Source organism: Hyla sarda, chromosome 9 (genome assembly GCF_029499605.1).
Source record: "Hyla sarda isolate aHylSar1 chromosome 9, aHylSar1.hap1, whole genome shotgun sequence".
In the NCBI taxonomy this organism is placed as follows: domain Eukaryota; kingdom Metazoa; phylum Chordata; class Amphibia; order Anura; family Hylidae; genus Hyla; species Hyla sarda.
Window position 1 is genome coordinate 126,528,303 of NC_079197.1, and position 144,179 is coordinate 126,672,481.

The 144,179-nt window shown below is 44.1% G+C and overlaps 2 protein-coding genes across 6 annotated transcripts; both read right to left on the bottom strand.

Moving 5' to 3' along the window:
- Window positions 1-20,735: 20,735 nt before the first annotated feature.
- PHF6 (PHD finger protein 6) lies at window positions 20,736-70,863 on the bottom strand. 2 transcript variants are annotated; one of them, XM_056539217.1, is made up of 12 exons: window positions 70,706-70,863; window positions 67,078-67,251; window positions 65,978-66,079; window positions 62,607-62,740; window positions 46,596-46,639; window positions 44,716-44,885; window positions 42,793-42,936; window positions 39,735-39,839; window positions 38,278-38,411; window positions 36,067-36,181; window positions 21,958-22,045; window positions 20,736-20,982 (listed from the first exon to the last, which is right to left on the bottom strand). In XM_056539217.1, exons 2-12 carry the CDS (start codon window positions 67,213-67,215, stop codon window positions 20,870-20,872), a joined length of 1,287 nt encoding a protein of 428 aa, XP_056395192.1. In that variant the 5' UTR covers window positions 67,216-67,251; window positions 70,706-70,863; the 3' UTR covers window positions 20,736-20,869. The 2 variants fall into 2 exon arrangements, with proteins under 2 accessions (XP_056395192.1, XP_056395194.1); XM_056539219.1 differs by lacking the exons at window positions 20,736-20,982; window positions 21,958-22,045 and adding an exon at window positions 34,985-35,706.
- A 25,116-nt stretch (window positions 70,864-95,979) lies between these two features.
- CCDC160 (coiled-coil domain containing 160) lies at window positions 95,980-111,226 on the bottom strand. Of its 4 annotated transcripts, none has more exons than XM_056539244.1 (3): window positions 110,457-111,226; window positions 98,857-98,945; window positions 95,980-97,224 (listed from the first exon to the last, which is right to left on the bottom strand). In XM_056539244.1, exon 3 carries the CDS (start codon window positions 97,207-97,209, stop codon window positions 96,319-96,321), a length of 891 nt encoding a protein of 296 aa, XP_056395219.1. In that variant the 5' UTR covers window positions 97,210-97,224; window positions 98,857-98,945; window positions 110,457-111,226; the 3' UTR covers window positions 95,980-96,318. The 4 variants fall into 4 exon arrangements, with proteins under 4 accessions (XP_056395219.1, XP_056395217.1, XP_056395218.1 ...); XM_056539242.1 differs by having other exon boundaries at window positions 110,382-111,226; XM_056539243.1 differs by lacking the exon at window positions 98,857-98,945.
- Between the last annotated feature and the right edge of the window lie 32,953 nt (window positions 111,227-144,179).

The following is a 144,179-nucleotide window of genomic DNA, read 5'->3' on the forward strand; positions in this document are numbered from 1 at the left end:
TGACGAGCAGTGACGGTCCGGAGCGGCGGGGACAGGTGAGTACAACTTTCTCTAACAGTGGTCTACAACCTGCGGACCTCCAGATGTTGCAAAACTACAACACCCAGCATGCTGGGTGTTGTAGTTTTGCAACATCTGGAGGTCCGCAGGTTGTAGACCACTGTCCTATACTTTACATTGCACGGATCCCTCAACATACGATGGTCTCAACAAACGATGGTCCGTTTGGAACGGATTACCATCGTATGTTGAGGGACCACTGTATATCAAATGAAAATAAACCTGGAGAAAAAAAATAATAATAAGCCAGCTTTGAACAATAAATAGATGGTTAATATGACAAAAATATTTACTAATCCTGTAAAGAAAGAATGCAAAAGTCCTGGTATCAGATGTAGCATAAGTCCTGATGCAAGAGTATTGCAACAAAAATAGTAATAGTAACAATTCCCGGTTGATTCACTGTATCCTATGCGTTGTGGCATGTATCATAATATGAAGAAAAGAAGGCATTTTAGCACATAAAGTTCTATGCATATGATTTCAATGACGGATTAGTAACACTTATGAGCCCGATAGTCCGGCTATAGCAATGTGCCGGTAAAGCAGTTCCTGGAATGTAAATGTCACAGGCCTATGTGCCACTCACCCACTCCACCGGAGATGTTGAGAACGCTTATGCATTCACCGCTAACACGAGCTCCCGGCGTGTGAGGTGGATCGTGGGTGGTCACGTGACTTGGCTTCCAGTCAGCTGATGTTGAAACTTGCACGGGCTCCGTAAGGTAACTCTACCTCAAGATGGTATGGACAATCAGGTGTTACCGGTAGGTCTCTCAGCATGGAGGAGAAGGTGTTATAATCCAACACAGCCGATACTCCAATGGGTTCTGATAGTTTGGAAAATCCAATGGTATGGCAGTGTGTGCACTCCACAATGTGGACTGAGTCCAACAGCAGGATTGTCTATTTAGCCACTTTCGGATTTATGTCAGATGACAAGTCCAATAGACCGGAATATCCAGAAAGAACGGCAATATGTCCAATGAGAATGTATTGTTTGAAACCGATGGTCTGGGTGTCCCACTCTGTCATCAATGGACTTTTGTGCAAAAAATAAAAATATAATAAAATAAAATCTCTCCAGTTTTTTTTTAAAACCGTATGTATCAGTCCACACTAGATTCTAAAAGCAAACGCGTTTCGGGGTATAAATCTGAACATAGACTGTTCAAAACCCCTTCCTCAGTGGTCAATAGCATAATGAAAACTAAATCTTAGTGGGCTTATATATGGTCTGGAAATCTAGTAGCTGTAGTTTCATTAAGTTGGAAATAAAGCAAGAGATGGATTCGGGACAGCCATAAAACCAGGTAGGATTGCTAATACTATTCAGTGTTATGCATAGGACATAGCACTGATCGGTATAATCGGGGATCTTCTGCTCTGGTCTGCTCGATCTCAGAGCAGAAGACCCCGGGAGAAGGCCGGAGCCAGGTGAGGGGACATCCGTCCGCCATGATGGATGATCGGATCGCCGTGGCAGCGCTGCGGGTGATCCTATCATCCATTCAAAGTACCGCAGATGCTGTGATCTGTATTGATCACAGCATCTGAGGGGTTAATGGTGGACATCCACGCGATCGCGGATGTCGGCCATTAGGGGCGGGTCCCCGGCTGCTGATAGCAGCCAGAACCTGCCGTGTATGACGCGAGCACCGTTCCAATGCTTGCGGTCATACACAGGACGTAAATGTATGTCCTGGTGCGGGAAGTACCGCCAAACCAGGACGTACATTTATGTCAGTGGTCATTAAGGGGTTAAACAAATGTATATTTCCTTATTAAGGGTACATTCCCACACGGCGTATTTGCTGCTGCGTATTTTATTTTCTCTGTTGAAGTTAATGGGTAGGAAAATACGCAGCACCAAATATGCAGCAAATACGCAGCAAAATACGCCGTGTGGGAACGTACCCTAAGGCTGGGTTCACATCGGCCTCGAGCACTGTTTTCTGGGTCAGTTGAGATGACGGGAGTTGAGAAAAGGAAAATAGAAACCTAGGTCCAATTTTTTCTCTGCTCGATTCCTGAAAATCAGTGGACGGAAACCGCTTTCAAAGTTAGCGTGACCCATTGGGACCTGTTGGTGTCCATTGTGCAGTCTAAGATGCAGCTCCTACAATGAAATGTCATTTACAGTCAGTTGACCCCTAGGTGTGTTCACAACTAAATAGTTACAGGTTTATTTCCATACACCTGTCTGTACAAGGACTGCGCACGTGCTGTAAATACTGGCTCACATTTATTTGCATGAACAATGTTCCTGAGGGAAAACCAAATGAGCTCGCCACATGCATCACACAGTGTAGACATTGTAATAGGTCAGTCTGATGACATGTTTGCACAATGTATTTTTGGCTGGGCCGTAAAATGCCCATAATACTGCATGCTTACTGCTAAAAAAAAAAAATGGACAGAATCGTCTGGTTTTTACTATTAACCCTTTCAGAATCGGGACATTTTTCTTTTTTTTCTTTGTGAGGTTTTGTTCTTTCCTCCTTGCCTTCTTATAAACATAACTTTTATTTTTCCATATAAAGACCAGTAAGAGGGCTTGTTTTTTGCGTCACCAATTATACAGGGTGGGCCATTTATATGGATACACTTTAATAAAATGGGAATGGTTGGTGATATTAACTTCCTGTTTGTGGCACATTAGTATATGTGAGGGGGTAAACTTTTCAAGATGGGTGATGACCATGGTGGCCATTTTGAAGTCGGCCATTTTGAATTCAACTTTTGTTTTTTTTCAATAGGAAGAGGGTCATGTGACACATCAGACTTATTGGGAATTTCACAAGAAAAACAATGATGTGCTTGGTTTTAACGTAACTTTATTCTTTCATGAGTTATTTACAAGTTTCTGACCACTTATAAAATGTGTTCACTGTGCTGCCCATTGTGTTGTATTGTCAATGCAACCCTCTTCTCCCACTCTTCACACACTGATAGCAACACCGCAGGAGAAATGCTAGCACAGGCTTCCAGTATCCGTATACACTGCTATATACTACTATATACACCACAGGAGAAATGCTAGCACAGGCTTCCAGTATCCGTATACACTGCTATATACTACTATATACACCGCAGGAGAAATGCTAGCACAGGCTTCCAGTATCCGTATATACTACTATATACACCACAGGAGAAATGCTAGCACAGGCTTCCAGTATCCGTATACACTGCTATATACTACTATATACACCACAGGAGAAATGCTAGCACAGGCTTCCAGTATCTGTATACACTGCTATATACTACTATATACACCGCAGGAGAAATGCTAGCACAGGCTTCCAGTATCTGTATACACTGCTATATACTACTATATACACCGCAGGAGAAATGCTAGCACAGGCTTCCAGTATCCATAGTTTCAGGTGCTGCAGAATGGGCAAAACAAAAATTGGAACAGGACCCTCAGTTTACGCAGAAGATTTTGTTCAGTGATGAGGAAACTTTTATGTGAATGGTGAAGTTAACAAACAAAACCACCGCTATTGGTCTGACACTAACCCACATTGGATAGATCCCTCCAAGACTGTTGGAACACAAAAATTGATGGTATGGTGTGGTATATGGGGTACAAAGATAGTGGGGCCATTCTTCATCAATGGAAACCTCAAGGCCACTGGATATGCGAAATTGCTACATGATGATGTGTTTCCCTCTTTATGCACTGAATCTGCACGTTCTCTGAGTTTTTCCAGCAAGATGGTGACCACCACATTATGGGTGTCAGGTCTGAGCAATCCTAGATGAACAGTTTCCTGGAAAGTAGATTGGTCGTCGTGGGCCAGTTGAATAGCCCCCAAGGTCTCCCGATCTGACCCCCTTAGACTTTTATCTTTGGGGTCATCTGAAGGCAATTGTCTATGCTGTGAAGATACGAGATGTGCAGCACCTGAAACTACGGATACTGGAAGCCTGTGCTAGCATTTCTCCTGCGGTGTATATAGTAGTATATAGCAGTGTATGCAGATACTGGAAGCCTGTGCTAGCATTTCTCCTGCGGAGTATATAGTAGTATATAGCAGTGTATACGGATACTGGAAGCCTGTGCTAGCATTTCTACTGCGGTGTTGCTATCAGTGTGTGAAGAGTGGGAGAAGAGGGTTGCATTGACAATCCAACACTATGGGCAGCACATTGAACACATTTTATAAGTGGTCAGAAACTTGTAAATAACTCATGAAAGAATAAAGTTACGTTAAAACCAAGCACATCGTTTTTCTTGTGAAATTCCCAATAAGTTTGATGTCACATGACCCTCTTCCTATTGAAAAAACAAAAGTTGGATTCAAAATGGCCGCCATGGTAACCACCCATCTTGAAAAGTTTCCCCCTCACATATACTAATGTGCCACAAACAGGAAGTTAATATCACCAACCATTCCCATGTTATTAAGGTGTATCCATAGAAATGGCCCACCCTGTACTTTGTAATGACATCACTCATTTTACCTCCAAATGTACAGTGCAAGAAACAAATTATTTGTAGGGCAAAAAAAAAAACAAAAAAACACCATTTTGCAACCCAGTGCACCTTTCGGTTACAATGACACATTATCTTTATTTTGTAGGTCCATGCAATTAAAATAATAACTAAATCATATAGGTTTTATTGTATTTACTACTTTAAAAAAATTCTGTGTATGAAAATTAATATGCTAAAAATTTTCCACTTCTGACCCCCTATAACTGTTTTTTATTTTTCTGCATTTAGGTATGTATGAGGGCTCATTTTTTTTCACCATGATCTGTAGTTTTTATCTGGACCATGTTTATTTTGATGGCACCTTTTGATAGCATTTTTTTTCAATCCTCACAGCTGATTGGGATGCTGCGGTTTTGCAGCAGTCCCGATCAGCCCGCTGAGCTAGCCGGGATTTACCGCATTTAGACGCCACACTATGAACTTTGTTTGCGACGTCTAAGGGGTTCATGCCGGGCATTGGCATGATCAGCAGTGTCCAGCTTTAGCTGCAGGATAGTAACCGGGACCCACCGGGTATGACACGCACTAGGCTGCTGAGCATGCGTCATACACCGAAAGGCCGCAGTGGACCTAAATTTACATCCATTTGCCGGACGGGGTTAATCTTTGTGGTATCACGGTACTGTACGTGTACTGTACCTTGTGTAATAAGTCCCCAAAGTCAGTATTGATAGGATACTCTTAGTCGGATAACCCCTAGTCGCCTCTACCTTCTTTCATTTGATGTATATATTTTATATATTGTATAGTGTAAATATTGCTTCCAGGACCTTAGGTCACATGATTAATAATTATATTGTTCTGCTAAGGCTAAGGACCTTTCAGGTCAGGTGCTCATGACACGTGATGTACCACAATGCTTTGTATTAGGACTGACAGGTCAGGGGGACCAATAAGCTTGAAGCCCGCCCCTTTAGATATAAGGGCGCTGTTATCTACTTAATCGCTCTCGTTTCCTGATCAGCTCTAGAGAAAGCATCACTCTGTACAATTCTTAGGCCTGAAGCCTGCTAACTTCAGCCGAATACAAAACCGCGAGTTCAATCTAACTCAATCCTACGTGACTGCTGGACCTAAACAATTCCCCTAAATCCAGTGGAACAGCGTAAAGCAATTACTTCAAGCTTATTCCCTACAAGGTCCCAACCAAACCTGTGAGGAGCCTAAAGTCCGGTCCTCTGTAAAGACTGTTACTACGTTTAACCTGCATAAAATCTGCAGTAAAGTTTTCTTCTGGCGTCACGACAGTTAAGGGTTAACCCAACACCCTTTCATCACTGCACAGCTACACACTACCTACCCTACACCCCCAAGCTACCACATCTACTTCTGGTAACACAGGCGTTAGTGGAGACATACATTTTTTTCGAGCCATAATAATAAAGGGAAACACGCAGCAGATTTTAGCATATAATGCTTGACAACACGTTATATATGCTAAAATCTTTATCCTCACCATCCCCGGGGGACATATTTGCCCTTAAGGATGTTGAAGATATGAAGTTATAAAGTCCCCCCGGTCGCCGAGTAAGTAGTCCCCTGGGCGGGGACTTATACTTACTGGGTCCTGATGCTCCGGCTGTAGTCTCGCCCCCTCATCTTGATTAACAGCCCCCGTCATCTTTCTACTTCATAATTAGTCTGAGCAGGAATTCAGAAACACGAGGGTGTATAAAAAAAATATATAATTAAAAAAGGTGTGATCAGGGCACCCTAAGCTATGTAATGATAATACAATCTAATTTTTTTGGGGTTGGCCAAAGGTCCTCTTTACATTGGTATTCTCAGCCAAAAAAAAGAAAAAAAATGCAGTTTTTCATGCAAAAATTACTGCATCTCTCTCCATTATACCTTTTCATTTGTTAACGTTCCACTCACCAACCAAAATCCTATGGTGTTAAAGTGGCCTTAAGGGTGCATTCCCACCTGGTGTGTACGCAGCGCATTCCACGCTGCGCAAAATTTGCAGCAGCAGCGGGAAATACGCTCTGTATTCCTCGCTCACAATACACACAGGGCTTTCCGGTAGCAGCCATATGTGTGCAGTGAGTTTTAGTAGCGGAGCAGCGTGTCACAGTCACGCCGGCGCACGGCCCCGCCTCCAAAACTCAATACACACATAGGGCTGCCGCCGGAAAGCCCTGTGTGTATTGTGAGTGAGGAATATGCAGCGTATTTCCCACTGCTGCTGCAAATTTTGCGCAGAGTGAAATACGCTGCGTATACGCAAGGTGGGAACGCACCCTAAAAGGGTAATCTAGATGTTACAGCACAGGTGACAACTAGCTGGTTGGTGGTGTCCCTCTCGCTATACTCAGCTAAGTTCATAAGTTCTATGTAGTGTAAATCCAGCAGAGGCTGTGCATGTGCGCTGCAGCTTCCTTCACTTAGGGGGCTTGGGGCCTCCATCCACTTTATCAATGGGGATCTCAGTAGTCAGAATCCCACTGATCAGCTAGTTCTAAAAAAATAAAAAATAAAAAAAATAAAATAAAAAGTTTCTTCTTTCTTGAAAAAACAGCACCACTCCTGTCCGAAAGTTGTGTCTGGTATTGCAGCTCAGCTCCATTGAAGTAAATAGGACTGAGCTGCAGTACTAAACACGGCCTGTGGACAGGAGTGGTGCTGTTTTTGCAAAAAAAGAAGCAGCATTTTTCTAATCCTGGACAACCCCTTTCAGCACCTCAGGAGCTTGCTTAGTTTTTTTGGGTCGTATGTACATGTTCACCTCAGGTAAGCTCTTGGCTCTAGTAACTCACTTCTAGTATGTTATGGGGGAAAAATAAACACTAAAACCTGGACTTTGAAATAGGTCAATGATTAATGGTGGTATTGAACATGTGTTGTCTTTAGATAGTGATATGCACATTATGCAGTTTTTTGTATCAGGCATTGCCCTTTAGGGGAGATTTTTTTAAAGGGTTTTGTAATGTATTGGCCATCAGCATGTGACCTGTGCCATTTTTTTGACCCTATTGATTAAGATAAAGATGGGGTTGTGGCGCTTGCTGGTCACTTTCCAGAATGCAATTGAGTGATAAGTAGTAAATTAAAGGGGTTATCCAGGAAAAAACTTTTTTTTATATATCAACTGGCTCCAGAAAGTTAAACAGATTTGTAAATTACTTTTGTGCTCAGGGCTTACATTCGAGCTTGTGGTAGCGAGCGCTGAATACACAACTATGCAAACCATACATTCACTTACCAAGCGGTTAGAGTTGTTCCGTACTTGAGATTGCACCTACATACAAACCTATGCACCTATATAAATAAGAATGACTGACAAAGCGGTTGAGTTGTGCCCATAACTGCGTATGAGAGCACGTCTATAGAGGGCATACCCTATGGTGAATAGATAAAAATAAGGGAGGGTTGGGAGGGTGCCTGGAATCACGTAGGCCCCCGCCTGTCTGTAGCAGGGGCGTTTTATAGTGGTGCCTCCTGCATGGCCCCGTCTGTAGGTGCGGGGGGGGGGGCGTGGGAATTCACGCCCCCTCACACAAATACAGCCAAAAAGGCTTCCTACTTGTGCTCAGGGCTTACTTTCGAGCTTGTGGTAGCGAGCGCTGAATACACAACTATGCAAACCATACATTGACTTACCAAGCGGTTTGAGTTGTTCCGTACTTGAGATTGCACCTACATACAAACCTATGCACCTATATAAATAAGAAAGACTGACGAAGCGGTTGAGTTGTGCCCATAACCGCGTATGAGGGCACGCCTATAGAGGGCAAAAATCAAAAAGTAGAATTAATAACAACATTCCTGACCATGATAACCAACACCACAACTAGTCCTATCTATCTCCCCTAAACTGTTCTTACTGGACTCAAGAAACCAGAGAGCTGTGCCTGCCAGCTAGCGACCACATGAGGCAGTACCTGACACTGGGAAGATAGTTGGTGAAGCCTACTGCGTCCGACCTGGCACTGGAACAGTACCTGACTATGTGCTAGCTGATACGTTCATGTTGACATACTCACTGTGGTGATTTGCAGAAAGGGGAACCAATAAAGCTTGTCGGGCATAACCTGTCCTCCTGTCCCTGCTGATAAGTGGCAAAATCTTCATTGTTAGTTAAGTGATGTGAAGAGATGACTGGACTGTACCGTGAGTCATATCCTAACCTGCCAACATACCGTCATGAATGTGGTCTCAGGAGTAATGACCTGCAGCGGACGACGGGCCTCCTCATCCTGATCATGCCTGCAGGCTCGGCAGAACTCAGTAAAAAATAATCCTAAGGACTATCATGCCTGCAGACAGGCATCAACCGAGCCACTGTGTCCGCAGACGTGACTGACCTCTGTGTGACTATTGTACCTGTAGACTGACAGGTCTCACATACCCTCGTGCCTGTGGATGTGACAGGTCTTTGCGTAACCGCTGTGCCTGGGATGGCAATCTGACTAGAAACTCGTACCTGTAGGCGTGACAGGTCTTTGAGTAACCCTCGTGTCTGTGGAAGACATAGCTGTTGGCGTGGTGCTGACATGGGTGGACGAGACAGAATAATGCGTGAAATAACCACCTATGAGTTGTGGAATTGTGACTATGACCTGTGTTGGGGAAACATTGACTGAGCCGTGAATCTCCCTGCAGGCGTGGCAGGTGGAGATGGTATGCGACCCCTGAGTTTTTTTTTTTTTTTGGTAAAGCGGAAGTGAATGGCAGCTGAGTGCCTGACGTGATGTATGCGTGGAGACAAGAGATGAGACTAACTGTATGCTGTTGCGCTGAAGAAGAGTCAGAACAGCATACGCAGGGGCCCCCACTGAAGAAGTGTCTGCCAGACGGTTGACCCACTGCCTATGTGTATCGAGTCATGTTGCACTGAAGCAGAGTCAGGAACAAGAGACTTCACCAGGAGCCCAACTGAAGAGAGTCAGGACTGAGGAACTTGGTGGGTGAGAGGACGCGCGAGGCTCTGAAGACGTGTCAGTAGCAGCGTCAGTGTGTTAAGCGAGTAACTGTGGTAAGCAAACAAGAGTTGTGAAAGTAACATGGATCAGTGGGTACGTGTGATGTGGAGTCATGTTGCACTGAAGCAGAGTCAGGAACAACAGACTTTTCTTTATTCCCCCGAGCTGAAAGCTGAAGAGGAAAGCCACTTGTGGGGCTTTGGTAACCAGTGGAAACGAAGCAACGATCTGGAGAAAGAGTATGCAAGTATTGTTGGGCTGCAGCTAAGGAGACTGTGCAGGGGTGCCCTCTGTACGGAGGCTTAGCGGCTAGGAGATAACCGCGCCCCCCCAAGACTCACTTTGGCAGCAGAGTACTGTGTGAAGGCCATGTATGTTTCCCCCCCACCCCCAAACCCCTATACGACCCATCTAAGGCCTGACTCTAAGGGAACGTGTTATGTGTGGCTGTGCTTATACGTGCAGCATGCATGAGAATTGTTTTTTTTTTTTTTTTTTTTGAAGTGTAAGATCTGATAGGAGTCTATAACCACAGTTACTCGGTGTGACCCCCTGTGGGCATGGCATGTGGGGGGTATGCCAGCCCTCTGTGTTTCGTGATGTTGTAGCTCTGAGGAAGTGTCAGTAACAGCAACTGCGCAGTGCTGCCCCCTGCAGGCGTGGCAGGTATGACGGGGAAACAACCACCTATGTGTCGTGAAGTTGTTATTCAGAAGACATGTCCGTGACAACAAATAAATAGCGCGTCTCCCTGCAGAACGTGGCGGGTGAAGTGGGTGAACACCACTTGTGTCGTGGTATGGATGTGCAGAACAACATGTCAGCGGCCACAGTTCAGTGCATGCTGTATGACAGTTAGAAGGTAGCAGGTGAGCATATGACAGATACAGATGCTTGATCTGTGACTGAGCAGTTACTATGGTAACATGCCTATGGAATGTCAGCTGCGGGGACCAGTAGCCGGTACAGACGTGTGTGCAGAGTAACTATTTGTGATTGTACCGTACAACCTGAGAATATCTGTACAGTATGCAGCTATGAGTGTGTGGATAGTGTATGCCGTGTAAGGTTGTGCGTATGAGCAGTACTACCTATGAGCATGTGTGCGGTAACACAGTGAGGAGCTGGATACGACGACAGTTATGAGCGTACGTTCAGAGCAACCCGTATGCGCACATGTATGAATGCAGCGGCACACGTGAGTGCCGTATGACCGAGACGGGCACGATGCGGTGCTAATGGTGTGAGCGTTCGGTACTATGGCTGTACTCACAGTGTGTGGCGTGATGAGCGTATGTGCTGAGTGCAACAATGAACTGTACCCACTGTATGGAAACTATTATCGTATGGACTGTACACAATACTATAGCTGTCTCACTGAATATAACATTGCGGGCGTGTGTGCTGTATGCGACAATGGGACTGTACTCCCTGTGTGTGCCAGTATGAGCGTGTGTACTGTGTGTGTGATACTATAAGTGTACCCACTGTGTGCAACACTGAGCGTGTTTGTGGAATGCAAACAGCAACTGTAGCCACTGTAAATGACAGCAAGAGCGCACGTACCGCACACGATACCACAGCTGTAGCCACTGTATGTGACGCTGTGAGCGTGTATTCGGTACCATGATGTACCTGTACTTGCTGCATGTGACCCTGAACATGTGTGTACTGTAACGACGTGCTGTACCCACTGGAACACTATGACGTGTGTGCTATATACAACACTAACTGTATGCCCTGCGTGTGCCACTAAGAGCGCCTGTTATGCAGGATGAAAAAATGTTTGTACGCGGTGTAAACGCTTGAGCATGTGTGCAGTATAAAACGAAGGGCGGTATAGTACTGGCGTAAGAGCAGAAAATGTTATGGGTGTATGTACCGTATACGTGTTGCGCACGGTGTGAAACCATGAGCGTGTGTATCGTGTGAAGCTATGTTTGAAATACATTCTATAGGTGACTGCATGTGTGAGTGCTATGAACCTTTATATGCAGTGTGATGCTATGAAACATGCGTACATGTTGAGCTATGTGCGGTATAGAACTGCTATGACGTAAGAGCAGTAGATGCTGTGAGTGTATGTACCATATACATGTTTGCAGTGTGGAATGAACGAGCGTGGGAAGCGTATAAGCTGCATGTGGTATGGATGTTATGAGTGACTACATGGCATGAATGCTGAGAGTGGCTACTCGGTATGAAGCTGAGTGGCTGTACGGTATGAATGCTAGGTGACTGTACGGTATAAATGCTGAGTGACTGTACAGTATGGCTGCTAAGTGACTGTACGGTATGGCTGCTAAGTGACTATACGGTATGAATACCAAGTGACTGTACGGTATGAATGCTAAGAGACTGTACGGTATGAATGATAAGTGACTGTACGGTATAAAAGCTGAGTGACTGTACGGTATAAAAGCTGAGTGACTGTACGGTATGAAAGCTGAGTGTACGGTATGAAAGCTGAGTGTACGGTATGAAAGCTGAGTGACTGTACGGTATGAATGCTGAGTGACTGTGCTGTGTGAATGCTGAGTAACTAACGGATGCTGATATAGGGATAGATTTATTAGGTTTCTGTTTAACGTTAAATTCCATTTAAACTGCTATTGACAGATATATCTGTCACGACCCAGGTCCCCGCAGACCGTGTAAGGGACCGGCCTGGATTAACCTGTGGCCGGGCCACAGCAGCTCCACCCCCTCATTCCCCGTGGGAGGCGGGCGGAAGGGTGATAGCCGGAACCACTGCGGCCAGCCCGTTCAGCCGGAGCCGATGCAATGCAGCGGGGGTAGCTCCGGCTGATCCAGGACCGCTGACAAGGTAGGCCCCGCCCCCCTGCACCACGCGGCCCGGCGGCAGCAGGAGCCGGAGAGCCCACGGGCTGCAGCAGGGCCTAATGCCCGAGCTTATTACGGGGAGAACGCCGCCCCCCGCACGCCGCCCGGCCACGGGGAGCAAGAGGGGGGGGGGCCCCCACAAAAGTACCGGGCAGGGGAAACGGCCTGGTCCGCCGGAGGCTGGAGTGAAGATGCCCCCACCCCCTCGTGCCCCACGCAGCCCCGTGTGTTGCTGCGGCTAGGGGAAGGGGCGGCGGGAAGGGTGCTGGGCGCGCTGAATGGGGCATCAGTGAGCCGCCCCGGAAGCGTGGAGGAGCCCAGAGCGGGAGAAGCTAGGGCAGGGAAGTTCCGGTCCGCCAACCATGACCCCGAAACCCTGACGAGCAGCGCAGTGGAGGAAAGAGGGGAGACAGGGGTACGAGGTAAGGAATAATTTAGTTAAGTAGTCTCTAGTTTAGGGCAGTCCTTGGGGACGTGTCCCTAAAATTGTAATTTTCATTGTTTTGCCCTGAGACACTTAGGAGTATTTGTTTGGTTTACTGTTAGATAACAGCAGTCATCCCGGCCCGATCAACGCTACCGGTGACGCGGCGCTCCCGGAACCCCGCGACGTACATGTACATCGCCGCGCGCCAAGTGACACTTCACGGCGCCGTACATGTACGTCGTGAAGGGGTTAAAGGTGCAGACATGCCATATTAAGTAGGCCAAAAAAAAAAAAAAAAGGGTAGACAAGCTTAATAGAAATCTGTCATCACTACACTAACCTAATAGTATAGGCTTGTAGTGCATGTGGCGCTAATGACAATAGTATTTACCGTTATCTAAAACATGCCTCCATTCCTCTGATATTCCCAGTTTTTTCTATTATGCAAATGAAGTATCTTAGGGCATACCAACGCTCTGACGGCACCGTAACGTCTAGCCTGGATCTTAATAGGAAACGCCCTCTTCCCCTCAGTTTCGGTCGCCTGTCATCAACAATTGCGTATTGCACATGTGATAGGACCTGAATTATTTCAGCTCGCAAAAAATAATTCACATGGGAGGAGGGCATTTACCACGGGGCTTAGGAACGCCCTGTGTGCACCAAGCTACCTCAATTGCTCCTATTGTATCTGTGGTCTGTCTTGAGCTCTGCTCAGTTCCAAGCTATGACAGGACCATGGTGGTAAGCAGGCTGCCCCATCCATCTAGTCTGCCCCTTTTATTATTTTTATCTAAAGGATAAATATGTTTATCCCAGACAGGTTTACATTTATTTACAATGGATTTACCAACCACATCTGGAAATTTCTTGCTAGCATCTACTACTCACATTTTCTCACACTGCTTTGGATCTTCCCCCAACTAACCTCAGATTATGACCACTTGTTCTTAGTTTCCTATAAAAATGCTTTCCATGCTAAACCTCATCTAACCCTCAAATGGGTATTCCGGCCAAATACATCTTATACCTCCCCCCTGTTTACGAACAGCATCTGCAGTCTCGGAAACTTCTGTATTTCCGGGACTGGAGACATGACGTCAAGCCACGACCCCTCCATTCATGTCTATGGGAGGGCGCGTGATGTCACATCTCTAGTCCTGGAAACACAGAAGTTTCCAAGACTGGAGAAGCAGCCCAACATGGAATGTGGATCAAGATAGAGGATAAGATGTACTTGGCCAGAATGACCCCCCCCCCCCCCCCCATACACACACTTGCTTGCTTGCTTGAGCTGCAGCACACTTGGCTGAAGATCACAATATCCCCTGCCTGTATCACAGCTACTGAAATGTGGTCAAGTTGCTGCAACCTAGTAGTCACTAGAAATCTAAACCTGTAGTTAAAAAAAAAAAAAAAATTGCACTGCAACTGCATTCACTTTTGGCTGTAATAGAGGCAGCAATGCAATGTGCATGGTAACCCTGCATTAAAAGATAAAGAGTGCCTGTGTACCCAAAAAAAAAAAAAAAAATACTCATCTTATTATAGTCCTAGATGTCATCCAGCCCACAGCCTAAGTGTTCTGTGGCATCACACAGGCACATTCATACCATCATGCTTGCTTATGATGGGGATCTGTCTGGTATACCTACATATGAGAGACATAGTGAGAAAAAATCCATAAATTCACATTGTCTGATCTTTAAAGAATTTATTTGCAAATTATGGTGGAAGATAAGTTTTGGTCACCTACAAACAAGCAAGATTTCTGCCTCTCACAGACCTGTAACTTCTTTGAGAGTCTCCTCTCTCCTCCACTCGTTACCTGTATTAATGGCATCTGTTTGAACTTGGTATCAGTATAAAAGACAACTGTCCACAACCTCAAACAGTTACACTCCAAACTCCACTATGGCCAAGAACAAAGAGCTGTCAAAGGACACCAGAAACAAAATTGTAGACCTGCACCAGGCTGAATCTGAAGACTGAATCTGCAATAGGCAAGCAGCTTGGTGTGAAGAACTCAACTGTGGGGACAATTATTAGAAAATAGAAGACATACAAGACCACTGATAATCTCCCTCGATCTGGGGCTGCATGCAAGATCTCACCTTGTGGTGTCAAAATTATCACAAGAACAATGAACAAAAATCCCAGAATCACACGGGGAGACCTAGTGAATGACCTGCAGAGAGCTAGGACCAAAGTAACAAAGGCTACCATCGGTAACACACTACGCCAGCAGGGACTCAAATCATGCAGTGCCAGACGTGTCCCCCTGCTTAAGCCAGTACATGTCCGAGCCTGTCTGAAGTTTGCTAGAAAGCATTTGGATGATCCAGAAGAGCATTGGCAGAATGTCATATGGTAAGATGAAATCAAAGTAAAACTTTTTGGTAAAAACTCAATTCGTCGTGTTTGGAGGAGAGAGAATGCTTGAGTTGCATCCAAAGAACACCATACCTACTGTGAAGCATGGGGGTGGAAACATCAAACTTTAGGGCTGTTTTTCGGCTAAGGGACCAGTACAACTGATCCGTGTAAAAGGAAAGAATGAATAGGGCCATGTATCATGAGATTTTGAGTGAAAACCTCCTTCCATCAGCAAGGGCATTGAAGATGAAACGTGACTGGGTCTTTGAGCAGGACAATGATCCCAAACACACGGCCCGGGCAACAAAGGAGTGGCATCATAAGAAGCATTTCAAGGTCCTGAAGTGGCCTAGCCAGTCTCCAGATCTCAACCCCATAGAAAACCTTTGGAGGGAGTTGAAAGTCTGTGTTGTCCAGCGACAGCCCCAAAACATCACTGCTCTAGAGGAGATCTGCATGGAGGAATGGGCCAAAATACCAGCAACAGTGTGTGAAAACTTACATAAAATGTTTGACCCCTGTAATTGCCAACAAAGGGTATATAACAAAGTATTGAGATGAACTATTGTTATTGACCAAATACTTCTTTTCCACCATAATTTGCAAATAAATTCTTTAGAAATCAGACAGTGATTTTATGGATTTTTTTTTTCTCATTATGTCTCTCATATGTCTCTCATAGTTGTATACTCTCATACCTGTGATGAAAATTACAGGCTCTCATCTTTTTAAGTGGGAGAACTTGCACAATTTGTGTGGCTAACTAAATACTTTTTTTGTATGTGAACTTTAACATCTTAAGGGTATGTTCACACTGCAAAATCTCTGCTTGCAGAATTCCACGAACGTAGATTCCATCTAGCGGCCATTGCCGAAAATACTTTGGCAGTAGGACCGCACGGCCCTGCAGTGCTCGTGGAGTACTGCGCAAAGAATATACATGTTCCTTCTTTGCGCTACATAAATTCAGTGGAAATGCCACAGTGGGAACGGGTCTTGCAGAAGACCCATTCACCCTGATGGTAATGTTCTCCGCGTGGAATTCCGCAGTGTGAATGTACCCTAATCCCGCCAGTACTTAATCAGCTGCTGTATGCTCCAGAGGAAGTGCTGCTGACACCTCTGTCCGTGTCAGGAACTGTCCAGAGCTGGACACGTTTGCTATGGGGGATTTTCTCCTGCTCTGGACAGTTATTGACATGGACAGAGATGTCAGCAGAGAGAACTGTGGCCAGACTGAAAAGAACAACACAATTTCCTCTGTAGTATACAGCAGCTGATAAGTACTGGAAGGATTAAGAATTTTAAGTAGACATAATACAAGTGTGTATAAATTTATGTCACCAGTTAATTAGAATTTTTTTTCCCCTCCTATCAGGTTGACTGATACGTCTGGCATAGACTAGTTTAATAGTAGAATAGCTTAAGTTTATACTAACTATTAAGACCACGCCCTATCGCCCTATGTTACAACACCTGCAGACAACACCTCTTTTTTTTTTTTTTGCAGAATCTAAAGTAAAAAAAGTGTAAAAAAAAAAAAAACAATACACAACCAAAAAAAAAAAGTGTATAAAACTCAAATGTGTCGCAAGTTATAAGCGCTAGCTTTTAATGCAGGTTACACCACAATTTTTGCACATTTGTAATAGTAATTTTGGACCTATGCCTAAATTGTAGTAGAATGTAAGCAGCAAATAAAGACATCAACTACATGTGCTGTAACTCTCTGCTCTTTCAGCATTTCATAGGTAGTTTAAAAGGCAGCCACCTCCAATGACATGTAGCACCTCCTGCAAGAGGTGGGGTCTTCTGCAACTTATGTCCAATTTTAAAAGGCACCCAAGTAAAATTAGTGGCTATGTAATATGTAGCTTTGCCAATTCCACCATACGATAGAAAACCTTGCGGGATCACCAGGGTGGAGAGCTGCTATGACTTCTAATGGCCATATCTACTTCTCATTCCTGTATAATGCAGACTTTTAGTAAAGAGCCATCTAAAAGGCTAGTCATTGGAGTCTGTGCAGATGTTAGGCTGGGTTCACACTATTCTTTTGCAATACAGTTCCCGTATCAGGTTTTTGATGAACGGATTCCCCAAAACCGGACTAAACTGTATCCAAACGTGTATACAAACTTTAACCCGTTTCCGGTTTGAAAAATGATGTCCGGTTGCATACGATTTTAACTTTTCACTCCATTATGAATAAAGTTTCACTTGTTTGATTGAAATTCCAAGAAAAAACTGTGCAAAGTCAAAAACCGTATGGAACCGTACGCACACACTGTTCCTATTGACTCCCATGAAAAAAAAAAATAAATAAATAAAAAAAAAGTATATGGTTTAATACGGTTTTTCACCCAGACCAAAAATCATGGTTGGCTACGGTTTTGGGTACAGGGAAAAAATAAATAAATAAATAAAGAAAACCATACAAGACGCAAAATGGACACAACCGGATGCATCGTTTGGCATACGGTTTTCAATGGAGTCAATGAATCCGGTTTTCAATACGGTTCCGTGCGGTTTTCAAATTGAAAACTTATACGGGAACTTTATTGCAAAAACGTGGTGTGAACCCAGCCTAAGAAAGAAATATATAGTTATCTGTCAGCACAGCTGTGGAAGGAGTTTTTTCACCTGTTTCCCAAAGCACCATATGACTGGAAGAAAGATTCCTATACCGGACAATGATGAAGCATGGTGCCTCAAGCCAATGCTCTTTTCTTCTGGCTTTCTGTTACAAATGACCTGGAATAAAAATGGCTGCTTGCCACAATTCTACAAGCTACAAAACATATCCTGCATCAGTGATCCAGTTAAAGTTTTTGTATAAACACATCTCTTCCTTGTTGAATCCAAATATACATTAGAAAGAAGCGGAGGACAGATGGATTTGGACAGATTAATACTTTTCTTTTTGTAGCACTAATTATTTTTCTATCTGCTGTCCAAAGAAATGCATTTAGTCAGATTAGGCCAATTGTGCCAAAACCATCTTATATGACCACATTTACTACGCATTTGACACTTGTTAACACATTTCTGACAGGTACAAAATGAGGTCGTGGCTTTAGGTGTTTACAGACCACATTTAATAGTTAATACACTGTAATAAATCCTGCAGATTTTAAAGTGCGTCTAAGTTTGCACTGCTCTAGGGCTGGTTTCACACTATAAAATTAATCAGTTAAAAGATCCGTTATAAACATCCGTTATAAAAGCCTTAACAGATGATAAACGTCCGTTACAAAATCCCATTCAAGTCTATAGGATTTTTGATTATACGTTCTATCCCGTCATGAATAACGGACGTTATTTGTGACAGAAGAAAAAACAGCACATGCACTCATTTTTCTTCCATCCCAAGAAACGGGTAAATTAACAGCCATTATTTTTAACATTGAAGTCTATGGCTGATGGATGAGCCTTTATGTCATCCGTTTGCACCTGGTTTATAATATCCGTTATTACTTCTGAGCATGCTCAGAAGAGGTGACATCAGCAGACTCTTGCAGTGTTGTGGGATTACTACTGCTCATCATGGGACAGACTTGTTTCCATGATGGGAGTAGTAATTCCCTGGCTGTGGGAGTCTGCAGGTGGCTGGGGAGGCTACATTAGTGTTTGTACTACTACCCCCATCATGGAACAGAGTCTGTTCCATGATGGGGGGGTTGTAGTACAGGGGCTGAGGGATTGATCGCACCAGGTTTCACTTCTGAGACACCATGCGATCAGAAGTTATTAAGCAGTGGAGCGGGCAGCATGCTCTGCAACCATGCGATGTATTGTGTGTTTTTACTTTCATTTTTAAATCCCCCGCGGGGAGCCCTGAAGGGCCGGTACTGAGGAGCCAATCAGGGCTCTCCGCAGGGTTTTTAAAAATGAAAGTAAAAACACAATACATCACAGGGTTGCGGAGCATGGTTTTAAAAACCCTGCTGGGAGCCCTGAATGTCTCCTCAGTACCGGCCATTCAGGGCTCCCCGCGGGGGATTTAAAAATGAAAGTTGAGAACACCCGATACATCGCAGGGTTGCGGACCATGCCGCCCGCCCCCTGCTTAACTTCTGATTGCATGGGATCTCAGAAGCGAGACCCGGTGCAATCAATCCCTCAGCCCCTGTACTGCAACCCCCATCATGGAACAGACTCTTCCATGATGGGGGTAGTAGTACAAACCCTAATGTAGCCTCCCCAGCTGTCTGCAGACTCCCACAGTCAGGGAATTACTACTCCCATCATGGAAACAAGTCTGTTAAATTATGGGAGTAGTAGTAGTCCCGGCTGTGGGAGTCTGTAGGCAGAGGTGTTAAAACGGCCATTCATGAGGGATGTTATAACGGGTCTTAACCGGTGAATATTTATTCAGCCGTTAGCACCTGTTATTTCATCCGTTATTATACATCTGTTTTAACACAGAAAACGGATGTTTAATAACGGATGAATGCTCAGTGTGAAAGGAGCCTAAGAATTAGGCTGAGTTTTTTTCCCTTTAAGTGTAGGGTCACACGGAAGGGATCTGCCGATGACAGACCCTACAGTGTGCCGCCAGCTGTGCTGACACACAGCAATATGCAATTTGCCACGCGCATGTGCAGTGTACCGAAAGCAGCCGCGCGTGCACATGAGCAGGCACACTGTAGGGTCAGTCATCAACGGATCCGCAATGAAAAATACGCTGCCGATTCGTTCTGTGTGACCCTACCCTTTGGCAGACTGCCCAGCTCAGCAAGAGGAAGTGGAAATATCTAAATACATAGCGTCTATCAGCCTACCATGGTAAAGTTCCCCAAAGTAGCGCCCATCCTGATGAGGTCACCTTACTGTGGTGGGATGATACACACGATTTGATCAGATGGTATGGTATCCTAAAAACTTTCTATAGCAGTAATGCATTTTTAATTGATTCATGTATCTTAGCCCGTGCTGCTATAATCCGTGTGTTTAATTCCTGAATTGTGGGTGTGATAAAATTTTTTTTTTTTTTTTTAAATGGACTTCAATGTTACCATGTGAGTAATACAAATACTACTAATATTTTCTATTTGTGTTACATACATTGGAAAACTGTTATTTATAGCATGATTTTTGTTACACTGTTCCCCAAAAAGAACAATAGAGTCCCGCTTAAGTCTTTTGTAATCATTTTAATAAAAAAACAAACAAACAAAAAAAAAACTGCAATTATCATAGGTGTTAATAAAATTAAACCTGAACATTAGACAATCTTTCGCACTACAGTGGTCAGTTGTGCACGTTTCCACCTTTGCTGTACATCAACAGGAAAAACCATGGAAAAAAAAAAAAAAAAAAAAAACACATCTGCAAATATATCTATATTTACCAGAGAGGAACTTTAGTAACCTAGTAAATCTTACATGAGAAATTCATAGCTATAAAACAATGGCAGAACTGAAATAATGCATGTAAATGTTACATACCACTATAAATAATTCTTCATGCCTAACTAGTACAACTATACTTACTAACATACACTAAATCAGTGTTTCTTAACCAGGGTGCCTCCAGCTGTTCCAAAACTACAACTCCCAGCATGCCCGGACAGCCAAAGGCTGTCCGGGCATGCTGGGAGATGTAGTTTTGCAACATCTGGAGGCACCCTGGTTGGGAAACGCTGCACTAAATACACGGCGATACATTATACTAAACGGTATCTTGTCACTATCCAGAAGATACTTGTCAAGAATATACAAATACAGGTATTTACATGGTAAGGCACTTTAAGAACATGACATAACAAGACCACACGTTATATAGCAGGGTTCTCCCGATTTCTCCCCTACATCTTTTCATGATTTGAAAGCAGTAAACCGCTCCTATGAGGATCAATATAAAACATGCAAGTGCCCTTATTTCTTGGCTGTTCCCTGGCATTCGAGGAGTTACAGCAAAGCTCAATCTACAGTAAAACACATTATTAAAAGGCATCGTCCCTGTCACATGGCACCGAGGAAGAACAGCGCATGGGGCAACCTGCCTGGTACATTGGTAGTAGTGTGGTGCTCAAGTGCAGCTAAATATTCCGTTAGGTACAAACCAAAGCACAAAAGGGGGTTAACTGGGGGGGGGGGGGGGGGGGGGGTAGGTTGTATGGCAGGCTGACAGCTTTTAAAGATTAAGGGGAAGATTTATTAAAAACCTGTCCATAGCAACCAATCAGATCGCTTCTTTCACTTTACAGAGGCCTTGTCAAAAATGAAAGAAGCGATCTGATTGGTTGCTATGGGCAACTTTTCCTCTGGACAGGTTTTGATAAATCTCCCCCCATTGTGTATTTTCTAGCAAATGTTGCAACATGACCCCACGTACAGCACGATTCAGGGAGTGTGACATGGTGATTAGAGATGAGCGAACTTACAGTAAATTCAATTCGTCACAAACTTCTCGGCTCGGCAGTTGATGACTTTTCCTGCATAAATTAGTTCAGGTGCTCCCGTGGGCTGGAAAAGGTGGATAAAGTATTAGGAAAGGGTCTCCTAGGACTGTATCCACCTTTTCCAGCCCACAGGAGCACCTGAAAGCTGAACTAATTTATGCAGGAAAAGTCATCAACTGCCGAGACGATAAGTTCGTGACGAATCGAATTTACTGTAAGTTCGCTCATCTCTATTGGTGATCTTTGGCCTCAAGCCCTAACCTTATCCTCAACATTTTTCAAGAATTAACAAGGAAATCAATGCCCACCTTTGAGTATCGGATTCATTTCTTAATATATTTTTACAGCATTTGGCGTTCCATTTTTTCTCCCTCTGCATAGACATGGATCTAAAACGAGAACAAGCTGTACGTACCTGATGCCACCATTAGGGGCAGCCTAACGTATGCGATGTCAAGTTCAATGTTTAACAGTATGCAGTATCCTTTCTCTAATAGTGGCTGCTATAAAAAGATATATTAAGAAATAAGCAGTGTTATACCTAAAACATAAAAGCATTAAAAAAAGTAGCTAAATACTTATCTATCAGGATAGAACTTGAAAAAAATATATAAAATTTGTGTCATAAAGGTGGGCATGACTTTTAAAGTGTACCTGTCGTCAGCAAAAACTTTTGATATAATGTAGATAATACCATTTTCTGTATATTTGTAATATACATTGGTAAAAAAAATTGTGTATATTTTTGGGTGAAAAAATGCTGTCCCTGCAGCTATTGCCTGTGTGTCTCTATGAGGAGTCAAAAAACAGGAAGTGAGGGCGGGACAAGCAGGGAACTGTGCAGTCTCCTGGCCTGTCAATCATCCTGATGTATGAGCCAGGAGCATGTTATAGAGCAGTGGTCTTCAACCTGCGGACCTCCAGATGTTGCAAATCTACAACTCCCAGCATGCCCGGACAGCCAACGGCTGTCCGGGCATGCTGGGAGTTGTAGTTTTGCAACATCTGGAGGTCCGCAGGTTGAAGACCACTGTTATAGAGCCTCAGTGCATACTGTCCTGCACACATTCCCGCTTGTCCACCTGCTGCAGGGACAAAAATACGGTATACACTTTTTTTTAACCAATGAATATTTCAAATATACATATAATGGTATTATCTACTTTGTATAAAAAGTTTTTGTTGACGTCATTTTAAAGGGGTTATCCAGGAAAAAACTTTTTTTATTTTAATATATATATATATATATATATATATATATATATATATATATATATATATATCTCTATCTATCTATCCATCTATCTATCTATCTCAACTGGCTCTAGAAAGTTAAACAGATTTGTAAATTACTTCTATTAAAAACTCTTAATCCTTTCAGTACTTATGAGCTTCTGAAGTTAAGGTTGTTCTTTTCTGTCTAAGTGCTCTCTGATGACACGTGTCTCGGGAACTGCCCAGTTTAGAAGAGGTTTGCTATGGGGATTTGCTTCTAAACTGGGCGGTTCCCGAGACACGTGTCAGAGCACTTAGACAGAAAAGAACAACCTTAACTTCAGAAGCTCATAAGTACTGAAAGGATTAAGATTTTTCAATAGAAGTAATTTACAAATCTGTTTAACTTTCTAGAGCCAGTTGATACATATATATATTTAAAAAAAAAGTTTTTTCCTGGATAACCCTTTTAAAGGACACAGGATATATATACAGTGATCGCTACACTATGATTACACACTGGTACATTCATATAAGTGCCTATATCCCAACTTCTAAATCAGAGAACCTTGCACTGCAGATTATACGGGGTTCCCCCCTCCCCCATAAAGGTGGATTGGTCTTAACTAGAGATGAGCGAACTGACAGTAAATTCGATTCGTCACAAACTTCTCGGCTCGGCAGTTGATGACTTTTCCTACATAAATTAGTTCAGCTTTCAGGTGCTCCGGTGGGCTGGGAAAGGTGGATACAGTCCTAGGAGACTCTTTCATAGGACTGTATCCACCTTTTCCAGCCCACTGGAGCACCTGAAAGCTGAACTAATTTATGCAGGATAAGTCATCCACTGCCGAGCCGAGAAGTTTGTGACGAATCGAATTTACTGTAAGTTCGCTCATCTCTAGTCTTAACTAATGCATTATGTAAAATGTAGTGTGTATGTATATTTATATTTAAATATACACACAAGTTAATCCCTTATACCCCTTTCTTTGTTTTGCCCTGTTGCTCTTGGTTACAACTATCTTAGGGCATCCACTGAGACCGTCAGACACGCAACAGCAGGGTCACAGTTCGGAAAATAGAGCAAAAAGTTAGGGGATCTTACCTTATATAAAAAAAAATATATAAAAAAATTAATAAAAAATAAATAAAAAATAAAATAAAAAAAAAGGCCCCAACAGCACATTTGTACTTCATTACAGCACACATCAAATTTTACCACAGAGGCCCCTAATATGGCAGCTTACACTAGTGGAGCACAAGGTGTTCACATATTTAATTACAATTCTTGAATACAAAGCCAGAAATAATTTGAAATCGAATTCGCTATAATTTCTTATGTGTGTGTCCTCTTTGATTTGTTGCTGGCTTCAATGTTTGCAATTAAAAATGGGAATGTCTGTCCAGACACTCATGGTGGCGTGTGGATCGCTCCATTTAAGGAGGAATTTGTATCAGAGCTTACATAACTAATGGAGCGATTTCAGAGCAAAATGTAAAATTAGAACATTTAGGGTATATTCACACGGCAGAATTTCCACACATCCGCACTAACTCCACGTCCACATTTACTTGGGTGGTTTCTGGCTTGTGTGGAATTCGTATGTTGAAATTCTGAAGTATGAATGGGAGTGCGAAATCACATTGAAATCCATTGGGCTTTAATTCGATGCAGAATCGGCATGCGTAAATTCTGCCGTGTGAATATACCCTTCGGCTGCTTTCACCCTATAAAATTCATCCGTTTTAAAGATCCGTTTGATGTTCCGTTATGAAAACCCTGAAAATCGGTATGAAAACCCTGAAAATCGGCCATTAAAAAATCCCATTATATAGTCTATGGGATTTTTACATTATCCGTTTTAATCCTAGTGCATGCAGTATTTCTTCCGTTCATTCTCCCGTCACAAAATAAAGTCCGTTATTAATAACGGACTCTAATGGATTAAAACGGATAATGTAAAAATCCCATAGATCAGAATGGGATTTTCTAACAGATGTTTAATGGCCGATTTTCAGGGTTTTCATAACGGAACATCAAACGGATCTTTAAAAGGGATGAATTTTATAGTGTGAAAGCAGCCTTATCCTTCCAGTTTCTGATAGTCTTGTTCACACGGTGCGGATCTGGTGAAGTTTTTTTCTAGTCAAGGCAAGAATTTTATTAAGTTTTTCACCTAGACTTCCATTTCGGATGTTAAATAAAACGTGAGCAAAACTACATCATAAAACTTCAGTGTGTGTAAAGATGCACACATACAATCTTGCTGGACAATAATTGTCCTAGTAGAATTGTTAAGATCACCATTAGAGATGAGCGAACTTACAGTAAATTCGATTCGTCACGAACTTCTCGGCTCGGCAGTTGATGACTTTTCCCTGCATAAATTAGTTCAGCTTTCAGGTGCTCCGGTGGGCTGGAAAAGGTGGATACAGTCCTAGGAGACTCTTTCCTAGGACTGTATCCACCTTTTCCAGCCCACTGGAGCACCTGAAAGCTGAACTAATTTATGCAGGATAAGTCATCAACTGCCGAGCCGAGAAGTTCGTGACGAATCAAATTTATTGTAAGTTCGCTCAGCTCTAATCACCATGCAGATTAGTAGAGGACTGCTATTAAGTAGGGATGTAAGACAAAATCGATTTGCGCGATTATCGCGATTTTTTGTTCTGCGATACTGAATCGATTTTAAAATTCTGAGAATGGATTTTTTTTATAAATTATTATAATTAACATTTACTGTATTTCACTCACTGAGTCACAGTCCTATTTGTCTGTCTTATTTTTTTTTATAACACTTAAACTCCTGACCACTAGTTGGCAGTGTACCTGTTATCAGCTCTGTCCCACTTGCAGGCTGCTACCGCGAGACTACAGACTCAGAACAAACAGGAAGGAGAACGTACGCACTCACAGGACAACTTTCGCGGGATCTAGTTCTTTCTCAGCTAGAATAAGTTTCCCCAAGCTTTTAATAGGGAATATCGCGATATATCGTGATATATCGCCAACATGACAGTATCGCGATATATTGCGATATATCGAATCGCCACCCTGGTATCGCGATTCGAATCGAATCACCAAATTATTGGCGATTCACACCCCTACTATTAAGTGGAATTTAACCCCTTAAGGACTCAGCCCATTTTGGCCTTAAGGACTCAGACAATTTAATTTTTACGTTTTCATTTTTTCCTCCTCGCCTTCTAAAAATCATAACTCTTTTATATTTTCATCCACAGACTAGTATGAGGGCTTGTTTTTTGCGCGACCAGTTGTCCTTTGTAATGACCTCACTCATATCATAAAATGTATGGCGCAACCAAAAAACACTTTTTGTGGGGAAATTAAAACGAAAAACGCAATTTTGCTAATTTTGGAAGGTTTCGTTTTCACGCCGTACAATTTATGGTAAAAATGACATGTGTTCTTTATTCTGAGGGTCAATACGATTAAAATGATACCCATTATTATATACTTTTATATTATTGTTGCGCTTAAAAAAAATCACAAACTTTTTAACCAAATTAGTACGTTTATAATCCCTTTATTTTGATGACCTATAAAACTTTATTTTTCCGTATAAGCGGCGGTATGGGGGCTCATTTTTTGCGCCATGATCTGTACTTTTTTTTGATACCACATTTGCATATAAAAAACTTAATACATTTTTTATAATTTTTTTTTAAATAAAATGTATTAAAAAAGTAGGAATTTTTGACTTTTTTTTCGTTCACGCCGTTAACCGTACGGGATCATTAACATTTTATTTTAATAGTTCGGACATTTACGCACGCGGTGATACCAAATATGTGTATAAAAAATTTTTGTTACGCTTTTTGGGGGTAAAATAGGAAAAAACGGACGTTTTACTTTTTTATTGGGGGAGGGGATTTTTCACTTTTATTTTTTTTTTACACTTGAATAGTCCCCATAGGGGACTATTCATAGCAATACCATGATTGCTAATACTGATCTGTTCTATGTATAGGACATAGCACAGATCAGTGTTTTCGGTCATCTTCTGCTCTGGTCTGCTCGATCACAGACCAGAGCAGGAGACGCCGGGAGCCGCACGGAGGAAGGAGAGGAGACGCCGGGAGCCGCACGGAGGAAGGAGAGGAGACGCCGGGAGCCGCACGGAGGAAGGAGAGGGGACCTCCGTGCGGCGTTATGAATGATCGGATCCCCGCAGCAGCGCTGCGGGCGATCCGATCATTCATTCAAATCGCGCACTGCCGCAGATGCCGTGATATGTATTGATCCCGGCACCTGAGGGGTTAATGGCGGACGCCCGCGAGATCGCGGGCGTCGGCCATTGCCGGCGGGTCCCTGGCTGCGATCAGCAGCCGGGATCAGCCGCGCATGACACGGGCATCGCTCCGATGCCCACGGTTATGCTTAGGACGTAAATGTACGTCCTGGTGCGTTAAGTACCACCTCATCAGGACGTACATTTACGTCCTGCGTCCTTAAGGGGTTAATGGCCAACTTTGACATTTTCAGCTGACTTAAAAATTCTGTCAATTTGGATTCTTGCCCATCGTCTGATATATAGACCATAATCCACCACCTTACATTCCTGGTACCTCAGGTTTTCTCAGAGGCTGATGACAGGCGGTGCAGGGGACGAAGCATTGTGACGTCACGGCTAGCCCCCCCTCGTGACGTCACGATGCCCCATCCCCTGCACCGCCCATCATCAGCCTAGGAGAAAACTTGGCTCCGGACTGCTGCAGGGGGGGAAATCACACGGGTCCCCAGCGGCGGGCCCCCCGCAATCAGACATCTTATCCCCTATGCTTTGGATAAGGGATGTCTAACAGCGGAGTACCCCTTTAAGAGGCAATCTGATTGGTTGCTATGGGCAACTGCACCACTCTTCTACACAGGTTTTAACAAATCTTCCCCTATATACAGCTACTTTGGGGTACAATTGTAGCTCAGTAGTTAAAAGGAGTACTCCACTAGCGAGCGTTCAGAAGTAAATGTTCCGAACACTATTTTCGTGCTGCGGGGGTTGGCCACACCCCACGTGGTGTCACGGCACACCCCCACAATGAAAGTCTATGGAAGGGGGCGTGGTGGCCATCACTCCCCCTCCCATAGATTTGCATTAAGGGGGGTGGCTGTGACATCACGAGGGGGGAAATGGCCGACCCCTGCAGAGCTAAAACAGCGTTCGGAACATTTACTTCCGAACGCTGGCCAGTGGAATACCCCTTTAAAGGGAATCTATAACACTGTATCAGGATATGCCGTAGATTCCAGCAGATAGGTGCTAGAGGCATAAGAGTAACCATACTGTTATCTTAGCTGTATGTAAAATTATAGAAGAGCCTTTTTTATTAGCAGCTGAAGAGTCAAACTGGTGGTGCTGAGCTGCAGCAGCACCTCCTCCCTCCCCCTCCTGCATGATTGACTGAGTAACAGGGCTGGAAGTCAAGCCCTGTCCGGCAATCAGTCACAGCAGGGCGGGCAATTTAACTCTTCAGCTGCTAACAAAAAAGGCTCTTTTGTAACTTCTAAAATTAAATCCGTAGCGCTACAAAAAGTTTCGGCGTAACCCTACCCCTACAAAAGGTTGACCAAAGTGCACTAACTGCTGGCCCAAATATAGCACAACTAGATAGTCTCCAAATCAGATTCATACACCGTGGGGTAGTTTGCTGCATGGCCAAACCATAATATTTACAGAGACTCATCGAAGTTTTACAATGCAGTTATAGGCGATGCAGTTTTACAGGTGACAAAAAAAATAAAATAAAAATGTTTCCCATATATAAAAAACAAAAACCACAAACTGCAATATTTGCTGTTAAATGTTTGCTTAGCTGTGCCACACACAAGGTACATGTGAACCGATCGAAGGCTACTAAAAGATTACACTTATTAAAGGGGTACTCCACCCATAGACTTCTTATCCACTACCCAGAGGATAGGGCATAAGATGTCTGATCGCGGGGGTCCCGCCGCTGGGGACCCCCGCAATATAGCATGCAGCACCCACCTGTTACTGCTCCGGAAGCGCTTGAGGGTCTGGCTCCCGACCACGGGGATGGAAGATCGTGACGTCACGACTCCGCCCCTGTGTGACATCACGCCCCGCCCCCTCAATGCAAGTCTATGGGAGGGGGCGTGACGGCCGTCAGACATCTTATGCCCTATCTTTTGGATAAGGGGATAAGATGTCTAGGGGTGGAGTACCCCTTTAAAGAGGCTGTACAAGATAAGAAAAATAGAAGAGATTTTGTATAGGCTGCACCCGGTACTGCAGCACAGCTCCATTCGCTAGAATAGGGTTTAGCTGTATTATCAAACACAATTTTAAAGAAACTTGTTTTCTTCCAACTTGGACATATCTGACAGTAAATGAAGCAAAGTCATTCTAAACTATTCCCAAGTATCTAAAAGGTTACTGTTTGCCATATGCATTACGTTCTTTACTCAGCTATGAACATGCACTGTGCAAACATTTCCATTGATAAAAACTAAATTATCACATGGTCATTGGTTTAAAATGCAACAATAACAAAACTACAGAAGAACCAGGCTCAGCGTCTTCCTGTAAAAGGGATTGTCAGATCGACCATCACAAAAATACAGACACCAATCCTACTGCCTCCACTCAATTCTTTGCTAGCATTTCCTATATTAACAAGGATCATACACATGGCTACCACTTAGCAAGATATTGGAATGGATTGTTTCCTCAACAACTCACACTACTTCTATTACATCTATTATCCACAAACAGCAGCAAAGGCACCAGTCCGTCCACGGAAACCCATGTTAGGCTACATTCATGTTTTGGGCATATGGCTGCTGAATCCGGCGGGCAAATTTAATAAATGGCTGCTGCCATATTCCCATCCTATTTATTTAAATGAGCCATCCGGAGACAGACTGTGATTCTGGTCGGCTCGTTTTTGCACCGTTATATCGGACCTTCGCTGGAGAGATCGTGGCTGGGTTCTGGTAGTGCAGGCAGCAGGTTGGTAATGCGCTCAGTAGGAGAGCGCATTACCAACCTGCTGCCTGCACTACCAGAACCCAGCCACGATCTCTCCAGCGAAGGTCCGATACACATCCAGGTATTTGCCGATACCACGGACCGTTCCAGAGAGAGTCTCCTGCCGGAGCCCATATCCATACAGGCTCTCACGCCAGGATTGCTGCAGCCAACACAAGAATTTCAACTATCGGCCCGTCGCAGTACGGGACCAGCAGCCAGGGTGAGGTTGAACTTTGCATTTGTCTAACAACTGTGGGCAGCTTTTTATACACCCATACATCATTCCATCAAGTGACTTTGCCTTTTCCATTACAAGTGTCGGACTATCAGCCCTTTTTTATTCATCATAGTTGCCGGACTAATAGTCGACTCCGGATCATTATATATCGTTGAAAAATTGCATTTGTTTTTTACATCTATAGATTATTCTATATTAGGTGGTTGCTATACATATATTCATATTTTCTAAATCTGTCATTAGGGCCCAATGACAGTTTAAGATAACATTGACATTGCTCTGACATTTTTAACCATTTAGGTTTTTATTGTTTTAATAAAATCTGCACTTTTTTTCAAAACTTTATGTCTCAAACAATTATTCACTGTGTACCCTAGGGTAGTATTCTTGAGGTGTGGTTAATCTTTGTTTTAGATTTGTAAATTACTTCTGTTAAAAAATCTTAATCCTTCCAGTACTTATTAGGGGCTATATACTAGGGATCGACCGATTATCGGTATGGCCGATAATCACGATTTTGGGCATTATCGGTATCGGCAATTACCTTGCCGATAATGCCCCGCCCCCCACCGCACCGCACCTCCGACCCACCGCACCCCCCACCGTGATGCTGGGCGGTATACCGGTATGGATTTTTGCCCATACCGCTATACCGGACGGGCCCCTCCCCCACCCTCCAAGTCAATAAAAAAAAGTTAAACTTACCCGTAATGGGGGTGGTCCGGGCCATCCATCCATCGTTCCTGTAGTGTCCGGGGGCGTTCCGGGTGAAGAGTGAACCGGTCCGGGCTGTCCTTCTCCGGCGGTCATCTTCTCCACTCCGGGCAGGCTCCGGCCTAGTACACTGCATAGACGTCGCTACCCCGTGACGTCAGGTGCGTCGCTGCGCACGGACATCACTGCGCAGCGGCGTCTATGCATACTAGGCTGGAGCCTGCCCGGAGTGGAAAAGATGACCGCCGGAGAAGGAGGACAGCCCGGACCGGTTCACTTTTCACCCGGAACGCCCCCGGACACTACAGGAACGATGGATGGATGGCCCGGACCACCCTGACAGGTAGGGGGAGAGAAGCGGGTGGTGGCGGCGGCGGCCTATGGCCCCGCAAAAGCCACTGCAGATCATTGATTTAAAGCGCCCGCTTTAAATTAATGATCTGCAGCGGTGTCGCAGGGGGTTAAATAGCCGATAACTTATACCAGAATATCGGTATAAGTTATCGGCTATCGGCCCTAATAAACTGATATCGGTCGATCCCTACTATATACTACAGAGGAAATTCTTTTCTTTTTGGATTTCTCTGATGTCCATTTTTGGAACTGTCCAGAGCAGGAGAAAATCCCCATAGCAAACATATGCTGCTCTGGACAGTTCCTTAACCCCTTTACTCAACAGCCTGTTTTGGCCTCAATGACCAAGGCCTTTTTTTCAAATCTGACATGTGTCTCTTTATGTGGTAATAACTCTGGAATGCTTTTACTTATCAATCCAATTCCGAGATTGTTTTTTCGTGACATATTGTACTTTACATTAGTGGTAAATTTTGATTGATATATTCAGCGTTTTTTGTAAAAAAAATGAAAAATTTGGCAAAAAAATGAAAAATTTGCATTTTTCTAGACTTTACATTTTATGCTTGTACCATAAATAGTCATATCGCACCAAATTAATGATTAATTCACATCTGCAATATGTCTACTTTATGTTCCCATCATTTGATAAACATTATTTTACTTTTTTAGAATGTTAGAGGGTTTATAAGTTTAGCAGCAATTTTCCAGATTTTCAAGAAAATTTCAAAATCTGATTTTTCAGGGACCAGTTCAGTTCTGAAGTGGAATTGAGGGGCCTGAATGTTAGATACCCCCATAAATCACCCCATTTTATAACCTGCACCCCTTAAAGTAGTCAGAATGACATTAAAGAAGTTTATTAACCCTTTCGGTGCTTCACAGAAATGAAAGCAAAGTGGAGGCTGAATTTAAAAATTTCATTTTTTTTGCAGATTTTTCATTTTTATCCATTTTTTTCTGTAACACAATAGGTGTTGACAAAGAAATAAAACTCAAGATTTATTCCCTGAATTCTGACGTTTTTAGAAATATTCCATATGTGGCCTTTGTGCGCTACGTGTCTCTCATGCAGGCCTCAGACATGAAGGAGTGCTATGTGGATTTTGGGGCACCCTTTTAGTTTAGGATATTTTGTTGGCATCATATAAAGTCGCAGACGCCTTGGGGTGAAAAAATATTTTTGGGAGACAAGTTGACGCTTTTATTGGTACCATTCTGGGACACATGTGACACTTTGAGCGTTTTTTATTTTATTTTTTATGAGGTGATATACATAAAAAAATCTATTCTGCAGTTGTTTTTTATTAAAAGAATTTAGGTCGTTCGTCATGCGGTATAAAAGACATGTTAACTTTACTCTGCAGGTTGATACGGTTACGGCGATACCAAATTTCTATGCTTTTTTTTATATTTTAGTTCATTTATAGCATAAAAACGATTTTAGTAAAAAAAATCACGTTTTTAATTCGCCGTATTCTGTGAGCCATAACTTTTTTATTTTTTCACTGACGCAATTGTGTATGGACTCTTTTTTTGCGGGACATGTTGATGTTTTTGGGGGGACTATTTTTGAGTTTGTGTTGGGGTGTATTATATATATATATATAATTTATTTTACTATTTTTTTCCAATTTTTTTCATTTTATTTTTCATATTTTTTATTTTAATTTTTTTTCACATTTTTATTTTTTTTTCCACTTTTTTAATTTCTTTTTCACTTTATTTCACATTTAACTTTTTTTTGTTTTACTGTTATACACAGAATTCAATGGAGTACACATCTGTACTCCATTGAATTTTGCCTATGTCTGTCAGTACTGACAGGCATAGGAAAGATCAGTCCCTACCTTAGGTAGAGACTGATCACTCATGTTGCCATGGCAACGGAGGCTACTGTCAGTCCTCCGGTTGCCATGGCAACCATCAGCGCTCTGCTTTCACTTTGCAGAGCGCCGATGGTGACAGTGGGAGCTCCCTCCCTCTGTAATCCTAATAGACGCCGCGGTCACAGTGACCGCAGCGTCTACAGGGTTAACTCAGGATCGGAGCTGCGCTCCGATCCTGAGTGCTGCGGGCGGCCTCCCCCAACGGGGCCCCTCTCACCACCGATCGCTTCACTGAATGAAGCGACGGAGGAGAGGGGGAAGGAGGAGACCGCCGCCAGATCACTGCTTTCGGTTCGTCTGAACTGACGGACCAATAGCAGCGATCGCCGGCCGGGGACCGCTGCGATTGGTCCCTGGCCGGCTTCAGGGAGGTCCTGCTGTGTAGCACAGCAAGTTTCATAAAACTGTCACAGCGCGCGGCGGCGCTGTGACAGTTTATGTCCATCAGGTACATGTACCTGATGTTGCGCGAAGTCACCGCGATTCATCAGGTACATGTACCTGATTTTGCGTAAACGGGTTAAATAGACAGCAGAGGTCAGGAGAGATCACTGTGTTCATGACTAGAGATGAGCAAACTTAAAGTAAATTCAGTTAGTCTCCTAGGACTGCACCTTTTCCAGCCCATCGGAGCACCTGAAAGCTGAACTCATTTATGCAGGAAAAGTCATCAAGTGCCGAGCCGAGAAGTTCGTGACGAATTGAATTTACTGTAAGTTCGCTCATCTCTATTCATGACAGAAATCCAAAAAGAAAAGCATTTCCTCTGCAGTATACAGCCCATAATATGTATTGGAAGGATTAAGATTTTTTTAATAGAAGTAATTTACAAATCTGTTTCACTTTCTGGCGCCAGTTGATAAAAAAAAAAAAAAAAAAAAGGTTTCCACGGGAGTACCCCTTTAAATCAATCAGTTTTTTTTTTTTAAACGAAATTCAAATATTTTCGAGTCTATACAATTATTTATTTTCTTTTTCTTTCTAATTACCGTCTGTTAATTGTATTGAATAGTATCACTGTTTAATTTGATCTCTAATTGAACACATTTTATTACCCCCCCTACACATACCATAGTAACTTCGAAATACACCAAAAAAAAAAAAAAAAAAAAAAATTATAATATATTATATATATATATATACACACACACACAAAAAAAATGTATATATGTGTATATACACACACACACAAATGTACATACGCTCGTATATAGGTGTATGTATATACACATACGTGTATACATACACATATATACACACATACATGTGCGTATATTTATGTGTGTATGTATGCATACATATATACACACACAAAATGATATTATACACACACGCACACGTGTATATTTATATAAACAAACTTTATTTTTTTACAATACGATTTTAGGCCATACGTTTCACGAATGCAAAAATTGTGATGTCAATGCAGCCTAATACCTAATGGATTTGTTCGATTTATAATATCTTTCTATCCGTTAGACGATCTTTGCATGCGTGCATCATTCTACAAAATAACCTGGAAAAAGACAGCCCTGCCAGATCCCTACATATAAAAGTCCTGTTATTTTTACAACGTCACTTTACCTGAATGTCACCTGAACTGGTTTTCCAGTTTTAAGTATACAAAGCTCCATAAAAACATAAAATTATGCAAATGTTTAAGTTAATCAAAACTTCCATGATCTCTGCTTGCTGGCCATAAATAGTACATTTTCCCACAGCAGCCAATCACAGCTCAGCTTTCACTTTACTGAACTCATTAGCTAAGCAGTGATTGGTTGCTGTGGGAAAATAATTTTTTTTTTTTCCCTCACAGTTTGATAAATCTGGGTCATTATGCTTACACAGGCGTAGAATTCGAGATCTATACTAGTTGCTGGCCTGTTCTAACTGGACATAATACGGCAATGTTTCCCAACCAGGGTGGCTCCAGCTGTTGCAAAACTACAACTCTCAGCATGCCCGGACAGCCAAAGGCTGTCCGGGCATGCTGAGAGTTGTAGTTTTGCAACAGCTGGAGCCACTCTGGTTGGGAAACACTGTGATAAGGACAGATACCACAGAAGTATCTTCTGGGAGAACAATCCCTATTATGCCATAGGCTTGTTAAACATCGTATAGCCACCTATATAAGATGCCCAGCAGGTACGAGCTATACACAGTATCAGCGACACGCTGACATATGGCAGATATGTTGGAGAAATGTCATCACAGATTTGAAAGGGGTTGTTTCTGCAAGGATTCTTACTAAAAAAAGTCTAATACATATATATCTATATATACATATATATCTATCTATAGGTCTGCACGGAGTCTGCCACATGTAAACATACCATTAGAGTAGAGTTTAAAGTGTTTGCAGCTAAAGACAGATTTCTTTCTAGAATAACCAACAGACAGCCCTAGATTCTGATAATACATTGCGTCTTTATGCTGGGAAATAGACATGTACAATATTGCTGTACCAAACGATAAAATAGTGCCGTATTTATGGACGTTCCTCATATAAAAAGTCTTTTTTCTGATCATTGGAATGCCAAGGGACAGGGGATGTTTGAGGAAAAAAAAATAAAAATAAAAATAAGTCAGAAAGTTTATCAAAAGAAATAAAAAAATAAAAAATAAAAAAAAAAGGCTACAGCATGTCAGAAATATTTCATTTATTTGCTGCCACATGGGAAGCAAAATGTCTGGCGATCTACTTCTAGACATTTCTTCCTGTGTCCAGGAATTCTCTGGAACATAAAAAAAACAACAAACAAAACACTATTTTAAAATAAAATACTAATTAAAAAAAAAAAAAAAAAAAGTAGATGCAAAGATAACAACCACCCAAAATGCCTGGATGGGGTAATGACTGGCGAATATCATTGACCAAACATAGTACTCATATTTAGAAATGATTGATGGGGCGGGGGATACACAAAACACCACCCCCCAGCATATTTTTTTTTTTTTTTTTTTTTTTACAATCTTTGCTAAAAATGCAACTTGAAAAATGTCCAGCATTCCCCCCATCGCAAATGTGTGGTGCACTGCCATGCTTCTGGCACATCCCTCTGATTTTAGCTGCTTTGCTCTTAGTTTCCATTGACCTGTGGTGGATTGTTATTGCCATGTACATCGGCTGTGTTCCCTTTGCTCCTGCTCTCACGCTCTTCATCTTCTTCATCTCTTTCGTCATTTCCACTATGGTTTTTACAATACAGCCTGAGGAATAGGAAAATATATAGACAGATTATAATCTGAAAGGGCATTCATACAGTAGGCTGACACACCCAGGTATTTTTGGTTTCTAGGATAATTGGAAGGGATCAGACCGCTGGGACCCTCACTAGTCCTGAAAGAAGGGGCCACAGTGCTGATCCAGTTGCCCCTGTGCTCGTCTCAGAAGTATACCTATGAGAGGAGAGGGGTGCGGGTACTATCACAATTGTTGCATGCCGCAAAACCATGGCCAACCGCCATGAGAACAATATTGTTGAAGCAAAATTAACTGGGTTTATGATAAAAACCTTATAAATCTGATATGTGTTTTCATGTATGGACAAGTTTATATGCTTTTGTACATGCCAGTTATGTATGCTTTTGGACTGTCCTATACAATTGTTCTTTCTGAAGAAATGTAACATTGGTTATTAAACAAAGCCTGCAGGCAGTGATCGCAATATAGTACACACTCCCTCTAGTCTTGGAAGGTATACTCAAAGCAAAACTGGAATGCAGAAAAGGGGGAAAAGGCAATCCCTTGGCTGCTCAGTGGACATCACCCTTTAAAGAGAAGAGCCAAAAAGGGGTCATGGATATCCCCATTTTCCCCACATAACTCCCTACAGTACTTAAAGGACATGTCCGGCGTGCACTTTTCTAATTTTATCCCGTCCGGGCAGCAAAATAAAAGAAAAAAAAAAACTCTTACCTGCCAACGAGCTCCGGTACACTCCGGTACAGGTGTTCAGTCCCCGGGCTGTATTCTTCTTACTTCCTGTTAGCCCGGCACGTCACACGGAGTTTCAGCCTATCACCGGCTGAGGCGGGACATCGCTGCGGCCGGTGATAGGCTGAAGCTCCGTGTGACGTGCCGGGCTAACAGGAAGTAAGAAGAATACAGCCCGGGGACCGAACACCTGTACCGGAGTGTACCGGAGCTCCAAGGGCTCGTTGGCAGGTAAGAGAAAGTGTGTTTTCTTTTATTTTGCAGCCCGGAAGGGATAAAATGAAAAAAGTGCGTGCCGGAGTACTCCTTTAAGAATTCCTTGTATTCCACAACACAAACCGTATTGAATCCTGTTTTTATTTTATTTTATTTTTTTTACAAATACGTTTTTACAAATGAGTTAAATGTCATCTTGAGCACAAATTAAAATCCTGCCACTGAAAAAAAAAAAAAAAAAGCTAGTACTGAGAAGAAATATTCAATTAACCTACTCCATGCCAATGCAAACATACTATGACCTAGTGAAATGTTTTAAGTATCAGAAGTTTCCAATATTGAAGGGGTACTCCCCTGGAAAACATTTCTTTAAAATCAACTGGTGCCAATAAGTTAAACAGTTTTGTAAATTACTTCTATTAAAAAAATCTTAATCCTTTCAGTACTTATCGGCTGTTGTATGCTCCACAGGAAGCGATTTTCTATTTGAATTTCCTTTCCAGTCTGACCACAATGCTCTTTACTGACACCTCTGTCCATGTCAGGAACTGTCCAGAGTAGAAACAAATCCCCAAAGCAAAGTGTCAGGCAGAAAGAAAATTCAAAAAGAAAAATAACTTCCTGTGGAGCATACAACAGCTGATAAGTACGGGGAGGATTAAGATTTTTTAATAGAAGTAATTAACAAATCTGTTTAACCGGAAAAAAAAAAAAAAGTTTCCGAGGGGAGTACCCCTTTAAGACTTGGCAGGGTTTCCAGCATTACAGTTTGGAACATGACTCACAAGGCATCAGACGTGTGGCTGTGTAAGGTTAGTAGTAGTGATCTCTATTGTGAATACATGATTTGTGCAAAACATATCTGTTCAACTCGGGGGGGAACTAAATCAGTCTATTACAGATCAAGCTTCAACATTTTAATATGTCTGCTGGTAATAAATAAGTGGTAATCTGTATTAACTACTGAAGTCGAAAACCTGTCTTGCTCACACGGATGCATGGCTTGTCATAACCCTTAAATCACTCAAGAAGGTCAGCAGTACAGGATTTCAGGCCTTTGGACAAACATGAATGTTTCTATTCAGTGATTCTAGAAAACAGACCTGGAACATACATGGATAATGCATTTTTTCATACAGCCACAAACACTTACTTGTAAATTCCTCTTGACATGTTTTCTATGTATTTAGCCTTATCCTGTACGCCACAATGATAATGATATGTTTTCATGCAGGCCTTGATTTCACATCCAATGGTAGCACCTAGAAGGCCACACAATGTACACTTCTGCATAAGACAAACATGAAAAGGTAGAAGGAGAGAGAGAGGTGGAATGTAAGCAATATTCAATACAGTAAATGCTTTTTATAGCTTAAATTAAATAACTGTGAAAATACGTACAAAACCTAATGCAAAGTAATCCTGGTACAAGTACATGCCACCGCTAGTGCCCAAAAGGAACGCTAACCTGGTGTAAGCTGACTGGACATATGGCCATTAGGCGGGGTTCACTGTGCATTTTTTAATATGCTCTCACTGAAGGACATGGAAGGCCAGCAACCAAAACAGAATAGGAATGTTGTAAACGTAAATGTTGCAAGTGTCATAAGTTTGAAGCGCAAAACTTTGGAGTGTCAGACCCCTACTTATCTCAAGATCTAACCGCAAGAAGCATGTGGCTGAGCTGCACAAAACCACCATAGACTTAATGAAGCTCGGCCTGTGCAGAGAGTTTTTTTTTATTTGACATTTTTACTAAAAAAATGCACAGTAAGCACAGCCTTAGAGGTCGATTGGAAGGTATTTTTAAAAGGTCAAGTCATAAAAGGGGTATTCCGGGCAAAAATATTTTATCCCCTATCCAGAGGATAAGCTAAAAGGTGTCTGATCGCAGGGGGCCTGCTGCTAAGATCCCCCACGATCTCTCTGCAGCACCCGCATTCTATGCGGGTGCTGAATCCCCAGTTTCGGAAACCTCTAGGTTTCCGGGACTAGGGATGTGACGTCACGCCACGCCCCCTCCATTCATGTCTATGGGAGGGGGCATGACAGCCGTCACGCCTCCTCCCATAGACATGAATGGAGGGTGTGTGGCGTGACATCACGTCCCCAGTCCCGGAGGTTTCGGAAACTAGAGGCACAGTCCCCCTGCAATGCGGTTGCTGGGGGGGGGTTGCCCGGAATACCCCTTTAAGTAATAATTCTAGTCCATCTGGACTAGTGTGTTCGGATTCACCTTACACTTGCAATACATTTTTTTTCTTTTTATCCTTCCTGCACAGGAGGTGGGTCACTTACAGCCTAAAAGGTGAATAGAGCTCCTGCTTCATAGTCTGACTGTGATGTCACTTAGGGCGTATATATCTACGTTCTGATGAATTGAGTACCAGGACGTGCATTTACATCCAGTGTCCTAAAAGAGTTAACCACACTTTACACTAGTTTTCTAAGGGAGAAGCCAAATATTGCGCAAATTCAGTAAAATTATGTATGCAATTTTTGCCAAAATCAGGCATAAACTGTTCAACAAATGTAGCCCAATACGCTGCACTTATATTCCCCAAAGCAAACAGAGCAATTGTAGTGCGAGTAAAAAGTACATATATTTACCATGCGTTTGCCCCGTTTCATTTCTTGTATCACAGTTTTTATGTCAAAATCACCAACTTCGGCCCTTGAGGTGGTTGTCAGTTGGACTGTACCAGAGGAGAAAAGCTGGAGAAAGACAAAACAACTTCAACGGCTTGGAATAACTATTTCTTTGTACAGACTTTAGAATGCAGAACCTTCACAGCTCCATGCACTGCGAGGCACACCGCACAGCCAGAGAATATAAAAACACCCATAATTTTCCCATGTAATTGTCTCCAGGCTTTATAGCAAACTGTTTATTCAAGAGCGGCAATAAATGGTTCAGACTGAATGCAATTGTATAAAGACCTTCTTTACAAAAGCTAAGAACTAGGAGCAATCACTACAATCTGTAAGAGGAAGTCATACACTATAGTGTCCAATAAAAAAATGGTTAAACATAAGTTTATTGGTACAAGATATTAAAAGGGGTACGCCGCCCATAGACATCTTATCCCCTATCCAAAAGGATAGGGGGTAAGATGTCTGATGGCAGGTGCCTGCTGCTGGGACCCCCGCGATCTTCTGCAGCACCTGGCATTCTGTGCTGGGCTGCTGCTTTAGCCATGAATGGAGGAGTAACGTCACGAGGGGCGTGGTGTGACATCACGTCTCCAGTCCCGGAAACAGACGTTTTCGAGACTAGAGATGAGCGAACTTACAGTAAATTCGATTCGTCACGAACTTCTCCGCTCGGCAGTTGATGACTTATCCTGCATAAATTAGTTCAGCCTTCAGGTGCTCCGGTGGGCTGGAAAAGGTGGATACATTCCTAGGAAAGAGTCTCCTAGGACTGTATCCACCTTTTCCAGCCCACGGGAGCACCTGAAAGCTGAACTGATTTATGCAGGAAAAGTCATCAACTGCCGAGCGGAGAAGTTCGTGATGAATCGAATTTACTGTAAGTTCGCTCATCTCTTCTAGAGAAGCAGCCCCGCAAGGAATGCTGGGTGCTGCACGGAGATCGCGGTGGACCCCGCGATCAGACATCTTATCCCCTATAATTTGGATAGGGGATAAGATGTCTATGGGCGGAATACGCCTTTAAAAACATGCACGAGGTGAACAAGCTGGTTAGGGGTAGAGAGACTTAAAAAGGGGTTGTCCGGAAAAAGTAATTTTTCCTAAAAACATGGCATTGCTGCCTGCTTAAACAATAATAATAATTAAAAAAAAAATAACTTCTACTTACCTCACTTTGTCCCCATAGCCTCCAGTGAACTTCACTTCCTGGTGATGTCGCTCAACCAAATCACTGACTGATCATTGGCTGAGCAGCAATGTGACTTAACCCCTTCTTGCTATAGGACGTATACATACGTCCCAGCACCCGACACATTCGCGCGCTGGGACGTATGCATAGGAGGAGATCAGTGCACAGCCGGAGTCCCACCGCAGCTGCCACGGCCGCGATTGTGACAGTTCCGGCAGCATTAACCCCATAGATGCAGTGATCATTCCTGATCACGCATCTATGGTGTTGACAGGGGGAACGCGCACCCCCTGTTCACCAAGGGCACAGCAGCGATACGATCGCAGATCGCCATTGGTTGCTATGGCAGCAGGAGGTCAGATCATGACCTCTTGTATGCCTGCTACAGAAACCTGCGAGATCCAGCCAGAGGCTGGATCACACAGGCTGTACAGTGTGCAGGTGATCGGGTCATACTGTGTTGCAGTACAAATGTATTGCAGCATAGTATAACCTGTAAAAAAAAAAAAAAAAAAATTTTTTTTTAAAAAGCCCCTTTCCCAATAAAAGCCCTGTATTATCACAAAAAAAGATCAAAAATACAAATCGTATACATAATTGGTATTCCCATATCCATAATGATGTGTACTATAAAACTATGATTAAATTATCCCGCACAGTGAATGCCGTAAAAAAAATTATAAAAATAGCGGAATAAAAAAAGATCAAAAAGGTGGCACGCATCACAAAAATTATACCAATAAAAAGTACAGCTCATCCCGCCAAAAATTGGCCATCACACTCAATGGCATCATAAAGAATTTTGCTCAGAAAAGTAAAAACATAGAAAGCTATATAAAATGGGTATCACCATAATCGTACTGACCCACAGAATAAATATAACATCACTTTTCCTACACACTGTACACCATAAAAAAAAAAAAAAAAAAAAAAAAAAATTATATATATATATATATATATATATATATATATATATATATATATATATATAACACCAGAAATTTTCCAGTTTCACAAGTTTTTCACAAAAAATGCTTCATGCGTCAACAAAAATGCACCAGTTATATATAGTACAATATGTCACGAAAAAAAAAAATCTCAGAATCGCTCTGCTCAGAAAAAGCATTCTAAAGTTATTACCATTTAAGTAAGAGCCTGGTCATTAAAGCGTACCCGTCAGATCCAACAACAAAAACATTTTTTATTTTAAATCTATCACTCAGTACCTAATCCTGACCATGTACATCTAATTTTTATGTGTCTATCACCTTTATTTATTTATTACACTTTTAATTTAGCTCACTAGTCTGAATTCCTCTCAAAGGGAGGGGGCGTGGCCTCACTGTACAAGTCTCCGCCCCCTCCCTCAGTATGCTGTCTGCTCACATCTCCCCTAGCATTAGCAAAACTACAACTCCCAGCTTGTCCTCACTGACAGTAGCGGGACACAAGCTGACAGTGGGAGGATTTTTCCTCTAGCTGTGCGCCCTGCGCTCACAGCTGTCAATCAAGGAAGTGTGTCCATGACATAGGTGATGATGCATGGACACAGCAGGACTAGTATGTATCCAAGCGGGTACACTTTAACGGGCCCCAGTACCAGGAAGTGAAGTTCACTGGAGAACGGGAGCAGCGATATCAAAGGCTACGTGGACCAAGAAGGGTCACTATCCATGGTCACCATCTACTGCTGTGACTAAGCGGTTAAACGGCTGGGACAAGAGGTTTCTCCTATCCTGGCCACTACAGTAGAAGCTGATGTGATCACTATGACATACATGGACAACCCGAACTAATTCTACAATTGAAGTATAAAACACATACCATGCACTTGTAGTGCGCTGCTGCTTTTTTTGCATTAAATACATGAAGTTTCCCTCGTGTTTCATTTTCTTCATCACCAGCATGACAGAAACTACATTTCGGTCTACTGTCACAGGGACTGCTTCTGTGGGGTGACCTGTCTCTCTGTTAGGAGAAAAAATAAAAAGGAATAACATGAAAACTATTTCTCCCCTTGTAAAATCTGTGAGAGCAATGAGCAAATCATTACAGTTTACATATATGGTATGAATGCTTTCTAGATGTTGTACGTTGGTATAAAACAAAGCACAAAAAGAATAACTGAGCAAAACAGCGAAGGAAAACTATTTACATATCTAATAAATGTATATGAAATGCACATATGTTAAAAACAAATAAAAGGGGTACTCCGCCCCTAGACATCTTATCCACTATCCAAAGGATAGGTGATAAGATGTCAGATCGCCGGGGTCCTGCTGCTGGGGACACCCGGGATTGCCACTGTGGCACCCAGCTGTCATTACTGCACAGAGCGAGTTCGCTCTGCACGTAATGACGAGCGGTACAGGGGCCGGAGCATCGTTACGTCACGGCTCTGCCCCTCGTGACATCACGGCCCGCCCCCTCAATACAAGGACCTACAATTATTCTGCAAGGACCTAAATATTCAGACCCTTTGCTAGGACACTTAAAATTTAGCTCTTGCTCCTCCCATGTCTCTTGATCATCTCCAATATGTTGCTACACCTTGAAGTCACCTGTGGTAAATTCAGATGATTGGACAGGATTTGGAAAGACATAGCCCCGTCTGTATAAGGGGGTCACATGTCTTCTGTATTTTACTGCATCTTCTCTGCAGTTCCCAAGAGCATAATGTCCACCATAATTCTTAAATGGAAGAATATTGGAATAAATAGGACTCTCCCTAGAGCTGCCCGCCCCTCCATACCAAGTTATCTGGTAAAAGAAGGGCCTTGGTAAGAGAACCCAGTCAACCCAATGGTCACTCTGGCTGAGCTTCAAAAATCCTGTGTGCAGATGCGAGGAACCTACAGAAGGTCAATGTCTCTGCTGCAGAGTGTGTGTATGTATACACGAATTATGAATGCACAGTATAATATCTCCAAGTCTAAAGTTAAGCTCAGAAGAGTGGCCTTATTTCATTATAGCTAGGCTGTCCAATAGGATGTACAGAATTTAAATTCCCTTACCAGTTGTTTCCTATATGATGATAGGGAGATTTGTGGAAATCCGAAGTCTACCCATTAGACTGCTATACAACAAGTGGGTTGAGTGAGGTTCCTCGTTTAATTAAATACATCTAAAATATAAATTTAGTGGGTGTTACAGTATACTTGGTCCCCTTATATTGCGACCTGCAGACCTAACTGCATAGCTATAATGGTTTTTGGTAAGTACCATCTCTGCACCCATGTGGCCAACCTCAGCTTAGGCCCCTTTCACACTACAAAATTCTCAGTTTTTAAACATCTGTATGAAGTTCAGTCTGAAAACCAGTTGAAAACTGCAGTAACATAATCCTATACGTCCGTTATAAACCCCATTATAATCTGGGATTTTTCTAATAGCCGTTTTAACCCGTTATAGTCAGTTATTGATAACTGCTGTTATTTTGTGATGGACGATAGTAACGGGAGAAATAGTTCATGAGCTATCTTCTGTCACAAAATAACGGCCGTTAATAACGGACTATAACGGGTTCAAACGGCTATTAGCAAATCCCATACACTATAATGGGATTTTCTAACGGACATATAGGATTTTGTTACTGCCATTTTTAACTGGTTTTCAGACGAGACTTCAAACGGATGTTTAAAAACGAAGAATTTTGTAGTGTGAAAGAAGCCTTAGATGTGCTCTTTATGACAGAATTCCTCTAACCATCTCCATGTTCGCTCCACTACATTCTCTACCACAGCTTACACTGGAGCTGCTTTCTGTCTCCTCTGTACAGTGTGAAGATGTAAGCCTGCTCTCCTCAGCCTGTCCTCTGGAATTTGCAGTCCTTGACTTTCCACGTGAGCCCCTTCCCCTGCCACGTTTACGAGGTGACGGACTTAAGTCTGTGTGACCAAATTCTTCTTCTAATTCATCTAAAGAATAAGGGGAAAAAAAACACAATGAAGTAATCACAAAATGTATGATAGGTTAAACTTGGTTTGCAGTGATACATGTATCAAAACAGATATAGCAAATTTTAAATTTACTGGGGGATGTTTACAAAATTAAGCACCCCATCTGTAGTGATCTGTTCCAGGCATTTCCCTTAAAGAGTACCTGTCATCAACTAAACTTTCCCTGATCCCCCTCCCCATCTGTCCCTTACTCTAACTATGCCTATCCCTGGGTTTATTGAGGATTAAAACGCTGTGAAAATATCTTTTTGTATCCCTCTTCATTAGCTCAGGAGCACTGTCTTTCTGAGGGGTGGAAGGAGGCGGGTCCCGGCAGGCATGATGTCACATGAAGCCTGGCCGGGACTCTGCTTCTGCCAGTCTTCCTGTATGCTGCTCTCCCTCTGCAGCAGTGTTTCCCAACTAGGGTACCTCCAGCTGTTGCAAAACTACAACTCCCAACAGCTGTCCGGGCATGCTGGGAGTTGTAGTTTTGCAACAGCTGGAGGCACCCTGGTTTGGAAACACTACTCTGCAGTGTGCATACACACTAAGTACAGGGGAGGGACGGCAGCCTCTGTCTCTCTCCTGTGTCTCTCTGCACTAAAAAGTCAATGCTGAGAACGAGGGGCGGTGGGAGCAATTACAGAGGCAGTAATTAAGATGAATGTCAGGGGGGAGCGGGCACCGAGCAGGGTGTGCAGTGAGATAATACAATATATAAGATAACGTGTGGTGAGGGGCAGGGAGAACACCGAGCAGGGGGGAGGGGGAGGTGACTGGTCTCTGTTATATGAAAGGCATGTGCAGGCTTGTAGCTCACAGTGAGCTGAGAGTACTGAACTTCCTGTGGAAGGACCAGAGCCCTTTCAGCATTAGTCCTAAGAGCTGTACACTTACTATGAAAAGCATAGGAAGCTGCCAGCAGACCAGGCATAGAAGAGAGACCCCTAGTGGCCAAAATATCAAATGAAAAAAACTGGTATAAAAATTAATATTTTTTAATGAAGATTTATTACAATATGTCTTCATTAATGATTATGAACAACATATTAAAATTTTTTGTTGATGAAAGGTACTCTTGAATAAGAGCTGGCATCTTACCCAGCAAACCAGTGGGTTGGTCACTGATTAATAAGGTAACTACAGCAATCTTGCCCTGATGATGATTGAAAGATGCCATCTAGAGCAGGGGTTCTCAAACAGGGGTACACCAAGGGTTGTGTGGGTATACGGCATAATAATGGCAAAAGGGGATTAAGTATTGCATTAGAATGGTAAGCACACACCATACACCATTATGAAATTAAATTAAGTACTTTTATTACGACTTATTTGTACCCCCGTGTGAACTTACCCGCGAGGGGTACCGGCATACATACTTTCACCCTTTGGGGGTACAGTTGCGAAAAAGGTTGAGAACCACTGATCTATAGTAAAGAGCTCAGTACAGCAATTCTGCAGTCACAATTTAATGCTCCAAGTCCTGTCTTTAAACTCAAGGGGGGGGGAATTTATCAAAACCTGTGCAAAGTAAAAGCTGCCCTGAGCAACCAATCGGATCGCTTCTTTAATTTTGCAGAGGCCTTGTTAAAAATGAAAGAAGCGATCTGATTGGTTGCTATGGGCAACTTTTCCTCTGGACAGATTTTGGTAAATCTCCCAAGATTTTTCCAGATTAATATTTACCTTCTGAATTGTGCATCTGTTCTTTGTGTTTCCGGCAATAAATCCTAAATATCAGGAGAAAGAAAAAAAAAAGAAAAAATTATACACTTTTTTCCCCCCCTACTTCTTGTTTTTATAAATTTAATAAGCCAGAGTTACCACAGTCTGCTATTAATTAGTACAGTGCAAGTTAATTATACCATAGCAATTAACAAATACACACACAATATCTCTCTCCCCCCATCTCTATCTATATATCTATATCTCTATCTTTATATTAAAGGGTACCTTTCATCAAAAAAACTTTATATATTATAGATTAATGTATGCAGAATAACTTTACAATTGCATGATATTAAAAAATATGCTTCTTTCTATTTAATTTTCCACTTTGAAGAAATGACCACTAGGGGTCTCCCTACCAGTCCTGGCAGCAAGCATTTCAGACTCATGCTGGAGTCCTAAATACTACGAGCTGCCAGTCTGCTTTGTTCACAAAGGAGAACACTCAGAGCTGCCAGCCTGCTTTGTTCACAGCCTGTTTGGCTGTGAACAAAGCAGGCTGGCAGCTCTGAGTGTTTAGGACTGCAGCATGAGTCAGAAATGCTTGCTGACGGGACTGATCGGGAAAAATACAATAGAAAGAAGCATATTTTTCATTAACATGCTATTGGAAAGTTATTCAACAATCTAAAATATATCAAAAGTTTATTTGATGAGAGGTACCCTTTAATTACATACACACATCTCTCATATATTTATATATATAATATATAAAATATAATATATAATATATAATATATAAAAATATATAATATATAAAATAAATATATAATATAAAATATATAATATAAAATAATATATATAATATAATATATATAATATATATAAATACATAAATATATATAAATACATAAATATATATAAATACATAAATATATATAAATACATAAATATATATAATATAATATAATATATATAATATTATATAATTTATATAATATTATATATATTATATAAATTATATATTATATATTTTATATAATATATAATATTATATATAATATTAAATATTACATATAATATATAATATATATAATATATAATATTAAATATAATATATATTATATATAATATATAATATTAAATATAATATATAATATTAAATATAATATAATATATCACACACACACATATATACATATGCATGTGCATTATTGGCTTATCGGTAAGGTAATTGCCGATACCGATAATGCCCAAAATCGTGATTATCGGGCCTATAATATCGGCCATACCGATAATCGGTCGATCCCAAATCCAGACCCCCTCAAAAAATGGGTGGCTGGGTGTGGTTTCCCCCAATGAAGGCTACAAAAATAAAGAAAGAAAGAAAGATTTTACGGTGGGTACATAAAAAATAAAATAAATCTTTTCTTGGGCACTCTTCATTGGGTGACACCTATACTGATGGGACATACCAAAGCAGTCCCCTAAAGGTGGGAAGAACAACCACTAGCAAAAGGGGATAAGCCCCAAGACCGAACCCACTCGGCCGTAAAGGCCTGCGTATGAGATACAAGGCCAAAGAGATAACCGAGGCCCTGAAACTGAGCTCCCATTAGATCCCCCCTCCCGGCCATGGAGATTGACTAGGACGCCAAGGAAGGGACCGTGCTTCGCAGAGACTATAAACCTATGGTCCATATAGAGAGAGACAAGAAAAGGTCGACTAGAAAGCCAGATGGGCCGGAACCACACTGGAGGAAGTAGGAACACAGAACCAGACAAAGGTCTAGCCCGACTGGAAAATTGAAAAGGGCACAACAAGAGAACCCCATCCAGAGTCAACCGATTCAAGAGAACATGGCAAAAAAACGCCAGAGTGCAGAGTACGCCTGAGCAGAAGGAGAGCACAGAAGGTGGAGACCAGAAAAAGGAAAGAGACTGAAACCGACTCTAGAGAAGCTTGGTGCATAAGATCAATGAACGAAACATCTGCAGACCCAAAAAAAAAACCCTATCAAAAGGGGCCCGCCGCGAGCACCCGGGAGACTAAAGTACCTCGACTGGTAGATTCCGGATGACTGGAACGCCCTTCATCTCGGGAGTACAAGGACCCCGAAGGAGGCGGAAGGAAGAACAGTCAAGAAGGAGTAGATCCCGGCATCCCGGAACACTAGAGTGACTTACACGGAAGAATGAACGGCCCAAATATATATATGAGTGGAAGACCCTGAAAAGGAGCATCCCAGAACAACGGAGCTGCCGACATGGGAATTGGAGTTTCATGAGTCTCTTGGAAGACTTATACCTGAAGGGGAGTAAACCCAACGTCCGCGAAATCCTCCGGGTGACAAACTTCCGGGTCGAGAAGAGAAGAAGCGCAGTACAGAAAGACCGCCCCACAAATGGGTTTGGGGAGAAGTCTGGGCTGAAGAGCTGCACCTGCCCGAGACCTGAACAATCACTAAGGCCTAAAGAACCAGGAGGGCCAACCTAGAAAAGAAAGCATGCCACAGCATCCTAGGATAGTGTCAACGACAAGGAGACTAACGGACCTTGGACTCCAGAGGTCCAAGCGGACTAGAGCACTCCGAAGGAACATCCCGCCAGGACGGGAACAGAGGGGAAACAAAAGGGAACCCAGCTGGGACTCCCAGTTTCTGGGCACTGGAAGGTTATTCCAAAAGATGGTGGTGTGTCAGTGCAGGACAGACAATGTCAAGGGGAACAGAGGGAAGAGCCAAGGATACATGAGCAGCAGTAGACAACAAAAGAAACAGAAAAAGAGCCAGGCTGCAATCGTGGGCCGTAAGCACACAAGTACAGACAGCAAATAGCATATCTGAATGCTCACAGCCAAAAAACAAGGGCCCAGCTAGATATATATAGATATAGTGGGAAGAGAGAGAAAGCTCCATCTTGGTAGTAGAAAGCACTCAGCGAAATAGCCCCCCCTAGAAGAGGGGGAAAACAAGAGGTGGTCAAGAGGAAACCCATGCACTGACCAGCCAAACTCCCTGATCCCCATACCCCCTGAGGAAGGGGGATGTCAAAGTGTGCAAGGCACTGTAGGATCAAAGGAATGCTGCCCTATGACAATGGAACAAAAATACTTGCCGTGCGTAGCCCCCAGGAACTCTGCGACAACACACTGAGGTATAGAGGAGCCAATGTGCGTCCCCAGAGGGGACTCCTGGACACTGGATCGGAATCCTGGACACTGGAGCTGGGCAAAGATACAAAGACGTGACTACGAATGCAAGGAAGGAGCACACACAGATACACAGCAACCAACAGCATTGAGATGAACACCCCCTCAGAGAAACCCTGGACTAGATGGGCACCAACTGAGCCAACCCGGCGATCTAATGCAACAGAGCAGGCACCTGAGCCAGCCTGCGCAGGAACTCAGGGAGAATACCTAAGAAATTTGGGGGGGCGGCCCACCAGGCCCCAGGACAGAACAGAGGTGCTCAACCGCCGCAGAATTGCAGAAACAAGACCACAGGAAGGCCCGAGGCACACAGTCCACCGACAGAAGGGAAGGCAGGCTTAACACATGCAGGGGGCCTTAGATGTAGGGACAGACAGTTACCTCACAAGTAGTGGGGTACCAAGACTGGAGACACGAAAGAAACTGCAGACCACAAAAAATCCAGCACTATGGAAGATAGGTTCAGTACCCAATAGTGGGCTACAGCCATGTCCCTAGCAGACCAACGTTGCACCCCTAGAGTGGAATAGAGAGAGTACTGCTGTTGCTGTGAAAGGCCATGGAACCTGCAGGAGACGCCCACACCCCATTTCGCTTTTTCTGATAAAAAAAATAATTTTTTATTGAACATTTTGTAGTTTACCAGCAAACAAAACAACACCCCCCCCCCCCACCATGATTCCCGTGCCATCCATGAAAAATGGAGAATACCACGATACATACAAGAGAAATGCAATAAAATACAATATTAGTTTATATAGTATGGGTACAGTACAACCGTGACACAAAAAACAAAGACAATGTTGACAAGAGGTGCGGGTGATGACTACCACAAGGGATGGCATGAAAAATAGAAGCAGGGTTACACTCAAAAGTTTATAAAGAACACCACCGCCATAAAAAATAAAAAATATAGAATAAAACAAACATAGGAGAATAGGGTATGTAAGGCAGAGGCAACACAGGAAAAAGAAAAGGAAAAACAGACGGACTATCGCGATTCCACCCAACAATACCTCCATAGGAATCCTCTGCAAATAGATTGATGGCAGACTTGGAGTGTCAATCCCGGGTCCCCATACAAGCTCAAACTGATGCATGATTTTTCGTTTAAGATACACTCCATTTTCCAACCAAATAATGTGGTTCAGTTTTGTTATGAGTTCTGAAACAGTGGGCGGAGAGGCTCTCATCCAATGTTGCGCAAAAAACTTACGGGCTTGATATAAAACTCTACAGATACCAATATATAAGCCGCTATCCTCATCTAAACCATCTATGTACCCAAGGATACATGTCATAGCAGATAGAGTAAACGGACACCCGAACACCCTTCCAAGCAATTGTCCCACATGAGCCCAGACCACACCCCATTTCCTAATGGTGTTACACATCAAGACTACTGTCGCAGATGCAAGAGATGAAGGATGTATGTGGAGCGGGAACAATGCAGACACCGTCTGACTGACAAGCATAATGGTCCAATGAACCTACAGAGACACTATGTGGAGCTTCACACAGGCTTCAGCTGTGGGAGCAGCAGGCATATAGGAGGGACCTGGTATGGTAGGGAACCCCGCGAACCAGCCATTGGTGCAATGTATAGGGCCCTTGGAGCAACCAGGGGTGACTCGCTCTGAACTAGGGATAGACCGATTATCGGTTTGGCAGATGTTATCGGCCGATAATCACGATTTTGGGCATTATAGGTATCAGCAATTACCTTGCTGATAATGCCCCGCCCCCGCACTGACCCGCATCGCACCCCCCATCGCACCCCCCCGGCCCCATTGCCTCCCCCATCCCCGGTTTTATAATTACCTGTTCCCGGGGCCAACGCTATTTCTGGCTCCTGCTGCGTCCTGTGTTACGCTGTGCGCAATGACGAGTGACGTGACGTCCCCGTCAGTGCGCACAGTCAGAGCTCAGGAGGACGCCACCGGAGCCAGATGTAGAGTGGACCCGGGCCCAGGTAATTATAAAACCGGGGATGGGGGAGGCAATGGGGCCGGGGAAAGGTGCGGGGGGGCAAAAGCCGCTGCAGTTCATTGATTTAAAGCGCCCGCTTTAAATCAATGATCTGCAGTGGTGTCGCGGGGGGATAAATAGCCGATAACTTATACCGGAATATCGGTATAAGTTATCGGCTATCGGCTCTAACCTGCACCGATTATCGGTATCGGCCCAAAAAAACAATATCGGTCGATCACTACTCTGAACTACTCCTTGGCAGTGGGATACCTTAACTTCCGACTGGCTGACTGGAGAGGATTCCTGAACACATAGGGTCATTCCTTCAAACCCTCCCACAGAACGTAGGCCACAGGAGTGTGGCTTAACTGATGGGCGACCTAGCGGAATAGGAGACCTTGCAGACAATGTCTGGCTTGCCGTTATCAGTCCCTCATACCTGCAGAGACCCTCTTACAGATTCCTCAAACCAACAGTGATGTATGGGGGGAAAAAAATAAAATAAAAACAGCCAAGCACGTGGTAGCCCTGAGATGGGAGACCAACGGCAGAGAGGCCATGCAGACAGCGGTCTGACAGGATGAGTGCCCCTTCAGGCACTGGAGATAAGGGACACAGTCAGATAGGCAATAACTGTGCCCCTTTGATGCCTGTGGAAGGGCGGGGAGGCCTAGACTCCATGGATAGAAACCTTGTTACCCTGTGAGATCGAGGGAGGCTGAGGAGCAGTGGATTGTATCCCATTCGCCCTGCAAAGTGTTCATGAGAACACGCCAGGTTACCCTTCCGGACACATCTCACTAGCAGTGAGCTATTGGACCTCCAGCCACAGATATATCCGCTCCTTGGATAAGTGACAGGTGGTAGAGAAAACCAAAACAGACTACTGTCTGGCCTACTGGTATGGGTCCATAGTAAACAATGGGTCACTCCAGCAGACACCTCGCACTAGAAGTGGGGTACCGCAAAGAGCTGCGGATGCGGCAGCTGTGAAGTGAGAGACCGATGAGACTACTGTCCATCATAGTGATATTAGGTCCAGTCCATGCCCATGCAGGAAAACTACCAGGGAGACCACGCACTGGACATGGGGACCAGGGGTGCTAGCAGCAGATGCAGCAGCCTGTGGAGGAGGGAAAATGGTATGCACAAGCTAAGAAACCCCGATTGGTGAGCGGCGGACATGACATGGCACTCAGTGGCACAGGACAGTCACTGACTGTAACCCCAGTGAAATCCCTGGCAAGGACACGCCATGGCGGGTCACATACGCAACCTGACAGAGTGAGAACCCTGACGAAAATAGGTATGCCAGGGGCATGTTGTCATGTCAGGGCCCGTACAGGGATACAGAAACAAAACAACCCCCAACAGAAATTAAGCTGAGAAGAACAGATATTACAGGCCAAGGCTGTAATGGTGAATGGATGTCACAAGTAGAAATGGAAAATAAGGGCACAATTTACTCATTGACCACAAGAGGGCACCAAACACCACTAAAATGTTATGAGCGACAAGCAGCAATTTTTTTGGGACGTCCTGCGCTGATGCAGTCCGCAAGATCTCCCAAGTTAGAAGGGCAAGGACAACGGCACCATGCCCCTCCTGCAGGGACACAAAGGAAATGCACCCGCGGGAGCCCTAGATCGGCGACGGCCAGGAAAAGAGAGCATAGAAGCGCAGCGCAGCTCAGAGATCATGGAACAAGAGTGGGCCGTGCGGGAGCTCAGGGAGACCAAGGACTACAAGCGCAGACAACAAAGCACCGCCGACCCCTGCAATGGTGGTGGGGCAGAGCTAATGCAGCTGGAGGCGTACCTCAGCACGGCCACAAGTAAGCACCCGCCGGTCGCAGCAAGATCTGTGGGGCGCACGACCCTGGCGAGGGGGAGCTGCCTGACCTCCCGGTTCGTGCGCTGTTTAGAGGGAGAAGAAGGACTGAGCTACTGCCGCCATAACCCCGATTCTTAAGAGGAGGCACTGCCTGGCCTCCGGTTAGAGCGCTGGCTCAGGGGGAGAAGAAGGGTGGAGCCATGTGCCTCCATAACCCACTGGACTCTGCCGGCTGAACACCCAGCGCTCTGCCGACCCCCGCAGTGGGGGGGGGGGAAGAGTATGGAACGGAGGAACAGCAAGGCTGTTCAGTGGTGAGCTGGAAAGGGAAAAAAAATATAAGAAAAAACATCCCTTTCCTAATAAAAATTCAAATCACTCCCTTTTCTCTTTTTTTATTTTTTTAAATAAAACACTACAAAAAAAAAACAAACACATATTTGCTATAGACGCATGTGTAATTGCCCGAAATATTAAATTACGTTTCTGATCCTGCGCGGTGAATTGCGGAAATGAAAAAAAATTCCAAACGCCAAAATTGCCGATTTTTGGTTCCATTACATCCCCCCAAATTTTTTTATAAAGTGATCAGGAAACCAGAGCTACACAAAAGTGGTACCATTAAAAACTACAGCTCATTGTGCAAAAAGCAAACTCTAAAAGAGTTCTGTATGTGGAAAATGTAGTTATAGGGGTGAGAATATGGTAATGGACAAAGTTTTTTTTTTATATTTCAAAGTTTAAATATTTTTTTTTAAACAATAAAATGAAACAAAAATGATTCAAGTTTGGTATCATTGGAATCGTACAGACCCAAAGAATAATTATGGAATGTCAGATTTACAGTATTTTGAATTGTGCAATTCCATGTTTCTCTAAATTTTGCCCTGAATGGAAAAAAAAAAATATATAAAAAAAGAAAAAAGGAATTATTGGAAAGCCCAACTCATCACGCAGAATATAAGTCCTAATACAACTTTGTCAGTCGAAAAACAAAAAAAATAAGTTATGGGTTAGAAAAGTTAGAATGTAAGGAGAAAAAGAAATAGGAGACAAATCTAAATGTGCTGGGTCATGAAGGGGTTAATGAGGGGGAAAAGGGGGATGCTTTTAAGCAAAAGAAGTTCCAAATCATCTTGTTAGGGGTGCATTGCTGAAGGACAGACTGGTGCAAGACATCAGCCAAGAAGTTAATGGATAACTCCTGGATGTAACAACTTATCCCCTTTCCTTAGGATAGGGGATAAGCGTTAGATTGCTGGGGTCCGATCGCGATCTCCCCAATGGCACCCTGCATAAAACAGGCATTTTCGACCACCGCACAAAGCTGCAGCTGACACAACCCCTGCATCCAGTTCTGTGGGAGAGCCGGAGTGATGCTTTCGGTAATCTCCGACTACCATAGAACTGCATGGAGGGGGTGTGCCGGCTGCCACTTCGTGTGGTGGTCGAAAATGCTCGTTTCATGCAGGGAGCTGGGGCGCCATTGGGGAGATCGCAGGGGACCCCAGCGGTTGGATGCCCGAAATCTAACACTTATCCCCTATCCTTAGGGTAGGGGATAAATTGTTACATCCCAGAGTTATCCTTTAAAGCTCTGTAACAAATGAGTAATGACCCCCAAGCACACCTGCAAAGTTATGACAAAATGGTCCGATCTCAATCCTATAGAAAATCTATGGGCTGAACTGAAAACCTGACACAGCCTACAAACCTGACACAGATACACCAGTTCGCTCAAAAGCAATGGGCCCAAAGTCAAAGGCCCCAAAATGCATTATCCAAGTCGTAAACGCAATGTAACCAAATATTAAACTAGGTGTATGTAAACTTCCGAGCCAACAAGAATATGATTAAATAACTTACTCTTTAGAAAGAATGAGATAGTCCAGCATTGTATAGTCTGTTGAATTTGGAGGAGTTTATTCGTAACAAAACATATAGCTACAGGTAAGTGACGCGTTTCAGCTGCCAGTACTTAGTCATACTAAGGCTGTGTACCGACAGCCGAAACGCGCCACTTACCTGTAGCTATGTTTGGTTACGAATAAACTCCTCCAAATTCAACAGACTATACAATGCTGGACTCTCTCATTCTTTCTATGTTTATGGAATTGGTCAATTCCAGTCCGGGACGTTGTGAGGCTACAAAGGGTGAGCTGGAATCCATTACACATTGAACTTATCTTACTCTTTAGTATTCTGAAATATAGTAGTGATCCTAACTGATCTAAGAAAGGGAAGGTATACTTAAAAGGAATATTACAGGATTTTTTTTTTATCTGACTATGCTACAGGGGCTGTAAAGTTAGTGTAGTTCATAATATAGTGTCTGTACCTGTGTGTGACGGTTTTCTCACAATTCTTCTGTGATTTTCACCCCAATATTTATTTTTACCAGCATACAAAATGACTTGCCAGGTTGCAATGTGGCCGAGACCTGACTCACTAGTCAGCTGACGACAGGGAGCCTGTCTGCTTCAATGGGTGGAGGGATCAATCTAGGAAAAACGTATATCAGCTCACCCAGTAGTCTCCAAGGTATATGGAAAGTAGCACAATACACCTGCACCAGCGGGAGCTTCGGATGGTCTCTGAGGCCAAGTCCTCAGGTGAAGCAATCAGGAAAGAGAAATGGAAGTTCCGGCTCCCAAGGCTGGGTAAAAAATTTCAAGTTTATTTCTTCATGCTAAAATCCAGTGCATGAGCAAAAAATAAAACCATAGAAAAGAGAACAACACCAAACGCACCACGTGGTGCGTTTGGTGTTGTTCTCTTTTCTATGGTTTTATTTTTTGCTCATGCACTGGATTTTAACATGAAGAAATAAACTTGAAATTTTTTACCCAGCCTTGGGAGCCGGAACTTCCATTTCTCTTTCCTGGAGCGATCAATCTGCAGCTAATACAACAGCTGTAGACACTGATTAAAAACCATAGGTCTTTTGAATGGATGCAGCTCATTTATGTTTCCATCGGTGGGGTGGCTGATGTGTGCAAAGGAGGAAAATGGAATTGTGGGATTTGTACTGAAAGAAAAAAGTCAAACAGGAAATACCAGTTCACAAAAAGCTAGCCACAGTGTTATGGTAATCTCATGACAGACATTTAGCCCCAAGAAAAGCGCAGATCCTTCCAAAGCATGTCCATTACTGTCTGCCAGGTATGTACTAAAATCACCTTACGATGGATAACCCCCTTAAAAAAATAAATAAATAAATAAATAAATAAATAAAAGGTTTCCACCGTAGTACCCTCTTTAACCCGATAACGACCATGGACGAGTATAGACGTCCAGGTTGGCGGCCGTTCCCGCACCTGGACGTCTATACTCGTCCATTATTCTCGTGGGTGCTGCCCAGTGCACCCACGAGATCGCGGCAGGGACTCTGCTGTATCACACAGCCGGGACCCTGCTGCGCTGCCAGGACCGAAGTAAACTTCGGTCCCGGCAGTTTTAACCCTTACAGCCGCGGTCGGAAGTGACCGCGGGCTGTAAGTGTTATGACAGAGGGAGGGGGCTCCCTCTGTCTCTCCTGCAGCACCCCGGAGCATCGCGGGTTGCTGCTGCATACCTGGGCAAAGACCCCCAGGTCTGCCCTGGGTATTGCCTGTAGGATGTGCCAGAGGCACGTCCTGATATGCTGCCTGCTAGTGAAAACTGGCAGGCAGCATATAACTGCAATGCTTTGGAATACTAAGTATTCCAAAGCATTAAAAAGTGTAAAAATAAATAAAAGTGTAATAAAAGTGTAAAAAAAAAAAAAAAAAATTATTAAAAATACATTAAATGAATCTAATAAAAAAAAAATGCATAATGTGTAGGATCGCATTGGCGGACATCCGCAGCATGTAATATGTTGTGGATGTCCACCATGTGATCCTACACATTATGCAGCAGTCACGGTAATGAGCTCACTGCTGCAGCTGGGTAGCTTTGTGTGTCCACTCATAGCAGCGGATTTCCCGCCAGCAGTCATGAGCGGACACACTGAGCTACCCAGCCGCAGCAGTGATGGATATATTCGCCATGAGCGGGTGCTTATTCCCACAACATGGCGGATATATCCATCAGGAGCCTTAACTGTCACAGACAGATGCGTTATACTGCCAGCCGACCAAGGACCAATCAGAGAGGTCCCTGGTGCAGCCAATAACTTGTAGGGGTGCGGTATATAAATGGGGTCACTTGTGGGGGTGGGGGTACTGTTCTGCCCTGAAAGCCAAATGGCGCTCCTCTCCTTCTGAGTCCTACCACGCGGCCAAGGAACCATATATGGCCAAAGCGGGGGTATTTCCGAACATGGGACAAGCAGCTTAATAAAATATAGCGTGCATTTCTTTCAATATCAGAAGTGATGTACAAAAAATATGCCCCCCAAATGATGCATTTGTGAAAAACTGCAAATTTCGAATTTTTAACACTGACTTTGTAATGATTCCTGCCAAAAAACTATGGTGTTAAAATACTCACTGTACCCCCTAGCGAATACCTTAAGGGGTCTAGTTTTTAAAATGGGGTCATTTGGGGGGTGCTCCTATGTTCTACTACTTTTAATTTCTGCAAACCTTGCATAGCACATAAAAAAAGATGTACTTTTCAACATTTTCTAAATTTCAAGTTAAATTGTTAGGCTTCTAACTAATTTAAAATGTTAATTAAAAACTAAAACATGACGTCAAAATAAAGTAGACATCTGAAAGTATAAGTTTCATAAACTATTTGGTCAGTAAGTATAAATATATGCAACCTAGTGTTAAAATAGCAAAAAATCTTAATTTTTTGTAAAAATTTCATGATTTTTTGCATTGTAAAAAAAAAAAAAAAAAAAACTACAAATGATATCGGCTTACTTTTACTATGCACATGAAGGACAACTTGTGACAAAAAAACAATGTCAGAATTATCGTGATTGGCAAAACGTTACCAGAGTTATTCTCTAATAAAGACAGACATCCCCGATTTGAAAAAACAGGCCTGGTCTTTCAGGGGCGTACAGGTTTATTTGTATTGGTCCTTAAGGGGTTAATGAAATACAATTAACTGTTGCACAATATTCTAATTTTTCGAGTTTCACCTGTAATAGTATGATGACCATGTTTCTAAACATAGAGCACCCAAACCTTAAGCCATACATCAGACCAATGCTAACCTCAGGAACACTGGTACATAAGAAATCACAATGCAAAAAAATGCATGGCCACATATTAAGAGCTCAAACTCATCCAATCTATTCACTCCTCTCTGACATTGCTAAATGATATGCACACAGGGGTGTGGAAATTTAATAAAAAACTACTTGTTCAGGGGAATTTAAAAAGTAAAAAATTATTTAGAAAATTTGGTGGTTTTCTTTTCTACACCATTTACCTTGTGGTTGAGCCAACATGTTTTGATACTTTATGCCGGCCTGATTACGGCAATACCAGATTTGTATAGTTTCAGTCATGTTTTACAAATTTAAAAAAAAATTCTGAACATTTTCGCATTTTTTGAATTGCACTTAACTTGGAAGGGGTTAAGGTCTGTCCAGCCAGGCAGTATCAATCACAGGGCCACAGACACAAGGGAAGGAGAGGTAAGCCCTCTGGCCACCTCTATAGTGGATCCCCCCCCCCCCCCCCCCCCCGCGCGATCATGATGTGGGGGGGGGGGGAGCAGGGAAATCCACTACAGAGGTAGCCGGAGGGCTTACCTCTCCTTCCCTGGTGTCTGCAGCCCTGTCATTGATACTGCCTGACTGGGAGCATTCACATGTCCCTTTAGATGCCGCTTTGACAGCTGCGATCTAAAGGGTTAATAGCCAGCCGCGGCGATCCCCACATGCTGGCTATTAGCGGCGCCCCCCGGCTACTGAAATCAGCGTAGGGCTGCAGAGTATGGCGCAGGCTGGAGTCGGGAGCCCGCTCCATACAGACTGCTGAGCACCGCCCCACTCATCAGGTCTGGCTCTGCTTGCCTGAAGCAGGACTGAGGACCGGAAAAATTCACCTGCCTGGTGCCCGGAACTACATGTCCCAGGCGTTGGGTGATAGGAATTCCACATCATATCATAGAGAAGGCAATAAATATGGCACCAGTTTAGCACACATTGGAAATATCCACGGACCATTATAAACAAAATTTACTGCCTCATGTGAGCAGTGATTGCGTAAAAGGGAGACAAAACCCAATTACAATCATGAGTTAGTGCAGTTTAAACTAACATTTAGGTGACATTATTTCCTATAGGGCTATATAAAATAGGATAGAGAAAGGATTCAGTATGCTCAGATGTTTTAAACCAATATTTGGCATCAGAGGAGGGGAAAAAAAAAAAAAAAAAAAAAAAAAAGAAAATTATAAATAAATACATACAAACTCCCCTTCCTACGTCCCCCCCATTGCGCAGATATTGGCATCCCGGTGCTCCCGTGTGCACTCAGCGCATCATCAGCCATAGCGATGTCCCGCCTCGGCTGGTGATAGGCTGAGCGCACTGTCATGTAAGGGGCCCAGGCAACAGGGAGAAGAAGGCAAGGCCTAGGCTCCTTACATGACAAGGCGCTCAGCCTATCACCGGTCAAGGCAGGACATCGCACCGAGCCCAAGTAGTAAGAAGACCACCAGCACCAGAGGACCGGGATGCTAATAGCAGGGAACATAAGACGGCGAGTTAAATTTTTTTTTTTTTTTTTTTTTGCAGCCCGGGCACAGGGGAAATAAAATGTTAAACCACGGTTCTCCTTTAATACAAAGCAGTATTAAGATTTTACTCACCCTGATATTCTAATTGAGAATTTTTTATGCTAGGTTATTCATTGTAAAAAGGTACTGTTGCTAATAGGGAAAAACTAAACAAAGCCATCGTGAAAAGAAAATTGCCTATTGGGGCAGAAAGGAGAGGAGAAGCTTCTTTCTGTAAAACTGGGGGCAGGTGGGGTTCTGGGCACCCCAGACTTTGTCATCTCCCTCTAACAATGGATTAGGATTGTTTGGATACTTTAATATTTTGTATGGATAATAGTTAATTGGTAACACAAAAGTAAAGAACTAAAAAAAAAAAAAATTAAAAATTAAACACAAAACACTTGGCTATAGATGCCATTAAGAAGTTTACTATGAGATACAAAGTGCACCACTTATATAGTTCAGTTATACTTTCCAATCTTCCAGGATACAATTAGGGATGTTCGAATACAATTTTTTTTTTCCAGACCCAGTACGAGTACAGATACTTTTTTTCTGTCATGTGACAGGGTATTTTTATTTTTTTAAGGGGAAAAGGGGTGTTTTTTGTTTTTATTAGAGGAAGGGCTTTTTTATATTTAAAAAAGTAGATTTTTATACTTACTGTAAACTCTTTCTCTGAGCTTCTATTGGGGGACACAGGAACCATGGGTATATGCTCCTTGCCGCTAGGAGGCAAAAAACAAAAAGAAAGTCGTCTCCTCCCGGCAGGATATACCCGCCCCCTGGCTCTGAGCAACTCCGTTTAGTCCCAAAGCAGAAGGAGAACCGACCAGGAAAAGAAACAGTCCGAACAAAACCCAGACAAAACAAGGGGACCCTGCACAACAGCAGCAGAAACTGGCTGAACACAAACAAACCAATGGGTGGGTGCTGTGTCCCCCAACAGAAGCTCAGAAATATTTTCCAGTAAGTATGAATATCTACTTTACTCGAGCACTTCATTGGGGCACACAGGAACCCTGGGACATCCTAAAGCAGTCCCTGGGGAGGGAAAGACCAACATCCCAGCCAGAAAAAAAACTCAGGCGGACGACTGAACTGCCACCTGCAAAACTCCGCGACCAAAGATATGAACACGGTAATAGCTGGCAAAAAAGTATGCAGAGATGATCAAGTAGCAGCCTTGCAGAGCCAAAGCCCCATGGCTGACCCCCCAGGAGGCCACCACCACGTAGGTGGAGTTAGCCACTCGAAAGGGGGGTACCAGAGCCTTGCAAAGATACGCCTCCGAAATGGCGGATTGGATCCACCGGGAGATAGTGCCCTTGGAAGCCAGGGCGCCCTTGCGCCGCCCCTCGGGAAGTACAAACCGGTCTGGACCGCCTGAACTAAGTACAGCTTGTGAAGCTGGCTCTCCAGCAGATACCCACATAGAGCTAGAAAAAAAAAAAAAAAAAAAAAAGAAGGAGAGAAAATCTAACTATAGACAGACTAAGAAAAAAATTAAAAAATAAAAAGAAAGAAAGAGATAAGACCAGGTCTGGAGAACTTCAGATCTGTGTCTGCATCCTGCTGACACTAAACTAAAACAGAGTTTCTCAGAACCAGGGGGCGGTATATTCTGCTGGGAGGAGACGACTTTCTTTTGTTTTTTGCCTAGTGTCAGCCTCCTGGCAGCAAGCAGAATATACCCAATGAAATGCTCAAGAGAAAAAAAAAAAATGATTTTATTTTAATTTTATTTAGGGAATGAGTTAATTAACATTTTTTATTTCACCTTTTTTGCCCCCCACTTTTAGTCCCCATAGGGCACTTTTACATGCAACCTGTACATTGCATACACTGATCAATGATATGCCAAAGCATAGTCATGATCAGTGTTATCAGCACTCCTTTATTACTTCCTGCCATGGATAACTGCAGTAAAGGAGCGACGATTGGACGGCACGGAGCATGGTAAAGGACCTCCGGCCGTCTTCACAGCTGATCGGGACACCACGGTGATCCCGATCAGCATCCCTGAGCTAACCAGCAGTTAACTTCAGGACTTTAAGATGCTGCAATCAACTTTCATGGCGGCGTCTATAGGGTTAATGCAGGACATCACCGTGATCGGTGCCGGCTATAACTGGTGCACAGCTGCTGGGCGCACTGCATAATTCGGCACGTCAGTGATACCTGCCGGCGGGGGTCCCACTGGCGAGTATCAGATTAGGTATGGGGGACATTAGCAAGATTACAAGTACTTGTGCAAATGTCCATCCCTAGATACAATCCTACAATAGATCTTACTATGTGATCATTAACTAGTGAAACACTTAAGATTTCATTGTTCTTACAGATATAGTCCTTGTGAGGGGTTTTCCTGTATCTGAGCTTTATCGTGCAGAGCGCAGTGGTAGTGATATGTCCTGCAACACGTCTTCACCTCACACCCAATTGTTGCACCAGGACAGTGACACAAGGTACACATCTAGGAAGAAAAACAAACAAAGATTAGAAAAGAAAAAAAAAAAAACTCCACAGCACAAAGCAAGAGGGTCACACTGGACTGCCTTATCATTTATTACTTTGTGGGCACATGTACTAAAAAAGAAAAAAGAAAAAGCAAATCCTACAGCACCAACGCAGGAGCCTAAGGGTATGTTCACACTACGGATTCTCCTTGTGGGGAATTCAGCAGAGTCTATATGTAGCAGTCTCCTCCGGAATTGGCTCTTAATGTCCGTGCGGGCATTAAGCGGTGTCCCAGGCAGATTCCGCCAAAATAATGAGTATGAACTTTTAGCGGAAACAATTCCTCGTCGGAATTTGCGTGAGCAAAACTTTTGCAGTATACACAGGGCAGCAGCTTCACAGTGAGATCAATAGGAGGATGCTGCAGTTGGCATCTATGCAAAATATCCTCGTGAAAATTCAGTGAGGAAATTCCTGTGCATACCCTAAAAAAAAAGAGCCGATCAGTCTTACTGTATTTTTTATGCATCAATACCGTATATACTCGAGTATAAGCCCACCCGAATATAAGCCAAGGCCCCTAATTTCACCCCAAAAACCCAGGAAAAGTTATTGACTCGACTATAAGCCTAGGGTGGGAAATACATCATCCCCCCCCCCGTCATCATCCAGACCCCCGTCATTAACACCCCCGTCATCATCCCCCCCTTCATCATTACCCTGTCATCATCCCACACCACCCCCTTCATCATCACCGCTTGTCAATGTCTGATTTAACAGTGGTCTTCAACCTGCGGACCTCCAGATGTTCCAAAACTACAAGTCCCAGCATGCCTGGACAGCCATCGGCTGTCCGGGCATGCTGGGAGTTGTAGTTTTGAAACATCTGGAGGTCCGCAGGTTGAAGACCACTGCCTGGGCCTTCGTCATAATCCAGCCCCCCCCCCCCCTCCCCCTTTAGTTTTGTACTCTCCTCCGCTCGGCGGGACGTTCGGGTGAGCTGGTCCGGGCCATCTGTGCTGCAGGACCGTCCGGTTGCCTTGACGACGTCCCTGTGCGTCGTCATCAAGGCAACGTCATTATTCCGGGGCCGGGCGCGGAGAAGAGGCCCACCCGGTGAAGATGGACAGCCCGGTACGACTATCCCTCCCCACCGGACGGTCCTGCAGCACAGATGGCCCGGACCAGCTCACCCGAACTTCCCGCCGAGTGGAGGAGAGTACAAAACTAAAGGGGGGAGGGGGGGCTGGATAATGACGAAGGCCCAGGCAGTGGTCTTCAACCTGCGGACCTTCAGATGTTTCAAAACTACAACTCCCAGCAAAACTCTGCTTATTCTCGAGTATATACGGTACATTGATATTTTGTTGCAGATTTTCAACTTTGAACTGCAAAACCTGAAGCATCCTGTGACTGGGCACACTGCAGGTATGGAAAACAACATGCCCACAATTCCACATCATTTTTGGGGGGTGTGAAATTCAGACTGGCAATCTGCAACACATACTCACAAACATGACATACAGGCTGGTACACTGCTCTTTGCCCAACTCAATACACTGCTGACTATACATATGGAGAGAACATTTTAAGAGCATTATTAAAAGGGGTACTCCAGTGGATTTATTTTTTTTGTCAACTGGTGCCAGAAAGTTACACAGATTAGTAAATTACTTCTATATAAAAATCTTAAGCCTTCCAGGACTTATGAGCTGCTGTATGCTCCAGAGGAAGTTTGTTTCTTTTTGAATCTCTTTTCTGTCTGGCCACAGTGTTCTATGCTGACACCTCTGTCCATGTCAGGAACTGTCCAGAGTAGGAGAAAATACCCATAGCAAACCTCCTGCTCTGGACAACTCCTGACATGGACAGGTGTCAGAGCACTGTGGTCAGACAAAAGAAATAAAAATAAAAAAATCAACAAATTTTTTTTTTTATATAGAAGTAATTTACAAGTCTGTTTAACTTTCTACCACCAGTTGATTTAAAAAAAAAAAAAAATTATTATTGTTTTCCACTGGAGTAGCCCTTTAAATAAATATTGATTCAGACAATTTTCCTTATGCCCTATTAAGAAACAAGACTTAGTGGGGTCTCTTGTTAAGAACTCTTTATGCTTTGTAAGAGGGGCTTACTTCTGGGATTTCCCCAGAAGCTTCTCTTGTTTGCCTGGGTGTGCAGGACCAGTGCTGATCGCTTACTGTTACAGTGGCTCATTTCTAAAAGGAGTAATCTCTGACAAGACATCCCGTACGCACTAAGAACCCAGGCCAACGATCAGCTGTCATCACTAGGGAAGGGAGTTACAGATGTCACTGAGACACCTTCAACTATACTAAGATTAAAATACACTTTGTACTGTTCTGTTAAATTCAAAACATTTATTTAGTCCTATTTATTATTTATTTTTTAACTCCGCAACATACCGTATTTTTCGCTGTATAAGACGCACTTTTTATTCCCCAAAACTGGGGGGGGGGGGTGAAGTTGGTGCGTCTTATAAGGCGAATACACACCTATCGTGGCAGTCCCTGTGGCCATCAACGGCCGGGACCCGCGGCTAATACAGGACATCACTGATCACGGTGATGCCCTGTATTAACCCTTCAGATGCGGCGATCAAAGCTGACCGCCGCATCTGAAGCGAGAACAACACTAACCCGGCTGCTCGGTCGAGCTGTTCGGGAACGCAGCGGTGAAATCACGGCGTCCCGAACAGCTTACAGGACACCGGGAGGGACCTTCCCTGCCTCCTCGGTGTCTGCTCCGTGCCGGGATCCCCTGCACGGCCGGCCCTCTCCTTAGTTGCTGTGACGTCGTCGCGCACGCCGTCCCGTCATCCAATAGGAGTGGCGTGCATAGCGGCATGATGGCGGCGACGGAGAGCGAGGATACCGGGCAGCAGAGACGTTCCGGAGCGACGGGGACGCGGCGACAACGATGGAGGGCAACATCCAGGGCAACGGTGACGGGTCCGGAGCAGCGGGGGCATGTGAGTATTACCTCCTATACCAGTGGTCTTCAACCTGCGGACCTCCAGATGTTGCAAAACTACAACTCCCAGCATGCCGTTGGCTGTCCGGGCATGCCGGGAGTTGTAGTTTTGCAACATCTGAAGGTCTGCAGGTTGAAGACCACTGTCCTATACTTTACATTGTATTTGGTTCAGAATCTTTATTTTCTAGATTTTTATCCTATAAAATTAGGTGCGTCTTATATGCTGGAGCGTCTTATATGACGAAAAATACCGTACCAGTTTCTTGCCCCTTCTCAATTCTTTCTGTATGTCTTCTATGGAAAATCCGCCAAGGTTTTCACTGTCAGATTGTGAGGAAACAAGTCCGGAAGAAAACAGCTAAGAAAATAATGAAAAAAAAATACCATAAGTAGTCAGTCTGGACTGTATTTACTTTACTCCGAAAGAAAAAGCATTATACTCCACACTGACACTATTCAGACACAGGCAACCATCGGCACTGCAGGTGTTTTGGACTACATTTCCCATGACATTTTGGCTGTACAGTGGTCCCTCAACATACGATGGTAATCCGTTCCAAATGGACCATCGTTTGTTGAAACCATCGTATGTTGAGAGATTTGTGCAATGTAAAGTATAGGACAGTGGTCTACAACCTACGGACCTCCAGATGTTGCAAAACTACAACACCCAGCATGCCCGGACAGCCAACGGCTGTCCGGGCATGCTGGGAGTTGTAGTTTTGCAACATCTGGAGGTCCGCAGGTTGTAGACCACTGGTATAGGAAGTTGTACACACCTGTCCCCGCCGCTCCGGACCGTCACTGCTGCCCTGGATGTTGCCCTCCATCGCTGTTGTTGTGTCCCCGATGCTCCGGCAAGGCCTCTACTTCCCCGGCATCCTCGCTCTCCGTCGCCACCATCATGTTGCTGTGCACGCCGCTCCTATTTGATGATGGGACGGCGTGCGCAGTGACGTGATGACGATGATGGAGAGCACAGACGATTGAGAGGATCCCGAAGAGGAGGTGCCGGAGCCCCGATGACAGGTAAGTGATCGTCAGCGGACCACACGGGGCACCGTAAATGGCTATCCGGTGGCAGCTGAAGCAGTCTGCGCTGCCGGATAGCCGTTTATGCGATGGCCCTGACATACAAAAGCATCGTATGTTGATGCTGCCTTCAACATGCGATGGTCTCTGAGAGGCCATCACATGTTGAAATAATCATATGTTGGGGCCATCGTAGGTCAGGGGGTCACTGTAATAGTATCATAGGAGATGAATTCCAAAACATCTGCAGTGCTGAAGGTTGCCTATGACTGCATTATATTTCACACAATAGGGAAAACGGAAAAGGAAACTGTTGATACCAACCAGACATCTATGGTGTGCTGCCACCTTCTGGTTATTGGACATCAGTAGCTGCCCACATTCCTTTTCTCTGTTCGACCTGCAGAATCCACATTTATGTTGACGCAACGCTCCTTTTTTCTGTCCAGAAGAGCCAGACATGTTCTGCAGCTCGTTGTATGACAAGTTTAGAAGACACTGGAGAAGGACAAAAAATATATTAAAAATAAATAAAATATGAAAAATATAGTAGTGTTCCATTAATTCAATTTTAGCTTATGCTGCTGGAGACATTGCCCCATACATATGAAAGCTCAACTCAGAAAAGCTTTCATGTGTTCTGAATTGAAGGAGAAGGGGTAATGGGCTGCCAGACACCTCTGGTGATAGCCCACCTCCCCAAGAGCTGAAACCCAACAAGTCTGATCTATTACTCCCCTGACAACAACAGTCTCCATTACCAATTAAACCAGTGGTCCCCAACCAGCATGCCTACAGCTGTTGCAAAACTACAACTCCCAGCATGTCCGGACTCCCTTAGGAACCCCCTAGAGCGCTGCTCTGCTTAAGTGGCTGCTGTTTTGGAAAACTTGAGCCATCCTTCAAATAAATGGAAGGCCATTCACCAGAATGACTGCTGTGTAATACTACATGTCTCTTGGGTGCCCAGGGCGTTTACCAGGCTGTTTGCTGGGGGTGCAAGGAGCAAGATGTAGAGCTGTCAGCTGATCTCTGCTTTATGGTATGTTCACAGCAGAACGCCTGCCCGCAACAAACCGGCACTAGGACCGCTCGGAAATGTGCCACCTCCATAGACGGCAATGCATATTCAAGTAGACATGTCAATCTGTGGGGTCCGGAATCAGAGGCACAGTAACTGCCTTGTCCACAAGGAACAGGATCAGGCACCCCTCATCTCAGGATCAACTGGGGTCCGAATGTGAAGTTTTAACTGGTTATATATTGATATGGCTTTAAATATCTTCTATGGCAAGAGTACTTTTAAAGGGAACCTGTCACTAGTTTTATGCGGCCTAAACCACGCGCAGCATGAAACACTGACAGGCTGCTCTATCACAGCCCTATGACTCTGCGCAGTTTCAGGGAAACCACAGTTGTGACTTTTGCTGGGAATAGGGCCACGTCCCGAGTCATTGGGCGACCCATCAACAAATATAGGGGACCAACCCAATGATTTGGGCCGAAGTTCCCCCTATGACTGAATGGTGTAGATCAGTGTTTCCCAAACGCGGTCCTCAAGTCCCCCCACCAGGTCATGTTTTCAGGATTTCCTTAGTCCTTCACAGATGATATAATTGTGGTGATACCTGATTCACTGATCATAATGACATCACCTGTGAAAGACTAAGCACATCCAGAAAACATGGCCTGTTGTGGGGACTTGAGGACCACGCTTGGGAAACAATGGTGTAGATCAGTGGTCTCCAACCTGCGGACCTCCAGATGTTGCAAAACTACAACTCCCAGCATGCCCGGACAGCCTTTGGCTGTCCGGGCATGCTGGGAGTTGTAGTTTTGCAACATCTGAAGGTCACTGGTGTAGATCATAGGTGGTTGTGATAGAGCAGCGGGCTCTAAACTGCAGTGCTTTAGCTGTTGCAGAACTACAACTTCCAGCATGCCCAGAGAGCCATTGGCAGGAGGCTGTAGTGTTGTAGCCCAGATGGCCACATTTAGCCAGAATGTTGCAGCATGAAGGTAGAGACAGGCCCCCTCTAAACCACATCACCCGTCCGTTTATCCCCCCAGGACAGGCCCCCTCTAAACCATGTCACCCGTCCGTTTATCCCCCCAGGACAGGCCCCCTGTAAACCATGTCACCCATCTATTTATCCCCTCAGGAGAGGCCCCCTCTAAACCCCGTCACCCGTCTGTTTATACCCCCAGGACAGGGCCCCTCTAAACCATGTTACCCGTCTGTTTATACCCCAGGACAGGGCCCCTCTAAACCATGTCACCCGTCTGTTTATACCCCCAGTACAGGGCCCCCTCTAAACCATGTCACCCGTCTGTTTATACCCCCAGTACAGGGCCCCCTCTAAACCATGTCACCCGTCTGTTTATACCCCCAGGACAGGTCCCCTCTAAACCATGTCACCCGTCTGTTTATACCCCCAGTAAAGGTCCCCTATAAACCATGTCACCCGTCTGTTTATACCCCCAGTAAAGGTCCCCTATAAACCATGTCACCCATCTGTTTATACCCCCAGTACAGGGCCCCTCTAAACCATGTTACCTGTTTATCCCCCCAGGACAGGTCCCCTCTAAACCTTGTCACCCGTCTGTTCATACCCCCAGGACAGCCCCCCCCTCTAAACCATGTCCCCCCTCTGTTTATACCCCCAGGACAGCCCCCTCTAAACCATGTCACCCCTCTGTTTATACCCCAAGGACAGCCCCCCTCTAAACCATGTCACGTGTCTGTTTACACCCCCAGGACAACCCCCCCCCCCTCTAAATCATGTCACCCCTCTGTTTATACCCCCAGGACAGGGCACCTGTAAACCATGTCACCCGTCTGTTTATACCCCCAGGACAGGCCCCCTCTAAACCATGTCACGTGTCTGTTTATACCCCCAGGACAGGCCCCCTCTAAACCATGTCACCCGTCCGTTTATCCCCCCAGGACAGGCCCCCTGTAAACCATGTCACCCATCTATTTATCCCCTCAGGAGAGGCCCCCTCTAAACCCCGTCACCCGTCTGTTTATACCCCCAGAACAGGGCCCCTCTAAACCATGTCACGTGTCTGTTTATACCCCCAGGACAGCCCCCCCCCCCCCCCTCTAAACCATGTCACCCCTCTGTTTATACCCCCAGGACAGGGCACCTGTAAACCATGTCACCCATCTGTTTATACCCCCAGGACAGGGCCCCTCTAAACCATGTCACCCGTCTGTTTATACCCCCAGTACAGGGCCCCTCTAAACCATGTTACCTGTTTATACCCCCAGGACAGGTCCCCTCTAAACCATGTCATCCATCTGTTTATCCCCCCAGGACAGGTCCTCTCTAAACCTTGTCACCCGTCTGTTTATACCCCCAGGACAGCCCCCCCCCCCCTCTAAACCATTTCACCCGTCTTTTTATACCCCCAGGACAGCCCCCCCCCCCTCTAAACCATGTCACCCGTCTTTTTATACCCCCAGGACAGCCCCCCACCCCCTCTAAATCATGTCACGTGTATGTTTATACCCCCAGGACAGGGCCCCTCTAAACCATGTCACGTGTCTGTTTATCCCCCCAGGACAGGCCCCTGCTCAGGGACAACCACTTCTCTTACTTCCGCCTTCTGCAGGTGACTGTCTGGTACCAGACTACAGTGTGAATGATGCCATCCGGTATTATGGCTGTGTAGCCTGCACCAGGTGACATCTCCTCACAGCTGTGTGACATGTGTGAGGGTCTCTCCTGTCACCCCCTGCTGTATGACAGCCCCTACATCACGTGACCGCCCCCCAGCAGTGATTCATTCATCCTCACCACATGTCCCTCAGCATCCCCCTCTCCCCACAATGGGATCCGGCGGGAGTCCCAGGCTGCCCGGCCTCTCCAGGAGGCGGGCTCTGAAGCCCTGACACTGCGGCGCTGATCGTCCGGGTCTCCTCCGCCTGCTCCCCGGCCACACTCACCGGCTGTGCCCCGCTCCCCTCCGGCCAGCACTGTCACTCTTATTCCAGGAACAGCTCCGCGATCTCTAGTGTTTGTTTCCTTTCATTCGAAGACGCACGACGTGCTGACGTCACGCCCAACGGCGGGAAGAGCCGTCACACGCCCCCCTGTACGCACGGCACGCAGTGTATTTAACCCGTTCAGCGCCCGAAAGCTGTAATTCTGCACAATGGAGATCATGCTGACTGTACGATATGACTCACTGGCTATTGTCTGAAGTCTCTGATCACTGTCATCTATACGTGCCCTGATCACTGCCCAGTCATCTGTACGTGCCCTGACCACTTCCCAGTCATCTATACATCCCCTGACCACTGCCCAGTCATCTATACGTCCCCTGACCACTGCCCAGTCATCTATACGTGCCCTGACCACTGCCCAGTCATCTATACGTGCCCTGACCACTGCCCAGTCATCTATACGTGCCCTGATCACTGCCCAGTCATCTATACGTGCCCTGATCACTGCCCAGTCATCTATACGTGCCCTGATCACTGCCCAGTCATCTATACGTGCCCTGATCACTGCCCAGTCATCTATACGTGCCCTGATCACTGCCCAGTCATCTATACGTGCCCTGACCACTGCCCAGTCATCTATACGTGCCCTGACCACTGCCCAGTCATCTATACGTGCCCAGACCACTGCCCAGTCATCTATACGTGCCCTGATCACTGCCCAGTCATCTATATGTGCTCTGATCACTGCCCAGTCATCTATACTAGCCCTGATCACTGCCCAGTCATCTATACGTGTCCTGATCACTGCCCAGTCATCTATACGTGCCCTGACCACTGCCCAGTCATCTATACGTGCCCTGACCACTGCCCAGTCATCTATACGTGCCCTGATCACTGCCCAGTCATCTATACTAGCCCTGATCACTGCCCAGTCATCTATACTAGCCCTGATCACTGCCCAGTCATCTATACGTGCCCTGATCACTGCCCAGTCATCTATACTAGCCCTGATCACTGCCCAGTCATCTATACTAGCCCTGATCACTGCCCAGTCATCTATACGTGTCCTGATCACTGCCCAGTCATCTATACTAGCCCTGATCACTGCCCAGTCATCTATACGTGTCCTGACCACTGCCCAGTCATCTATACGTGTCCTGACCACTGCCCAGTCATCTATACGTGCCCTGACCACTGCCCAGTCATCTATACGTGCCCTGACCACTGCCCAGTCATCTATACGTGCCCTGACCACTGCCCAGTCATCTATACGTGCCCTGATCACTGCCCAGTCATCTATACGTGCCCTGACCACTGCCCAGTCATCTATACGTGCCCTGATCACTGCCCAGTCATCTATACGTGCCCTGATCACTGCCCAGTCATCTATACGAGCCCTGATCACTGCCCAGTCATCTATACGTGCCCTGACCACTGCCCAGTCATCTATACGTGCCCTGACCACTGCCCAGTCATCTATACGTGCCCTGATCACTGCCCAGTCATCTATACGTGCCCTGATCACTGCCCAGTCATCTATACGTGCCCTGATCACTGCCCAGTCATCTATACGTGCCCTGATCACTGCCCAGTCATCTATACGTGCCCTGATCACTGCCCAGTCATCTATACATGCCCTGACCACTGCCCAGTCATCTATACGTGCCCTGATCACTGCCCAGTCATCTATACGTGCCCTGATCACTGCCCAGTCATCTATACGTGCCCTGACCACTGCCCAGTCATCTATACGTGCCCTGACCACTGCCCAGTCATCTATACGTGCCCTGATCACTGCCCAGTCATCTATATGTGCTCTGATCACTGCCCAGTCATCTATACTAGCCCTGATCACTGCCCAGTCATCTATATGTGTCCTGATCACTGCCCAGTCATCTATACGTGCCCTGATCACTGCCCAGTCATCTATACGTGTCCTGATCACTGCCCAGTCATCTATACGTGCCCTGATCACTGCCCAGTCATCTATACGTGCCCTGACCACTGCCCAGTCATCTATACATCCCCTGATCAATGCCGTCATCTATACGTGCTCTGATCACTGCCCAGTCATCTATACTAGCTCTGATCACTGCCCAGTCATCTATACGTGCCCTGATCACTGCCCAGCCATCTATACATCCCCTGACCACTGCCCTGTCATCTATACGTGCCCTGATCACTGCCCAGTCATCTATACGTGCCCTGACCACTGCCCAGTCATCTATACATCCCCTGATCACTGCCCAGTCATCTATACTAGCTCTGATCACTGCCCAGTCATCTATACTAGCTCTGATCACTGCCCAGTCATCTATACGTGCCCTGATCACTGCCCAGTCATCTATACGTGCCCTGATCACTGCCCAGTCATCTATACGTGCTCTGATCACTGCACAGTCATCTATACGTTCTCCGATCAGGGGCGGACTGACACCACTCAGGGCCCCCGGACTAAATAAAGCAAGGGCCCCCAGCAAGACTCCACATCTGCACCCAGTATGTATATGAATATTTGCCATAGAAAGGAATAGAGGGTGCAGTGCGCTTGAGGCTATGGGGTACTTTGAGGGATGGCAATGCCAATCACCTTAACTACACCAAGTGCCTTAAAACACTGAACTCCTCCTTTTTGTGCCAATCTGGGATCTCTGTCTGTGATACCCAGTCCAACTTGGCTCCAGCCTCCACTCAACTTTAAAGGGGTACTCCGGTGGAAACCTTTTTTATTTTATTTATTTATTTATTTTTTAAATCAACTGGTGCCAGAAAGTTAAACAGATTTGTAAATTACTTCTATTTAAAATTCTTAATCCTTCCAGTACCTATTAGCTGCTGTATACTAGAGGAAATTCTCTTCTATTTGGGATTTCTTTTCTGTCACTACCACAATGCTCTCTGCTGACATCTCTGTTCATTTTGGGAACTGTCCAGAGCATCATAGGTTTGCTATGGGGATTTTCTCCTACTCTGGACAGTTCATGAAATGGACAGAGGTGTCAGCAGAGAGCACTGTGGTCGTGACAGAAAATAAATTCCATATAGTAAAGAATTTGTTCTGTAGTATACAGCTGCTAATAAGTACTGGAAGGATTATACAATTTTAATAGAAGTAATTTACATATTTGTTTAACTTTCTGGCACCAGTTGATTTAAAAAAAAAAAAAAGTTTTCCACCTGAGTACCTGCCTTTCACCACTCACTACATGATGGTACAGTCAGATATATAGCTCATATCTCTGTCTAAGACATCATATAGTGACCAGTAAAAGGCAGGTAGAAAATAGCAACTGGTCCATTCATAAGCCACACACTTTGCATTTTTTGCCCCCTGCTTGGGTGAGGCTGAGGCCTCTTACATTTATTACAGAAATAGCACAGCAGCACAGAGTATTTCTGGAGAGAACTGTAGTGAGGCAGACTGTTTGCTTCACTACAGTCCCTGCCAGAAATACTCTGTGCTGCTGGGAAGCTTACTCCATCTTCTACCTGCTTTTCACCCCCCCCACCCCCCCATGATGCCACAGTCAGAGATATAAGTTATATTTCACATATAACTTATAAGTCAGACTGTGCCATCGTGTAGGGGGCGGTGAAAGAAAGGTAGAAGATAGACGCAACTATAATGTTCATAAGCCACCCACCTGTCTGGCCAGGCTAGACTGTTTATGTGTCCATGCAGATGCCGACTGAGAAAGCTATATATCAGGGCACTTGTTCACAGGGCTCTGTACACCGAGGACAAGCAGGGCTCTGTACACTGAGGACAAGCAGGGCTCTGTACACTGAGGACAAGCAGGGCTCTGTACACTGAGGACAAGCGGGGCTCTGTACACCGAGGACAAGCGGGGCTCTGAACACAGAAGACAAGCGGGGCTCTGTACACAGAAGACAAGCGGGGCTCTGTACACAGAAGACAAGCGGGGCTTTGTACACTGAGGACAAGCAGGGCTCTGTACCCTGAGGACAAGCAGGGCCCTGTACCCTGAGGACAAGCAGGGCCCTGTACCCTGAGGACATGCAGGGCTCTATGCAGTGAGGACAAGCAGGGCCCTGTACACTGAGAACAAGCAGGGCTCTGTACACTGAGGACAAGCAGGCCTGCGCACTGGTCTTCGGCGGCAGCCAGGGCCAGATCATCACTGGTGCTCATGGAGCACCTGCTCCGGGCCCGGTGCACTGAGTAAATAGAAGGGAGCCCCGAGCCGCTGCTGCTCACCCCAGTGGCGGATCCAGTGGGGGCCCGAGATTGTTGCCCCTCCTGACGTTCCCGTACTAAATCATGGTCACCTTTCTTACACGCTGCGGCTGCTCCATTCACCATTCTTGTAGCGAGAGCCACGGGGACGCCATCCACGGCAGGCCAGCGCGATGACATCACATCATCGCGCCGGCACACGGAGATCACGTCCCCGCGGCTCTCACTCTCAGAACGGAGCAGCGTGTGAGAAAGCCAGCAGCAGTAAACGCCGGCACTGCCGGACGTGAAGTTCACGTGACCTAAGCGCCGCTCCCAGGCAGGTACTGCGGTTCTCTTAAAGGGCTGCTGCTACAGTGGCTGTCTGGGAGCGGTATAACTGTAATAGCTCCGGCTATTTAAAAAAAAAAGAAAAATAATCAATTTTTTTAAGATTTTATATGACAGGCGGCGGACAGCGGGCCCTTTGGACTACGGCTGAATGGACCGGCCGGTCAGTTCGCCCCTGGCCCTGATCACTGCCCAGTCATCTATACGTGCTCTGATCACTGCCCAGTCATCTATACGAGCCCTGATCACTGCCCAGTCATGTTTACATGCTCTGATCACTGCCCAGTCATCTATACGTGCCCTGATCCCTGCCCAGTCATTTATACGTGCTCTGATCATTGCCCAGTCATCTATACCGGTCCTGATCACTGCCCAGTCATCTATATGTGCTCTGATCACTGCCCAGTCATCTATACATGCCCTGATCACTGCCCAGTCATCTATACGTGCCCTGATCACTGCCCAGTCACCTATACTAGCCCTGATCACTGCCCAGTCATCTATACGTGCCCTGATCACTGCCCAGTCATCTATACGTGCTCTGATCACTGCCCAGTCATCTATACGTGCTCTGATCACTAACCAGTCATCTATACGAGCCCCAATCCCTGCTCAGTTATCTATACGAGCCCTGATCACTGCCCAGTCATCTATATGTGCTCTGATCACTGCTCAGTTATCTATACGTGCCCTGATCACTGCCCAGTCATCTATACGTGCTCTGATCACTGTACAGTCATCTATTTGTGTCCTGATCACTGCCCAGTCATCTATAAGTGCTCTGATCACTGCCCAGTCATCTATACGAGCCCCAATCCCTGCTCAGTCATCTATACGAACCCTAATCACTGCCCAGTCATCTGTACATGCTCTGATCACTCCTCAGTCATCTATACGAGCCCCGATCCCTGCTCAGTCATCTACACAAGCTCCAATCCCTGCTCAGTCATCTATACAAGCGCCGATCACTGCCCAGTCGTCTATATGTGCTCTGATCACTGCCCAGTCATCTATACAATCCCTGATCACTGTCCAGTCATCTATACAATCCCTGATCACTGTCCAGTCATCTATAAAATCCCTGCTCACTGTCCAGTCATCTATAAAATCCCTGATCACTGCTAAGTCATCTGTCCGTTCTCTGATCACTACCCATCTATTTGTACATTCTCCTGATCACTGCCAAGTCATCTATATGTGCTCCGATTACTGCCCAGTCATCTATACATGTCCTGATCAATGCCCAGTCATCTATACAATCGCTGATCACTCCCTCCCCAGTCATTTATAGGAGGCCTGATCACTGCTCAGTCATTTGTACAAGCACTCAGTGTGAATTCTGCATTCCATTAGCTTTAATAGAAATCTGCAGCATAGTTCACACAGCACTTTATTTTCACATAAACTATGAATTATTGTTCTACAATAAAGTAACAGAAAAGAAATCCAGCACTGTTATAATTCCTTCCTAAAATGTGAGTATGTGCTGCTAACTGAATGCTATAAGTCCAAAGATCGATGCAGATGGTGCTTCACGCTGAAATAAGGCAAGCGAATAACTGAACACATAAGAGAAAGAATTGCGGAGCAGCTCACCAGTTCCAGGAGATCAGGCATGTAGCATCGCGGTCAGGCGGTGGGAAGACGGGGAGGCTGAGATGTTATGGATGGAATCAGACGTCAGGGCCACAGCCGTATCGCACCCTATGATGCTTAGTCAGGCCCCTGTGTCACGATACGGCTGTGTCCCTGACGTCTGATTCCCCCCGTAACATCTCAGCCTCCCCGTCTTCCCACCGCCTGACCGCGATGCTACATGCCTGATCTCCTGGAACTGGTGAGCTGCTCCGCAATTCTTTCTCTTATGTGTTCAGTTATGAAATTATTATGTTGCATGCCAATTCTTTGACACAGAATTACTTGTCAGGTAGTCTGGGTACAGAATAAACCGATGAATGGGGGATACTTAACGACCAAAACGTCAGGTAAATACGGAGCTTACAAGCTGTATACCTGCAGCAGAAGTCCAAGGGTGTGGCTAGGATTTCTTCTATTTCTCCCTTACACAATAAGGGAACGTAGCACTTACAAAGCCTATTTCTCGCTGTGCAGCGGGAAATACACAGCATTTTCTCCGATCAGCATACGCAAAGGGCTACCTGCGGCAGTCCTGTGTGCTCAGTGAGGTTTGGGGGCGGGCCACGCGCTGGCATGATTATGACACTGTTAGTGCTACATGGGACCATACCCTAAGGGTGCGTTTACACAAGAGAATTTTGTTTCCGGCTGCGAGTTTAAAAAGGGGGGTGCTCTCCGCAGACTATCCACAGCAGATTTTCAGCAGCAGAATCTCCACTGCGGAAAATCCGCCACAGACCCCATTAAAGCAGATGCTGAAAATCTGCTGAGAACAGCCCACCCCTTTTAAAGGGGTACTCCAGTGAAAAACTATTTATTTTATTTTTTTTAAATCAACTGGTGCCAGAAAGTTAAACAAATATGTAAATTATTTATATTAAAAAATCATAACCCTTCCAGTACTTATCAGCTGCTGTATGCTTTATAGGAAGTTCTTTTTATTTTTTTATTTTTTTTTCTATTCTGTCTTACCACAGTGCTCTCTGCTGACACCTCTGTCTGTCTCAGAAACTGTCCAGAGCAGGATAGGTTTGCTATGGGGATTTGCTCCTGCTCTGGACCGTCAGAGAGAAAACAAATTTAAAAAGAAAAGAACGTCCTCTGTAGTATAAAGCAGCTGATAAGTACTGGAAGGGTTAAAGGGGTACTCCGGTGCAAAACATCTTATCCCCTATCAAAAAAGCAATCTCCGGGCCAGCATCAGCGGCAGGGAGCTCCCATGTTCATGACATCAAGCCACGCCCCCTCCATTCATGTCTATGGAAGGGGGCATGATGGTTAGTTGGTTAGTACATAGCTGTCACGCCTCCTCCCATAGTCCTGACCTGAACGGAGGTGGCACGGCGGCTGTAGTCGCCAGTCATCCAGCACACAGCGAAGTTCGCTCTGTGCACGGATAACCGATTGCGGGGGTCCTCAGCGGCGGGATCCCCCCCCCCAATCTAACATCTTATCTCCTATCCTTTTGATAGAGGATAAGATGTTTTGCACAGGAGTACCCCTTTAAGATTTTTTTTTTTTTTTAATAGAAGTAATTTACAAATCTGTTTAACTTTCTGGCACCAGTTGATTTAAAAGTACCCATTTAAACTGGCAGCAGGAAAACCTCTGCGAGTTTCAAATAAACTTAGGCTAGGTTTCCACGCAGGTTTTTTTTCTGGCGTTTTTGGTAAAACCGCCACCACAGTTTTTGAGCAAAAGCCAGAAGTGTATTCAAACGGAATGGGAAATACCGTTATAAAGGAAGGGTTAAAATTATCCTTCCTGCTGAACCCACTTCTGGCTTTGGCTCAAAAACTGCAGTGGCAGTGGAGAGAAAAAGCAGCAGAAAGCAATAATGGATGCCATTTTTTTTTTTTTTTTTTTTTTTTTTTTTTTTTTTATGAACTGGTACCAGAAAGTTAAACAGATTTGTAAATTACGTCTATTTAAAAATCTTAACCCTTCCTGTACTTAGCTGCTGTATGCTCCACATGAAGTTCTTTTCCTTTTTGAATTTCCTTGTTAGTCTGACCACAGTGCTCTCTGCTGACACCTCTATCCATTCCAGGAACTGTGCAGAGCAAACCTCTCCTGCTCTGGACAGTTCCTGACATGGACAGAGGTGTCAGCAGAGAGCACTGTGGTCAGACAGAAAGGAAATTAACAAAGAAAAGAACTTTCTCTGTAGCATACAGCAGCTGATTTTTTTTATTTTTATTTTTATTTTTTATTTTTTAAGAAGGAATTTACAAATCTGTTAAACTTTCTGGCACCAGTTGACTTGAATAAAAAAACAAAACAGATTTGTAAATTATTTCTTTAAAATAAAAATAAAAAACAGCAATATGGGGTTATACTGCAAACCTTATTTGCAGTCTGGCTAACTCTATTTATATATAGTTTTCCATTGGAGTACCCCTTTAATAGAGTTAGCCAGACAGCAAATAAGGTTTGCAGTATAAACCCCATATTGCAGTTTGTGTTCTTGCATAAACCACAATCCAATAAGTAACATACATTGCAAGATACCTCCCAAAATGTTTTGTCATGTCAAAATTGGTGGTCTTAGTTATCAGTGTAGTATAAATGAATTGCTACATAAACCAGAAGTGTGGCTAATGTACGTTCCTCTTAAAATATATAGGGGTTAAATATATAAAGACAACCTGTTGACAAGACTAGGGCTGTAAGCAGTGTATGCACAGCAATTAGACCTTTCTATTACAGTAGATCACTCTGTGCTGACAATAGTAGCAGGACACGCCGTCTGAATTTGCTGTAGCTGGAAAACACCCCTAAGGCCACAGGGGATTTCCTAATTAATATACAGTTTTGCTGATTTTTTTTTATGTGCAGATGTAGTTAGGCTACATGAAGGTTTCTGTAACACACAGAGGGAACCTGTAACATTGGTTATGCTTCCCTCACCAAGACACATGATTTGCAGTGACCTGTCCCTTACATTGTAATGTTTTGTAGCAGAACCTACACATGAAAGCAAGCGGAATACGGCCAGGAAAGAGTCAGGCTATGTATACATTCCACAGACAGCCAGGAAAGAGTCAGGCTATGTATATACATTCCACAGACAGCCAGGTAAGAGTCAGGCTATGTATATACATTCCACAGACAGCCAGGTAAGAGTCAGGCTATGTATATACATTCCACAGACAGCCAGGAAAGAGTCAGGCTATGTATACATTCCACAGACAGCCAGGAAAGAGTCAGGCTATGTATATACATTCCACAGACAGCCAGGTAAGAGTCAGGCTATGTATACATTCCACAGACAGCCAGGTAAGAGTCAGGCTATGTATACATTCCACAGACAGCCAGGAAAGAGTCAGGCTATGTATATACATTCCACAGACAGCCAGGAAAGAGTCAGGCTATGTATACATTCCACAGACAGCCAGGAAAGAGTCAGGCTATGTATACATTCCACAGACAGCCAGGAAAGAGTCAGGCTATGTATACATTCCACAGACAGCCAGGAAAGAGTCAGGCTATGTATATACATTCCACAGACAGCCAGGAAAGAGTCAGGCTATGTATACATTCCACAGACAGCCAGATAAGAGTCAGGCTATGTATACATTCCACAGACAGCCAGGAAAGAGTCAGGCTATGTATACATTCCACAGACAGCCAGGTAAGAGTCAGGCTATATATACATTCCACAGACAGCCAGGTAAGAGTCAGGCTATGTATATACATTCCACAGACAGCCAGGAAAGAGTCAGGCTATGTATACATTCCACAGACAGCCAGGTAAGAGTCAGGCTATGTATATACATTCCACAGACAGCCAGGAAAGAGTCAGGCTATGTATATACATTCCACAGACAGCCAGGTAAGAGTCAGGCTATGTATACATTCCACAGACAGCCAGGTAAGAGTCAGGCTATGTATACATTCCACAGACAGCCAGGAAAGAGTCAGGCTATGTATACATTCCACAGACAGCCAGGTAAGAGTCAGGCTATGTATACATTCCACAGACAGCCAGGAAAGAGTCAGGCTATGTATACATTCCACAGACAGCCAGGTAAGAGTCAGGCTATGTATACATTCCACAGACAGCCAGGAAAGAGTCAGGCTATGTATACATTCCACAGACAGCCAGGTAAGAGTCAGGCTATGTATACATTCCACAGACAGCCAGGAAAGAGTCAGGCTATGTATACATTCCACAGACAGCCAGGTAAGAGTCAGGCTATGTATATACATTCCACAGACAGCCAGGTAAGAGTCAGGCTATGTATACATTCCACAGACAGCCAGGAAAGAGTCAGGCTATGTATACATTCCACAGACAGCCAGGTAAGAGTCAGGCTATGTATACATTCCACAGACAGCCAGGTAAGAGTCAGGCTATGTATACATTCCACAGACAGCCAGGAAAGAGTCAGGCTATGTATACATTCCACAGACAGCCAGGAAAGAGTCAGGCTATGTATACATTCCACAGACAGCCAGGAAAGAGTCAGGCTATGTATACATTCCACAGACAGCCAGGAAAGAGTCAGGCTATGTATATACATTCCACAGACAGCCAGGAAAGAGTCAGGCTATGTATACATTCCACAGACAGCCAGATAAGAGTCAGGCTATGTATACATTCCACAGACAGCCAGGTAAGAGTCAGGCTATGTATACATTCCACAGACAGCCAGGTAAGAGTCAGGCTATGTATACATTCCACAGACAGCCAGGTAAGAGTCAGGCTATGTATACATTCCACAGACAGCCAGGTAAGAGTCAGGCTATGTATACATTCCACAGACAGCCAGGTAAGAGTCAGGCTATGTATACATTCCACAGACAGCCAGGTAAGAGTCAGGCTATGTATACATTCCACAGACAGCCAGGAAAGAGTCAGGCTATGTATACATTCCACAGACAGCCAGGTAAGAGTCAGGCTATGTATACATTCCACAGACAGCCAGGAAAGAGTCAGGCTATGTATACATTCCACAGACAGCCAGGTAAGAGTCAGGCTATGTATACATTCCACAGACAGCCAGGAAAGAGTCAGGCTATGTATACATTCCACAGACAGCCAGGTAAGAGTCAGGCTATGTATACATTCCACAGACAGCCAGGAAAGAGTCAGGCTATGTATACATTCCACAGACAGCCAGGTAAGAGTCAGGCTATGTATACATTCCACAGACAGCCAGGTAAGAGTCAGGCTATGTATACATTCCACAGACAGCCAGGAAAGAGTCAGGCTATGTATACATTCCACAGACAGCCAGGAAAGAGTCAGGCTATGTATACATTCCACAGACAGCCAGGTAAGAGTCAGGCTATGTATACATTCCACAGACAGCCAGGAAAGAGTCAGGCTATGTATATACATTCCACAGACAGCCAGGAAAGAGTCAGGCTATGTATACATTCCACAGACAGCCAGGAAAGAGAGTCAGGCTATGTATACATTCCACAGACAGCCAGGAAAGAGTCAGGCTATGTATATACATTCCACAGACAGCCAGGTAAGAGTCAGGCTATGTATACATTCCACAGACAGCCAGGAAAGAGTCAGGCTATGTATATACATTCCACAGACAGCCAGGTAAGAGTCAGGCTATGTATACATTCCACAGACAGCCAGGAAAGAGTCAGGCTATGTATATACATTCCACAGACAGCCAGGAAAGAGTCAGGCTATGTATATACATTCCACAGACAGCCAGGTAAGAGTCAGGCTATGTATACATTCCACAGACAGCCAGGAAAGAGTCAGGCTATGTATATACATTCCACAGACAGCCAGGAAAGAGTCAGGCTATGTATACATTCCACAGACAGCCAGGTAAGAGTCAGGCTATGTATACATTCCACAGACAGCCAGGAAAGAGTCAGGCTATGTATATACATTCCACAGACAGCCAGGAAAGAGTCAGGCTATGTATATACATTCCACAGACAGCCAGGAAAGAGTCAGGCTATGTATACATTCCACAGACAGCCAGGAAAGAGTCAGGCTATGTATACATTCCACAGACAGCCAGGAAAGAGTCAGGCTATGTATACATTCCACAGACAGCCAGGTAAGAGTCAGGCTATGTATACATTCCACAGACAGCCAGGAAAGAGTCAGGCTATGTATATACATTCCACAGACAGCCAGGAAAGAGTCAGGCTATGTATATACATTCCACAGACAGCCAGGAAAGAGTCAGGCTATGTATATACATTCCACAGACAGCCAGGAAAGAGTCAGGCTATGTATATACATTCCACAGACAGCCAGGTAAGAGTCAGGCTATGTATACATTCCACAGACAGCCAGGTAAGAGTCAGGCTATGTATATACATTCCACAGACAGCCAGGAAAGAGTCAGGCTATGTATACATTCCACAGACAGCCAGATAAGAGTCAGGCTATGTATACATTCCACAGACAGCCAGGTAAGAGTCAGGCTATGTATACATTCCACAGACAGCCAGGAAAGAGTCAGGCTATGTATATACATTCCACAGACAGCCAGGTAAGAGTCAGGCTATGTATACATTCCACAGACAGCCAGGAAAGAGTCAGGCTATGTATACATTCCACAGACAGCCAGGTAAGAGTCAGGCTATGTATACATTCCACAGACAGCCAGGAAAGAGTCAGGCTATGTATACATTCCACAGACAGCCAGGAAAGAGTCAGGCTATGTATACATTCCACAGACAGCCAGGAAAGAGTCAGGCTATGTATACATTCCACAGACAGCCAGGTAAGAGTCAGGCTATGTATACATTCCACAGACAGCCAGGAAAGAGTCAGGCTATGTATACATTCCACAGACAGCCAGGTAAGAGTCAGGCTATGTATACATTCCACAGACAGCCAGGAAAGAGTCAGGCTATGTATACATTCCACAGACAGCCAGGTAAGAGTCAGGCTATGTATACATTCCACAGACAGCCAGGAAAGAGTCAGGCTATGTATACATTCCACAGACAGCCAGGTAAGAGTCAGGCTATGTATACATTCCACAGACAGCCAGGAAAGAGTCAGGCTATGTATACATTCCACAGACAGCCAGGTAAGAGTCAGGCTATGTATATACATTCCACAGACAGCCAGGTAAGAGTCAGGCTATGTATACATTCCACAGACAGCCAGGAAAGAGTCAGGCTATGTATACATTCCACAGACAGCCAGGTAAGAGTCAGGCTATGTATACATTCCACAGACAGCCAGGTAAGAGTCAGGCTATGTATACATTCCACAGACAGCCAGGAAAGAGTCAGGCTATGTATACATTCCACAGACAGCCAGGAAAGAGTCAGGCTATGTATACATTCCACAGACAGCCAGGTAAGAGTCAGGCTATGTATACATTCCACAGACAGCCAGGAAAGAGTCAGGCTATGTATATACATTCCACAGACAGCCAGGAAAGAGTCAGGCTATGTATACATTCCACAGACAGCCAGGAAAGAGTCAGGCTATGTATACATTCCACAGACAGCCAGGAAAGAGTCAGGCTATGTATATACATTCCACAGACAGCCAGGTAAGAGTCAGGCTATGTATACATTCCACAGACAGCCAGGAAAGAGTCAGGCTATGTATATACATTCCACAGACAGCCAGGTAAGAGTCAGGCTATGTATACATTCCACAGACAGCCAGGAAAGAGTCAGGCTATGTATATACATTCCACAGACAGCCAGGAAAGAGTCAGGCTATGTATACATTCCACAGACAGCCAGATAAGAGTCAGGCTATGTATACATTCCACAGACAGCCAGGAAAGAGTCAGGCTATGTATACATTCCACAGACAGCCAGGTAAGAGTCAGGCTATGTATATACATTCCACAGACAGCCAGGAAAGAGTCAGGCTATGTATACATTCCACAGACAGCCAGATAAGAGTCAGGCTATGTATACATTCCACAGACAGCCAGGTAAGAGTCAGGCTATGTATACATTCCACAGACAGCCAGGAAAGAGTCAGGCTATGTATACATTCCACAGACAGCCAGGTAAGAGTCAGGCTATGTATACATTCCACAGACAGCCAGGAAAGAGTCAGGCTATGTATACATTCCACAGACAGCCAGGTAAGAGTCAGGCTATGTATATACATTCCACAGACAGCCAGGAAAGAGTCAGGCTATGTATACATTCCACAGACAGCCAGATAAGAGTCAGGCTATGTATACATTCCACAGACAGCCAGGTAAGAGTCAGGCTATGTATACATTCCACAGACAGCCAGGTAAGAGTCAGGCTATGTATACATTCCACAGACAGCCAGGTAAGAGTCAGGCTATGTATACATTCCACAGACAGCCAGGTAAGAGTCAGGCTATGTATACATTCCACAGACAGCCAGGTAAGAGTCAGGCTATGTATACATTCCACAGACAGCCAGGTAAGAGTCAGGCTATGTATACATTCCACAGACAGCCAGGAAAGAGTCAGGCTATGTATACATTCCACAGACAGCCAGGTAAGAGTCAGGCTATGTATACATTCCACAGACAGCCAGGAAAGAGTCAGGCTATGTATACATTCCACAGACAGCCAGGAAAGAGTCAGGCTATGTATATACATTCCACAGACAGCCAGGTAAGAGTCAGGCTATATATACATTCCACAGACAGCCAGGTAAGAGTCAGGCTATATATACATTCCACAGACAGCCAGGTAAGAGTCAGGCTATGTATATACATTCCACAGACAGCCAGGTAAGAGTCAGGCTATGTATATACATTCCACAGACAGCCAGGTAAGAGTCAGGCTATATATACACATTCCACAGACAGCCAGGTAAGAGTCAGGCTATGTATACATTCCACAGACAGCCAGGAAAGAGTCAGGCTATGTATATACATTCCACAGACAGCCAGGTAAGAGTCAGGCTATGTATACATTCCACAGACAGCCAGGTAAGAGTCAGGCTATGTATACATTCCACAGACAGCCAGGAAAGAGTCAGGCTATGTATACATTCCACAGACAGCCAGGTAAGAGTCAGGCTATGTATACATTCCACAGACAGCCAGGACCACTCGGGAAAGCGCTGTCTCATAGACGGCAATTTATTTCTGTGTGGACTTTGCAGAAAGAATAGACAGGTCTATTCTTTATTTCAATGAATTTTTATTAATTACAATACCTCTTACAGTACAAAATATACAACAATTTCTCAACTTTTATTATTCAACCCCCCCCCCTATCAGAAGGGGGGGGGGGAAAGAGACCATCAAACAATACATTTTTCCAAACCTTTCTGTGTATTTATAGCTCACCACTTCTCAAATTTTTGAATTTTTGGAACTATCTTTATTCAAACAACTATTTCAGGGCCATTTTGCCAAATAGCCCTCTCAAGATCACCACTTTTGCCAGCATCAAAACACGATTTAATAATTCTCGGCCCTTACTAATATTAACCAGATCGCCTAGAATGATCTCTGTCCCCAACCAATCCCCCTCTCAATTTATTTTCAATCATTAGGAATACCTTTTGCCAAAATTCTTTAAAGGGGTACTCCCCTGCCCTGTGTCGGAAGCTCCGCTCCCCAGCATCCGGAAGTTTATTGTTCCGTACGCTGTGTGCAGGCTTCCGTGTTCAGGGCTGCCCCTTGTGACGTCACGCCCGCCCCCTTCGAAAGTCTATGGGAAGGAGGCGTGATAGCCATCGAGCCAACTTCACATAGACTTTTGCTGAGGGGGCGGGCGTGTCGTCACGAAGGGGGCGGGCGTGACGTCACGAGGGGCGGCCCTGAACACGGAAGCCCGCACACAGTGTTCGGAACAATAAACTTCCGGACGCTGGGGAGCGGAGCTTCCGACACAGGGCAGCGGAGTACCCCTTTAACTCTGGGACATTCCCATAATAAATGAACCAGGTCTGCATCTATAATCCCACACTTAGGACAATCTGCATTTCTCCAACACCTTATCTGTTTTAAATGTAACGGTGAGTAGTATAGATGGTAAATCTTAATGGCATAATTTGATATTTCTTGTTAGATAAACACTTCTTAACATTCATTAAAATTCTTTTCCACGAATCCAATGAGATCGGGCCAAAACATTTTTCCCCCCCACTTCCTTTTTTTCCCCCATGAAAATATCACAGGTACAGTTTTTTGGAATAACATATCTGATTTATCTTACCACCTCCCTCCATATTCATAAATTCTATCACACTATGGCCCTCATTTACTTAGAAAATCGGGTTGTAAGTCTATCTTGCTTTCTTACCCGACTGCTTTTTTCCCCTGGTATTTATTATTATGTCGCATCCTGTTTGTCGCACGTGGGTTTTGTAGGTTTTGGTTTCCAACTCCTCTGAGCTGTCGGGAAAAAATCCACAACAATTCAACAAATTCGGGTTGGAAACCTTTATAAATATGTGGGAAAGCTCAGACATGTTGGGTTACGCCCCTTTTTCGGGTTTGGGAGAATCCACATCGGGTCCATCGGGAAAAAATGTTGCATCGTGTCGCAGACTGGCGCACGATGTCTGCGACATGGCGCAGACAAAGATGCGACAAAAAAAAAAACGACAAAAGAGGTCGGGTTTAGAATAGTAAATGAGGGCCAGTGTGTACTTATTTTGAATTTCTCCTTATTTGTAGTGTATCTATGTGCTTCACCCAACTGTATACACCAAAATTTATGTTCATTCCTCAAACCAACCTCTCTCTGAAAATTTTCATATTTTTTAATCTCCCCCTTCTCACAAATCTGTGCCACATACTTAATACCCTTCCCCTTCCAAAAGTAACTACTCATCCCTTTCCTAAATTGTTAAAATGCTATATTATCCCATATCACTGTTTATTATACTACCCTCTATATTACATCTCTTTTTGAGCTCCTGCCAAACTCGCCTAAGCAACTTTATCAGTGAAATATGAACCAAATCCTCATTTACTGGTAAACCCGCCTTCACAAATTCCATGAAATTCTCAAATTTACCCCTATAGTCTTTAACCCCTTAAGGACCAGGCCAATTATTTTTTTGCTTTTTCCTCCTCGCCTTCTAAAATCCATAACTCTTTTATATTTCCATCTACAGACCCATATAAGGGCTTGTTTTTTGCATGACCAATTGTTCCTTGTAATGAAACCTCTCATTTTACCATAAAATGTACGGCGAACCCCCCCAAATTTTTTTTTAGGGAGGAAATTTAAATGAAAACCACAATTTTGCACATTTTGGAGGGTTTTGTTTTCACACTATACACTTTATGGTAGAAATGACATGTTTTCTTTATTCTGTGGGTCAATACGATTAAAATGATACCCATGGCTAGATACTTTTATATTTTTGTACCGCTTAAAAAAAAATCTAAAGCTTTTTGTATAAACCAGTAATCTAAAATCGTCCTATTTTGACCACCTATAACTTTTTCATTCTTCCGTATATAGGGCGGTATGAGGGCTCAGTTTTTCCGCCGTCATCTGTATATAAAACTTTAAGATCATATTTTTTATTCATTTTTTAAATAAAATGTGACAAAAAAGTAGCATTTTTGGACATTTGTAAGCTTACGCCGTTCACCGTATCGGATCATTAACATTATATTTTGATAGTTTGGACATTTATGTATGCAGGGATACCAAATATGTTTATTAAAAAAAAAAAATGTACGCTTTTTGGGGGTAAAATGGGAAAAACTGACAATTTTCATTTTTATTGGGGGGAGGGGATTTTTCACTTTTTTTTTCTTTTTACATTTTTCTACTTTTTATTTATTTATTTTACACTTTTTATGTCCCCATGGGGGCCTATCTATAGCAATCATTTGATTGCTAATACTGTTCAGTGCTATGCATAGGGCATAGCACTGATCAGTATTATCGGTGATCTATTTCTATTATCAATTGTGGAGACAGTGACTCATTAACTGCTACCCTTGCCCTTGGGTTCATATATAGTAATTTAATCCATTCTACTATCGCCCCTTCCATACAAAAAATTTTAAGAACAGCCCACAAAAATCTCCACTCCACTCCACCCTGTCAAATGCTTTCATAGCATCAAGTGACAGGGCGGAGCGGGATGGACTAAATCCCAACTGTTTATTAACTAGAGATCGAAGCAAATTACTATGAATTGATCTCCCCAGAACAAACGCAGTTTGTTCAGTTCCAACCATGTCAGGGAGGAGAATAGACAATCTTCTGGCCAGAAGCTTTGCCAATAGCTTAGTTTCTGAATTTATCAGTGAGATAGGCCGGTAGAGACTCAATTTTAATACTATCCTTATCTTATCCTTTTTTAATATTAGGACTATTATAGTTTCAAGCATGGAGGGAGGCAAGGCATCTTCCTTCCGGGCCTTCTCCAGAACCATTCCAAAAATTGGTAATAGAACCTCCTTATACTCTTTATATATTGAATAGGGCAGCCCATCTAATCCCGAGGCTGATGTAGAGGAGCATCCTTTCAACACTTCTTCTAATTCCTCTACTGTAAACCTCCTTGTTCAGAATGTCCACGATCACTATTTATAGCCAGCAAATCACACGCTTTTAAATATTCCTCTCCCAGATGCTCTTCTGTGCTATATAGCTGTTGATGAAAGGAGCGAGCTATCTCCTGATCTGTTTGTATTTCACTGTGATTATCCTGCAATGCTAACATATCACTTCTTCCTCTTTGAGCTCTAACTACACTAGCTAGTAGTTTCCCGGGGCGAGCTGCTTCTACAAAGTCTTTCTGTCCAGCGAAAAAGATCTTGTGTTGGGCTTTTTCTAACTAGTACCCTGTTATTTTATCTTGCGCCATCTCCAATTCCCTGAAGCTATCTGCAGACAGAGTACTCTCATATCCTTCCTCTGCATCTCTAACCTTCTCCCAGAGGTCCTGTTCCACCTGTTTAAAGGGGTACTCTGGTGGTTAAGATTTTTGGCTATACTGCATCTTCTTTTTGCATGTTTTTTTGCAATTGACATGTATTATACAGTGGGGATCAAAAGTTTGGGCACCCCAGGTAAAAAATTGTATTAATGTGCATAAAGAAGCCAATGAAAGATGGAAAAATCTCCAAAAGGCATCAAATTATAGATTAGACATTCTTATAATTTGTCCCAAAAATTTTTTGATTTTATTTCCATCATTTACACTTTCAAAATAACAGAAAACAAAAAAATGGCGTCTGCAAAAGTTTGGACACCCTGCAGGCTTTATAGCATGCACTGCCCCCTTTGCAAAGCTGAGACCTGCCAGGGTCATGGATTGTTCTCAATCATCATCTGGGAAGACCAGGTGATGTCAATCTCAAAGGTTTTAAATGCCCAGACTCATCTGACCTTGCCCCAACAATCAGCACCATGGGTTCTTCTAAGCAGTTGTCTAAAATCTGAAACTGAAAATAGTTGACGCTCACAAAGCTGGAGAAGGCTAGAAGAAGATAGCAAAACATTTTCAGATGTCAATATCCTCTGTTCGGAATGTAATTAAGAAATGGCAGTCATCAGGAACAGTGGAAGTTAAAGCAAGATCTGGAAGACCAAGAAAATATCAGACAGAACAGCTCGCAGGATTGTGAGAAAAAACAATTCAAAACCCACGTTTGACTGCACAATCCCTCCAGAAAGATCTGGCAGACACTGGAGTTAGGGTACACTATTCCACTATAAAAGAGATACAAATATGGTCTTCATGGAAGAGTCATCAGAAGAAAACCTCTTCTACGTCCTCACCACAAAAATCAGCATTTGAACTTTGCAAATGAACATATAGACAAGCCTGATGCATTTTGGAAACAAGTTCTGTGGACCGATGAGGTTAAAATTTAACTTTTTGGCAGGAATAAGCAAAGGTACGTTTGGAAAAGAAGGGGAACAGAATTTAATGAAAAGAACCTCTGTCTAACTGTTAGGCATGGGGGTGGATCAATGATGCTTTGGGGTTGTATTGCAGCCAGTGGCACAGGGAACATCTCACGAGTAGAAGGAAAAATGGAATCAATAAAATTTCAGCAAATTTTGGATGCTAACTTCTGTGAAAAAGCGGAAGTTAAAGAGAGGATGGCTTCTACAAATGGATAATGATCCTAAACACACCTCAAAATCCCCAGGGGATTACATCAAGAGGCGTAAACTGAAGGTTTTGCCATGGCCTTCACAATCTCCTGACCTCAACATAATTGAAAATCTATGGATAGACCTTAAAAGAGCAGTACGTGACAGATAGCCTAGAAATCTCAAAGAACTGGAAGACTTTTGTAAGGAAGAATGGGCAAAGATACATCAAACAAGAATTGAAAGACTCTTGGCTGGCTACAAAATGCGTTTACAAGCTGTGATACTTGCCAAAGGGGGCAGTACAAGATATTAACACTGCAGGGGGCCCAAACTTTTGCAGATGACATTTTTTTGTTTTCTGTTATTTTGAAAGTGTAAATGATGGAAATAAAATCTAACTTTTGCTGACATATTATAAGAATGTCTAATCTGTAATTTAATGCCTTTTGGAGATTTTTCCATCTTTCCTTGGCTTCTTCATGCACATTAATACAAATTTTTACCTGGGGTGCCCAAACTTTTGATCCCCACTGTATGTTTGTGTAGCATGTGTCTTTTTTCTTACCTGTTTGTGGGACAGGAAGTTCTGTAGTTCTAAGTTGGATCTCCATGTTAGGATTAGGCTGTCGCCATGTTAGGATTTATAGGACAATGAGTCAGGGCTTTTTTTTCCTCTGTTCTTTCAGAGCCCGGATAGAAAGAAGCCATGCCCCCTCATCTCCCCCTTCCGGAGGTCTGCATGAGAGAAAGAAGCCACGTCCTCTCATTTTCCCCTCCTGGAGGACGGAGGTCTTTATGAGACAAAGAAACCACGCCCCTCATCTCCCCCTCCTGGAGGTCTGCATGATAGAAAGAAGCCATGCCCCTCATCTCCCCTCCCGGGGGACGGAGGTCTGCATGAGAGAAAGAAACCACGCCCCCTCATCTCCCCCTCCTGAAGGATGGAGGTCTGCATGAGAGAACTAAGCCCCGCTCATCTCCCCCCTCCCGGAGGACGGAGGTCTACATGAGAGAAATAAGCCAAGCCCCCCTCATCTCTCCCTCCTGGAGGACAGAGGTCTGAATGAGAGAAATAAGCCCCGCTCATCTCCCCCCTCCCGGAGGACGGAGGTCTACATGAGAAATAAGCCACGCCCTCTCCTGTCCCCCTCACGGAGGGCAGAGGTCTGCATGAGAGAAAGAAGCCACGCCCCCTCATCTCCCCCTCCCGGAGGACGGGGGTGATAAGGGGAATTCGGTGTGCTCATTCGAGGCCGAATACGGGGGAAAGTGCCTGTTGCCCCACCAATTCTTGAAGCCAGTTGGAACAGAAGGATCTAATGTCCCCATATTCCACATCCTCTGGGAAGCCCACCATTCTAATGTTAGATCTTCTGGCTCTCTCCTCTAGGTCAATAACCTTGGACTTTAACTCCCCCACTTCTCTCCTCAGGGATTTTGATTCCTCTGTCAAGGCTGAGACCTCTTTCTCCACTGCTGGTAAGACCTTCTCAATTGCTTTAGTATGGTCACGGATTTTATTAGTCTCATCTCTTATTATAGAAATGTCCAATGAGAGATCCGACCTGTATATGGAGGTCTGTCAAGGATTGATTACATCTTTGAACCTCCTCGAGGATTATCTCAAGTTTTGACTTTTTAGTGCCAACTGCCTCCTCTTCCTCCCCACTATCAGCCACTGAAAATCGAGAACCTGTATTTTCCATACCACCTTTAGTGGGTGAAACTTTATTACTTCTTGTTTTTTGTCCATCCTGGGGAGGCTTTCACAAATTTATCAATTTCACCAACCCCAGAGGATCCTTTGGGAGAGGTAGATCTTCTCTTTGCCTTTGGGGGTATATTGAAGGGGGGGGGGGTACGGACGGGCATGACAGTGAGCAGAGAGCCGCAAGCCCTCCACTGGGATTCCAGAGCAGAATTTTAAGCCCCACAGAGCTGCAAGTTATTCTCCCCCTGGGAGGGTCATCCACATGACCCGAGTACCACAGTTATTGAAATGAGGACTTTAAATGTCTCCCCACCCCGTGCCCAGAGGCTGGATCGCACAGGCTGTAGTGTCTGCAGCTCATCAGGTTATACTGTGCTGCAGTACAAATGTATTGCAGCATAAGTATAACCTGTAAAAAAAAAGTGTAAAAAATAAAATAAAAGTTCTTCAATAAAAGTATGAAGTGTAAAAAAAAATTAATAGAAAAATGCCCCTTTCTCAATAAAAGCCCTGTATTATCACCAAAAAAGATCAAAAACACAAATCATATGCATACTAGGTATTGCCACGTCCGTAATGACGTGTACTATAAAACTATAATGTAAATTATCCCGCACGGTGAAAGCCGTAAAAAAAAAACATTAAAAAAACGCAAAATTCACCAATTTTGGTACAAATAGCGGAATAAAAAAAGATCAAAAAGGTAGCACGTAGCCCAACAATGATACCAATAAAAAGTACAGCTCATCCCGCAAAAAATAAGCCCTTACTCAATGGCGTCAGACGAAAAAAAAGAAAAAAGTTACGGCTGTTGGAAAATGAATGGCAGCAAAACAATTTTGCTCAGAAAAGGAAAAAGAATATAGAAAGCGATATATAATGGGTATCGCCATAATCGTACTGACCCTCAGAATAAATATAACATCACTTTTACCGCACAGTGTACACCATAAAAATAAAAAGCCAGAAATTTTCCAGTTTTTCACAATATTCTGAAGTTTTTCACAAAAAATGCTTCATGTGTCAACAAAAATGCACCAGTTATATAAAGAACAATATGTCACGAAAAAACTCTCAGAATCGCTCTGCTCAGAAAAAGCGTTCTAAAGTTATTACCATTTAAAGAGATACATGTCAAATAAAAAAAGAGCCTTGTCATAGAGGTAAACAATGGGTCAGTCCTTAAGGGGTTAAAATATAATGTTATATAAACAACACAGTAAATGGCATAAACATAAAAAAATTCAGTCCAGAATTTTTGGTCACTTTATACAGCAGGAAAAAAAAAAGTTTCACTCAATGCTGAGTTTCCTCAGGAGACTCAGCATTGAGCGAAACATATGTTGGAGCTTACGTTTGTATGGTATTTTGCTGGGACTTTTCTGTGTTACGCTCTGTCTCCTTTCTAAGGGTATGTTCACACTATGGACTATGAACGGAATCTCCGCTCGCAGAATTCCGCAAGCGGAGATTCCATTCTAGCGGCCGCCGCCGCAATACTTCGGCAGTAGGACCGCGCAGCACTGCGCCGTCACCATTGACTGCTATGGAGTGTTCGCGGATTTCCGCGCAAAGAATGAAAATGTTCTTTCTTTGCGCGGAACAATTTCAGCGACTGAATTGTCCGCTGCTGAAATTCCGCAGTGTGAACTGGTCTCGCAGAAACCCATTCACACTGATGTTTATGTTCACACAACGTAATTCCATTCGCGGTATTCCTCTCACGGAATTCCACGGGAATTACGTAGTGTGAACATGCCCTATGTTTGCCTTTCTTTGACTTTATTGGTGTACTTGCATATATATATATTAATATTACACACATATGAATTGAGACTGAGCTTTTGATTATTATTATTATGTGGATTTACTCTGCCTTCCTCTGCTCTGTTTTCCTGTATGAACTGATTTTTTTGTGCCTATGTATTTATATTAAATGTTTTTAATATATGCTTATTTTCACTAAAGATTTATGTTTTTAAATTTATATCTGGTGGTAGTGTTATAATTCGGGGTTGGTTTGGTTACTCTACGCTACACAGATCTGCATTGGTTATTTCAGTATTATTGTCAATTATTGTTGGAGGTTGAACAAAGATAAAGTGTAATTTTTACCGAAAAGTGCACTACGTAGAAACGAAACCCCTAAAAGTTGCATAATGGCCTTTTTTTCCCCCTCAATTTTGCCCCGCAAGTATTTTTGTTTTGGCTTCACCATACTTTTTTTAGTAAAATGAGTGATGTCATCACAAAGTACAATAAATCCCACAAACGCCCCTATAGATGGAAAATGTATTAAAAATTTGAATATTTTTAAAGACTAGGACGAAAAATTTAAATGCAAAAATGAAAAATCGCTGCGTCATTAAGGAGTTAATGGAATTGGGCTGCAATACCAGGCACAAACTGAGGACAAGAACAGCATTGTTTCTGGAAGAAATCAGCTGTTTTTATAATCCTGGATAAACCCTTTAAAATCTATGCACATCCACATCTGCGTCAGAGGGTCAGTTCAAAGCCTGCATCACAGATTCTGTCCATTCAGCAACATTGGTATCCATAAAATAGATTTGGCATGGTGTCATGGTGTCCATTGAGAGGAGAACAGTATATACATAAAAACAGGCTCCATTCCCACTTTATTTTCTGTCATGTTTCCTTGCTTCCTGACAGAATAGTGTAGGTTAATGTGCTCCACCTTTCTGGCCAGTAAAAAAAAAAAATAAAGGAAACCTGGCTGGGGTCAAATAAAAAAAGAACCTACCCTGATCCCCCACAGCTACTGCGCTGACATTCCAAGTCCCGGTCGGTTCTCTTGGATGCCTCTCTGTTCCTGATGTTGCATCACCCTCACAGGTCACAGCTTCTTCAGAAATTGCACATCCTCAGGAACAAGGAAGCAGCTAAGAGAACTGGGAGCATTTGCACAGCAGCTGCAGGGAATCAAGGTAGGTGAGTATAGAAAATATTCCAAATGGACAAGAAGCTGGGCACTGCCTGCGTGGACTATGCAGGAGAACAATGATTTAGCGGAGGCTATACCGGGGTGAGTATCTTTAGCAGTCCAGGAACATATAGGGTGCTACACAAGAATAAGCATTCAAGATATGATCTCAAAATAGAAGAAAGGAAACATCAGAGCACATACCTGAAAATCCAGCTGCAGCGATTTATTCAGCGTTCATGAATGGAACATAGATGTTACTTTACCCCATGTTACGAGCAGAGCTGGGACGGCAGAAGCGTACACCCGGACTGGTCCATGTCCGGGTGTACGCTCCTGCCGTCCCAGCTCTGCTTGTGACACAGGGTAAAGTAACATCTATGTTCCATTCATGAACGCTGAATAAATCGCTGCAGCTGGATTTTCAGGTGTGTGCTCTGATGTTTCCTTTCTTCTATTTTGAGATCGTAGGTGAGTATAGATCCTTTTTGAATTTTATGTCACCCCCAGCCACATGTAACATTTTTCCCCCCCTAGACAACTCCTTTAAAAGTGCTCATGCAGCAGATTTGTTGCAGCAATGTCCTTTTTCCTCCCATTTATGTGAGTCTAGTTTCCAAAAAAATCCATGCACATTCAGATGGATGAAATATAGAAATTTCTGCAACAAATCTGATGCAGGTGAATACATCCTAAGACAGTTCTTACAGGTATGGCTCTGCTCCCCCTAGTTATGAAAGACATGTTTTCAAACAGATGCCAACAAGTTTTTTTTAGTTTGGTTATACATTTCTATACAAAAAATATCATTTTTCATTGATGTAGAGTTTCCGTAAGAATTCCAGTTCAGCAACATCCTGACCACGCTGATGTCTTTCTACTCGCCTCTCTTCCTTAAGAGTCTCTATTTCCTGCTGCAGCTTCTTTATTTGTGCATCATACCTGAGTTTTGTCTTTTCTGAAGCAATGATAACTTTAAGTTGCTGTTGCTGCTGTAAAGTACTCATCTCCTGCTGCAGTTCTGTATTTCGGAGCTGGAGATGTCGTTTCTCCTCTCTGGCATTACTCATGCTTGTTGTAAGTTCCTGCACCACGGCACATTTTTTATGCATGTCTTTCCTCAGGGCCTGTAGATTTGCCTCCTTTTTCTCTCCCTCTTTCTTCAGTTCATTTATCAGAACACGTTTACATTCATTCGCTCTTTTTGATGCTGCCAATGCCATTTTCAGAGCTTCCAACTCCCTTTCAGTCTCCTTTTGTTTGGCCTTCAATTCAGATATCTCAAGCTTGCAAGCACTAAGCTGAAGGCTCAAATGAGCTCCCTCAGAATGTTTTTCATTCATTTCAGATCTTAAGAGATTTAATTCCTTCTCATTCCATATACAATACCTGCTGCTTTTACTGGCTGAAGCAGAATCATTGTTCGCTTTTTGACAGGACTCACAGGTGGCATGTTGGGCTGGACCAGGCTGGTCCTGCACAGAAGACTCGTGAATGATCATTTTAGACAGGAGGTCTCTTTTCTTCTTTGTTTCATTTTCCTGAAATTCACACAATACATCCTTGTAGATTGCTTCCACCTTTTGGGCTCTCTCCTTCGCCTGTTTTTCTGATATCAGCAGTTCTGCCTCAAAACTTTCTGCACTGAAGTGTGGAGAGAACAGCTCTTCAATCCAATGTTTTTTATTGTTTTCCATCTTTTACCAATTGACCTGTGTGTACAAAACAGCTGTTTATAAGAACATAGGGGGACATGTATCATTATTTGTGTATGGTAGCAGCAGTTTACCCCTTTTCCCGAATTCTAAATTATGTGCAGAAGCGCTAAATTTATCAATCAAGCACAATGAGCTTCATAAATTGTGGGTAAATATAGTAATCTCCTCAATCCACTCTTTGGAAAATAGAATCGATGATTTAAAGCATCTTGCTATGTTAAGTCCAAGATGGCTTATATTTGCGCAAAATTTTTTAGGTGTAAAGGAAAAGTATGCAGTTAATAAATCCATGTGTACTATAGATGTCACTCCAAGGTACCCCGATTAGGCCACATCTGGAGGACATGCTCCAAAACGTGTGCAAAAAAAAAAAAAAATGCGCAAAAAAGGGCTTGCGCAAAATTTTGCACAAAAAACAGGGGTAAAATCTTTGATACATGTCCCCCAATGTCTTCAAATGCACCTGACTTCAAATGCAAATTATACTGAAGCAACAGCTTAGTTTAAAAAAATAAAATCTTGGAGATCCCCTGATGGCCTTGACAAAACCTCACTTGTATGTGAAGGCCTGGAGGCCTTGAAAAAAAAAATCACTGACCAGAACTGAGCTTCGACTAATATGCTATTTGAAGATCAAATGTGGTCAATGCAGTGCTTTCGTTCTGCTATACAAGCTACCATATTTTTTGCCGTATAAGATGCACTTTTTCTTCCCCAAAACTGGAGGGGAAAAGTTAGTGCGTCTTATAAGGCGAATACACACCTATCGCGGCGGTCCCTGCGGCCATCAACGGCCGGGACCCGTGGCTAATACAGGACATCAGCCCTGTATTAACCCTTCAGACGAGGCGATCAAAGCTGACTGCCACGTCTGAAGCGAAAAAAACACTAACCCGGCTGTTCAGGACCGCCAAAGTGAAATTGCGGCGTCCCGAACAGCTTACAGGACACCGGGAGGGACCTTACCTGCCTCCTCGGTGTTTGCTCCGTGCCGGGATCCCCTGCATGGCCGGAGCTCTCCTTCGTCGTCATCACGTCGTCGCGCACGCAGTCACATCATCCAATAGGAGCGGCGTGCGAAGGGACGTGACGGAGAGCGAGGATGCCGGGCAGAAGAGACGTTCCGGAGCGACGGGGACACCCCGGGGACACGTCGACAGCGATGGAAGGCGACATCCAGGGCAGCGGTGACGAGCGGCGACGGCTCGGAGCGGCGGGGACACGTGAGTATTACCTCCTATACCAGTGGTCTTCAACCTGTGGACCTCCAGATGTTGCAAAACTACAACTCTTAGCATGCCCGGACAGCAAACGGCTGTCCGGGCATGCTGGGAGTTGTAGATTTGCAACATCTGAAGGTCTGCAGGTTGAAGATCACTGTCCTATACTTTACATTGTATTTGGTTCAGAATCTTTATTTTCTAGATTTTTATCCTATAAAATTAGGTGCGTCTTATATGCCGGAACGTCTTATATGACGAAAAATACGGTATATACTAGTGATATGCCATCACTTTATGAGTGTGAAATACCCCTTTTAGTTTTGTTCTTGTAATACTGTAGGGAACTTGAAATGGCTTAATAAAGAACATTGCTCCATAATCTGCCATCCAATGGAGGAGCTACCATTTTTTAGTAGAAACTGGGCCTATGATGTCACGTCCCTGAACCGGAAGAGCATTGCACTAGGGACCGGAGTTCTGTGATACTGGTGGCTGCGCGAGAGAAAAAGAGGTAGGTACTGTGACAACTCTTTGGGATGACCACATTAAAAAAAAAAAAAAAATTGTCTTCTCAGGAAGTGATCTTTTCAAAGAAGATGATCAGTATGCACAATATATGGTGGCACTGAAAATCGGTCACAGAAAATGTGGGTCTGGTCAAGATGGTGGTCTTCTTATAGAGATATTCTTTTGTAGATGTTTCCTTGTATACTGGTTCTTTAAAGGGGTACTCCAGTGGAAAACATTTAATTTTTTTTAATTAACTGGTGCTAGAAAAATTTGTAAATTGATTCTATATAAAAATCCTACTCCTTCCAGTACTTATCAGCTGCTGAATGCTCCAGAGGATGTTCTTTTCTTTTTGGATTTGTTTTCTGTCTGACCACAGTGCTCTCTGCTGACACATCTGTCCATGTCAGCAACTGTCCAGAGCAGGAGAGGTTTGCTATGGGGATTTGCTCCTACTCTGGACAGTTCCTGACACAAATAGAAATGGCAGCAGGGAGCACTGTAGTTAGACAGAAAAGAAATCCAAAAAGAAAAGTACCCCTTGAAGTTAAAATACTAATTGGTTCTGGAGTGACCACTGTAAAAATATTCTATCTTGGGACCATAAATGAGTACCTGGTTCCAGAGCTCCCAAAATGTAACCCTTAAATAAGAAAAAGTATACATTTTTGATACATGACCAAATAACTAATACAGATAAAGTCCTTAAAGGGGTTATCCACCATAAGGTGATCTTAGTACGTACCTGGCAGACAGTAATGGACATGCTTAGGAAGGATCTGCGCTTGTCTTGGGGCTAAATGACTATGTTGTGAGATTACCATAACATCAGCTATTTGTGAACTGGTATTTCCTTTTTGAGTTTTCTTCTTTGCCTACAAATCCCATAATTCCATTTTCCTCCCTCCCACACATCAGTGACCCCACCCATTGAAACATAAATGAGCTGCATCCATTCAAAAGACCTGTGGTTTTCAGAGTGCCCACAGCTGTTGCATTAGTTAGCAGATTGATATCTCTCCCACCAAGCGATCCCTCCACCCATTGAAGCAGACAGGCTCCCTGTCATCAGCTGACTAGGGAGTCAGGTCTCGGCCACATTGCAACCTGGGAAAAATCTGAGACAACAGTCACTTTGTATGCTGGTAAAAATAAATAGTGGGGTGAAAATCACAGAAGAATTGTTGGAAAACCATCACACACAGGTACAGACACTATATTATGAACTACAATAACTTTACAGCACTGTAGCATAGTCAAATAATAAAAATTCCTGGATTACCCCTTTAACTATATGTGTGAAATAGCTGATAAAAACTACAATTCACTTTATAAGTAGAGGGCAGGTACTTTTTCATCTTCAGGGTCCTGTACGTTACACAGTATGTCAGAAAGATATAATGGAGCTGCCCTCACCTGGTGTCCGCTCATCCTGGCACAGTTAAAGCAGTATAGTACCATGTTGCACTGTAAAGTGGTGCTACAAGACAATTAGCCAGTGCATGCACTTCAGTAGTGCAGGGGTTTTACCAGTGAAATAACTACTTTGATTTTGAGCATGCTGTGGATCTGGACTGGCGGTGGCATTGTATGTCGAGTATAAATTCAGGATACAACGGTCCAGAAAAGAACACGGTATTGACTTATACATATTCCATCTGCACTGGTCTCTGCCAGTATAAGAGGACCCTTATTCAGCTCTTTAATTGAATTAACATTATGCTTTTAGTTAAACTGTATGATACTACACTGTGAAAATTGCAGTCATGTGCACTGTATGAAAATTATCTTCTGCTAGTCAATTGGACAATGCCTTTTCTGTTAATAGTCCCATAGTCCAGACTAAAGCCATGTCTCTCAGCGGATATGCCTGGATTGCCTTCTGTTTTATATGCCTCCTTTAATGCCTCCCAATAGACAATAAACTTCCATTCATGTTAGCTTGGGAGGATGACCTGCATGCCACACTCTCATTGTCCCAATGGAGAGAATGTTGCACAACAGTTACCAAAGGCAGTTGGCCGGTCTCCCTTGTCAAGACTTCTTTGAAAATATTGCACAGGGCCCACTGAGTGCCAACATTTCTCCACGCCATCTTCCCTCTTGTCTCTCCACTATGTTTTAGGGGGTGCGGAGTGGGAGGCACTCTGTACCATACCTGGTGGAGTTGTCCTATAGTGGCTTTTTTTTTTTTGAGGCAAGTTCCAGACATGCTCTTCTCGATTCTCCCATGTCATGTACCGCGTATGCCGTCCTTCCGCCTAGTGGGCCACAAACCTAATAGAATGCCTTATCGTATTTTTAAATTGTCCCAATAGGTCTTATTGGCATCTCGTATCCATATAGCTTCACAATGGAAGAGGCCGGATCTACAATTTTCAAGGGTGGTTGAGCGGATTAATAGTATTATGCTGAATGAAAAACTGACGGCTATTAGGGAGAATGAGGTTGAACGAACCATGGATGTCTGGGATGGATGTATGGGAACCATAGATGTCTTCCCACCACTGCCCTGACGTACGTCATTGCTTTTCCCTGTATTGACCCTGTTTTTTCGATGTTTTACATTCTCTGAGATGCGGGGGTTTCTTTTATTGGGGAGGCCGGTATATTTTGAATGTTTTTTGGGATCCTGTGATGTTATTTATATGAGCCTTATTATATTGCCCTAACTTTGTACCAGAACTTGTATGACATCTGTGTTATTACCATTTGTGGGCTCTCTCAAGTTACCTAACTGATTGTACCTGGTGATGTTGTTTTCTTTGGGTCAACAGACCTAGTTTAATACCTGATGGACCATCTGTATGTGTATTCTTTTTTACTCAATAAAGCTTCTTTGTTTGATGGTTAAAGCCAGTATCTGATGCTGACAATGCTGAGGAAAGTACTGCACTGTGCCTGGAGACATGGCTTCAGCCTGGACTGCGCAACTACTCCCAGGAATGGCACTTCCCAGATTATAAGTAGGAGGTAGTCTGCATAATACTCAACACACATGAATAGAACGTCCTTTTTTTTTTTTTTTTTTACACAATCCAGTATCATATAGTTTCCTAAAAGCATGATGCTAAAGTCATAAAAGAGAGGAATTATGTGGATGTTAACCCACTGACAGGTTTCCTGATATGTCTGCCACATCATCCTTCTCCTGGGGTGGTGGAGGAGGAGAGACATGGGTGCACAGAGCTGGACATTCTCTTGTCAGGGTCTTTCTCTCTGCGCTGTTCTTTTCCTCTGTAGGCCCCACTGACTGTCTGCTTCTCTGCTCTGATGTCTTGCACACTAGGAAGGTAAAAAATCCAAACAATGAATCGCATAAAAAATGTAAGATGGGGGTAGTGTAGGCAACCTAAAAAAAAAAGTCAAAGTTCAGGCATGACCCTGGGAATAGGCTCTCAAAAATGTTTAACAACAGTTTTTTTTCCCAATTTCTATTTTCCAAGCTATATTTTAAAATAAATAATAAAATAAATAAATCGTGCAATTTTCATTCTGACCACTAAGATGAGACTTCCTGTTTGTTCTGCGCAGATCATGTTCCATCAGGCTACTTCTTATCATGACAGACAGGAGTATAATGATAGGTGATGCTAGTAAATAGATAAGATGGGATTAGGCCATTCACAATAGTTGAAGCTCATAGCTCAGCTTCCATCTCCAGTACAATAACCTCTGCACAGTTCACAGAGCATGCAAAGAAAATGCTCCCATTCTACTGAATAGAGTTTGCTCCAGACCAATCGGTCTTTGGGCTTGCTGTAAAGAATCTCTCTAAATGCTATTAAAAACTGCACATACAAGATGGCTGCCCCCATAATAAGGTTCGAAAATGTACTTAAGATACATTCAGACCAAAGCCCTAAAGAGTCAGAGACACCCTTTTGGCTTTGTCCACACTGCGAACATTCAACAAGCGGGATTGCAGTTGGCAGAATACCTCGGCGGTAGGACTGTGTGGACATTGTTGTACTGGCAATACAGTCCCAGTGGAATTCCTCCCAAACATGAACATATTTATTGTTTGCGCAGACACACTTTCCGCTGGCAAAATTCTGCTGCAGCGATTCCGCTGTCTGAACTGAAAGCATGGAATGTCCGCTATGTAGACGAGCCCCAAATCAGACATCTTGAACTAATACAAACCCCAGATCAAAGCAAAAAGAAAAATAAACAGGTCTAGACCCCAAAATGAATTTAGACCACAGGCCAGAGCATAATTTGATTTGAATGATTCACAACAAATGCCACAGGTCACTGCCTTATAAATAAGTATGCAGCACTGAGCACTATGGGGGAATTTATTATCGCTTATCTGCAGAAATTTGGAGCATTTTGTTTGTGCTAGTGACTTTTACACTTGTATCTTCCTGCTGTTCTGTTTTCAAAACATTATACTGTAAGGTATTTTCTTTCTTAGGCCTCTTTCACATTGCCGGCGGACTCTGCTATTCGGAGTTCTGTCAGCAATCCGGCCAGAAGGACCAGAGTTTAGCGGAGAAAAATAAATAAATGAATATTTTATCTCCACTAAATTCCTGTAAAATTACCGGATCACCGACTTACCCCATGCAAGTAAATAGGGTCCGTTGGGACCCAATAGTAGCTGTTTGCTTCCGAACCTTTTTGGGGTCCAATTGGCACAAAAAAAAAAATAAATAAAAAAAAAAAATAAAAAACACCGGACCCTTAATGAGTCGGATGTGAACAGCAATGTAAAAAGAGGTAGGGGGAGGGGTGGGGAAGGACACGGGGAAGCTCCAGCTCCACTTGGAAGTGAAAAAATTCCTTTATTGGTAGTCCATATTAAGAAAAAAGATTTAAAAAAGTGCAAAAATCAAACGTGCATGGTGAGTTAAAATCTCACGTCCACCGACGCGTTTCGGGCTGTCAAAAGCCCTTAATCTTGGTGTATGATCTACATGCTTCGAGCTGCTTATATACACTGACAACCTTATCACAGGTCACATGATCAGAGGCCACATGACCAGACACATCTGATGCTTAATTAACCTAAACTTACTACGAACCACATATCACGGTTAAAACATAATCTTCTATATTGACCATAAAGATAGATATACAACATGAATTTCAATAGATATATGCCAAATAATTTCTGTAATTCATCCCTGCTGGAAATCTAGTTTCCAGCATAAGAATCCAATATGCCTCACGTTTAAGCAATAGGCGGGTCCAGTCTCCACCTCGTTGAGGAGGGGAAACCCTTTTAATGCCGCATACTTCAATAACGTCTGAGTTAGGGTGGGTTCACACGACGTTTTCTCCCATACGGCAGGGGGGAGCTAAAACCTCGCGCTCCCGTATGCCACCGTATGCGCTCCCGTATGTCATTCATTTCAATGAGCCGGCCGGAGTGAAACGTTCGATCGGCTCATTTTTGCGCCGTATGCGCTTTTACAACCGGACCTAAAACCGTGGTTGACCACAGTTTTAGGTCCGGTTGTAAAAGCGCATACGGCGCAAAAATGAGCCGACCGAACGTTTCACTCCGGCCGGCTCATTGAAATGAATGACATATGGGAGCGCATACGGTGACATACGGGAGCGCGAGGTTTTAGCTCCCCCCTGCCATATGCGCTCCCGTATGGGGGAAAACGTAGTGTGAACCCAGCCTTACCCTGATGGGCCTCGGCTATATGCCTGGACAGACCAGACATTGACCGTGAGTGAAAAAACGCAATGTGTGCATTGTGCATATGTTCATATATGCGTTTCTTCAGTTTCCTAGTTGTGCAACCTACATATTGTTTCTTACACTCTTTACATGTAGCCACATAATTTACATGTGTAGTGTCACAATTGAGAAATGATTTTATGGGATATTTTTTGCCATTCGTGATGGAAACAAAAGTGCTGGATTTGCAGGCATATCGGCAGAGATTGCATCTATTTTTTGCACACTTAAAAAAAAAAAACTTTAAATGTAACCACGTATTTTCTTGAGATTTGTGTGTAAAATCACTCGGGGACAACTGGTTGCGCAGAGTGCGACCTCTTTTCGCCACTATGTTTACACCTTCTTGGAGAACATTGTAAAATGTGTCATCTTCATAAAGAACAGGTAAGTTTTGCAACATAATAGATTTTATCTGTGAAAACTGCATACTGTATTGTGTTGAGAATGTAACTTTGCCATCATTTGATGTACCTTTTTTATGTCTGTTACATAATAACTCATCCCTGTCTTTATGTTGAGCTATACGTTTGGCTCTTGTTAAAGTAGATTTTGAGTATCCCCTTTTTAATAATCTGTCATCTAATGTCTTTACTTGTTTGTTCAAAGATTTCTTTGGTGGATGATGCCCTTTTTGCACGAATGTATTCTCCAACAGGTAGATTACGGGTTACATGACAGGGATGACAACTGTCTGCAAACAAAATACTGTTGCCAGATGTAGGCTTTCTGTAAATGCTCGTACAGATTCCTTCTTTAAGGTTTCCTTTCAAATTAACATCCAAAAAATTGATGCTCATACCACCCCATTCCGTGGTGAATTTTAAATTCAGATTATTATGATTAATGTGTTTCAAAAACAGAGAGAACTCCTCCTTGGTGCCTGACCACACCAGGAGGAGGTCATCTATATAGCGCCCGTACCATTGGATGGCATTTACAGAAAGCCTACATCTGGCAACAGTATTTTGTTTGCTGACAGTTGTCATCCCTGTCATGTAACCCGTAATCTACCTGTTGGAGAATACATTCGTGCAAAAAGGGCATCATCCACCAAAGAAATCTTTGAACAAACAAGTAAAGACATAGATGACAGATTATTAAAAAGGGGATACTCAAAATCTACTTTAACAAGAGCCAAACGTATAGCTCAACATAAAGACAGGGATGAGTTATTATGTAACAGACATAAAAAAGGTACATCAAATGATGGCAAAGTTACATTCTCAACACAATACAGTATGCAGTTTTCACAGATAAAATCTATTATGTTGCAAAACTTACCTGTTCTTTATGAAGATGACACATTGTACAATGTTCTCCAAGAAGGTGTAAACATAGTGGCGAAAAGAGGTCGCACTCTGCGCAACCAGTTGTCCCCGAGTGATTTTACACACAAATCTCAAGAAAATACGTGGTTACATTTAAAGGGTTTTTTTAAGTGTGCAAAAATAGATGCAATCTCAGCTGATATGCCTGCAAATCCAGCACTTTTGTTTCCATCACGAATGGCAAAAAATATCCCATAAAATCATTTCTCAATTGTGACACTACACATGTAATTTATGTGGCTACATGTAAAGAGTGTAAGAAACAATATGTAGGTTGCACAACTAGGAAACTGAAGAAACGCATATATGAACATATGCACAATGCACACATTGCGTTTTTTCACTCACGGTCAATGTCTGGTCTGTCCAGGCATATAGCCGAGGCCCATCAGGGTAACTCAGACGTTATTGAATTATGCGGCATTGAAAGGGTTTCCCCTCCTCAACGAGGTGGAGACTGGACCCGCCTATTGCTTAAACGTGAGGCATATTGGATTCTTATGCTGGAAACTAGATTTCCAGCAGGGATGAATTACAGAAATTATTTGGCATATATCTATTGAAATTCATGTTGTATATCTATCTTTATGGTCAATATAGAAGATTATGTTTTAACCGTGATATGTGGTTCGTAGTAAGTTTAGGTTAATTAAGCATCAGATGTGTCTGGTCATGTGGCCTCTGATCATGTGACCTGTGATAAGGTTGTCAGTGTATATAAGCAGCTCGAAGCATGTAGATCATACACCAAGATTAAGGGCTTTTGACAGCCCGAAACGCGTCGGTGGACGTGAGATTTTAACTCACCATGCACGTTTGATTTTTGCACTTTTTTATCTTTTTTCTTAATATGGACTACCAATAAAGGAATTTTTTCACTTCCAAGTGGAGCTGGAGCTTCCCCGTGTCCTTCCCCACCCCTCCCCCTACCTCTTGTTGGATCTGGACTATGTTAACCAAGAATATGGCTTGGCTCTGTGCTCTCGTGCTCCCTGCCTGAACGTACCTTCCATGTGAAAACTGCATAATTACCGGTGAGCTGGAGTTTCTCTTTTTTTGTCTCAGGACTTTATGTTTAACAGCAATGTAAGCCTAGCCTTAGGGTATGTTCACACTGAGTAATTTCAGTGGAATTTCACAAGCGGAGAATTCATCTTGTGGTGATCTTTGATGGTAAGACCGTGTGGCCCTACGCCATCACCACTGATGGCAATGCAGTGTTCGCAGAATTTTGCGCAAGATTTAACTTTTTGGAGCAGGGATATGCATTTTTATTTTTGGCCATGCACAGCCTAAATTTTAGGTTCCAGCCCAAATTTTTATTTCAGAGCAGCACTATAAAAATATATGGAAAAGTAAAAAAATAATATATATATATATATATATATCTAAAAAAAAAAAAAATTATACCCTCCTCTTCCCTCCTCCTAAATAAAAAATAAAAGCACCCATTTTCTCCTTTAAAAACAAACAGCTAAAAGTATTTGGTATCACTGCATGTGTAAGGGTACGTTCACACGGGCGGATTTATTTGCGGGTTTCCCGCTACTTTTTTGAAAGGGGGCAGGCTCTTCTCGGCTGTCCACAACAGATTTTCCGCAGTGGAATTTACGCTGCAGAAAATCCGCCGTAAGCCCCATTGAAGTCAGTAGGGTCTGTGGCGAATTTCCCTCAGTGAAAAATCTGCTGCGGACAGCCGAAAAGGGCCTGCCCCCTTTCAAATAGGCAGCGGGAAACCCGCAAATAAATCCGCCCGTGTGAACGTACCCTAATTGACCTACTAAATTATTACATTCCTGATCCCGCACGGTCACTGATGTAAATGCTATTATTGCAGATTTTTTTTTTCACATTACGTAGTACAACTTGTCCCACAAAAAACAAGCCCTAAGGATAAGTTTCTACTTGTTTTTTGTGGCCCAAAAAAAACACGCCACAGCATTTTCCTGTGTTTGGCGTTTTATCTTGTGTTTTTTTTTTCTGCTGTTTTTTGCCTTCGAGTAGAAATTGCATTTTTGGCCCCTTTGACGGTTTTTCAAAATTTGTTGGGTACCAAAAAAAAATATAAAATAAAATTAAGGATGCAGTAGTGATTGAAAAAAAATGTACTGTATTTAACGGCGTATAACACGCATTTTTTTAGGCTAAAATTTTTAGCCTAAAGTCTATCTGCGTGTTATACACTGATAAGCCGCTGCAGTTCAATGATTTAAAGCGGGTGCTTTAAATCATTGAACTGCAGCGGCTTTTGCAGGTCCAGAGACCTGCCGTCATTGCCTGCTTCTCTCCCCCTGCCTTTCCTGGGGTCTAGAGCCCTGCTGCCGCCGCTTCTCTGCCCCTGGCTATCGGCGCTGCTTCTCTCCCCTGGCTATCGGCGCCGCTGCCCCATTGCTTCCCCCATCCCCGGTTTTATAATTACCTGTTGCCGGGGTCGGGTCTGCGCTGCTTCTGGCTCCGGTGTGGTGTCTCCGGCGTTGTTGCTATGCGCTGAGAGAAGTGGGGAGCGACGGCCCCTCTCCCCCTGCCTTTCCTGGGGGCTTCTGCGGGGTCAGAAACAGTGTATCGGGGTATACACATACACACACGCACCCTCAATTTACCAAGGATATTTGGGTAAAAAACTTTTTTTTACCGAAATATCCTTGGTAAAATGAGGGTGCGTATTATAGGCCAATGCGTGGTATACCCCGATAAATACGGTATTTAACAAAATGTTTATACATTTTTAAACAGGGATCAATTTATGTGTGCGGGCAGGGCACTAAAAATGTAGCCGACAATAATAAAAATGTAGTGTGTGCGCGCGTGTTTTTCACTTTTCCCCCCCCCTTTATTTTTTATATTTTTAGGTAGTACTACTACTCCCAGCATGGAACACACTGTTCCATGATGGGAGTAGTAGTACCTGTACTAATAGACAGATCGCCCCGGGTGTCAGTCATGACACCCCATGCAATCGTCCATAATATAGCAGAGATGCAGAGCGGCACTATACAGCGCTCACATCTCTGCACTGTACTCCGGCCAGTGATGTGAATAGAAGATCACTCATTCATATTTTCCGCCCAGAGTGGGGATTGGCTGGATGGTGGCAGCCAATCACAGCTCTCAGCGGGAAATATGAATGGTGAGTGGTCGGCCGGAGTACAGAGCAGAGATGCGAGCGCAGGAGAAAGTGGCTCCGCATCTCAGGGATGAAGGATGATCGCAGTGGGTGTCAGGAGTGACACCCGCTGTGGTCTGTCCTTATGTGCAGATACTACTACGCCCAACATGGAGCAGAGTGTGCTTCAGTACAGATCACAGCAGATGTCACTCCTGACACCTGTTGCAATCCTCCTGTATAATGTATAGATTTCTCTGCGGGAAATATCAATATGTGTATATATACACATCAGGGCAGGGGACCATAGAAGAGTGTCCGCCGCATCTACACATTATACAGAAGGATCACAGTGGGTGTCAGAAGTGACACAGGCGATCTGTCAATTAGTACATGTACTACTACTACTCTTATCATGGAACAGTGTGTTCCATGCTGGGAGTAGTAGTACTACCTAAAAAAAAATATATATATTTAAAAAAAAAAAACACACACACACACACACACACTACATTTTTATTATTGCTGGGTACATTTTTAGTGCCCTGCCTGCCCACATAAATTGATCTGTTTAAAAAGTAATAAAAATTTTGTTATAAAATAGATACATTTTGTTAAATACAATTTTTTTCCATCACTACTGTATCTTTTTTAATATTTTATTTTAATGGTACCTTACAAAATTTTATTAAAAAAGGTATGTCCAACACTTTTTGGATCGCTAAAGTCAAAAAATAAATAAAAACCACCTGCTAAAACGCCAGTTAAAACCCACACGTTGTTTTTCTTGCTGTTTTTGTACTCCCATAGACTTCTGTGGGAGAAAAACGCCACAATTTCAGGGGGAAAAAAAAACGTCATAGGCTCAACAAGTTACGACATTGCAAAACCGCCAAAGAGCTAAAAAAAAAAAAAAAAAAAAAGTGAAAAAACGCCAATGGGATTAAAAAAAAACACCAAACTGAAAAACGCAAAGTGGAAAAAGAATGTTGCGATTTCTCATTGATTTACAGCTAACATCTGGCCACAGCGTTTTTTCAATGAAAAAACCCCATGGGGGAAATTTTGGCGTTTTTTGGGGGAAAAACACACACACACACACACACACACACACACACACAAAAACAATTGGAAACTGAGCTTAATACAACTTGAGGAAAAAAATAAATAAAGCTGTGCGTCTTAAAAGGTTAGGAGGAAGGAAAGGTGAACCATAAGTCAAAATTCCAGGGGTTGTGAAAGGGTTAATATGCATGTAACAACTATCTAATGCACTGTTGCCCTACCTGTGCCCTCCAGCTGTTGATGATGGGAGTTGTAGTTTTGGGGACCACTGCTGCATTATATCTATGCTGTAGTACCTGCTGTGTCTTTACATAGGGTCAGCACGTTCTGTTCACGTATCCTACAGCTCAGCCGGGGACCCCGCTCCTCTGCAGGACTCAATGGCAGAGATTCAAACCTGCGCATGAGCAGTAGCTCGTCCTCTCCCGGAAGCAGCCCTGCGACCCTCATCCTAGCAACCAGAAACACACGCCGTATGACTCATAGCCTAGAGACCAACAAGCATGTGACCCGCACCAGCCAATCAGCTTTAGCCATGGTTATTTTAAAGAGCTGGTGCAGGGACTATGAAAACATCACGTGGTTAGGGTCACATGGGCTCCGTAGAGCTGAATGAGAAGATCTAGGAGGGAGGGGGTTGTAAGATGTTTGTGCCTTTATGGGAAGAGAGCAGCATCATATATGTATTTTATTTTGTAACACAACATAGTTATGGCGCAATATAAAAGTTTCTCTGCATATTACATATAAAAAAAAGCAAGTACAGAGCAGGTCCTTGAGGAAACAGCGATTTTACCTTTTCATATTTTTCCTCATCGCATATTTATAGCAATAAATCTTTCAATTGTCCACCTACAGACACATAAAAAAGAGTTTGTTTTATGTTGGACCAATTGTTCTTTGAATAAAATGATACATTATCTTTATTCTCTAGGTCAACACGATTACAGTGATACCCAATTTATATAGGTTTTGTCTTATTTTACTGCTTTAAAAGAATTATAACTTTGTAAGAAAAAAAAGTATCCTAAAATTATCCTCTTCTGAGCCATAGAGCAATTTTATTTTTCTGTATATGGGGAAGTATGAGGGCTCATTTTGTGTGCCGAGACTTGTGGTTTTTATCGGTACAATTTTTAAAAAATGTATTTATGAATTTTTTGCTTTCTATACATTTTTTTTTTTGGTATATGAAGTGACTAAAAATCAGCAATTCTGTTTTTTATGTTTATGCCACTTACCATGTGTTAGGAATCACAGCAGGTGGTGGATCCTCTGAGCCTGTGTGGATGGAGACTTGAGCTGTGCCAGGGAGCGGAGTCTAAGGTGCCACTGGTTTTCACCAGAGCCCGCCGCAAAGCGGGATGGTCTTGCTCCGGCAGGTGGCACCCAGGTCACTACCCCTGGCACGACTCGTCCACACAGGTAGCTGGGGGGTGGGGTGGCACACAAGGTGACTGGCAAGATGTAGCAAGATGGCAGAAGGTAAGGCGGGTAACACTGGGATAGGGAAGGTAGGGTAGCTAGGAATGGATACACAGTGACAGGAGCACAGGAATTCACAATGGCATAAACTGCCAAAGATCCGGAACAGGGAGGAGCAGATACTTATGGACAGGGGACAGGTGCAGACACTTTAATTAATTGGTACTGGCCCTTTAAGTAACAAAGCTCCGGCGCGCGCCCTAGGGGGCGAAGGAATGCACGCTGGAGCTGCGGGGACACCAGGAAGCAGAGACACAAGAAGGTGAGTGACAGGCTGAGACTCGCATGCGGGCGCGTCCCGCGATGCGAATCTCAGCCCCGCCGGCAGCGGGGACAGGCCGGAGAGTTCGTCCGGAGCGCCACTGTAACACCGTGCAGTTTAACTAAGATTATATTTTAATTGTTTAGACATTTCTGCGCGCAGCAATACCACATATGTTTATGTTTTTTTTCTTACATTATTTGAAAAATAAGAAACGGGGGAATAATTTGAACTTTTATTAGAGGAGGGGCATGTTAACATTTATTACCACTTTTTTAAAATAATTTTTACTACCCATAGGTTACTTTCGCTATTTCAATTGCAAGTACTGTTTAATGCTATGCGATTGCATTGTTCAGTGTTATTGGCACTGCTTCTCTAGCCAGTAGCCTGGAGAAGCCGATGAAGGTGCGGACATCACGGAGGCAGTATAAGAAAGCAGGAGTCCAGCGCAGGATCTAGTGCAAATAAAAGCCGATTCTTTATTCAAGCCACAAGACAGCAGGATACAACGCGTGACCAGCCTTACTCATACAAGGGTACAAAATGATACAGCCATTCCTTTATGGGAAAAGGGGATCAACGGACCGCCCAGGTAGACACCTGGGTCAATTAGCTGAATCCACTCCCACAAGGGAAGTACAAAGGATACAAATAAAATGAGCAAAAATGCATATAAGAAAAAAGGAATATATAAATACAATATATAAAAGATCCCATAAATTATGGCAAGATATACTAACGGCATTACAAAAAGAATATAAAGAAAATGCTGCCATATCTCTGCTGCTGCAGTGAAACTGAATATGCAGCTAATGGGATAAACAGATGGCCCAACCATATGTGAGTACAATACTCTAATATGACCAATAAGAAAATATGTTTTGAAAGACTCTTATGTCTAGTTAAAGGGATTTTCTAAAAACTCAATGATTTGTATTTTACATGTAAATTTGCTGCTTCATGCAGATTGGGAATCTCTTACCAATATATATTTTTTTACAATATATGTTTAGATTATACACTGCAATAGATGTGCAGCAATATGTAACTAGTGTTAGCAAGTGCATTGACGTGCATCATCCAGTTTTGGATCCATATATATCATCCTGGTATCATGTTAGCAGTCATTTAATAGGTGGTCTATACTTGTGTCATATCCAGTAGTCACATATAATGGTTGTAGAATCTAGTCACGTTGCTGCATCATCCAGCCTAGTGCTGAACACATACAGGTTTATAATTAAAGGGGTACTCCTCCACTAGACATCTCATCCTCTATCCTATCGGCGGGACCCCCACGATCTCGGCTGCGGCACCCTAGACATCCAGTGCATGTAGTGTTCTTCGCTCCGTGCTGGATGACTGGCGATGCGCGGTGGAGGCCCGTGACGTCACTGTCACGCCTCGCTCGTCATGTCGCAGCCACGCCCCTTCAATGCAAGTCTAAGGGAGGGGGTGTGATGGCCGCCACGCCCCTTCCCATAGACTTGTATTGAGGGGGTGTGGTCGGGACATCACAAGCCTCCGGGCACTGCACCCGATGCTCTAAACGAATGCCGGGTGCAGCAGGGAGACCAGCGGTGGGAAACCCCACAATCAGACATTTTGTCTCCTTTCCTTTGGCTCTCTCTCTCCCTCTCTATCTGCAGCAGGCTGTCATTTACTGTCTTACTCATATAGGTTAACCCCTTATAATATGTATATAAAGATAAGTATATTTACAATATAATAAATATATTTATTATATAAAAATAAATAATAATATAATAATGTGGTAGGATACACAACCACAGGAATTGATGCCAGTATGGACCAAGTCACTGATAGATGTGATAAAAATTTGGATGACAAAGCAAAGGAAGCAACTTGAGCTATTTGTATTAACACATAAAATAAAAACAAATAATTGCCACAGAAAATCTTCTTAAAACTTCCATATATTTAATTACCATCTTATTTATTTTCTTCAGCTTTGCCTGTTGGCGCTGTCTAATTTGGGCACAGGCTTGAGAACTTATATATGAAAAATTACCTCCTAGTTTTTTGGCCTATATTATTATAGCCCAGTAGACATGGTTGCACCATAGTGTATTGATGGTTTCTAATACTCTTACCATTTCTTAATGTGAGCTGTGTAGACATGTTTTTGGTCTTGGCTAAAGTGATGAAATGTGTTTATGCTTTGGGCCTGTGAGTCTGTTTTCTGTGGAATACGTTACGTGATCACGGTATGCATGCTTCGACCAATGCTTACACAAAACAGAGATTGGGTGACATCTAGTGATAAAATCTGGCGCTGCACATTATTATATAGAGTGCACTTATTCTTTATTTACTGGGTAGTTCCCAATTGAGACCATGACGCCCTTAGTATTTGAAAGAAAGGATATGCAGCTCTCACACCACCTTTTCATAACCTTGCCAGTGGCAAGCTCAGAGTCTTAGAAACAGACTGGGAATGTACGCCAAACCAGTTCTTGGCATAGACATTATAATCACTCATAGTAATTAGTAAGCAGCTTATTAGCTTTAACCCCTTTCCTACCAGTACCGCTAATGTGTGGTGTAGATAGTTGGTACGTAAAGGAGTTGTCCAACAAAAAAAGGTATATGTTTTGACACTCAAGAATCATCTACTCAGCCAACCACTAGCCATGGGGGGGGGGGGGGGGAGGACTTTGATTGACAAAGAGTATTCTTTGATTATGGCTATTTAACTTTTATGAACTATGATCAATATCGATCATGGCATTACAAAGGAAAAGAGCTTTGCCTCCTGATCGTCACCCCTGGTATTAGTGATTCCAAGTTTTTGAGGTAAGCTCTTGGTTGGGAAATTTGTCAGAAGTTTTGACACCTCATATAGAGGATGGGTGAAGAGTAATGTAATCAACAGTGGAATAGTTGGCACTCCATGTACGGCATTATATTAGTCAAGGTAAATAACCTCCAACACTCATCTGAGAAATGTCCTGGGCACTGCTATCGCAATTGTCCAGAAGGTGGACCCTTCATTCTTTGTGCGTACAAGCTCTGCTTAAGGAGCATTTTTTTTGCACCCCTCTCTAGTTGGAATAATAACTTTAGTGGTCTCCTAATTGGATCCTTAGTGGTCTCCTAATTGGATCCTATTTCTGTTACTCAGCACATAGAAAATGGGCCAGGGAAGCACTTGCATGAAGAGTCTGCACCTTCTGGGCACATACGATAGCAGAGTCTGTGATGCTAAACCATGCACCAAGCAGCCTGCATGACCTATGATTGGCTGTAACTTCTGTTCACCATGAGCGTGTCTCTGAAGGTGGGGACAGAGCGCTCAGGGGAGAGGACGTGGGGAGAGATGGGGCTCAGTTCTTATTCAGGAGATCAGACACCTATAAGAATAGGAAAATTTAGCAAATTTTTTCCAAAAAATAGCACCACACCCCACACCTGTGCTCAGTTTGCAGTTTTGAAGCTCAGTTCCATTAACGTGAATGGAGCCAAGTTGTTATACCCAACACAAACGGAGGACAGGTGTGGTGCTGTTTTTGGAAGATATTTTTCTATTCCTAGATTACCACCTTTAAGTGTATATTAACAAAGATTTGTATAAAAAAATCATTTAAATTTTATGTCCAGTTCATTTAAATAGGATTTGTTGAAATCTTTGTGCTTGCTTCCAAAATAATCCCACTTACATAAATGAAATAGATTTTCATCTACAGAAATTAATTCAGCAACCTGCCATGTATAAATATACATTAAAGGGCAAGACCAGGACTGGCTTACGTGCATCTACCCCTTTATTGAATGGTTCCATATTAAAATTTATTGTGGATAAAAATAAAACAAACTAAACATTTTAATTGAAATGTTGAAACAAAATTATGATAAACTAAAATAATAAAAATAAGGTTAAATGATAAACAAATGTATCTCTCTAAAGTTTAAATAAAAAAAATGACTTAATGGACTGTAAGTACAATATTTTAGAAGTAAAGATTGGTTATATGTACTTTAAATGACCCTTAGAAACATTTAAAAAAAATGCTAAAATGTATATAAATGCATTGCAATGTGAAAAACGGCTTCCTACTTAATACCATCATAAATCCTCACTTAAATCTGAAATTAAAGGGAAATACAGCATTTCCACTAAAACATACTTGAAAGACAAGTAATCCATCCTGTTACACACTACGGTATTTTTTGCAATAAAACAGCATCCGCCTTTGACAATCAACTTTGTGACGGAAACTAACACTCACTAACTCAAGTTCTCAAGGTACAGGTCGTGACCCACTGATTGGGTCAATGAGTAACTGGAAACAAAGGCTTTTACTGAGGGTGAGAAGTACTTTTATAAAGAGGTTAAAATATTCCTTTATGCACTTATGCTAGGAAGAGAGAGGAAAGTAATGCATACATTTTTATGTTCCAGTTATGTAGAATGACTGGCAGCAATAGGAGTCATTAGCAAATCAGTACTGTAGGACACCAGACTGCAAACTGCCAGGATGACCACACACATTAGTATTTGTTATCTGAGAAACTACATATTTATCTGTTATACTCTTTAGTTACTATTTGAAGAAATTCAGCAAGTCCTACAGCAAGTATTTATTAACTCACTACTCATCCCTTACACAATTACATTTTTCATTACATTTTCCGAGAAGGACATACATACAATGTACAATTTCAATGTTAATCAATTTATTTATGAGGTTAAAGTTGGAGGAGACCATAGGGTTAATATTGGAGAAAATAATTTATCAGCTGTCCGTTAGTCTTGTGATTCCACCTGGCGCATGGACAGGCTGTGAGTGCAACAGCCCCAACACAAATAATAAAGAAGTTCCAAATCAGCGTTGTGGTTCCAATAAAAACAGTCCTTTATTAAAGTATGCTTTTCTGAGGAAGAACATATTCTTAAACTGTATAAAAACTTGTTTCCACCCTCCATGATGTAACTGCTGTTTAAATTTTATGCTTTAATAAAGGACTGTTTTTATTGGAGCCATAGCGTTGGACTGGAGCGTCTTTTCTATAATAGGCATTGTAGACAACAAAAAAGGGGGACGACCTTGTGGACTCGGAATCCTTATGATTATATGAGAATTCAGCCCAGGGGAGAAGGTCGACCCAATCATTTTGGCGAGCTGAAACAAAATGCTGAAGATAAGTCTCAAGGATTTGATTAACCCTCTCCACCTGACCGTTGTACTGAGGGTGGTAGGCCAAGGAGAAGTCCAGATTGATGTCCAGACGGTTACAAAGGGCTTGCCAGAACTTAGAGACAAATTGCACACCTCGATCTGAAACGATATGCTGAGGAAGACCATGTAAACGAAAGACATGCAACAAGAAGTACTTCGCCAGCTGCGGAGCAGAAGGAAGACCTAGTAGAGGAATGAAATGAGCCATCTTGGAAAACCGATCTACCACGACCCAGATGACAGTGTTAATATGAGAAGGAGGCAAATCGGTGATGAAATCCATGGCGATATGGGACCAGGGAGTCTCTGGAATGGGTAAAGGCTGTAAGAGTCCTGAAGGTCTTTGTCGAGGAGTTTTGTCACGGGTACATGTTAAACAGGACCAAACAAAATCAGAAACATCACGTTCAAGATGGGGCCACCAGTAGTGCCGGGAAATAAGAAGTAGAGTCTTGCATATTCCAGGATGTCATGCTGTCAAGGAAGAATTATATATACAAAAAATGTCCCTGGAGGTTGCAGGGTAAATCATAAACTACACAACCTTTGAGGGGTTACCCCCTCGCGGGGAAATAACCCTTCACTAGAACCCCCCTTAAAAACAACTCTTTATTGGTATCCTATTAAAATATTACCCCTAATGCAAAGTTAAAATTATCAGTGGATGTTATTATATTTAGGGAGCTATGAATTACTCCTCTTCTTTATTTACATAAAGAGTTTTTTAGTATATCACTTCCCCGTGCTAATCTTACTTTTATTTTAGCACAAGGTACTTTCACTGCTCATTGCTATCATATAATCATCCACCGTTTAAAACCTAACTACCAGCCCATCCGGGTGGTCAAGGAAGAATGACCCCATTTCAGGACCTTGCGTCTCAATCTGGCGGGCACAAAGGATTTTCTCGGAGGAACTTGCTGAATCTCGGGAGGAGTGGCAGGAATCAAACGGTCAGGAGGAATAATATGCCTAGGCGTGGAGTCCAAACCAATGCTGTCTGAGGACCTGGAGAGAGCATCAGCCCTGATGTTCTTGTCTGCTGGATGGAAGTGAATGAAGAAGTTGAACCTAGAAAAGAACAGTGACCATCTTGCCTGGAAGGGGTTCAAACGCTGTGCAGACTGAAGGTATAGAAGATTCTTATGATCGGAGTGAGAACGGCACACGCTCCAATAGATGATGCATGAACCTCCAAAGCAAAGGGCCTCTCCAGATCAGGTCTTGTAAGCACGGGAGCAGAGGCAAATGCAGACTTTAAATGGGAGAAGGCCTCTTCAGCCTCTTGAGGCCAAGATTTAGGATTAGATGCCTTTTTAGTGAGAGCCACAATAGGAGCAACCAAGGATGAAAAATGTGGGATAAATTGACGATAATAGTGAATCCCAGAAAGCGTTGAATAGCATCTAGGCCCGAAGGACGAGGCCTATCCAATACTGCAGACAACTTACCTGGATCCATCTGCAGGCCCTGATGAGAGACAATATAGCCAAGAAATGGAAGACTAGATTTCTCGAACAGGCCTTTCTCCAGTTTGGCTTAGAGATGATTCTTCCGAAGTCGCTGAAGAACCAGACGAACATGAGTACGATGCTCCTCTAGGTTGGAGGAGAAGATCAGGATGTCATCTGGGTATACGACAACACAGGTTTAGAGAAGATCACCGAAGATATCATTGACGAACTCTTGAAAAACTGCTGGAGCATTGCAGAGACCAAAAGGCATTACAAGATACTCAAAATGTCCGTCATGAGTATTGAAGGCCGTTTTCCATTCATCTCCCTTGCGGATACGAATGAAGTTATACGCATCGCGTAAGTCCAATTTGGAGAAGACCTTGGCACCACGTAGACAGTCTAAAAGTTCTGAGATAAGAGGTAGAGGGTAACGGTTCTTGACCTTGATTTTGAAGTCCCCTGTAGTCAAGGAATGGACGGTGTGAGCCATCCTTCTTCCCTACAAAGAAGAAACCTGCTCCAGCAGGAGAAGAGGACTTATAGATAAATCCCTTTTTGGAGATTCTCCTGGACATACTTAGGCTTTGGTCTCAGGAACTGATAGAGGGTATATCCTCCCACAAGGAGGAGTGGTACCAGGAATATCAATAGGGCAGTCGTAAGGACGATGTGGAGGAAGAGACTCAGCCTGTTTCTTTCAGAAAACATCAGATAATTCTTGGTAAGTTGATGGCAGGCCAGGTAAAGGAGGAAGACGAGAAACAACTTTATGCAGAACAGATTGGAGGCAAAAATTTTGACAGGATTGTCCCCAGTTAATTATTTCTTCAGTTCTCCAATCCAGATGCGGGGAATGGCGTTGCAGACAAGGAAGGCCAATAAGAATCTCAGAAGTACAATGTGGCAGAACATAGAATTCAATCTTTTCTTTATGCGATACTCCCACTTGCATGACGAGAAATTCAGTACGGAAGTGAACCTTACAGTCCAGATTTTGTCCATTAACAGAGGAGATGAACAAAGGCTTGGCAAGTCGAGTAATGGGAAGATGATACTTGTGGACTAAAGCTGCATCAATAAAGTCACCTGCTGATCCAGAATCCAGAATCCATATCTCTAATATACTTTAATTTAAAAAAGTGATTTTAAACAAGTTTAAAATCACTTTTAAATTCGGCCACTAGGTGTCGCCCTCCTAGTGGCCGAATGCATTCAGCAGTGACGTCACCACTGAATTTCGACTCATTTCAGCCTGGCAATGAGTCGAAATTCAGGCACTGCTGTGCTCGCTCCCGCCTGTCATTCAAACAGGCAAGAGCGAGCACGCTGATAGCTGGGGCTGCGCGCATTGGCCAGCAACACTGGCCTTGCGCACGGCCCCGCCCACCCCCGTTACCCTGTCCGGAGGCAGCGCGAGCACTCATTGCCGCGCTGATCCTCAGGATGGGTAAGTCTGATCTGAGGTCTTATATTAGCCGGTGTGAGGTGGACGCATGGATCTACGGGGGTGCAAAAAACCACCTCACACCGGCAGTAATATCGTGCACGGCAGGCCGGCGTTGCTCCTCTACTCCTCCTCCCTGGATAGCACATGCACAGCTAAACAGGGAGGAGGAGACCCCAGAGCTGCCTGCCGTGCTATTGGCAGATTATCCATGCGCGCTCCTGACAGGAGCGCTGCATAGACGATCTGAGGGCGGAAGCAAGCACCCAGCAAGGCATCAGTGACGTCGTTCCTGCTGGTAAGCGCTGCTTCCTGCCCTGCTTGATAGAGCAGATTTAGAAGCACTAAATCTGCTCTATTAAAGCGATTTAAAATGTTTTTAAAGCCAGGTAGGGGGTTAGGGCTAGATTACTAATAGGTAGGGACATATTAGATTATATATAACTTGGTGGGAGCTACACTTTAAGCGTGGAGAGGTAGTATTCACACCCAGGGATGCCTCTCCCACATACCCTAGGTGCGGGCGAACTGTACAGTCCTTGAGAAAGTGCTCCGGGCCAGCACAATAGAAACACAAATTCTCATTGCGTCGTTGTGACCTTTCCTGTTGCGTAACACGAGAATTATCTCCTTGTATAACCTCTTCCGCAAGAGGTGCAAGAAACTGAAGAGGTGGACGTTGAAACACGGGTGTCAGGGGGGCAGATTCCCTCTCTAAGCGCAATTCCTCCTGTCTCTCGGCAAAACGCACATCAATGCGTGTGGCCAAGTGGATAAGTTCTGTCAAAGAAAATGGAGGGTCACGTGCTGCAAGGGCATCTTTAATCCTGCTTGACAATCCTTTTTTGAATGTGGCACACAAGGCCTCATCATTACAGGCAAGTTCAGAGGCTAGAATGCGGAATTGAACCGCGTAGTCACGAACGGTAGAATTCCCTTGACAGGGGTTCAGCAATGCCGTCCCAGCTGAAGAGGCACGCGCAGGTTCCTCAAAGACACTGCGAAATTCTGCCATGAATGCCGACAAATTGGAGGATACTGAATCACCACGGTTCCAAAGGGGTGTAGCCCAAGCCAGGGCTTTTACGCACAGTAGACTAATGACAAAGGCCACCTTACTACGTTCCATCGAAAACAGTTCAGACATGAGCTCCAAGTGCATGGAGCACTGTATAACAAAGCCTTTGCACGACTTGGAATCCCCATCATACTTGGAAGAAAAAGGCAGGCGTAGCTGGGAGCCAGAAGACACTGCAGGAGCTGGAGGTGGGAGTGGGCCAGATTGTGGTACCTGCTGCTGTTGCAAGGCCAAAAGCTGTTGCATCATGGCTGAAAGTTGAAAAAATTGCTGCGCCTGTCAGGTCAACTTATGCGACTGACGTACCACAATGGAGGGAAGATCCGCGACTTCAGGCAGGAAGCGGGATCCATGGCCGGATCTTACTGTAACACTCACGTTTCTGAAAACAGGAACACCGGTGGATGTGGATCCACTGGACCTGTGTGGCAGATGACTCGGACCGTACCAGGGAGCGGAGTCTAAGGTGCCACTGGTTTTCACCAGAGCCTGCCGCAAAGTGGGATGGACTTGCTGCTGCAGGCGGCACCCAGGTCGCTACCCCTGGTACGGCTCGACCACACAGGTGGCTGAGGAGATGCGAGGCATAGGAGGGATAAGGCCACTCGTGGTCTGGATAGCAGAAGGTCAGGGCAGGCGGCACAGTAGCGTAGTCAAAGCGAAGCAGGAGTTCAGTAGGCAGGCGGCAGAGGAGCAAGGTCAAGTCACAAGAGCAAGAGATCTGATACATGGCAAGGCAATACACAGGAACGCTTTCTCAAAGGCACAAGGCAACAAAGATTTGACAGGGAACTGAGGAGGGTGGAGGAATTTATAAATGAGCCACAGGTGGATTACACGAATAAGCGTACTGGCCCTTTAAATCTTATAGCTCCAGCGCACGCGTGCCCTAGGGGACACGCGTGCCGGAGCAGAGAGGCAGAGGCAGGAGAAACACCCGGAGAGTGACGGACTGGGGCTCGCATGCAGGCACGTCCCGTGATGCGAGTCCCAGCCCCGTCGGCAGCAGAAGGTAAGGGGACCATGCGCTCTCATAGAGCTACATGGAGGGGGCGTGTTGGTCACCACTTCGTGCAGTGGTCGACAGTAATCGCTCTGTGCACGGAGAGAGATGGGGTGCCATGCAGGAGATCGTGGGGGGTCCCAGCGGTCTGATGCACCCCCAAATCCCTCCCAAGCGATCGGACACTTATCCCCTACCCTGTGCATAGGGGTTAAGATGTAGCCCTTTAACCCCTTAAGGACGCAGGGCGTATCCGCCCCCATTTCCTAGTCCTCCTCGTTCCTCTGGCCCCTACCACTCGCCGACATGCTGGCATATCGCCCAGGGGGGGTCCTGAGGTCAATTCAGACTGGCAATTTGCTGTGATTCCGTTCCCCGACGCTCGCCAGGCGGGGATCGGAGCCGGATGCCTGCTGAAATCATTCAGCAGGCATCCCGGCAGAGTACCGAGGGGGATCCTGAGGCGATCCCCCATATCGGCAATTGCCGCAGATTGCCAGTAAATACTAACCGGCGATCTGCTGCGATTCCGGGTCATCTGGGTCACGTGTGACCCGATTACCCGGATAATGATGATGATCGGTGGTGTAACCAATCATCATCCGTACAGTATTGGGAGTTGGCAATGTTGCCACCCCGCAGTACAGCTGTGATTGGGTGGCCGTAGTGACCGCACCAATCACGGCAGTATAGGGAGGGGGGAGGTGGGTGCAGGAGCATGTTGCTCCGTTCTGCCCACCATTACTAAGAGATCTGGTGTGCAGGATGGAGCCCCGTGCTGCCATCTAGCCCCTCACAGTTAAAAAAGTGCTCCCTTGCCCCCTTGGCACAGAAAGCAATCAGGGACAGTTTAGATTAGGTAGAGACAGGTTAGGAGTTAAAAAAAAAATATTATTTTTATTTTATTTTTTGGGCGTACCATCTGTAGGTGTCCGCGGGTCCGAAGCACCTTTAGCTGTGTGACCCCGGCCATACAGGGTCGCTGCAGTCTGCCCCCAGCGTTTTTTTGGGACGCAGACCTTTTTTTTTTTCAGTGGACCATCTGTAGGTGTCCGCAGGTCCGCAGCACCTTTAGCTATGTGACCCTGGCCCTACAGGGTCACTACGGTCTTCCCCCAGCGTTTATTTTTGGGCACAGACCTTTTCTTTTTTTTTGCTAAACGTGTGGCCGGGCCGTTTTATCTATAAAAGAGCGGTCCGCCATGGTTAGCTAAAGCCCACCTACCCACGGACTGCCTATAGGTGGGACTGATCAGCGTTTTTTTGTTGGGAAGCGCTTTTTCGGGGATTAAAGCGTCTTTTTTATTTTATTTTTTGCACCTATAGGCGGTCCGTGCCACCAGTAGCAGGCATGTGCTGTGTGGACGGACCGTACCTGTGTGTGCGTCCTGCCCCACCGCTGTCAGTGATTTATCACTGATCAGCGTTTTCTTTAGGTTCAGGCGGGTGCTTTTTGAGGGGGTTTTAATAGTTTTTTTAATTTTATTTTTCGTTTTTTTTTGTGTGGAGGTCTGTGTATGTGCCACCAGCCACTGTTCTGGGCTGAGTGGCCAGACACCCCACTGACTTCTGCATCCCCAGCCGCTGCCAATCGCTAATCAGTGTGCACACCACTGATTAGGTAAACGCTTTTTTTATGCAGATTTTTTTTTCCGCTAGAAGTCTTGTTTGTTTGTTTTTTAAGTTTATTTTTCTTTTATTTAGTTTAGTTTTATTTTATATTTTTATATTTTTGTTCTTAGGGCGGGTTAGTTAGTAGTTTAGGGCGGGTTAGGGTAGGAAGTCTCGCACCACACCACACGCAGCACACACTAATAAAGTTTTCCCCCCACAAATATACACTTCACCCCCCCATTAGAGTAGAGAAATGGCCTGCAGGGCCTTTTCAGCAGAAGAGGCATATGCCATACTTGCCTCCGACTCTGAAAGCGCCACAGAGGACGAGGAAGACCCCACCTTCCTTATTTCCTCATCCTCCTCATCATCTACTTCTGATGATGACCCACTAAGGCGGCAGAGACGCTATCGTGCGAGGCCGCAAACCTCCTCTTCTCCTGACCCTGTGCCCCATGCTAGTATGAGTCCCCCCTGGTGCTCATACTAGTTAAGCCCAACAGCCAGGTTTACTGGTGCCTCATAGCGGCGAACTTGCCTGGACTCTGCCAGCGGATCACGAGCCCGTGATTCCTGAGTTTGTTGGCGACTCAGGAATCAAGATTGACCTCGTCGGGTTTTTTTCAGTGACGACTTTGTCAATCTAATGGTTGACCAGACGAACCTTTACACCCAACACTTCGTCGCTGCAAACCCGGGCTCATTTTTAGCTAGACCTAATGGATGGTACGCCGTTAATGCAGCCGAAATGAGGATCTTTTGGGGCCTTGCGCTGCATATGCGTCTAGTTAAAAAACCCAGGGTCAGGCAATACTGGAGTGGGGACGTCCTCTACCACACCCCGCTGTACGGTATGGCCATGACACGTCCCCGGTTCAAGGCCATTCGGAAATGTTTGCATTATGCTGATAATGCGGCATGTCCTATGTCCCTGGGCGGGAGGTCGCTATTGATGAGTATCTCATCATCTTAAAGGAGAGGAGACTCAGCTTCTGGCAATACATCCCAACCAAGCAAGTGCGGTATGGCGTGAAGATGTATAAACTTTGCGAGAGTACCTCAGGATACACTTGCAAGTTTATGGTGTATGAGGGACGAGATTCCCGTATTGACCCCCAGAATGTCCCCCCCACTCTGGGTGTTAGCGTGAAAATTGTTTGGGGCCTTTTTCACCCATTACTAGATAAAGGTTACCACCTTTACGTGGATACATTTTACACTAGTACAGTGGGGATCAAAAGTTTGGGCACCCCAGGTAAAAATTTGTATTAATGTGCATAAAGAAGCCAAGGAAAGATGGAAAATCTCCAAAATGCATAACATTACAGATTAGACATTCTTATAATATGTCAACAAAAGTTAGATTTTATTTCCATCATTTACACTTTCAAAATAACAGAAAACAAAAAAAATGGCGTATGCAAAAGTTTGGGCACCCTGCAGAATTTATAGCATGCATTGCCCCCTTTGCAAAGCTGAGACCTGCCAGTGTCATGGATTGTTCTCAATCATTATCTGGGAAGACCAGGTGATGTCAATCTCAAAGGTTTTAAATGCCCAGAGACATCTGACCTTGCCCCAACAATCTTCTCAGCAGTGGTCTAGAAATCTGAAACTGAAAATAGTTGACGCTCACAAAGCTGGAGAGGCTATAAGAAGATAGCAAAACGTTTTCAGATGTCAATATCCTCCAAATTTTATTTAGAAATGGCAGTCATCAGGAACAGTGGAAGTTAAAGCAAGATCTGGAAGACCAAGAAAAATATCAGACAGAACAGCTTGCAGGATTGTGAGAAAAACAATTCAAACCCCACATTTGACTGCACAATCCCTCCAGAAATATCTGGCAGACACTGGAGTTGTGGTACACTATTCCACTATAAAGAGATACTTGTACAAATATGGTCTTCATGGAAGAGTCATCAGAAGAAAACCTCTTCTACGTCCTCACCACAAAAATCAGCATTTGAACTTTGCAAATGAACATATAGACAAGCCTGATGCATTTTGGAAACAAGTTCTGTGGGCCGATGAGGTTAAAATTGAACTTTTTGGCCAGAATGAGCAAAGGTACGTTTGGAGAAGAAGGGGAACAAAATTTAATGAAAAGAACCTCTGTCCAACTGTTAAGCATGGGGGTGGATCAATCATGCTCTGGCGTTGTTGTTACGCCGAGCGCTCCGGGTCCCCGCTCCTCCCCGGAGCGCTCGCTACACTCTCCCCACTGCAGCGCTCCGGTCAGATCCACTGACCCGGGGCGCTGCGATTCCGCTTCCAGCCGGGATGCGATTCGCGATGCGGGTAGCGCCCGCTCGCTATGCGCACCCCGGCTCCCGTACCTGACTCGCTCTCCCTCGGTCCTGTCCCGGCGCGCGCGGCCCCGCTCCCTAGGGCGCGCGCGCGCCGGGTCTTTGCGATTTAAAGGGCCACTGCGCCGCTGATTGGCGCAGTGATTCCAATTAGTGTGTTCACCTGTGCACTTCCCTATATCACCTCACTTCCCCTGCACTCCCTTGCCGGATCTTGTTGCCATCGTGCCAGTGAAAGCGTTTCCTTGTGTGTTCCTAGCCTGTGTTCCAGACCTCCTGCCGTTGCCCCTGACTACGATCCTTGCTGCCTGCCCCGACCTTCTGCTACGTCCGACCTTGCTTCTGTCTACTCCCTTGTACCGCGCCTATCTTCAGCAGCCAGAGAGGTGAGCCGTTGCTAGTGGATACGACCTGGTCACTACCGCCGCAGCAAGACCATCCCGCTTTGCGGCGGGCTCTGGTGAAAACCAGTAGTGACTTAGAACCGATCCACTAGCACGGTCCACGCCAATCCCTCTCTGGCACAGAGGATCCACTACCTGCCAGCCGGCATCGTGACAGTAGATCCGGCCATGGATCCCGCTGAAGTTCCTCTGCCAGTTGTCGCTGACCTCACCACGGTGGTCGCCCAGCAGTCACAACAGATAGCGCAACAAGGCCAACAGCTGTCTCAACTGACCGTTATGCTACAGCAGTTACTACCACAGCTTCAGCAGTCATCTCCTCCGCCAGCTCCTGCACCTCCTCCGCAGCGAGTGGCCGCTCCTGGTCTACGCCTATCCTTGCCGGATAAATTTGATGGGGACTCTAAGTTTTGCCGTGGCTTTCTTTCCCAATGTTCCCTGCATCTGGAGATGATGTCGGACCAGTTTCCCACTGAAAGGTCTAAGGTGGCTTTCGTAGTCAGCCTTCTGTCTGGAAAAGCCCTGTCTTGGGCCACACCGCTCTGGGACCGCAATGACCCCGTCACTGCCTCTGTACACTCCTTCTTCTCGGAAATCCGAAGTGTCTTTGAGGAACCTGCCCGAGCCTCTTCTGCTGAGACTGCCCTGTTGAACCTGGTCCAGGGTAATTCTTCCGTTGGCGAGTATGCCGTACAATTCCGTACTCTTGCTTCAGAATTATCCTGGAATAATGAGGCCCTCTGCGCGACCTTTAAAAAAGGCCTATCCAGCAACATTAAAGATGTTCTGGCCGCACGAGAAATTCCTGCTAATCTACATGAACTCATTCACCTAGCCACTCGCATTGACATGCGTTTTTCCGAAAGGCGTCAGGAGCTCCGCCAAGATATGGACTCTGTTCGCACGAGGCGTTTCTTCTCCTCGGCTCCTCTCTCCTCTGGTCCCCTGCAATCCGTTCCTGTGCCTCCCGCCGTGGAGGCTATGCAGGTCGACCGGTCTCGCCTGACACCTCAAGAGAGGACACGACGCCGCATGGAGAACCTCTGCCTGTACTGTGCTAGTACCGAACACTTCCTGAGGGATTGTCCTATCCGTCCTCCCCGCCTGGAAAGACGTACGCTGACTCCGCACAAAGGTGAGACAGTCCTTGATGTCTACTCTGCTTCTCCACGTCTTACTGTGCCTGTGCGGATGTCTGCCTCTGCCTTCTCCTTCTCTACTGTGGCCTTCTTGGACTCTGGATCTGCAGGAAATTTTATTTTGGCCTCTCTCGTCAACAGGTTCAACATCCCAGTGACCAGTCTCGCCAGACCCCTTTACATCAATTGTGTAAACAATGAAAGATTGGACTGTACCATATGTTTCCGCACGGAGCCCCTTCTAATGAGCATCGGATCTCATCACGAGAGGATTGAACTTTTGGTCCTCCCCAATTGCACTTCGGAAATTCTCCTTGGACTTCCCTGGCTTCAACTTCATTCCCCAACCCTGGATTGGTCCACTGGGGAGATCAAGAGTTGGGGGCCCTCTTGTTCCAAGGACTGTCTAAAACCGGTTCCCAGTAACCCTTGCCGTGACTCTGTGGTTCCTCCAGTAACCGGTCTCCCTAAGGCCTATATGGACTTCGCGGATGTTTTCTGCAAAAAACAAGCTGAGACTCTACCTCCTCACAGGCCTTATGATTGTCCTATCGACCTCCTCCCGGGCACTACTCCACCCCGGGGCAGAATTTATCCTCTCTCTGCCCCAGAGACTCTTGCCATGTCTGAATACGTCCAGGAAAATTTAAAAAAGGGCTTTATCCGTAAATCCTCCTCTCCTGCCGGAGCCGGATTTTTCTTTGTGTCCAAAAAAGATGGCTCCCTACGTCCTTGCATTGACTACCGCGGTCTTAATAAAATCACGGTTAAGAACCGCTATCCCCTACCCCTCATCTCTGAACTCTTTGATCGCCTCCAAGGTGCCCACATCTTTACTAAACTGGACTTAAGAGGTGCTTATAACCTCATCCGCATCAGAGAGGGGGATGAGTGGAAAACGGCATTTAACACCAGAGATGGACACTTTGAGTATCTGGTCATGCCCTTTGGCCTGTGCAACGCCCCTGCTGTCTTCCAAGACTTTGTTAATGAAATTTTTCGTGATCTTTTATACTCCTGTGTTGTTGTATATCTGGACGATATCCTAATTTTTTCTGCCAATCTAGAAGAACACCGCCAGCATGTCCGTATGGTTCTTCAGAGACTTCGTGACAATCAACTCTATGCCAAAATTGAGAAATGTCTGTTTGAATGCCAATCTCTTCCTTTTCTAGGATACTTGGTCTCTGGCCAGGGACTACAAATGGATCCAGACAAACTCTCTGCCGTCTTAGATTGGCCACGCCCCTCCGGACTCCGTGCTATCCAACGCTTTTTGGGGTTCGCCAATTATTACAGGCAATTTATTCCACATTTTTCTACCGTTGTGGCTCCTATCGTGGCTTTAACCAAAAAAAATGCCGATCCCAAGTCTTGGCCTCCTCAAGCGGAAGACGCCTTTAAACGACTCAAGTCTGCCTTTTCTTCGGCTCCCGTGCTCTCCAGACCTGACCCTTCCAAACCCTTCCTATTGGAGGTTGATGCCTCCTCAGTGGGAGCTGGAGCTGTTCTTCTACAAAAAAATTCTTCCGGGCATGCTGTCACTTGTGGTTTTTTTTCTAGGACCTTCTCTCCGGCGGAGAGGAACTACTCCATCGGGGATCGAGAGCTTCTAGCCATCAAATTAGCACTTGAGGAATGGAGGCATCTGCTGGAGGGATCAAGATTTCCAGTTATTATTTACACCGATCACAAGAACCTCTCCTACCTCCAGTCTGCCCAACGGCTGAATCCTCGCCAGGCCCGGTGGTCTCTGTTCTTTGCCCGATTTAATTTTGAAATTCACTTTCGGCCTGCCGATAAGAACATTAGGGCCGATGCTCTCTCTCGTTCCTCGGATGCTTCTGAAGTTGAACTCTCTCCGCAACACATCATTCCACCTGACTGCCTGATCTCCACTTCTCCAGCCTCCATCAGGCAAACTCCTCCAGGAAAGACCTTTGTTTCTCCACGCCAACGCCTCGGAATCCTCAAATGGGGTCACTCCTCCCATCTCGCAGGTCATGTGGGCATCAAGAAATCTGTGCAACTCATCTCCCGCTTCTATTGGTGGCCGACTCTGGAGACGGATGTTGTGGACTTTGTGCGAGCCTGCACTATCTGTGCCCGGGATAAGACTCCTCGCCAGAAGCCCGCTGGTTTTCTTCATCCCCTGCCTGTCCCCGAACAGCCTTGGTCTCTGATTGGTATGGATTTTATTACTGATTTACCCCCTTCCCGTGGCAACACTGTTATTTGGGTGGTCGTTGATCGATTCTCCAAAATGGCACATTTCATCCCTCTTCCTGGTCTTCCTTCAGCGCCTCAGTTGGCTAAACAATTTTTTGTACACATTTTTCGTCTTCACGGGTTGCCTACGCAGATCGTCTCGGATAGAGGCGTCCAATTCGTGTCTAAATTCTGGAGGGCTCTCTGTAAACAACTCAAGATTAAATTAAATTTTTCTTCTGCATATCATCCCCAATCCAATGGACAAGTAGAAAGAATTAACCAGGTCTTGGGTGATTATTTACGACATTTTGTTTCCTCCCGCCAGGATGACTGGGCAGATCTCCTTCCATGGGCCGAATTCTCGTATAACTTCAGAGTCTCTGAATCTTCCTCCAAATCCCCATTTTTCGTGGTGTACGGCCGTCACCCTCTTCCCCCCCTCCCTACCCCCTTGCCCTCTGGTCTGCCCGCTGTGGATGAAATTTCTCGTGACCTTTCCATCATATGGAGAGAGACCCAAAATTCTCTCTTACAGGCTTCATCACGCATGAAGAAGTTCGCGGATAAGAAAAGAAGAGCTCCTCCCATTTTTTCCCCTGGAGACAAGGTATGGCTCTCCGCTAAATATGTCCGCTTCCGTGTCCCTAGCTACAAGTTGGGACCACGCTATCTTGGTCCTTTCAAAATTTTGTGTCAGATTAATCCTGTCTCTTACAAACTTCTTCTTCCTCCTTCTCTTCGTATCCCTAATGCCTTTCACGTTTCTCTTCTTAAACCACTCATCATCAACCGTTTCTCTCCCAAATCTGTTCCTCCCACTCCTGTTTCCGGCTCCTCGGACATCTTCTCCGTCAAAGAGATCCTAGCTTCTAAAAAGGTCAGAGGGAAAACCTTTTTTTTAGTGGATTGGGAGGGTTGTGGTCCAGAAGAGAGATCCTGGGAACCTGAGGACAACATCCTAGACAAAAGTCTGCTCCTCAGGTTCTCAGGCTCTAAGAAGAGGGGGAGACCCAAGGGGGGGGGTACTGTTACGCCGAGCGCTCCGGGTCCCCGCTCCTCCCCGGAGCGCTCGCTACACTCTCCCCACTGCAGCGCTCCGGTCAGATCCACTGACCCGGGGCGCTGCGATTCCGCTTCCAGCCGGGATGCGATTCGCGATGCGGGTAGCGCCCGCTCGCGATGCGCACCCCGGCTCCCGTACCTGACTCGCTCTCCCTCGGTCCTGTCCCGGCGCGCGCGGCCCCGCTCCCTAGGGCGCGCGCGCGCCGGGTCTTTGCGATTTAAAGGGCCACTGCGCCGCTGATTGGCGCAGTGATTCCAATTAGTGTGTTCACCTGTGCACTTCCCTATATCACCTCACTTCCCCTGCACTCCCTTGCCGGATCTTGTTGCCATCGTGCCAGTGAAAGCGTTTCCTTGTGTGTTCCTAGCCTGTGTTCCAGACCTCCTGCCGTTGCCCCTGACTACGATCCTTGCTGCCTGCCCCGACCTTCTGCTACGTCCGACCTTGCTTCTGTCTACTCCCTTGTACCGCGCCTATCTTCAGCAGCCAGAGAGGTGAGCCGTTGCTAGTGGATACGACCTGGTCACTACCGCCGCAGCAAGACCATCCCGCTTTGCGGCGGGCTCTGGTGAAAACCAGTAGTGACTTAGAACCGATCCACTAGCACGGTCCACGCCAATCCCTCTCTGGCACAGAGGATCCACTACCTGCCAGCCGGCATCGTGACAGTTGTATTGTAGCCAGTGGCACAGGGAACATCTCACGAGTAGAAGGATAAATGGATTCAATAGAATTTCAGCATATTTTGGATGCTAACTTGATGCCATCTGTGAAAAAGCTGAAGTTAAAGAGAGGATGGCTTCTATATATGGATAATGATCCTAAACACACCTCAAAATCCACGGGGGATTACATCAAGAGGCGTAAACTGAGGGTTTTGCCATGGCCTTCACAATCTCCTGACCTCACCATAATTGAAAATCTATGGATAGACCTTAAAAGAGCAGTGTGTGACAGACAGCCCAGAAATCTCAAAGAACTGGAAGACTTTTGTAAGGAAGAATGGGCAAAGATACCTCAAACAAGAATTGAAAGACTCTTGTCTGGCTACAAAAAGCGTTTACAAGCTGTGATACTTGCCAAAGGGGGCAGTACAAGATATTAACTCTGCAGGGTGCCCAAACTTTTGCAGATGACATTTTTTTGTTTTCTGTTATTTTGAAAGTGTAAATGATGGAAATAAAATCTAACTTTTGTTGACATATTATAAGAATGTCTAATCTGTAATTTGATGCCTTTTGGAGATTTTTTTTCTCTTACTACTTGTGAAACTAAATTTTTTTAGTTAATACCAGCAATTTAGTATTAAAAATCAAATTTTTTACTTTTACGGCCCACTGTTCAAAAAAACCTGTGCTGTGTAAGTACTCACTGTAAACCTTGTTATGTTCCTGGAGGGGTCTAGTTTCCAAAATGGTGTCACATGTGAGGGGTTTATGCTGTTCTGGCATCATGGGAGGTTTGAAAATGCACATGGCCCCAGACCTCAATTTCACCAAAATCTTTCTCCAAAAGTCCAATGGCGCTCCTTCTGTTCTGAGACCTGTAGTGCACCAGAAGAGCACCTAACATCCACATATGGGGTGTTTTCTTAATCGGGAGAAATTGGGCTTCAAATTTTGGGGTACATTTTCTCCTATTACACCATGTGAAAATGAAAAAATTGGAGCAACACCATCATTTTAGTGTTAAAAATCGAATTATTTACTTTTATGACCCACTGTTCTAAAAACATGTAAGGTGTAAGTACTCACTGTAACACTTGTTATGTTTCTGGAGGGGTGTAGTTTCAAAAATAGTGTCAAAGAAAATGGTGTCAAAGAAAAATTTGGGGTAACACCATAATTTTAGTGTTAAAATTAAAATTTTCCATTTTCACGTCCAACTTCAACGCAAAGTCTTCAAACACCTGTGAGGTATTAAGGCTCACTATACCCCTTGTTACGTTTCCTGAGGGGTGTAGTTTCCAAAATAGTATGCCATGTTTTTTTGTTTTTTTTTGCTGTTCTGGCACCCTGGAGACTTTGTAAATGCAACATGCCCCCCAAAAACCATTTCAGCAAAATTCTCTTTCAAAAAGCCAAATTTTTCTCCTTCTCTTCTAAGTATTGTAGTGCACCAGCGGAGCAATTAACGTCCACATATGGGGAGAAATTGGGCTTCAAATTTTGGGGTAAATTTTTCCCTATTACCCCTTGTGAAAAAGAAAAATTTAGGGTAACACCATCATTTTAGTGTTAAAAATCTAATTTTCCATTTTCCGTCCAACTTCAACGCAAAGTCGTCAAACACCTGTGAGGTGTTAAGGCTCACTATACCCCTTGTTAGGTTCCTTGAGGGGTGTAGTTTCCATAATAGCATGCCAGTTGGGGGTTATTTTGCTGTTCTGGCACCATGGGGGCTTCCTAAATGCAACATGGCCCCCAAAAACCATGACAGCAAAATTTGTTTTAAAAAATCCCACAGTTTCTCTTTCCCTCTTAAGCCATTTTGTGAACCGGCAGAGCACTTTATTTCAACCTATGAGGTATTTCCATACTCAAGAGAAATTGGGCTACAAATTGTGGAGGACTTTTTCTTCTTATACCACTTGTAAAAATGAAAAAAATGAGGCTACAAGAAGATTTTTCTCCTCCACTTTGCTGCTATTCTTGTGAAACACCTAAAGGGTTAAGAAACTTTGTGAATGTCATTTTGAATACTTTGAGGGTTGTAGTTTCTATAATGGGGTCATTTATGGGGTATTTTTAACAGAAAGGCTCCTCAAATCCGCTTGACTGGTCCCTGAAAAATTCAGATTTTGAAATTTTCGTGAAAATTTAGAAAATTGCTGCTACACTTTGAAGCCCTCTCATGTCTTCAAAAAGTAAAAATATGTCAACTTTATGATGCAAACATAAAGTAGACATATTGTATTTGTGAATCAATATAAAGTGTATTTGGAGTATCCATTTTCCTTACAAGCAGAGAGTTTCAAAATTAGAAAAATGCTAAATTTTCATGAAATTTGGGGATTTTTCACCAAGAAAGGATGCAAGTAACAACGAAAATTTACTATGTTAAAGTAGAATATGTCACGAAAAAACACCTTGGTCAGAATTGCAAAAAAAGGGCTAAGTCCATAAGGGGTTAAAGGGGTACTCTGTGGAAAACTTTTTTTTTTTTTTTTTTATAATCAAATGGTGCCAGAAAGTTAAACAGCTTTGTAAATTACTTCTTTTAAAAATTCTTAATCCTTTCAGTACTTATTAGCAGCTGTACACTACAGAGGAAATTTGTTTCTTTTGGGATTTCATTTCTGTCACGACCACAGTGCTCTCTGCTGACATCTCTGTCCATTTTAGGAACTGTCCAGAGTAGCTTATGTTTGCTATGGGGATGTTTTCCTGCTCTGGACAGTTCCTGACATGGACAGAGGTGTCAGCAGAGAACACTGTGGTTGTGACAGAAAAGAAATCCAAAAAGAAAAGAATATCCTCTGTAGTATACAGCCGCTAATAAGTACTAGAAGGATTAAGATTTTATAATAGAAGTAATTTACAAATCTCAAGACAGGAATGGTCAGCTCTCAGGACACCCAACACGGCTATATGCTCCAGCATAAGCAATCGAAAGAAGGTAGGCAGCCAGTGGTAACGATGTAAAACTCTGCTTTATTCGGATCCTTATAAAACCGCGTGCAAGCGGGATTCAGCCAGTTACAGGTAAATGTGGACGACAAAGGGTGTATTCCCGAAATGCGTCAATGTTTACCTGTAACTGTTGGCTGAATCCCGCTTGCACGTGGTTTTATAAGGATCCGAATAAAGCAGAGTTTTACATCGTTACCACTGGCTACCTACCTTCTTTCGATAATTTACAAATCTGTTTAACTTTCTGGCATCAGTTGATTTAAAAAAAAAAAAAGTTTTGCACCAGAGTACCCATTTAATATCCCCATTGACAACCCAATCTCCCCATCTGCTTCATGGAATCTTTATTCTCTGCTGTAGGGCGTCACAACTGACACATGAAGATGATCAGTTTCTTTCCAACTCTCTCTTACCACAGTCTTCTTTCCTTTACTATCATAAATCCTCATCCTTCTCAGGATATATTTACCTCTCACAGAAATCTACATCAACAATCAGCAAACTATAGACACTCTACAGACTTCATTGTCCAAAGTTTTAGTTCTTTCCCAATCTGTCTACCAAATATCATAATAGATGTGGTATATATGGAAAAAGTAGAAACAGAAAACACAATGGCGCTATTTAAGTGCCGTAAATAATGGTTGGAGCTAAATATCCAAATGTATATGTGAACGTATATATATATATATATATATATATATATATATACATATATATATAGTATACAAAAAAGAAGATTGCAGCAGCACACATTGGTCAAAAAATTGAGGCTCTTAGCGCACTTTTTTGATCAAAAACGTGTCCCCCATCCAACACGGGAAGGTGGCCTCATTTAGGATGGGACCCTAACAGACATTCTGAGCCTAACACTCAGATACCAACTCACCTCTGCTGGGCATATAGCCTCTGACTGGGTGACATGCTGGATCCATATACAATTTAAAACACCACCTGGGAGAAAGGGGGAGGGGTGCACAGCTAAAGAGGGTGCCATTCCCCCTGTGTAGTAAATACAAGCAAAAAGAAAAATAGCCAGCACAACAACCTAATACACGGGTGCACACTGCTGTGGCAGATACAGAGTATACAAAAAAGAAGATTGCAGCAGCACACATTGGTCCAAAAAATTGAGGCTCTTAGCGCATTTTTTTGATCAAAAACGTGTCCCCCATCCTAAATGAGGCCACCTCCCCGTGGTGGATGGGGGACACGTTTTTGATCAAAAAAGTGCGCTAAGAGCCTCAATTTTTTGACCAATGTGTGCTGCTGCAATCCTCTTTTTTGTATACTCTGTATCTGCCACAGCAGTGTGCACCCGTGTATTAGGTTGTTGTGCTGGCTATTTTTCTTTTTGCTTGTATTTATATATATAAATATATATATATATATATATATATATATATATATATATATATATATATATGTTCCCCTAAATGGACACATATACACACATAGATCTCCATGAGATGGATAACAGTGATGGTTAAATCAACTGCGGGTATAGGTAGAGGATGATATCACACTCACCTATTCGTGATGCGCTGCAGGCACAACACTGTTTAGCGCATGGAAGTGTGGTAGTTCTCCCAAAGTCCTCTGGCTGCCCAGCATCAAAACCTGATCATCGGCTGTGTCGGTCTAGTAAATGGAGAAGAGTGGTCCCAAAAGGAAGCTGCTCCAACAGTTACCAGGGTGAGAAAATAAGGATGGTATCCATGGCGCCTTGAGGGTAAGTTGCAAAGAAACAAGTGTCCTGGGCTTATTGTGCTACTTGTTTATTCATATAAAATATAATGTAGCATAACATGATAAGATAAAATAAATAAAATGAAGGGTTAATATGGGAGCAACACGTTTCATAATAGAAACTTTCAAAGGGCCCTGGTCAAAGAAACACCCCCTACATTTCAGACATATGGGTGGCAACTTGATTCCCCATAATTCCCCCTATACATAAATAGGACTATGAATCAGACCCATTGGGGCGAGGGGAAGCTGGTGGAACCGTTCCAATGACTGCAGGCCTTTTCCTCAGTGATTTTTTAAAATGATTTCCCTGAAAATACACAGTGGCCCTTATTTACTAAGAGTGTTGTGTAGGTTTCTTTGTGGGTTTTAATTCCCTACAATTTATTTTCCATAGTATTTACTAAGGTTTCCTTACATTTTCCACTTTCCTTACACTTTGCTTTTTTTTTTTTACTCATGCTCTTATCTGTGGGGTTTTCCTCAGCTGAAATTCACCACATTTTCTGTGGAAACCTTAGTAAATATGTTGGGTTTTTGTGAAAATGTCGGGAACACGCCCCTTTTTGATGACCATGCCCCTTTAACTGCGGCCACACCCCTTTTTCAGGTTTTCTTAGCAAAATGGAGAGTTAGTCAGGTTTTTTTCAATTCTGGCGCAAATTCTTCCACAAACTCTGGCACAGACAGAATCTGGCGCACGGCCTGACAAAACATGTTGGGTTTGCAATAATAAATGAGGGCCAGTGTTTCAGCATGACTCCTAGTCTATTGTGATAAGGGATCCTGTCCCAGTTTATTATTGTCTATAATTGAGACAGCATGAAATTGATGAAAAGTTCCCTTTTGAGAGGTTTGTGGGCCCCCTAGCCGAACTAACAAGTGGACAGTTTGCTCTTTGCTGTCCTGTGCACACGGCAGATTGTGGAAGAGGATACTGAAAACGAAAGCATTTTACTACAGGTATGAATGTGGGGGTTCTCTGAGAGCACCTTAGGTTTTGAGGCCTAGTCAGAGATATGCCACTGGATTTATGACAATTAATAAACAGAGCCTAATTCTACAGAGCCTATTGTGAGGGTACAAACCATATGTAGCAGATTTTTGGGAGAGCCCCCTAGTGTCTCTAGGGTCCCTTACCCTAGCTACCTCACTATGCCCTACAGGCGGATCCTGAGCCTCCGCTATCTGGGAGCTGGGGTACATATCTGGGGCAGTGCCTCCACCCAGTGGAGCATCCGTGGTAGGAATGTGGGGTCCCACTGAGAACTTGGTACAATGAGTCTGACACAGCCTAATGTGAACTAACTTTATATAGTAAGTAGCAAATGAATAACATACATAGGATAATACAATAGTGTAACAGATAGGAATGCAATGTGGATGTTCCTCACTCACCCACCAGCACACCTGCAACCCACCGGCTTATCTTCGCCCTAATGGCCATTGGTGCATATATTAGTGTTTGGGCCCTTATAAGTCCTGCTCTGCAGCATCACTGAAGCAGCCTGCGCTGTGTAACATCCACATTGGACCTCAGGGTCTTTACTTTGAGTAAGTAGACAGATGCCCTGTAGTGGAACAGGGAAGAGACTTTAGGCTTAAACTCACACCATTAACTAGGTCAGTCCAGCAGCAGTCTCCTCTCACTGTATTCACTTGACGTCTGAACTCAGTGCTTGTCTCTGCCAGCAGGTCTCACTCTCAGCTGGTGTGGTCCTGTGTGAAGCAAGTTCTCTCAGCTAGGTGCTGTCTCTGTGGTGCAGTCTCTCACCACTTTTTCCACTGGCTAAGCTTGTAGTCGTCTGTGCAAATATTCAGGGCACAAGACCTGTGTGCTGTGTGATGTCACAATCATGTGACAGAAGTCTCCACCAATCAGCATTATCTCTCATGAAATTCAAGTAGAGAAAACAAACCTGGTCGCACATCTACATTTTGTATTTTGATCTAATTGATTCTCACCATAAATTAAAAAAAACGAACAAATTTTTATTATACATTTTGATCAAAAGGTACATGCCCACTCACCACGTGAAGGCCACCTATTTAGAGTGGGTACCTAACGTCCCTAGCATAAAATGCCGCTCTGCCAGTGGGCCGTTCCCCCTGTGGGCACTGGTGTTGCGGCGGTGGTGGTCGCCCACTGCTACGCCATTTTATGCTAGGGACCCACTCTAAATAGGTGGCCTTGACATTGCGAGTGGGCTTGTATCTTTTGATCAAAATGTATGCTAACAACCTGTTAGTTTTTGAATTTATGCTGAGAAGCAATTAGATCAAAATACAATATCTAGATGTGCGACCATGTCTGTTTTCTCTACTTGAATTCACATTGTGTTTTCTATCCCCTCCTTTTTTTGTTGCTTTCACTTGGTCTGCACTCTGCCCCACCCCTCAGCCCAACCCTATGTAAAGTAGCAGGTAGCTACACAGGGCCCATTCATTTCTGGCAGCCTCCCAGTCTTACTGGGAGCACATGATAAGTGAGCTTTTACACCTTGTTCACACTGGTGTGGTGCTGTGCGGCATCCATTGCTGCCATGGCACCATGTCTGTGGGGAGGTGCGGCCCAGGGACTGGTTTGAGTGGCATTGGGGCCACTCTGCCGGTGGGTTGTTCCCCCTGTGGGCACTGGTGTTGTGACGGTGGTGGTCACCGCCCAGTGCTACGCCATTTTATGCTAGCGACGTTAGGGACCCACTCTAAATAGGTGGCCTTGATGTGGCGATTGGGCTTGTACCTTTTGATCAAAATGTATACTAACAACCTGTTAGTTTTTGAATTTATGCTGAGAAGCAATTAGAACAAAATACAATATGTAGATGTTCGACCATGTTTGTTTTCTCTACTTGAATTCATCTCTCATGAAATGGCTGCTAATCATGTGATCACAGCTCCAGTCTTTATTAACAGCATTCTAGTTAATTTGTGGTCTCTATCCGCCATCTACTGGGCATTTTGGATAATGCTGCCAACTCCACAGGGGTTACATGCTCCCCCTTCCACTGGCAAGTCCTAGCCAGGAGGCTAACAAAAAACAAGGTATAGCATATATATATACATCCTACATACAGTACAACTAGCACAGTAACATCCTAGCTAGCTATTGATCTAGGGCAAAGAGTGAGTAACATTTACCCTTCAGCCAGTGTATGTAGGAAAGTGGTCATTTAGATGCTGCCTGTGTCAGTGGGGCATAACTGGGCTCTCCTATATTATCATAAAATAGGGCCCTAGGGGGTTGCCGCACTCTGGTGCTGTGTCTCAGTTCTCGCTGTGGGAGAGGGCCTTGGGAATGCAAATCTGGAACTTTGGCTCCTGCCCTCTAACTAGAGTTTCTAAGGAGAGTTCCAGGCACAAAACAGGGACTTTCTGGGTTCAACCTTGGAGAACTTCGTGACCCAGGAGGGGTTCCAGGACTTTGTGAAACCACAGGAGTTAAAGGAGGCAGTTGCTGTTTCCTCAGCAGGAGATGACCACCACTGATCCTCTGTACTGAGGGTTCCCAGGGTCTCCTCTGCCCGATTCACAGGACTCTCTGTAATGTTTTCCTCCAGTTCCTCACTACTCTCTTCCTCTTCATCAGCATACACAACTGAAAGCAGATGTTTTCTATGCCAAGCCTTTATTCGGCCCTCTGGGCCCTTAATGGTGTACACTGGCAGTTCTTCCAGTTTAGACACAACTTCGAACAGGGTATCTTTCCATCTGTTAGCCAGTTTGTGTTTTCCAGGCACTCCTAAATTCCGGAGAAGAACTTTATCTCCTGCTCGAATCTCCCGATGTCTTACCTTAGTATCATACCTTCTTTTGTTCCATTCTTCCATTTTTGCTGCAGCTTGGGTGGCCAACTCATAGGCCCAATGAAGGTTTTGTTTGAGGTTCCTCACATATTGAAAGTGTGAGGTTGAATCTGTTCCATCAGCAGACACTCCCAGCCGGACATCTATCGGTAATCGGGCTTCTCTTCCGAACATTAAGAAATAGGGGGAAAACCCTGTAGATTCATGCCTTGTACAGTTGTCTGCGTGGACCATGGCTTCCACATATTTACTCCAAGATCACTTCTCAACTTGCTTGAGAGTCCCTAGCATGTCTAGGAGGGTCCTATTGAACCGTTCTGGCTGTGCATCACCCTCCGGATGATAAGGTGTGGTTCTGGACTTATGCACATGTAACATGTCCAACAGTTCCTTGATTAACTTGCTCTCAAAGTCTCTACCTTGATCAGAGTGTATCCGATTGGGTAGTCCATAGTGTATAAAATACTTCTGCCAAAGGACTTTGGCTACAGTGACAGCCTTTTGACCTTTTGTGGGGAAGGCTTGAGCATATTTTGTAAAGTTATCTGTTACCACCAGCACATTCCCAATCCCTGCTGTATCGTTTTCAATGCAGAGATAGTCCATGCACACGTACTTTTCAGATGACCCATAGGGGCAGCTCTCACAGGCAGGGTCTTCCTCTGGATACACCTTCTGCAGGTCTTTACATGTTGCTCGACATGTTCCCTCATGCGAGGCCAATAGAACCGATCTTGTACTAGGCCATAGGTCTTGTCGAGATGCCCATGTTGATCGTGGAGGGCTCTCAGGACCATGCCCCGGTATCTGTATGGTAGTACCAATTGTTTTCTGCCAGGGTGATCATGATACTTCACAACCCCATAGAGGACTCAATCTTCCAGGCGTAGTCGGCTCCATTCTCTTCGGTATAAATCTCTCTGACTCACAGGGAGAGAAGTCAGCAATTTCGGATTCTTAGTCTTCATTGCTCTGAGAACTGTCCCAATATACCAGTCCTGTGCTTGAGCCTTCCTCTTGTCTTCTGTGGTTATGCTGGACCACTGTTGAAGTATGACTGGAGCATGGAACACCTCGGGCACTGCTCCTGGGGTGTGACTAATAGAGTCTATCCCTCTTAGCTCAGCAAATTCCTCTTGACTCTCAGCCACTACATACATTTGACAAAAGGCTCCCATCCCCGGTCCAGGGATCTCTTCCTATTCCTCTTCTTGTTGGTGAGGAGGGAGTCCAGGTCTGCGGGACAGGGCATCCGCACGAACATTCTTGTGGCCGGGCTTGTATTTCAGGCTGAAACTGTAGTTTGACAAGGCATCCAGCCATCTATATCCTGTGGTATCCAGCTTGGCTGTAGTCTGAATGTAGGTGAGTGGATTATTATCAGTCCTTACTTCAAATGTTGCTCCATACAAATAGTCATGCAGCTTATCCATGATGGCCCACTTGAGTTCCAGAAATTCCAACTTATGGACTGGATAGTTCTTCTCAGCACCCTTAAATGAGATCTGTAGCGCAATATAACGTATCCCCTATCTGTAGGATAGAGGATAAGTTATAGATCGCTGGGGGTCCGAAATCTGGGGCCCCCCCAGGATCTCCTGGACAGGGCCTCAGCAGTATGCAGGAAAGGGGGCATTCTGTCCCCACATGACGCGGCGGCAGACACTCCCCCTCCATGTACCCACTTCCTGCAGACTGCCACGGCCCCGTCCAGGAGATCCCGGGGGGGGCCCCAGCACGCGGCCAACCCCCCCCCCCCGTGATCTATAACTTATCCCCTATTTTTTGGATAGGGGATAAGTTATTTTGCACTGGGATACTCCTTTAAGACTTCTACTTATGTAAGCCACTGATCTTAATCCTTCTGGATAACTTTGGTGCAATACACCCCCTAGGCCTTCCATACTGGCATCCACATGGAGGATATATGGTTTCTCAGGGTCTGCATATGCCAAAACAGGAGCTTCTGTAAGTTTCTTCTCCAATGTCAGAAAAGCCTCTTCACATCCTGAAGTCCATTTCTCTCCAAAGGGATCTTTAAGACATGGTGCTTTAGCACCCCCTACGTCAGAGGTAAGCTTCAGCAGGTCAAGTTACTCTCGAGCAATCTTCAAGTTGTCTTTCACGAACCTTCGATAGTAACCACAGAAATCAAGGAAAGACTGATGTTATTGGGTCTTGGCCAATTCAACACTACTTCAATCTTAGCTGGGTCTGTGGCTACTCCTTCAACAGAGACTATGTGCCCTACGTAAGTGACAGAGTTCTGGGCAAATCGGCATTTGTCCACTGATAGCTTCAGTCCCTCTGCTTGAAGTCGATCCAACACCTTCAATAACCTCTGTTCATGCTCCTCTGGTGTCTTCCCGAACACAATTAGGTCATCCAGATACACTAGACACTCTTTGGGATTCATATCCTCCACAGTTTTCTGCCTCAGCCTCTGAAAGGTAGCAAGAGCTCCTGTGACTCCTAGTGACTCGTAGTGGCATTCTGGTAAACCCCAAGGGACAGATAAAAGCTGAATCTTATTCATGGGTACTTGATAATACCCAGATCTCAGGTCAAGCACACTGAACCACTGGCTGCCAGATAGGGCGTTCAGCAGATCCTCTATCCGGGGCAAGGTTTACTGATTAGGCACAGTCCTCTTGTTCAGAGTACGATAGTCCACGCATAGCCAAACTCCACCATTCTTTTTTCTTACTACTACAATGGGTGAAGCATATGGACTCCTGGATTCTGTGATGAAGCCAGCTCCTTCCAATCATTGGAGTATGTCTCGGACATCTTCCACATCTTGAGGGGATCACATCTTGAGTAGGATCAGAAAGTCATATAGAATGGGTGGCACTTTTAGAACATCCCATGTCCATTTCTGCTCTGGAGAAAACTCCCTCTCGAGTAGCTAGTTTAGAACGAAGGCTGTCTTTCCACTGTTGTGGCAGAGGAGAATCTTCCAAATGAAAATCTTCCAGTGCTTTCACATGATCCTTCTGTTTTGCACTCACAGACATGATGGACGAAACTTGATCTAATAGGTGTATCACACCAATCTTCTGATGACGATCAATCCGGACTTCAGTGGGAATAACTTCTGTACCATCACAGGAAAGCTCTGAAACCAATTTTTGCGCCAATCTTTCACCTCAGGTATAAGAGTCCACCCCTTCTTCTGATCCTCTTCAGGTAGAGACTGAATAAGATATTGTTCAGTTCCCCCCAACATTTCACGGTGCATTGAGGCTATGGCTCGTAAGATTTTGGTCTAATCAGGCTTCACAAATACAGGTTCTGTCCCTGAATAGTGGCACGATCCTGGTTTCATTTTGAAGGGCTAGTCATTGGCACTCTTTCCCTAGGACAGGGCTGACCTCCATCAGTCGGGCTAAAGAAACATCTCCCACTTCTGTTAGGTAGGCCCTGAATACATCCTGTACCATCTTTGTATTAGTACCAAAGATTATTGGGGCGCACACTTTCTTGGCTGCAGGGCACATGAGAGTTTCCAGCTCCACAGGACAAATCATCCCAGTGTTTAACTGGAGAATAGTTATGGTCACTTTTATGCATCCCTCCATCGGTTGATCTTGAGACCCCACGCCCCATAGCTGAAACTCTCCAGCAGGTTCCATGGGAATGTGTTTCAAATAACGTTCATAGAAGTCTTTGTAGATGATGGTGACTTGAGACCCTGTATCTAGCAATGCTGAAGTATAAATTCCTTCCACTTGCATGTGTATCAGGGATTTAGGCCCAATCTTGGCCCCTATGGATAGACTATGTGTAGGCCTGTGCATCCTTCGCTTGTAAGACCTGGTCATTTGACTCTCCTCAAGCTCGGTTGCCATCACCTCCACATCTACCTCCATGGAATTCGCAGGGCATGCCCACTGAAAATGCCCTTTCCACATTTAAAGCAGTCCCCTCGACGGGGTGAATCCTCAGGAAACCGCTTCCGCAGAGTCTTTCTGTGTTGCCCCCACTTCTGGGGAAAGGATCTGCTCTCTCTGGCGGTGATTTGCATAAAAGCTCCAATTCAGCCACCTTCGTCCTAAGGGCTGACAGTTCTGTATCCTCTTTCTCTTTCCGTAGAGGAGGTGGACACATCTGGCCATCCAATTTCTTGGCTGTATTTATTAATGTGGAATAGGGAAGA

Excerpts from the sequence above, each read along its gene's own strand:
- PHF6 (XM_056539217.1), bottom strand. The coding sequence starts at position 67,215 with ATGTCTGGCTCTTCTGGACAGAAAAAAGGAGCGTTGCGTCAACATAAA. Across the intron at positions 36,182-38,277 it reads ATGTCAAGAGGAATTTACAA|GCTGTATTGTAAAAACCATA; the intron begins GTAAGTGTTTGT and ends CCTATTCCTCAG. Across the intron at positions 22,046-36,066 it reads GCAATAACAATCCACCACAG|CAGCCACTATTAGAGAAAGG; the intron begins GTCAATGGAAAC and ends ATCTTTTTATAG.
- CCDC160 (XM_056539243.1), bottom strand. The coding sequence starts at position 97,209 with ATGGAAAACAATAAAAAACATTGGATTGAAGAGCTGTTCTCTCCACAC.